At 39.2% G+C, this 118,614-nt stretch overlaps 1 protein-coding gene, 1 long non-coding RNA gene and 1 pseudogene across 9 annotated transcripts; 2 read left to right on the plus strand and 1 right to left on the minus strand.

Moving 5' to 3' along the window:
- Positions 1-12,494: 12,494 nt before the first annotated feature.
- USP28 (ubiquitin specific peptidase 28) lies at positions 12,495-77,993 on the minus strand. Of its 7 annotated transcripts, none has more exons than XM_079103837.1 (26): positions 77,855-77,993; positions 62,629-62,706; positions 60,909-61,041; positions 54,171-54,276; positions 53,115-53,274; positions 46,171-46,257; positions 45,302-45,439; positions 44,252-44,325; positions 43,484-43,560; positions 41,226-41,374; positions 39,216-39,343; positions 35,321-35,416; positions 31,104-31,283; positions 28,941-29,158; positions 27,525-27,595; positions 25,525-25,753; positions 22,420-22,614; positions 21,722-21,861; positions 21,375-21,560; positions 19,939-20,034; positions 19,097-19,275; positions 18,901-18,979; positions 17,787-17,866; positions 17,004-17,127; positions 15,034-15,229; positions 12,495-13,716 (listed from the first exon to the last, which is right to left on the minus strand). In XM_079103837.1, exons 1-26 carry the CDS (start codon positions 77,909-77,911, stop codon positions 13,541-13,543), a joined length of 3,432 nt encoding a protein of 1,143 aa, XP_078959963.1. In that variant the 5' UTR covers positions 77,912-77,993; the 3' UTR covers positions 12,495-13,540. The 7 variants fall into 7 exon arrangements, with proteins under 7 accessions (XP_078959963.1, XP_078959964.1, XP_078959962.1 ...); XM_079103838.1 differs by having other exon boundaries at positions 21,447-21,560; positions 43,484-43,563; XM_079103836.1 differs by having other exon boundaries at positions 43,484-43,563.
- A 222-nt stretch (positions 77,994-78,215) lies between these two features.
- Positions 78,216-96,898, plus strand: LOC306640036. The gene is made up of 3 exons (XR_013757725.1): positions 78,216-78,483; positions 93,735-93,847; positions 96,551-96,898. It is a non-coding gene; the product is annotated as an uncharacterized lncRNA (long non-coding RNA).
- Positions 96,899-104,815: 7,917 nt separating this feature from the next.
- Positions 104,816-108,078, plus strand: LOC306640817 (protein Wiz-like; annotated as a pseudogene). Its single transcript has one exon. The product of its transcript is annotated as a protein Wiz-like (transcript).
- Positions 108,079-118,614: the final 10,536 nt, after the last annotated feature.

A 118,614-nucleotide genomic window follows, 5' to 3' on the forward strand; every position in this document is an offset into this window, starting at 1 on the left:
TTCCTTGCTTGAAGGTAATAATCAGAGTGAGTGATAGGGTGACCAATCCCTTTTGATTTTTACAGGACTTCTTAATTTAACTGCTAAAATTAGAAAAGTCTTGGGTGCATTGGGACCAACTGTTTATCTGAGAGTGACTGTGACCATTACTAATCAATGTGGGTATGCATTATCACATATTTATCAGCTTCTTGAAAATATATTTAATATATGCAAAATCACTTTATAAACCCCTTAAAATTTAAGCTAATGTCAACAGATCTACCCAAGCTGTGTCTGCAAATGAAGTCCCTTTCCTAAAAATAATCCCAGTTCCTTTGCTTTCCCCACCTGCACAGATGGGCTGTATCCTGACTGCCCCACCCTGGAGCCTCTGCAGGTCCTGCAGGAGGAACCTCCTGTTGCTCCTGAACCCGTCTCCTGCAATCATCCTGCATATCCACCCTGCTCCCATTACCCAACTCCCACTCCCATAATCACATGAAGAAGACACCACTGACCCTGCCGACAACTCGCTGAAAGGTGATGGTTCCTAGACTCTCCAAATAGGTCACTTCTCACATTCAGATACATGCTAGATTCCGTAAAGAAGTGTGGAGACTTCCCTTCCCAAGCTGGAGCTGAAGCCTCAAGATGCCTTTTGACTCTCAATAAAATAATCCCAGCATTGCAAGATAGCCACTGCCCAAGAAGGAGTACACACATCAACAAATTTGCCAAAGTAGCCCAGGTCGGTACCCTCCTTTGAAAAGTACCACTTTTTCCCTGAGGAAATGAAGTCTGTATAGGTACAACTTTGTATTCAGCAACTTTTACCTTCCTGCCCACAGCAGGTTTCTCTGGGATTCATATTTTCTTTGGAAAGATTCTTTTCCCTTTAGAATGTTCATTTGTGTACATCCAGTTGACATATACAAATCCAGAGCCAGGCATGGTGGCACACACCAGTAATCCCAGCAGCTCCGGAGGCTAAGGCAGGAGAATCGCAAAGTTCAAAGCCAACCTCAGCAACGTAGTGAGGCACTGAGCAACTTAGCAAGACCCTGTCTCTAAATAAAAAATATAAAGGGCTAAGGATGTGGCTCTGTGGTTAAGTGCCCCTGGGTTCAATCCCTGGTACCATAAATAAATAAATTATTTATTTCTTAAAAATCCAAATATCCCAGGTAAATACACCTCTAAGTACAAAGGTCAGTCTGCATGAAGGCTTGTCAGAAAACTGCTTCCAATGCCTGTTTTTTTCAGCTACTCCTCAATAATGACAAAGCTCTTTGGACTAAGTTTCAGTGAGGAATGTGGTTCAAATATCCTGTTCCTACAGTGTCTGCAAGAAGGAACTATCACTCACCCATCTGATCATTTATTCTCTCATTTAACAAATGTTTATTAAGAATCTACTATATACCAGGCACTGTGTTGGAAACCAAGAATGGTAAATAAGACAAAATGAATCTCTGCTCCTTATCTGGTCAAACAGGGGAGACAGATATTAATGTAAAATCACTCAAATAAGTGTAAATTATAACTGTAACAAATTTCACAAAATTGGAAAGGTACATGGTTATACAAGACCATGCAATAGAAAGAACTTGACCTAGTCAGGGAATCATGAGTGGGGACCCAAAGGAAGTAGTAACTTTTAAAAGGTAAAAGGTAGAAAGCAGTTTCCGATGAAAAGAAGAAAATGTATAAGGTAAGACTAGTGAGGTAGGAGGGAGACAGACCTTGTGGGGCCCTGTAGACCACTGTAAAGAATATGCTTATCTTTATTCTCAGAATCATGGGAAGCCAAGCATGTGGCCTGGGAACAAGAACTGAGCCCCAGTTGACTGCAACAGTAACTTGCTCCCTGTTTTTTTTTTTTTTTGTTTTGTTTTTTTTGTTTTTTTTTCTGGTACAGGGGAATGAACTCAGCAGCACTTCACTGAGCAAAACCCCCAGCCTCTTTTAATATTTTATTTAGAGGCAAGGTCTCATTGAGTTGCTTAGGACCTCAATAAATTGCCGAGGCTGGCTCACGATCCTCCTGCTTCAGCCTCCAGAGCTGCTAAGATTACAGACATGCGCCACCACACCTGGCTGGCTCCCTTGTAAGAGCTCGCCCCTGTGCAACCTAAAACAGACTTAGTTGTGTAGGGGTTCACTTTCATGAATCTTGGTCATCTTATTTAACATATCTTGAAAAGTTTTTCATGCCAAGAGAGCAGATATTACTGCATTTGTTTTACTAATGAGGAAATTGAGATTCAGGATTTAGGCAACATGTTCACGGCAGTAATTAGCTGGGTTAGGACTTGAACCCAAGTTTTGATGCCACAGGAGGCCACCTTTCTTCACCCTCTCCAGTTGCTTTACCGCTTTGCTGGATGGGTTATCTAGAAAATCCACAAGTACAAAGGAAAAACTAACACAGAAGCAGTAGAAAAAAAAAAAAAAAAAAAAAAAAAACCAAAGACCTACAAAGACAAACCTTCTTTGTGCTTATGTTTAGGTTCCATTAGGGTCTTTGTTGCCAGATGGCTCACCTGCTCCTGCTGGTGGTTTACCCTAAACTATATCATCCCATTAATTCTATGTTCACAGGTGCCGAAGACATTTTTTTCATCAGCATCTGATTACAGCTTTCTTTGTAAAGAAATGAACACAAACTAAAGATTTGTTAAGAAAATATTGTTTTCCCAACCCAACTATCCTTCTAAAGGACACAAAAGGTTTTTTTGTTGTTGTTGTTGTTGTTTTGTTTTAATGGACATGTGGCAGGCACTGCTGATTCACAGCATGCCATCCCAGGAGGGGATGTTGTTGGCATTCTGGTGAGAATGCACTTTCAGACAAAAAGTTTGAGGAAGGAGACATTGTTCACCTAAAAAACGCTACTTTCTTTTTTTTTTTTTAATTGGTCCTGGGGATTGAATCCGGGGTGATTAGCCACTAAGTCACATCCCCAGCCCTTTTTATATTTTATTCAGAGACAGGGTCTTGCCGAGTTGCTTAGGGCCTTGCTAAATTGCTGAGACTGGCTTTGAACTCATGATCCTCGGACTGGGATTGCAGGCATGCGCCACTGATCTGCCTTCCCCACCTCCCCACCCCCCATCAAAATGCTACTGTTTTTATTCATCTGCTTTGAAGGGGAAAATAATGAGAAATAAAAATAATTCAATCTTCAGCACAATATTTTCTCATTTAGATCTGTGACAAATTATTCTAAAGTTGAAAATATTTTTTTTATTGTGATTATACATAGAAAGATGTGGAGTAGTGTACTAGAAAAATAAGGGAATGTGAGTCAATCAGCAGGGAATGTGAGTCAATCAGCATTTCAAATCAAAAGCTTTTATTAGGTGCAAAATATTATAAAAAGAAAACACAAACAACTCAGGGACTTATTAAATTTGATACAATTAGAATTTTATGTGATTCACTGCTATCTTCTCCACCAGCCTGTCTTTGGGCCTGAAAATTTCACCGTTGATAGTTAAGGTGTTTCACAAGATCCCTATTAAAATATTCATGTTACCCCTCTGGGCCTGAGACCAGCTCCAGGGAAAGGACCCTAAGAAGGAACCTGATGTGGGTTAGATACATGTAGGATGGGAGGAAGCTTGGAAATGGTTTCATAAGCTTCTGGTTACAAAGTGTGTCATATTAGCCAGGGTTAGCATAATTAGAAACTCAGTTTGGAAATTGATGGTTTGCAGGCACTAGCCTTTAACAGGAAGCTGAAAGAAGCTGGAGTTCATTTTCCATTCTACCAATTGATTGATGGATTTTCCCAAACCAGTCATTTTCCTTACCTCACCTGCATTTACAAGATGTAGAATAGACTTTTCAGTTGCCTAGATTTTGAATGGTCTCAAAGTCATGTGCTGTTGGTGATTTGCATCTCCCTCTCAAGAGGGGCTCAACACATTGCCACTTAGAGGTGTCTAAATGGCCAACCTCAAACCCAATAGCCTATGGAAGAGATGCATCCAGGTTCCATAGAGGAGAATTATAGGAAGGGGATTCATGAGTTGAGAGTCTTGTGATGTTCTCTACCCTTCCCTATGAGGAATGGTGTGGACGTACCTCAAAAGAACCACTTGGATCAGTGTTGTTCCCAGGCGGGAAGCCTGATACCCCATCCCACTGCCACCAAACTGCAGAAACTGTGGGCCCATTCCTACTACCACCAGAATGGAGTCCACCAAAGTTCTTGGGAACATCTAGAAATGGGTGCCTGAGCACCAGTACCACCGCAGGCTGGCTGGGGCACAATAGTGGCAGTGCTTGCACTTCGACCTCTTACTGAGGCATGGTGAGCATTCCTTAGCCCAAGTGGACTTTGAAGAAGGGAGTCCCAGCAACACTGTCCCATAGAACTATGGGAGCAGAGGAAGACTAGAACTAAGAGACCATGTAAGACCAGTCAGAAAACGCCAAAGGTGTCAGGGAATGGAGTGGGGGGGTTTTCTACGGTTCTCTGAAGAGTCCTCAAAACATCCTATACAAAAGCTAATCACTGGATTCCTACCAGAAGACATTGGAACATTGGACCAAGGGTTAATCACATATATATCCTCCCCCAGGTCTAGGGGAGCCAAATTGGGGGTGAGAAGGAATGGAGGAAAGTAGGAGATCCTATGGCTCCTTCCTTACTGCTCTTGTCTCAACTTCACGGTGAGTCCTGGACTAGGGACAGGGGAGAACCTCTGAAACAAACCAGTGAGAGTTAACTTTGGATGTACCTTGGTCTAAACTCTATAATACACAAAAATAATCGGTTTTCATACTCATGCACGAAGACAAAGCTATGAGATTTTCTTGAGACGCTGTCAAAAGACAGAGAAGGGAAATCAAAAAGATCATCTTGAAGGTAGCAGTGATGCATCATATTCTATCAAGTCCATTTATAAAATGATCAAAGAAAAATGTATCTAATGTAGAAAAGGAATCAGATGAGATTCCGTAATTTTTATATCCAGCATGAGCCCTGAATCTTTCAATAACCCTGTCTTCCAGTCAGTTTGATTAATATGAACACATCCATTTACCAGAGACCCATAATCCCCTGGATACCTACATTATGCCCGGATCATTCATGCATAATATCCTATGCAGGCCAGGACAACCCTTAAAATTCTTTCCCCATGACGAACTTCCCTGTGAGAACTGCATCTGGAGCTCTGCTTTATACTGAATCATTCTTATGTCTATTCTTTCCTTTAACCCTTAAAAACAACAACAACAACAACAAAAAACTACATTGTAAGTATTTTACTATTTGATACACCGGGAAGTTTCAGCTGTATAAGGTATCTCAGATTCTAATGTCACTATACCTGCCATGGAACCACATCTTAAAAGAAACATGGATCCAGTAGTGATTTATAAATCAGGATATACAACTGCCTGACTCATGAATCAGCTGTCTGTTCCTTAGGTAGAGTCAAGATGACTTCATAGCTGGGCATGATGGCTCACACCTGTAGTGCCAGCTACTCAGGAGGCTGACACAAGAAAACTTGAAACCAGAAGTTTAGAGCCAGCCTGGACAGCATATGAAGACCCTGTTTCAAAAACAAAACAAAAAAATGACTTCATGAATGACTGTACTACTTTTAGGTCATCACTGGGATTCTCTCTGTAAAAATCGAAATACTAAGCTAGGATTACCTTCAGCAAGCAGTGAAACCTCCAGTCCACCATCAGGACTAGATAGAAAACTGGCCATCCATGAATGCTATTAACACTAGGATCAGCACATTTAATTTTCAAAGCTTACTTCTGGCAGCTTCTGGGTACCACTTGTATCCACTTACCAATTCCAAGTCACTAAAATCTTTAGACTGCTTCTATCTCTTAAGGGTATTCAGAGTTAATATGCCTGTTCATTGTTTATCATCACAATTTCTTGTCCTGCTGGTATATCAGGGACAAACTAGGTTTATTTATTTTATTTTGAATAGGGAAGAGACCAGGTCTTGACATGTGGGACCTGGAGTCCTTGAACAGATTCTGTTGATCTGTTTGTCACAGAGAGAGCTTAAGTGTTGTCATGACCAGTGAACAATCTAATAGGCAATGCAGCAATCAAGTATGCTGGGAAAAAAAAACCTAGAAATGTCCTTAAAATATCTCTTAAGCCAGTTGTACTCTCTTGAAGATCCATGTGTCAGTTTACTGATCAACAATTTCAAAAAGAATGCAGAGGTTGGGGGTGAAGGGGCAGAAGTGGAGAATTTTTTTCCAGGTTCAGGACAAAGTAATATGACTGAATAGACTTTGAAACTGAGAAAACATTAAAGAACTGATACATTTACGGTAATTACAAAGGTTAATTATATAGAAAATTATACATTTTTGTTTCCATCAAAGTTTAACATGAAGAAGGTGCAATAGATAAAATAATTAAATCAAAAACTATAAAACACGACTGTAATTCCAACTACTTTAGAGGTAGAGGCAGGAGGATCAAAAGTTCAAGGCCATTCTCAGCAATTTAGTGAGACTCCGTCACAAAATGAAAATACAAAGGGCTGGGGATATAGGGCCTCTGGGATCAATTCCCAGTACCAAAAAAAAAAAAAAAAAAAAGAAAAGAAAGAAAGAAAGAAATACACACACAAAACCTGAAGGGATTCTACAGACTTTTTTTTTTTTTCCCCTTGTACTGGGGATTGAAACTTGGAGTGCTCTGCCAGTGAGCAACATCCACAGTTCTTTTCACAGGGTCTCTAAGTTGCTGAGGCTGGCCTCAAACTTGGGATTCTCCTGCCTCAGTCTCCCAAGTTTCTAGGATTACAGATATGTGTCACCATAACTGATCTGCAGACCTTTTATAAAACCACAGAATTCAGAGTATGGATGACAACACAAAAGTCACTTTCTTAGTGGCACGAAAGTTCTATGAAGGAGTGGTTCTTGAATGTGATTATCAGCATCACTTGCGGATTTTTTTTTTTTTTTTAACTTAACTGTGTCAAGGGCCCAGTACAAATCCAAGACATATCCAAATCTGTAGAGTTGAGACCTTGGCAGCTGTGTATTTTAAAGTGACACAGCTGATTCTGCCCTGTAGCCAAGATTAAAAACCAGTGCTGAAGAGTTTTGGATTTAAAAAGCAGAATTGTATTCAGGAGAAAAATAAACAAAGAAATCTTTTCTTTGAAAAGATTAATAACCTCCTGAAAATACTAACCAAAAAGAAAAGCAAGAAGATATAAGTCACCCAGTATCAGCAACGAAAGGGAGACATCACTAAAAACCCTAGTCATTAAAACACACACATACACACAAACTCCATGCTATTATAAACTTTGTCAATAAAATTTTAATTTCTGATGAAATGAATTAATTTCTCATTTTCTGAAACATATATAAGAGGTAGTAATTTTAAAAAATCAAAAACCCCAATATATATTATATCAAAGAAACTGAATCAATAATTTTGCATTCCCATAAACCACAATGACAATTATTCTAGGCAGAGATGATTTCAATGATGAATGTTCCCAAACACTGAAGAAATAACCCCTATTTTATCCAAACTCGCCCAACTCAAATAATCTTAATACCAAAACCATGACAAGAACATTATAAGAATAAAATTAAAGGCCACTCTCTCCCAAGAACATATAGAAATCCTAAACAAAATTCTACATACATATAAAAACAATCATGATCAAATCCAGGTTATTTTGACAAGGCATGGTTGGTTTAAAATTTGCAATCAATAAATGTAATTCAAATAGTAATAAAATATTGGAAAACTAATCTTACCTACATTTATATATACATAAAGTATTTGATAAAATTCAAGACTTTTTTTCAACTTTTAAAAAACTCATGATTAAAACTAACACTCTTAGCAAACTAGGAATAGATGGATCTTTCTTTATCTAGTAAGTGGAATTTACAACAATCCTACATCATATTTAATGTTGAAAACTTTCTGTCCCCCTGATACTAGGGGACAAAGATGCTCACATCACCATTTCTATTCAGCATTGTATCAAAGTGCAATCAGGCAAGAAAAATAATAAAAGGTTTAAAGATTCAAGTAAAGAAATAAAAGTCATTATCACAGATAACATAATTTGTGTCTAAAATATTAAAAAGTCTACAGATAAATTATTAGAATAAGTGAATTTAAGTGAATTCTAATAATCATTGGTTAACCAAGATCATTAACCAAGATCATTGGTCGCAGGGCTGATACAATTAACATCAATTTGTTTCTAGATATCAGCAAAAAATAATAAAGAATTCAATTTTTGCCTGTAATCCCAGCTGCTTGCAAGGCTGAGGCAGAATCACAAGTTCAAGGCCAGTCTCAGCAATTCAGTGAGGCCCAAAGCAACTTAGACCCTGTCTCAAAATAAAAAAGGGCTGGGGATGAAGCTCAGTGTAAAAGATCCATGTGTTTGATCCCCTGGACAACAACAACAACAAAAAAAAAAAAAAAAAAAAAAAAAAAAATTGAGGCACTAGACGACTGGGGAAAGTAATTTTTAAAGTGGCATTTACAATAGCTTGAAAACAATCAAAAGTCCAGGAATAAACCTGTTGGAAGATGTGGAAGCCCTTTATGTAGAAATTCAGAAAACCTAGTCAGGTGCAGTGGCACACACCTATAATTCTAGTTACTTGGGAGACTGAGCCAGGAGGATCACAAGTTCAAGGTCAGCCTAGGCAATTTTGTGAACTCAGTGGTAGAGCACACCTGGTTTTAAATCCCCAATCCCTGGGCTGGGGATATAGCTCAGTTGGTAGAGTGCTCGCCTTGCGAGCACAAGGCCCTGGTTCAATCCCCAGCACTGCAAAAAAAACAAAGAACAAACAAAAAACCCCAAACCCCAGTACCACCAAAAAAAAAAAAAAAAAAAAAATCAGCAGACATCAACACTAGAATGTCAGTTCTTCCAAAATCTAGTCACTATAAACCTTGTCAAAATCCCTGGATCTTTGCAAGGATCTACAGCCTTGCAAGCAGTTGTGAAATCAATCCTAAAATTTACATGGAAATGCAAAGGATCAACATTAGTCAAGACAATCTTTAAGTACAAAACTGAAGAATTTATGAGATTGGAAATCAAGACATTGTATTGGAAGACAAATTGGTCAATGGAATAGAGAAAATAACAAAAAAAGAACAGAGACATTAGACTTATGATAAAGGTGGCAGTGCAGAGCACTGGGAAAAGGAAAATGTTTTCATGCTGGGTCAATGAATTAAATATGAAAGGCAAAAAGTAATACTTTAAAAGGATAACCCAGGAGAATATCTTCATGACCTTGGGCAATAATTTCTTCAACATGACAAGCACTAATCATGAAGGAAAAGACTAATAAAGTGGGCTACAATTAACATCAAAACTTTGTTTTTAATCAAGACACCAAGAGTTAAAAGCCACAGAGTGGGAGAAAATATATGCAACATACGTAAAACCAATAAAAGTTCTGTAACCAGTATACAGAATGCATACAAATAAAAAAGTTAACGACAATAAGTTCCACAACAGTAACAAAAAATAGGCAAAAAACTAAGTACTTCACAAGACAATGGACAAAGGACAATAATAAAGAAATGCTCAACATCATTGGTATGCAGAAAAGTGCAAAATAAAGCTATGAGACATTGCTGAACATATATCAGAATTGCTAAAATTAAAAATTCTGACAAAATGTTGACAAGGATATTGAGTAACTGGAACTCAAAAACTGCTGGTGGGAGCTTAATTTGGTATATTCACTTTGGAAAACTGGCAGTACCTAAAAAAGATATCTATATTTGTATCCAGATATTCCTATGACCTAGTTAATTTTATTAACTAATTTCATACGAACAAAAATACATTTTTGTGTGCATCAAAAGATCTACCTGGGGCTGGAGCTGTGGCTAGATAAGCACTCACCTAGCATGTGAGGCACTGGGTTCGTGTCTCAGCATTGCATATAAACAAATAAAGGCCCATCAACAACTAAAAAAAAAAAAAAAAAATATATATATATATATATATATATGAAAGCTTTACATGAATGTTTTTTGGTAGCATTATGCATAATAGCCAAAATTTGGTAATAAGTCAAATGACAATTTGTAGAATTGTGAGATGTACTCATACAATGAAATATAATAAATTGAACAATGAAAATTAGTAAACTATAGCTTCATGAATCCCGGCACAAGTAAGCCCCACTCCTACATCCACAACTCTCCATCCAATTCCAATTTTTTTCTTTTCTTTTTACGGTACTGGGAATTTACTCAGGGTACTCTGCTTCTGAGTTATATCCCCAATTGTTTGTTTGTTTTTTAAATTTTGAGACTGGGTCTAAGTTGTTGAGGTTGGCCTAGAACTTGTGATACTCTTGCCTCATATGACTTGGGAGCCTGAGGCAAGAGGATCACAAGTTCTAGGCCAACCTCAGCACTTATATGCCTGGCTTTCCATCTGATTCTTGCCTCTTGTTCACTTACTAATTTGTTTTGCTGTTTTCGTTGATATGACCAAAGACTTGATGAGAACACAGAAGAAAAGTTTATTTGGCTCCTGGTTTTAGAGGTTCAGTCCATTGTTGGCTAACTCCATAGCTACGGCACTGAGGTGAAACAGAACGTCATGGCAGAAGGGCATGGTGAAGGAAAACAGGATGTGGCAAAAGGGAAGCAGAGGGCTCTGCTTACCAGGGACAAAAGATAAACCCACTGACATGCCCCCAGTGACCTATCTGGTCCAGCCACACCCTACCTGCCTACAGTTTTCACCCAGTTAATCCATATCAGTGGGTTAATACAGAAATTAGGTCACACCTCATAATCAAACCATTTAAAATTCCTGCTTTGTCTTACAAATGATCTTTTGGGGTTACCTCATATCAAGCCCAAAACAACTATTATGTACCTACTACCTGGACTTTTTAAAATGTGTAGGTTAAAAATTAGTTTAAATGCCTCCTATTTCTTGAAGACAGCAAAACCAAACAAGAGGATTGCAATTCCAGTTAACTGGAAAATGCAAATCTAGTCTCAAGGGTATTTACATTGAGGTCAAGTATCTTGCTCAAACTTTTCAATTTTAGGTTAAGGAATTGAAATTGCTTCTTCATCCTCCTCCTGCTTTCCTTCCCCTTTGCATTTTTTCCTTAAATAATGTAAAGGTTGCATGAGGACAGTAAAAAACAGTTTGAGACCTTAATTTGTGGAGCACTGTAGGAAATGATGCTCTACCTAAAGACAGCCAACTATGTGGGAAAAGAAAATAGTTCTCAGCACTCCCTCTAGTGGTCTGAGTGGATCCAAAGGATACAGACATACAGCAACAGAAACTACACTGTCTTCCTTTCTTGGCCAAATGTAGATTTCCAATAGCTGACCAGGAAATAATTAACATACAAAAGGGACAAAACAAAGTATTTTATTATAAGATTGTCGGGCTGGGGAGATAGCTCAGTCGGTAGAGTGTTTGCCTTGCAAGCACAAGGCCCTGGGTTCGATCCCCAGCACCAAAAAAAAAAAAAAAAAAAAAGATTGTCAAGCACAATTAAGTCATTAAAAGCACAGGTGATGAAGACGGACACACCAATGCTTGTATTCTGACCTTGGAAAACCATGGTTCCTATCATCATCCCAGGGTTGTTGTTTTATGTAGGTATTTATATTTATGGTACTGGAGATTGAATCCAGGGGTGCTGCTACTAAGCTACATGCCAAGCCCTTTGTATATTTTATTCTGAGGCTGAGTCTCACTAAAATTGCCAAGGCTAGCATCAAACATGGAATCCTCCTGCCTCAGTCCCTGAATGACTAGGATTACAGATATGCACCACCATGCCTGGCCCAGGGCTATATTATTTTAAGTTAAATAATATAACTGAAGCACTGTGTACAGTACTCAATAATGACAGGGATTAATAAGTGAAAGGCAAATGGTGGTGTATAGAATTTCAAACAGTTAAATGGGTAAAACAACTTCTCTTGAAACAAACCTTTACAAGGAACTTTAAAACACAAAAGCTCTTCTGAATGTCTGTAAAAGATGGGCTACTACTAATTAAAGCAAAATACAAGAAATTCAGTATTTTGTTCTTTTGGAATTGTAGATTGAACCCAGGGGCACTTAACCACAAAGTCACATTCCCAGTCCTTTTTATTTTTTAGTTTGAGACAGGGTCTCACTAAGTTGTTTAGGGCCTTGCTAAGTTGCTGAGGCTGGCTTTGAACTTGGGATGCTCAAACACCACCACACCAGGCACAAGAAATTCAGTTTTAAAGAAAAAAATTGTATTTTCATTCTATAACTTGACAAGTGAATATGCTTACATGTGATGCAAATGGGCAAATGGCATGAGAAAGTGCCGCTCAGGAACTGACTACATTTGCTCTTTCAAATGCTGGCATCTTCTGACCCATCTGCCCTTTTCTTTTAAAGAAAAAAAATTGAAATGCTTACTGAGTTCATCCATTTCTCAAATGGAAAAATGTATTTAAATAAGGGTCATACTGCACATCAAAGGTAAAACAAATACTTTTATTGCACATTTATAAAATCTGCATAGTTGTATTAAGTGTTCTTCCCTCCCATGATTCCTCCCTTAATCTTTAAAATTTGGTTAAAACATAATTACCAATTAGAAGTCCTTTAAAAACAGTTTTCTCTCTACATATACACATACATATATATATAGATAGATATTCTTTTTCTTTTTACAATTCCACATCCCTTGGATTTTAAAAGCAAAAAAAGAGAGGAATCAAAGTGTTCTACTGGGTAAGCAGTAGCCTTAGACAACTCTTCTTGACAATTTTCAGATACTAGAAAACTGTGCCTAAATGGTTAACAACTATTAAAATGCTATCTTCAGTGGAGCTTCACAATGCTATTCTGTCAAAGTCTTCAGGTGCTTTTCTTTCTTTCTCTCAGGACTGAGTATGAGGTTTTCTGGTTTATTTAAAAATATAAGAGAGAGAAGAAAGGAAGGAAAGGCAGTTTTCCTTTGACTTTTTGGCATCTTACTGCCATGTGACCTTATATTCTACCTACATGTAAAACGACAGAGAGGTTCATCAGCACCCATTTTATCATCCCCTGTCAAAAGCCAAGCAACATTACTACTCTCCTGTAATTCTGTAATTTAGCATTTTAAATGTCATCTGGATTTGATAAAATAACTGGTAGCTATTCATTTGGTTCAGGTTCTGATGAATCACTCTTATTTCTGCTGTCAAAAATATTTAGGCCTGCAGGATAAAAAGGCAAGAGGCTTAGAAAAGCCCAAGCATTATGGTTCAAAGGCATTTCAGGTCTTCAGGAATAACTGAATACCTTAATACACTTGTTCCTGTCTTTTCTTAGTGAAATGGCTTTCATGATTCTGTACCTAAAAAGTGCAATTTTATCTTTAATCCTTCTTTAAATGCACAACATGGGTGGGGTGTGAAACCGAATCTTACTTGACCACCTAATCCCTTTCCCCAGGTGAACAGTGTGACAACAGACTGCTGTGCAACAGGTAGACAGCCAGAGACTAAGGTGAGCCTCAAACATACAGGAGATTATTTCACTGTCACAGTTGAAACTCCTTGAATCGATTCCATGACAGCTGCAAATCGGCTACAAAGGTCATAAGGAGAATTGGGTCGAATAGTTGGAGGCTCCTTTAAGACGATGATTTCTGTAGAAGGATCCAGAAGCCTAGGCAGAAACTCCCCCAAGCACAGCTGTAGATTTTCTGGGTAGGGAAAATGGATGGTTACACATAGAGTTAAATACATCTCAAAGTAAAAATTAATAAGCCTACAACTATATGGGAAGGTCTTCAGACAGCTCATTACCCAATCTCAAAGCTCAAAGCATTATGCTGGCAAGCTAACAACAAATGATGATTCCTTTAGGACAATCAGGAACAAGTATCTACCTGCCAAATATACCAAAGCTTTAGGTTACTGCTTGTAAGCTATGTGATACTGCCAGTCATACCACGTGTTCACTTTATTGAGGACATGTCTTCTAATAAAGCATACTTTTAATATTTGAGGAAGAGGATATGATACTCTGTACCATACAGATAATGGTACTATTTCAAATGCTTAAAATACATATACACCATTGTGTATATGTGGCATTAAGTAAAGCTTAAAAATGGTCTAAATAAACTGAAAACATTAAAAGGAAATACATAGTAACAACTTATTACAGAATTCATCAATAAATACTACAAACTTGAATACTTGAACAAGCCACTGAAATATCTTTACATCAGTGAGAAACTAACAAAGATGATTTGTATCAGAATATATACTGACCGGGTGTGTGGGGGGGAAGAATGGAGGAAGGAGGGACTGTATAGAGGAAAGGAGGGGTGGGAGGGGTGGGGGGGAAGGAAAAAATAACAGAATGAATCAAACATCATTACCCTATGTAAATGTATGATTGCACAAATGGTATGCTGTTACTCCATGTACAAACAGAAACAACATGTATCCTATTTGTTTACAATAAAAATAAATTAAAAAAAAAAAAAAAAGAATATATACTGACCTTCCAAGACTACTGAACTCACCTAAAAATAATTAATTAGCTTTGGGCTCTCTCCCCAAGAAGTTCTAGGTAAGCAAGGATGTTCTGTGTACTAACTTATTAATCTTGAATTCATCACAGTTAATGATATTCTAACTTCAAGCCACAGGAAAATTTAGCAAATGCAACATCAAGTAATCACACTCTGCATAAAATTTTAAAATTTAAACCATAAAAAAAAGTTCAGATGTGGGCAGATGACAGAATAATGAAAGTCTGACCAATCCAGAGAGCAGTGATTATAGAGGTGCTTCAGTAGTCACAGAGAAGGTAAGGAGAAGCTAAGATGAGTACAGCCCAGGCTCCCGGACTCTTATTTCCACACAGCAGATTCACTTAACTCACTTACATACTGGTGAGTTCCAATGTCTTAAGAGGTTTTGACAACCAGTGCTAAAACCTGAGACCACTGTAATTTGTAAAATTCCTCAAACCACAGAAATTATTAGAAGTGATAACAACAACATACCTGCAATATCTTGCCCAAGGTAAGAGCACCAATGGTTTCTCATGACCTCAATAGCATCCAAATCATCCTTGGAGATGTCATTATTAATGATAAGATGAATACAGGGAATTATCAATTCATTCATCACATTAATGCCTTCTGTTACAGAGTGGTCATCATTTGTTTCAAAGAGAGAAGCTGCCCTGGCATTCAGCTCCTACAGATAAAATACAGAGTCGGGTGAGATAAAGTCTGAAAAAGATAAATATCTATTTAATAAGAGTTTAAAACGTGGTTCCCACATTTTATTGCACAATGGAAACACCTGGGGATCTTTAAAAAAAGAGACTGATGCCGCCAGGCACAGCGGCAGGTATATGCCTGTAATCCCAGCTACTGGGAAGGCTGAGATGAGGATCGCAAGTTTGAGTGCAACCTGGGCAACTGAGCAAGATCCTGTTTCAAAATAAAATTTAAAAAGGCCGGAGATGTATATCTGTGGCAGAGCACCCCTGGGTTCGATCCCCAGTACTGGGACAAAGGGACCACTGATGCCTAGTTCCCAGGCCAAATATGCTGATTTCATTAGTGTGTGGATGACTGGGGCATTCGAATTTTATAAAAGTTCCCCAAGTGATTCTAATGCAACCTAGTTTGTGACCTGCTACACTAAACTTACACATCAAGGTCATGGTTAACATCTATTTATACGAAAAACCGAATTAATAGTTCTCAATCTCCACTGAGCATCAGAATCATCTGCAGAAGACACACAGATGCCCAGGTCCCCTCCCGAGAATTTTGGTTTAACTGTTTGGGGAGGGGCCTGATATGTAAGGGGTTGAAAGCCAGTGATGAAAAAGACTAAATCCCTGTTACTATGCTACTCTCTAAGCTGCAGAGGATATTCAAGATGTCAATCTGTATTTAGTGATTAATAAAAGCATGGCTCTAAATAAAATTCAGATCTGTCACATCTACAGTGTCCCTTTTTCAAGTTTCAAAGTAGCCCTGCCACACTTATAACCGATACAGAAATCAAAGTATAAATCAGAAAATGAAACTGCTGAGATAAACATGTCATGATTTATCATACTCCACTTGCTATTAACAAGACCAGGCAGTGGTAGGAATGATGGCCTACTCTTCTCAAGGGCAAATCTGCCGGGTATCAGGGAAAATGGACACGAGCACAATTGGAAAGGCAAGACCCTCTATTGTTCTCTGAAGGATAAGCATGGTTTACACTTTTGGGTAGGCAGAGGGATTAGGTCTGCCTTTCTGTGTTGCTGCCAAAGGCAAAACAGGCCAGGGTAGGTTTAGTCTTAACTAGTGTGCGACAACTATGCTAACATGACAGTAGGACCAATTCTTACGGTTCTTACCTTTTTTTTTTTTTTTTAAAGTGGAGTTTCATATAAGTCCCTAAAGCTTTCATCTGTTAGTTTAGCACAGTCCTTCAACACACGTTTACATATGCTCACTATCTGCCAGGCTCCAAGGAAACAGCTCAATAAGAAAAGCCTCTCTGCTCAGTGAACTCACCATGTAGCAGGGAAGTAAGGCCATCAAAACCACAATGCAGGCACACAGGAAGGGCACAGAAAGGAATGGCTGGCTCATCTTAACTTCCCTTAGGGGTTGAAGAATGATATTCACTTAAGGTATTGTAAAAGAACCCATCCCAAAGTAAAACTGCTCACAAGAGTTGCGGGGGGTGGGGGTGGGGGACCAAATCTGCTAGAGATAATTCTAAATCTGCTAGATATAATTCTTTTTGTTGTTGTTGATGGACTTTTATTTATTTATATGTGGTGTTGAGAATTGAACCCAGTACCTCACACATGCTAGGCAAGCACTCTACCATTGAGCTATAACCCCAGTCTAAGATAATTCTTTTGTTTAAGTTATATCTCACCATGATTCCAACAGTACAGATAAACACACATACACACACACATACATCTTAAGGTTTCATAAACAGTACAAACCAGAAGGCATTTTCTTCGGTATAAAGCAATCACTGACTCCTTCACCCCCCTGCGGGGCCCCTTGGTTAGCAGAGCAGCGTTGCTCTGGTAGGCATACACCAGGTAGGACAATGCTTCTTGGTACCTTAGAAAACAGGAGACAAAACCGCAGTTGAGTTTTCCTTCATCAAAACCTAGGGCTTAGACCTAACTGTTCCTTAATATGAGAATCTACTTGGTTGCAATTATGGAAAAATCTTAAAGATGGAGTCAGTTTGGCATACTGGGAAGAGCCTCTGGGCCAAGAACCACAGCCATCTTCAGCTCTTTTTTTAAAAAAATGTGTCAAGAAACTCAAGGTAAATCAGGAAACTTCTTTGGCCTCAGTTTTTCTCTTTCTAAACCAAAGAAGGGAACTAGATGCTCACTGGGGCCCATGACAACTAAAAAAGTTCATTTTCTGAGTACATTTTTATTTGTCACAGAGAAAGTCTGGGGAGGTAGGGATGTGGTTCAATGGTACAGCACTTGCCTAGCATGCAGGAGGCCCTAGGTTCAATCCCCAACACCACCAAAACAGTCTGGCACCATGAATTGCTTTACTAGTAAATTTATGATTACTTGAAGAAGGAAATTAACTGTGACATTCAGAGCAAAACTGAAGTGAAGCACTGGAAAAAGTGTAGCACTGTACTAGTGTGTGACAAGGAAGGTGATGCACGGTTGTGACTCTTAGTATCCTATCCCTAGGTAAGCATCAGTAAGTAACAGTGTCCTGATCAATTTTTTAGGCTAACAACGTACTTTCCTTTTTGATAGAGCTCCAAGCCTGTTAGGAGATACACAGACACCTTTCGAAACAAACTATAATCTTCGTGCCACTTCTGAAAAGGAAGGACAGTCATTTTAATGATTTGATCTCAATACTCTACTACTGCATTTCCCACAACTGAGTTTTAAATTCAGTACAAATATTTACTGAGCACTTATGGCCAGGCCCCAAACAATAAATACAATTTTTAGATAAAATCCTATTCAAGGCTGGGCACAGTGGCACATGCTCAAAATCCCAGCTATTAAGGAGGCTGAGGCAGGAGAATTGCAAGTTTCATGAGAGCCTGGGCAGCTCAGAGACACCCTGTCTCAAAATTTAAAAACTTAAAAAAAGAACTGGGGGTATAGCTGAATGACAGAGCACACCTGGGTTCAATCCCCAGTACTGCAAAATAAATAAATAAACAAATAAAATAATAATAATAATAATAATAATGATAAAGAAAATAGAGAAAACTATTCAACATTGAGAATAAGTCTACCATTGACCTTAGTTTTCAATGTTCTATTTCTTCCCCTGAGGAGTAGAAATATTTCACATGAGCTTTAGAATTTACTCTCTGAATTTTCAACAGTTGTGTCAAAGTCATTCAGCTCTAGCTTACATCAACAACCTAAGTCCTTACAAGACTATCCAGATATAGGGAGGATGGTAGCACAAGGCTGTTATATGCCACACAGAACCACCTCATGCTTAGTGTGGCAAGCATACCTTGGTGGTAGAACACAGTTTTACTTAGAATACAATGGCTTAAAAAAAAATCATAGCTTATGTATTTTAATACATATTAGAAAACACTATCATTTTTTAAAAATCCAAAAGTGTGATTTTAGGAATTTTATTACCTAGGATAAGGCTCACGTAGGTACTTATAGGAAATGAAAATGCATCATTCTAACAGAAGCATGGAAATAAAGAGACCTGTTATTCTGAGGGTAAGTAAAGACCATTTATCCATTCTTTCCTGGGGGCCGGGGGGGTGGGGGGTGGGATGGGACGGGAACAAGTCAGTCTGTGATAACACAAAATTGTTAATTTTGCCTCAGGTACCATTTGCAGAAAAAAAAAAAAAAAAGACTTTACCTTGTACTCATCCATGTTCATGTCATCAGGACCAATTTCCTTCAGTTTAGCCTGAGCCACCTTCATAATGCTGATTGATCTATGTGGGAGAAAGTTAAGAAAGCAATGAAAGGATGCCAGGTCAAATCTCTTCTCAGAGAAATTAGTTCGGCCTGATCTAGATGGAGGCCAAATCACCTGAGTGTATCCTTCTCACCTTTCATCATAACTAAGATTTTTATCTGCAAACTGTTCCAAAAGGGTCCGTTCTACTACTCTTTTGGGTGCTTCATTTTGGAAAAAGTAGACAAGGACATGCTGAAGTCGAGGGTCACTGTGAGAGCGGGGTGTCTCTTTGGAAAGCTGATAGAGCCTGGAGTATTCTTCATGGAATGCCTATTAAAGACAAAATTAATAGTTAGAAAGGGGTACAAAGTGGACTTCTGCACACAAATATTGATGCCCAAGGGCTGGAGGGTCTCATAACTCCATGATAATTCTATGGAATTCTTCTCACTGAGGAACTATGAAAGCAACTAGGGAATCTTTTAAGTTGTCCACATATCATAAGGAATAAAACTCCCTAGCATTCTGGCACCACAAATTGTACTTATAAGAAATTCATTTTTTCCAAGTTCTTAAAAAAAAAAATCAAAAATACTTAGTTGAATTTTTTTTAGAAATCCATGCAAATGTAACTTAATTCAAGAATCTTAAATTTTATTCAAATGCCTTAAAAAGCCATGACATACTGTCTTACAATAAGGTCCCCAAATCACAAAGGCACAGTACCGCCCACACTTTAGTAATAGACATCGCTTAACAAAAGCAATAGCCCCTGTAGGCTAGTGTAACAGAGTGGCACTGCTAACAGGTTGGGTTAGTGCAAAGAGGAGAGGAGCCAACATTATTATGGGACAGCTTGTTCATTAGCTGGACAGCAAAGGAAGCTTGAATGATGTATATTAAAAAAAAAAAAAACACATTTCTCCACACTTATAGAGTTACTGCCCCAATATTATGATAGCTGGTTTAATTAATACAATTTTAAAAAGATACCTTAATAAGCCCTGCTTCAGACCCATCTCGGTCAAAGGTCTGACGGGCTTTAGCTATGGCCAGGATGACCCCTTGCATGGCAGGGCTCAGCATCACCTACCACAAGAGGGCACAAAACAGAGAGAAAAAGGAAAGAAAGGTTCAAAGAAGACTGTATGAAAGCTAGGTGAAGAGAGTGCTGAAGGAAAGTAGAGCAGTGTGCTCCTTGGCCAGCACTGACACAAGTTTCAAACCCTTATTCCTATGTGCATGCACAACCTCTGCCCCTTATAGAACATCAACACCTTGCCCAAGTGAGCTATTCCTCTATTACACATTTCTAATTGAACAAGATGAAGAAAGACATATTGTTCAAAATCATCTCCAACTTGGCACTGCTGAAGAATTGAATTAAACTATAGTTCTTGGGGGGAATTGTCTAGGACCCAAATTGTGATTTAATTCTGTAACTTTGGGTATATAGCTTAAAGACACAAATATTTTAAAGTTTTAGTAGGACAAATGGCATATTAAAACAGTCTGGCAACTAAGAGCTATACAAACATGAGTATTCAATGAAAACCTTCCAATGAGGATTCAGAAAAAAACAAAACAAAAACAAACACCCATAGGGGGAAAAAAATCCCAGAAATCTAAGAGACAGGATTCATGACTGTTTTATGTGTAATTAAAATGAATACCTTGGGATTCTACAGTTGCTTGTTAAAAATTTGCAAACAGCTTTCTTGATAAAAGAATTGAATGCAAAAACAACTTTAATTCAGATTTGTTTTGCTCATTGGACAAATTTCTTTTTTGAGGAAAAACAATGGACTAATATAAACACAAAAATTCCCTAGAAGGCAATTTTTGTTCATAGTACCAAAATAGGAATTAAATTCTACCTTTCTGAGTCATCTGGATTCTGATATGGTTCCCCCAGGTATAATCCTGTATGAATATATATATATATACACACACACACACACACACACACACGTATATATGTACACATAGAGAACCAGCGCACAGTAGAAACAAAACTTTCTTTTAAAAATTAGTAATTAAGGTCAAAACCATATAAGCCTTCTTGTTAATTATTTGATTCAATGAAAAATATTAGCTATATTTCCACTTTTTTTTCTTTTTTCTTTTTGGTACTAGGGATTAAACCCAGGGGTGCTTAACCACTGAGCCACATTCCGTTTTTTTGCTGTTGTTGTTATTGTTGTTGTTTTTTACTTTTTACTATGAGACAGGGTCTTGATAAGGTGCTTAGGGCTTCACTGAGTTGCTGAGGCTAGCCCTGAATCTGTGATACTCCTGCTTCAGCCTCCTGAGCTGCTGGGATTTTAGGTGAGTGCTATCGCGCCTGGCTATCAGACACCTTTTGAGAGTATACGGTCACATAAGAAAGACTGACAACAAACAGCTAATTCCTACACTCATCTCTGTACCTCCTCATCATATCCATCTGCACCAGATCTAACCAGAATCCTTCCCACACTGGGAATTTCGACTTCAGAGACCTCAGAATTAGGCTGGACAGCAGACTTTGCATCATTAGCCTTTGGGGGTTGCTCTGACTGCTCTGCAAGGTTTGTTTCCTGGGGCATGGGCTTCTTGGGTTCAGCTTCCTTAAGCTGTGGCAGCAGAGTGAGAAAAAGAGTAAGAAAAAAACAGAAGAAATAAAGAGGGGTTGGTTAAATGCAGAAGAGATACAGAATAACAGAAATGTGAGAGAGCTGGCAATTACTGTTTAAAGTCAGACCCTCTTAAATCTTGACCTCCTCATCAGTCTCACCTCACTCAGTGCTGCTTCCACACCACTTTTCTCATAGGCATGTGCTGTGTTTGCAATGGCCTGGGCAGTTTGTTCCTTCACAATCACAGCATGCTCAGATGACAAGCAACGAGCCCCATGAGAAGAGGCTGCTGGAGGCTCTGACAAAGAATCACACAAAGACATTAGCTTCCACTGATAAAAAAAATGACTAGGACACTCTGATATCAAGTAAGCAGAATGGATACACAGTTTAATACACAACACCTCTAACACACCTTTTATAAAGAAACTAGTGATTACAAGAAATGGCTATTTCAGCAAGAACCCACTGATGATTCTGTAAAATTTACTGTGCTTCCAACTTTCTCATATTTCTTTATGCCTAGAAGGCTTCCCCCAAAATCCATCTGTTAGGAAGATTTTCTTTGGAGGACAGTTTTCAAGAAGTCTATCTATCAATCTATCACAGTTTCCCTCACAACCTGGGAAATTAGCAAAACTATACGCAAAAAGGATAGCAAGTCTTTCAGATATTATTTCTATTCATCATAAATCACATTCTAAAGTCACAATTTATTCTATCAGGTTATGCAATGCCAACTATAAATGAAACATTGTAAAGACAGAGCTATCACTTGGTCAGATGAGGTATATAGGGCTATCTGGTGTGCAGCTTACATGCTATTAGAACACAGACATAAGACCTTCTCAGATACCTTGTGAGGTAGAGAAATCCTGTGATGTTGAGCTGGTGGAGGATTCCATTTGAGGAATTTTACAAGACTGCTCTTCTTCCCACTCTTCTACTTCCTGCTCAAACCTCCAGTTATCTTCCTGAATGTAATGCTTGAGTTCAACAGACAGTGCTTCCACTTCTTTTAACATCTGATCTGCTTCTTTTGGGGCTGCCTCTGAGAAAAACCAAAGACAGTTAAATGGAATGCCATTCAGAAAACATCCCTAAGAATCAAAAGTTTCTTTCCAGAAGGGAAGAAAGCAGAACATTTCATCTTGTGACTTGCCCCTAAAAACCCACACATATATGTGTAATTAATCAAAAATACTGACAATACATCAAGAATACAAATAATAATAAATGCTGCAGAGGATGTGGAAAAAAAGGAACACCATTAAGCTGTTGGTGGGATTATAAATTAGTACAACCACTATGTAAATCAGGATGGACACTCCTCAAAAAACTAGGTATGGAGCCACCATATGACCCAGCTATACAACTCCTCGGTATTTATCCTAAAGAATTAAAGTCATCTACTACAGTGATACATGTATACCCATGTCTGTAGCAGCACAACTCACAACAGTCAAACTATGGAACCAGTCTAGGTGCCTATCAATGGATGAATGGATAAGGAAAATGTGGTATATATACACAATGGAGTTATGTCACATGCAGGAAAATGAATGGAACTAAACAACATTATGTTAAATGAAAGAAGTCAATCTCAGAAAGACAAGGATTGTTATGTTTTCTCTCATATGCACAAACTATAGAGGAAAAAGGAAAAGAAATGTTGGGGGTGGGGATCTCATGAAAACCAAAGGTTGATCAGTAGAGAAAAGGGGTGAGAGTAGGGGAAGAAGGGGGAAGTGCTGGGGAGTTATACTAGTCAAACTGCATTATTATACTATGTGCTTGTATGCTCATGTAACAACAAATCCCACCATTTATGTACAACTATAATGCACCAACAAAAAAATGTGGGTGGGATAAAAAAAGAAATATTGACAATATAAGGCCAGAAAACACAGCACATCACTAACAGTGCCTGGCATATTAGTAGGTAGGCACTTATTAAACACATGCTAAATGAATGAAGGAATGAATGACACAGTAAGGACTTGGAATCATGATCAATCACTGGGTATAACAAAGGTTTCTTGGAAACTAAAAAAAAAAAAAAAAAAAAAAAAAAAAAAGAAACCAATAGATACAATGGAAACATCAAGCTAAAAAGTTTTATCAGGTGAACCATTCATTGCACTTACTATTGATGAGAACAACCACCTATCTCAAGAGGGTTAAATATGAATTTCAAGGCATTACTATTTCCTCAAGTTTCACACAATCGAACTGCTATTAGAAAGAAATATGCAGCAATGGTTCAGTTGGCCTATAATATTTGGCTCATTAAAAGCTATGATGAGGGGCTGAGGTTGTGGCTCAGTGGTAGAGTGCTTGCCTATTGTGTGTGAAACATTGGGTTCAATCCTCAGCACCACATAAAATAAATAAAATGGGGGTATTGTGTTCATCCAGAACTTAAAAAAAAAAAAAAAAAAAAGCTATCATGAAAAATTGCAAGCTTAACAAGGTCACATTAAATCTCTTTCTAATTCTGTGGCCAAACTGAAACAAAACCTATAGCAGAATAACACATTCCCTTACTGATTGCCATTAACTAGCTTTTTCACTAAGCAAACAACGGTTTCTGCTTGCTTGTTTCTATAATATGAAAAAGAACAATGCAAGGAATTGCAAAGCTCCTACACACAATCAATATCAGCATAGTCATTTGCACAATAACTCCAACAAAAAGCTACTTGTTCCCTTACACTGTAAATATGTGATTCTGAAGACTGGTTATTACTAAATAAACATTCTCTTCATCCCATCTTCCTCCATCATACTAGCATATCAGGCAGATGATGCTGCCTGGACAAAATGCCTTACATGTTTTCTTACTTAGGCAACATAAGAGAGTTTGAGTACTAAAAGAAAGAACTTCTCCCCACACTGCCCAACCCCTTTTATTCTGTGGTGGTTCAGGGACTGAATCCAAGGCCTTGCACATGCTAGGCAAGCACTCTGAGCTACAATCCCCTGCCTTTTTATTTTATTTTGAGACAGGGTTTTATTAAGTTACTCAGGCTGATTTCAAATATGCAATACTTCTGCCTCAGTCTCCCAGAAAAAGCCTTTTATTATATTACACATAAAATGCTGGTCATAAAGGCCACTCACAGAAGATGTGAAAGGAAGAGAGAGCAATATAAATTGAATTGGGAGTCAGAACTGAATTTAAATCTAGGGTCTGACATTTATTTAATGGCTACATGAATCTAAACAATTATAGAACCCCAGAAAGCTTGTCACCCAACTGGAAAATGAGAATCATAAGGATTTCTACTCCGCCTACGTCCCATTTAGAGTTATAAGACATTATAGATATAAATTTGAAAGAATGTATTAAGTGATAATTATTACTGCTCTTGGTATTATGAGAAATGAGACTGTTTAGGAAAATATGCCTTTAAAATTTAGCTCTTCTCCAGGAGGTACAAAAAAGTATGTGTAAGGGTAACACTAAAAAGATGGAGGGAACTAGAGATAATTTAAAAACTCTACCAATGAGAGGGTGATCAAATAAACTGTACTAGATGCAATGGAATTATTATGCAGTTGTTCAAAAGAATGAGGTTCTATTTATTAAACTATAGAGATCACAAAATACTCTATTAATGAAACAGGTGCAGAACTGAACAGAAAAATAACCCATGGCAGGTTCAATGAGGGAAAGAAGATAAACAAAATCTAGCATACACACAGAACATTTCTTAAAGATGACATAGGAAATCTACACTGTATACTTGTTGGGGAGTGGGACCACTGGTCAAGGATGGAAGTAGGAAAGCAGATTTATTTTTCCTTTTTATTTTCTTTTCGGTTTTTATCTTTTGAATGCATTATTACATAATAATAAATTATAGTTTAAATGTCTGCAAAAGAAATATGAGACCATCCCCCTCCCTGGGTGGTACAGATTTTCCCCAATCTTTGGGTTTGTTAAAGATCTTTTTACCTGCATTAAAGTGGGGTAGCTTGTCATTAATATATATCAGACAGTAAGCACTAACATTTCTCAGGCCACCATAGGAATCTCTTTCAAGTTCTTCCCAGGAAGATTCAGTAACAGAGATATCATTGTACTTCAGCCAGATCTGCCGGGGTTGATTATAGATATAGGCCCAGTAGTGCCCAGCATTTGCTTGTCCTTCATGAACCAGAACTGCATGTAAGCGATAAGGCACCTGCAAATCAGAAAGGAAATTTCTCAGTCAGATTAAGCAAAGTAATCTGATAAAGTTTAGATTATTAAAATGCAAAACTGTTTCCAACTATCAGATAAAGGACAAATGACTATGCATGTATTGCTACAGGGGTTCATTTCAAACATCTTGTTAATTCAAGATGAACTAACAAAAATAGTCTTGGAATCTATCAAGTATACCTCAGTTCCAGAATCTTTAAAACCAGACAGTTGAATTAGATGATCTCTCTGAAAGCTCTTTTTTTAAATTTTTAATTTGTTCTAATTAGTTATACATGACAATAGAATGCATTTTGACACACTGTACACAAATGGAACACAACTTCTCCTTCCTCTGGCTGACCATGGTACAGAGTCACATCAGTAGTGCAAACAATCATACATGTACGTAGGGTAATAATGTGTGTCTCATTCCACCATCCTTCCCATCCCCACAACTGCCCTCCCTCTGAAAGTTCTTTTAACTCTAAACTACCATGATCATAGATCTAAAACCAAAGATAACCTAGGTTTAGTTACCCTTCCAATTCAAAAGTTAGTTTATTTAAAGACAGAATAGCCTTAGCTATTCATATTGAGAAAATGTTTATCATATTTGGGACTTAAAAACAAGTCTGGCAGCTATCTCATTCTATTCCTATTTTATTGGTACCAAAATTTAAGTTAGCATATTTCATATAAATTAGTCACATGCTCCTTATATTTCTTCTTATGAATGAATACCACCTAAGCTCACTTGATTGTTTCAACATTTGAAAAGTATGTGTTTATTTTTTTTTTTCAATATGGAAAAAAACAGAGGAATACTTAAAGTCTAAGGAAGTACTGGTGAAAGAAAGAAAAGTCAGTCATAGAATCAAATTAAACTTACACTTAATCAGTACCTTGACATGTTTTCATTGGTGGCGAAGATTTTGGACATAACACAAAAGAGACAACAGGGAAACCCCGAGATTCACATGGTACATTCCTGTTACGCAACAGAACTGGGCTCACTGCCGTTCTAGAAGCAGAGCTCTCCTCCTGCAGCCATTCTGCCCGTGGTCCATTCACACAGATGCCTCTGCAAGGCCATGCCCAGAATGCTATTCTGAACAAAAATTTGTGTGGACAATAAGAATTTCTGTCCTGCCTGGCTCCCATTTGGAGTTTAAGTTATTCAAGATATAAAGCTTGAAGCACACTGCTACAAAAGGTTCTCAAAGGACCATGGCACTCTAAAAAGGATGGATAACTTGTCTCTAAGTCAGTTTTCCCCCACTGAACTCCTTAAATTACAATTTTGTGAGAAATGTTTATTAATTTTTTTTATAGCAAACCTTTCTACTAGATGAAAAAATACCACATGGCAGAATCAAAACAAGGATGTTTTAGGTTCTACTGCAGGTAAAAGATACATTGCTTTCATTGCTTTCTTCAGCCTAATCAAGGGAAATAATATCTATCTTGTTCATTCTTTTTTTGGTGTGTGTGGTGCTGAGGTCTGAACCTAGGGTACTCTATCACTAAGCCACATGCCCCGTTCTTTTTATTTTTAAAAAGCATCTTGCTAAGTTACCCAAGTGGGCCTAGAACTTGCAATCCTCCTGCCTCAGCCTCCTAAGTAGCAGGGATTATAGTTGTGTACCACCACATTGGCTCAAGTTTATTCTTATCTCAGGGAAAATCCCATTTGGTTTCAGAGAGAAATATATTTTCTTGTATCTACCATTAGCACAGCCACGAATCTTTTCCCACCATTTTCATTCTACCTGACGAAGGAGAGGATCACAGTACATCTGCTCAATAGTATGGGTGGCGCTTGCAATACAATTCTTTAAATCTGTTAAAAAGAACACTTTGTTAAAATTACTTCATTCAGCTAAGCAGACAGTATTGCTTATCTATACATACAGTTCTTATGATTTCAATTTCCTGCTGTGAACCCAAAGTAGTATACAGTTTTAAAGTAGCTCATGTTTTCGGTTATGAAGGGTTTTTTAAATTAGTTTTTAAAATTAGCACCAATATTTCTTTTCCTTTGTTTAGTATTGAACCCAGGGGTGTTTAAACACTGAGCCACATTTTTTATTTTGAGACAGGGTCTTGCTAAGTTCCTGAGGACCTCACTAAGTCACTATGATTGGCCTTAAACTTGCATCCTCCTGCCTCAGCCTCCCCAGCACTGGGATTACAGATGTATGCCACTGTAATCCAAGCACTTGGGATTTCAAAGCAAAATTTCTTAAAGAAGAAACTTAATTAGGAAAAGACTTAAGTGGGTCACCTGGGCATAAAATACTGTATGTTTCAGTGACCGAATATAAAATGAAAAGGACAAAAAAAAGGTAGGGCTGTATTTCTCTGAAAGAACTTGGGAGGAATCTCAAGTTTTACTTGTCTATTTGCTCCTTAAATAAAAGGAGAAAGGGAAGAAATAATCTGAGCAATACGGCAACAAGGCCAAAGAAGTTTAAGAACAGAATGATGACCAATTAAGTTTCATGTTGTGTGCAACAACTAGATATTCATTGCCCCATTAAACTTTAATAAAGCATGCTTTACATGGAAAAGACTTAAAAGAAATTCAGAAATTCTAAATTCGGATCAACTGAAGTCAAAGTTCTGAAAAACTACTGCAGGAACAGAAATTAGCAAATACAGAAAAATACGGACTTGGGATCAGGTCAGTGGCAGAGCATATGCTTAGCATGCAGGAAGCCCTGGGTTTGATTCCCAGCACTCAGAGGAAAATGGAGAACATGCACACAAGCAAGCAAGGAAAGAGGGTAAGGGAAGGAAGACAAGGGAAGAAATAAGGGAGGAAGGAAGGATGGAAAGAAGGAAAAAGGAGAAGAGATGGGAGGGAGGAAGGGAAGGAGGAAGGGGGAAGAAAAAGAAGGAAAGAGGGAGAAGACAGATCTCAGTAAAGGTGATCATGAGTGTATAAGTTTCCACAAATTCCCAGAAATTTTGAAGAGGGAATCTTGGAGTCATCTTTCCACAGTTAAATAATGGGGTTGTGCACCAATCCTACAGGGTATTAAGGTGAAAAAGAAGTCACAATTACTGAGTCAAAATTCAACAGCCTATATGGCAATTGCAGGAAGTGTATACAAGGTACCTGGCTTCCAAACATTCAAACAAGAAAAGGCAAAGAGAAGTTGACAAGTTTTAAGAATGCCAACCTTGTATATCTTGTTCAATCTCACTCCTCCACCTCTGAAGACAGGTCTTAACAAAGTTCTTTTCCTCATCTGTGACTGTACGAGGAGCTGGGTGTGCAGGCATTCCCAGGGAAGATCGAGGGGAAGTTAGGGGACTACTTGCTACCTCAGACTTGTGTAGAGAGTCTTCAGAAGAAGAAAAGGTACTTTCAACATCCTGAGAACATTCTGGACTCGTACTAAAGGAAAACAAAAATTATGCTCATATGATAGTTTTCAAAATATACCTTGGCCTAAATTAATGTGCTGTGGAAAACAAGTTAATAAACAAAAAAGTACAGCTACTACTTAGTGAGCATTAACCCTATAAAGATATTAAGCCAAATTTTTTCTTATATGAATAATTTTTTCCCCCATTTTTGGTACCAGAGATTGATCTCAGAGCACTTAACCAGTGAGTCACATTCCCAGCCCTTTTCTATTTTTTTTGAGACAGGGTCTTGCCAAGATGCTTATAGTGGCTTTGAACTCGTGATCTTCTTGCTTCAGCCTCCCAAACTGCTAGGATTACAGGCATGTGCCACTGTGCCCAGTTGAATTATCTCATTTAACACAACTTGGTTATGAAGCAGATACTATCACTTCTATTTTATGAAGCACAAACCTCATGTTTGAAGAAGTTAAGCAACTTACCAATATTCACCCAGTGAGTGGGTGACGGAAAAGGATTTAAGCCCAGTTCTGCCTGAGTTTATGGTTCATGCTCTTTAATCACTAATTACAATGCCTCCTCATGAAGAAAGGACCAGAAGGAAGAAAGAAAGAGAAGGCTGGGACTAGAATGATCAAGGAACCAATGGCAGTTTCCAAGATGTAACTCTGTAAAGTGAAATTACTTGTCCAGGAACAAAATACACAGAAACAAGGAAAACAATGAACACACGTGGCCACTTGGGAGAGCTCAGAGAACAGGGCTTCATGTCAAGAATTCCAGCTCTCCTACTCCTAAGTTAAGTCCAAGGAAAAGGGATCAGTCTCAGATAAAATCTCTCATTTACAAGATGTAACCATTAACTTCTTGAAACTAATGCAGAGTAAAGAATTTTAGGAAGTTTTCATTTACCTGCTAATCAATTACTATCAAAGTAAAATTGCATATACACATACTAGTAAGAAATACAAAGTAAGTTTCTACTATATCTTCCTTTAGCTTTGACTAAAAAGGAAGCCTCTTTCCCCTGAGGATATATATATATATACGTCCCATTTAAGCAAGAGAGCAGATGTCTAAATTAGATTTAAAATCTAACAATATATTATATTAATATTTATTAATATGGGGGTTAGGGAGAATGGTTAGTTTTTTGTTTTTCTAACATTAAAGTCCTTTTTAGAAAAAATAAGTACTAATATCTTTATTAGCCAGGACACGCACATATCAAATGTGATCCAGTTTGACCCTACTGGCTCCTTTAAACTATAAAGACTATAGTACTGTCCTGAGTTAGAATAGAATCAGAAGGTCAGTGTGACACGGCCTCCCTAGTCTGTCCTCTAGTCTGTCCTCTTCAATTTCTTCTTTTCCTTTCTCATCTTTCAGAAGCGATGGGTGAGCTAGGGTAGTAGGCGGGATTGAATCCAGGGGTGCTCTACCACTGAGCTATATCCTCAGCTCTTTTGAGACAGGGTCTTATGGAAACTGACCTCAAACCCGCAATCTTCCTGCCTCGGCCTCCTGAGATGCAGGGATTACAAGCACGTACCACTGCACTCAGCCCTCTTCAATTCCTAACCAATTCTTTCTCATGTTTTAATTCTCTACTCATGAATACATCTCTTTCCTTGATATTTACTTAGTCCTACTAACTTCACAGCAGATGGGAGAATAAGAGGTTTCAGACAAGCAGAGATTAACCTTCCTGAGAAAGGCCTTTAATGGCAGCTAGCTCATAGCAAGATAGTCTTTGAAGAGTATGAAGACTTTCCCAGACAGTAAGAAACCTCTGGAACTACCCCACCCACCCTGGGGGCAAGATAAGTGCACTGTCACTCAAACAACAGTAGAGAAATCTTACCGTTCATGAGCTCTGGTGGACTGAGTGCTTATTAGGGGAAAGCTGGTACACAGTTCAAATTAAACCAGAAAATCAATACATACCATTTTTAAAAATCTGTTTTCATTACCTTTCCTTAGATGTCAGGTCAGAAACCGGGCAGTGCACTGAAGGAAGTGGTAACCTCATACATGGGTCACTTTGTGATGGACAGCTCTCTGAAGCAGGTTTTGTACTGGCAAATTCAATAACGTATTTCAGCATGTCTGGGAGTGGGAACCGAGTGGGGCCCGAGCCATATTTCACATACCTAAGAGGCAAAAACAATGGTACTCTACTGCCCAAGTTTTGTTATTTTTAAGACTTGCTTCTAAAGGTCTATCATGTGAAGAGTCAGTGGAAAGGCTTATTCCTACAGGCATACAATATTTCATAAGTTCCTTGAACAATCTATAGGACAAAAATTCTCAATGAAAGTAAAAATTGCTAACAATCGAATGTTTTCTATCTGGTAGGAGACATTTTACATCAAAACAATCATAATCAAAATAATGCCAGGTATGCCTTTTCTTGCTGTCATTTTGCATTTAAGATCTGGTCACAAAAGTAAATCATTTCTTAAAGAAAAATACATATATTACTAGTACTCAAATCTGGAAAGTAATTCTGGTGGACTATACGCAAGAGTTTTTTTTCTTTGCCTGTGGATCAACTATTTCACAATTAAGAAAAATATAAGAAAGAAGTCTGAAAATTGGAATAAGGTATTGATAAGAACCAGAGTTTAAGAAAACTGGTAAATTGCTCTTTTGAAGCATCTTAAGTACCCTAGTATTCACACATTCATTCAATGGCACAGGCCAGGCTAACTTATTCAAGATTTCTGGGTAAGTAAGAAATTTTCCAAGTATGTGAGCAAAATAAAATATTAATAGTATCTAATATTCTGCCATTATTAGCACATTACTTTAGGTTCATTAAAGAGATGCAGTTCAATGAAATCTAAAATTAATTAAAGTAGATAAGCGTTTAAATGGTATGATAATCAACCTGACTGGTTCCTATGGGTAATCCCATGACTCTGCATTCCCATTTTACAAAAGAATATAGTTGATTCAGTTTTCTTCTCTGAATACAGTGAAGAAAACAACAAATACAAAATAGGTAGAAAATCATCTGTTTCTAAACCAAAATTGGACATTATAAAATGAAAATATTAGTGGAAAATAAAGGACAGTGCAACTCAAAGTCCACCCTATAGTAGAGGACAGACTGCAAAGGCTATCTCAGTAAAGGCAGAAAAAGATCATCTAACTCCTCATCTTCACTAATTTAAAGGGAAATAGAATCTGCCTGTCACAGACACACAGCTTTTATTGAAAAGGATCTCACATATGTAAAGGCAGAAGAACCTTAGAGAACTGCTCCATTCTTAGATATATTTCCTTACCTTCACTTCCGCTATTATCAGATTATCTAAACTCTGCTTACCTTTTGAACTTCATATACAATACAGCATTAATAATCTGTTAAAGGATTATAAGTCATCATTTTACATTTATAACTCTTACTAAATTTGTTGCTTCTTCTCTTCTTTTTGGGTGGTATTGGGCTTTGAACCCAGAGGCGCTCTACCATTAAGTTACAACACCTTCCTTTTTTATTCTTTATTTTGAGACAGGGTCTCGCCAAACTGCTGAGGTAGCCTTAAACTTGAGATCCTCCTGCCTCAGCCTCCTGAATCATTGGGATTACAGGTGTGCAACACCATGCCTAGAGGTTTGTTGCATTTTAATACAATACTTATATAAACCACCTGGAAAAAATTTTCTCTAAGAAATTATCTTCAATTTTATGACACAATTATTTTTATGTTCTACTAATTTCCTTTAGACAACTTTTAGGGACAACTACTTCATATAATGAAGCACCTGTTCTGGTTAGCAGAATCAGAGCAAAAGTGGTTTGAAAAAAGTTAACTAACTACATTGTACACAAGATATCTTATTTTCAATATTATATTGAGGTTATCTTAGAGAAGAAATGGTAAACGTTTTTAAACAGTAAAAGTAATCTATACACCTGGTTAAAAAATGCAAATACAAATAAGTATACAATAGACCATAAGCCATAGACCCCCCCAATACAATTATTACAATATTGATATTATAACAAAATATTGTAATAATAAAATTATCTAGCCAGACACAGTGGTGCATACATGTAAACCCAGAAACTCAGAAAGCTAAGGTAGGAGGATCTCAAATACAAGGCCAGAAACTTGGTAAGACATGGTCTCAAAAAAATAAAAAGGGCTGGGGATATAGTGCAGTGGCAGAGTGCCCCTAGGTTTAATCCCAGTACTGCCAAGGACAAAAACAAAAACAAAAAACAAAACAAAACCTTGACAATTGAAAGTCCATTTTGTTATAAAACAATAGTAGTACTATACTAAGAAAAATGCTGCTGTACTCTGTTATAAAATCTAAATAATTTAGGGAGGGCACCAGTGAGCAATGACTACATCCCAAATTAACAAGTGAATTACAACTATGGATAGGGAACACCTGGAATATATTCTTTGAATCACCTCTTTAAAAACCCTGCCTTCCCTTGGAATGGACCCACCATTTGACCCAGTTATCCCACTCCTCGGTTAATACCCAAAGGACTTAAAATCAGAATACTACAGTGATGCAGCCATATCAATGTTCATAGCAGCTCAATTCACCAATAGCCAGACTGTGGAACCAACCTAGATGCCCTTCAACTGACGAATGGATAAAGAAACTGTGGTATAGATACACAATGGAATATTACTCAGCCATAAAGAATAAAATTATGGCATTTGCTGGTAAATGGATGAAGTTGGAAAATATCATGCTAAGTGAAATAAGCCAAGCCCAAAAAACCAAAGGCCGAATGTTTTCTCTGATAAGTGCGTGACAATATATAATGATGGGGGGTGGCAGGGGGAAAAGAATGAAGGAACTTTGGATGGTGTAGAGGAAAAAGGGGTAGGGGGGTGGGAATGGAAAAACAGTAGAATGAAACAGACAATATTACCCTATATATGTGTATGATTACATGAATGGCGTGAATATACATCGTATACAACCATAGAAATGAAAAGTTGTACCCCATTTGTGTACAATGAATCAAAATATGTCTGTAAAAATAAAAAATATTTTAATAAAAAAATTAAAAAACAGAACAAAACAAAACAAAAACCCTGCCTTCCCCCTAATGAGCAGAATCACAGACTCTGAGACAGAAGTAACCTGTGTTACTCCTCTTCCAACAAAGCAAAAAGACTCCCTTTTCTTTAAAAAAAAAAAAAATCTAAATAAGTCCAATGCCTTATCTGTTCCTGGTTCCTCCTGTATTATAAAATATCAAGTATGTTTTATTCTATAAAAATAATTTTTAAAAACTTCCAGCCTTACAGAGTATCACTAAAAGTTTTAAAACATTATTGCCACACTTCAACTTCCAGAACAGTATCTGAGGATTCAGTTTTCAGTTTAAGTCTCTATTCAGACAAACACATACTGGAAAAGATCTTCCTGGATGAGAGGAAGGTGAGGGGTGGGAACTACAGTGCAGACTCTGCTGTGGGTGAGAGAAAGAAAGTGCTGACCCTCAGGAAAAGGAATGATCAATGTATGAAGTGGACAGAAGTGGGATGGTGGGAGGAGGCAAATGGTTAAATAAATGAAGGGGAGAAAGTCACTGACAGTTTATGAGATTTCCTTTGAAAACAAAAAGACAATGGAATCTACCAGACTAGAAGGAAATTGCATTTATACTCATAAGGAAATCAGGGGTATTCCATGGAAAGTCAGTGCCAAACAAAAAAAGGAAAGATTCCTCCATAAGGGAAGGGATCTTGTATGTATCATAAATATTAGCCCTTTTAATCTGTACCACTCTAGGCAGAACAGCATGATTTTTCTTTTGGACATTTTAGAAACTGCTGACTGCAGTCCCAAGACAAGTGAAATGTAGCACTGTGACAGTTGCTTCTCTGATGTTTGTAAAGAAGCAGGGGGAGTAAAAAAGTGGAAAGCTACATATGCATAAAAATGAGAACATGGGTTGTCCTAAGTATATTGCCAATAAAAAACTGTGACTTTGGGTCATTTAAGTGCCCTGGAATGATCTCTTACTGATGGATATTAGCTGATCCTAAAGGCTACTTCACCCTTAGGGAAAAAAATTCTTAGCTATTTTATGAAACACCCTGGTCATTAAATTCTGAATTAACTTTCAAATATAAACAATTACCCTATCTTCATATCTACTCCTCATTGTTTATATTCCCAAGCACAAAAGTCACAAACTTACCTTTCCAATTTTTGCTGCAGAACTTTTATTTCCTCCTTCAACTTTCGAATATTCTCTCTCTTATTTCGAATAAGCTCCTTGCTCCTATACATGTACCTAAGGAAATGATAACCCCCAAAACACAATTAATGACTCTGCTATGTTAAGAAATGAGAACAAAAATCTACCAAAGTGCTACGCCTATGTATGAATATACCACAATGAATTCCATTTACATATAAAATTATAATGCACTAATTAAAATAATACCAGAAGGGAGATCAGTATATAGAGCAAGTAGATCAGCGGGAGGGTGGAGAATAGGGTGGAGAATAGGGAAAGGTAAGGTACTGGGGATCAAGACTGATCAAATTATGTTATGTGCATGTACAAATATGACATAATGAATCCCACTACTGTGTATAATTATAAACATCAGTAAACAAATAGTCAAGATACAAGGAAACTTCTTCAATCAGATAAAGGGCATCTCTGAAAAATGTACAGCTAGCCAGGCATGGTGGCACACACCTGTCATCCCAGCAGCTCAGGAGGCTGAATCAGAAGGATTGCAAGTTCAAAGCCAGCCTCAGCAACTCAGTGAAACCCTGTCTCAAAATGAAAGATATAAAAGCTAGGGATATGGCTCAGTGGCTAAGCAACCCTGGGTTCAATCCCTGGTACAAAAAAGAAGAGAAAAAGAAAAACGCACAGCTAATATCATGCTTAATAGTGAAAGACAGGCACATCTGCCCTAAGATCAGGCACAAGGCAAGGATGACCATTCTCATCACTTCTATTCAATGTTTTACTGAGGGCACAGCCAGTATAATAAAGTAAGAGAAAGAAATATAAGACATATACATAAACAATAAAGAAAGAAATAAAGCTGCCTTTTAGTTGTAGATGACAACTTTCTATGTAAAATATTTCAAAGAATTTTTAAAAATCAGAAGTGAGTTTAGTAAGGCCAAAAAATACAATGTCAATTTAATTAAAAAATATAAAAACTCAACTGCATTTCTGTATGCTCATGAAGAACAAATGGAAGGCAGACATGGTAGCACATACCTGTAATCTCAGTGACTAAGGAAAAGGAGGACCCCAAGTTAAGGTCAGTCTCAACTTAGCAAGACCCTATCTCAAAAATAAAAAGGATTGGGGAAGCAGCTCAGTAGGAGAGCACCCCTGGGTTCAACCCGCAGCAGGGAGGGGACAAATAAAAGGTGAATTAGAAAAAAAATAAACATTATAAGAACATCAAAAGCATAATTTATTTAGGGGTAAATATAATCAAATCTGTGCAAGACCTATACATCAGGAATTACAAAACACTGTTGAGAGAAATTGATGAAGACAAATAAATGGAGCAAACTAAATATACCATGTTCACGAACTGAAGGACTTATTATTATTGTTATTTCTCCTCAAATATACCCACAGGTGCAAAACAATCCAAATGAAAATCCTAATAATAACATGGTAGAAACTGACAGGTTGATAAAATGTATACAGAAATGCAGAGTCAAAACAGATGAAACTATTTTGATACTACCTGATATTAAGAATTAAAACATAGATCTGGAGACTATAATGCTAAGTGAAATAAGTCAATTCCAAAGAACCAAAGGTTAAATGTTCTCTCTGATATGTGGGTGCTAACACAGAATAAGGTGGTAGGGAGAATAGAAGTTCAATGGATTAGGCAAAGGAGAATGTAGGGAAGGGAGGGGGAAAGGGAACAGGAAAAACAGTAGAACAAATCGGACGTTTACTTTCCTATGTTCATATGTGAATATACCACCAATGAAACTCCACATCATGTACAACCACAGAATAGGATCCTAATTAGAATAAGTTATACTCTATGTATGTATGTCAAAATACACTCTACTGTCATGAATAACTAAAAAGAATAAAAAGGATGAAAGATTTAAAAGAGACACTAGAATAATTTTTTTTTTTTAAATCAGAAAAGCAAAAAGAAAAAAAAACAGCCACTTTAATCAAGACAATGTGGCACTGGCATAAGATTACACCACAGATAAAACAGACTCCAGAAATACTCTAGCCCTTTCCAAAAACCCCTTATCTCATATTACACATAAAAATAAAATCTAAATGAGCCATAGACATAATATGAAAGCTAAAACAACAAAATTCCTAGGAGAAAAAATATTAGAAAATCTTTGTGACCCTGGGTTAGCAAGAGTTTCTTGAACACAAAGAGTACTAACTATAGAAAAAAAAAAAAACTGATACAGTAGACTTCATCAAAATTATAACTTCCACTCTTCAAGATACTGGTAAGAAAGACAGACAAGCCCAGAGAGAAAAAATATTTGGATTTCTAACCAAAAACTATAAAGAACTCTTACAACTCAGTATTAAGACAACCAATCCAATTGAAAAGTGGACAAAAGATGTGAAAAGACATCCATCACCAGGGCTGGGGATATAGCTCAGTTGGCAGAGTGCTTGCCTTGCCTGCACAAGCCTTGAGTTCTAATCTACACACACACACACACACACACACACACACACACACGATATCACCAAAAATATAAATATACAAATGGCCATGAATTAAGCACACAAAAAGACACTCAACAGCATTACTTATCAGGAAAATCTGAATCAAATAAAAAATACAATATTTCTACACATTCACTAGAATAGCTAGAATTAAAAAGACTTAACTCCAAGCATTGGTAAAGATTTGGCAAGTTAGAACTCTCATAGTCTATTGGTGGGAACACAAAATTACATAGTCACTTTAGGAAACAGTACAGTAATTTCTTATAAAGAGAAATTATTATTATTATTTTGTGGTGCTGGGGATTGAACCCAGGGCCTTGTGCTTGCGAGGCAAGTACTCTACCAACTGAGCTATATCCCCAGCCTGAGAAATTATTTTGTATGTACACTATACATACAACTTAGCAACCCCTCATCTAGGTATTTTATTCAAGAGAACTAAAAACTGCACTGAAACTCGTATGTGAATGCTAATGGCAGCTTTATTCATAATAGCCTAGAATTACATACATCTGAAATATTAACCAACATGTAAATGGAAAAAAATTGTGGTACATAAATACAATAGAACATTATTAAACAGGGGTTGAGGGTGTATCTCAGAGGAAAAAGCATGTACTTGGCATGTGCAAGGCCCTGAGTTCAATCCCTAGAACTAAAAATTTAACAAACAGAAAAGTACTGCTCAACAAAAGGAATGAACTACTGATATATGCAACACAGGTGAAATCCCAAAAGCATTATCCTAAGGAAAAGAATATAGCTATAACAGGGTAAATACTAAATGTTAATGTCACTAATACAACATTTCAAGTGGTAAAATTATAGCATCCAGAAAACAAGTGGTTGCCAGAGCCTGGGGGTAGAAGAAAGGGACAAACTACAAAGGGACAAAGGGAATCTTTTAGGTAATGGAAAGGTTCTCTATCAAGACTGTGATGGCGGTTATTTGATTATTTATATTTGTCAAAACATACCGGCAATATATGACTTTTTGCAGATGCAAACTGTACCTCAATAAACCAGAATGTAAAAAGATTAAAACTCTGTAATAAAAGTTTCTCTGGGATTCTCCCCATCACCACCCTAGGAATACAGATAGTATTCAGAAGAGAAAGAACTATACTGTAGCTACTCCATATACTGTTCCTTACCCTCCAAATGGCAGAACTTTCATCTGCAGTCCAGCAACTCAAATCTTGGTCCAGAGAGCAGAAGCATTATTTACATTACCCTGGAAGCTTGTTAGAAATGCAAATGCATGGGCCCCAACCCAGAATCACCAAATTCAAATTTACATTATTATCAAGACCACAAAAGAGTACATGCTCATTTCTACTGTTGCATTACATCAGGAGACAATCAACCAGAAACCTACCTGTCCATATAAATAATCTGAGGAAATTCCAGCTTATTATGAATTTTCTCTGGTTGCCCAAGGGACTGATTGAACTCAAATCTGGAAAGTTCAAAGGTCAACACTGGAGGTAGCTTTGTAAACCAACGCTATGTTCCGGGGTGAAATGCGAGAAAAAGTAACACTAATTTTAGGAAACAGCAATAGGTTTAAAATATCCCTCATCAAACTTTATTCTTGTGATGTAGAATTATTCAAATCAAACTCATACCAAAACATTTTTATCCTCAATACTAAAGGAAATAAACACTCAGAATCATGCTCTCAGAGAATATGAATAAATATTTCTCAGGATTGCAAGTACTAGTCAGTCAACAGCATTTTATTCAACCATCACCCACAAGAAATAACTGCCCTTGAATATGTAAATTGACCAAGCATTTATATAACTCTTTCATTAAATGAGTCAACCAAGTATTCACAAACAAGTTTAAAAAGCTGAAGAAAACAGTCTAATCAAAGAACTGGAAATAATGATCTAAACACCATACAACCAAGGAGATAACTATAGGAATTATCTAAGAAGACTAATACTGTACACATATTACATACTATTTATACTCTATTATCCATAATTTGAATTCCCTTTAGGTCTAAAAAAGGAAACTTGAAATAGCTTCATGACTTTAAGATTCTGAGGAAACCCCCCCCCCCCCCAATCTCTAAATTCTAATGTATAAATGTCCCGTAAGAAAGCAAATGAATGGCTGGGGATGTAACTCAGTGGTAGAGTGCTTGTTTCTAGCATGTTCAAGGCCCTGGGTTCGATTCCTAGTAAAACACACACACACACACCCACACACACACACACACAGCCAATCAAGCTGATCTACAATGGTACCTAGAGTTTCAAGAAAAGAAAACACTGACTTATAGAGTTCAACTGTCACTGATCCTAGGGGGGAAAGGCATTTCTGTTTAATTCACCTATATGGCAAAAGTTCCTATGAACAGCTTCAAAACCTTGCCTTTGCCAAAGGTACAAATAGTGCTCCTTTCAGTTGTTCTGTTGGCACAACAAGGTGCATCCAGAAAGTCTGTGTTAACTCCCCTCACACTTAAATCTAAATAAATAAGTATAATGACTTGATTGTTTTATTTTCAGTTTCCAGCCTTGAATACTGAGGCCTGAGTAGCTAGTGGCCACTCCCTCTTTTGTGTGAGAGAATGCATCAAGTTTACACAGATGCTAGGCCTCCTACTAGGACTTAGTTCTTTCCTTCAAACCTTGGGGAAATAGTGCTTTCTCAGAGTTTCAATGCAGCTAATGAAAGTACATGAAGGCTAGGGATATTTATTTCAAGAAAGCTTTCTTTCTCCTACAGTAATTCCTGAGTTCGACTCTTGTGTAAGCCACAATTTTGCCTCATAATTTTTGGAGGCAAACTATTTTGTATCGACAATCATGCTACAAATGTTAATTTTTACCCCACTGGAATTATAAAATAGTAATTACTCTTGCTCCCTCTTTCTTTCCAACCCACCAAAAACCAAAAAACGAAAACCACACATAAATAAATAAAAATTAAATTTAAAAAATTGTAAACGCAAAGGCAGAATTTACAATTGAGAACAATAAATACCATAATAGGGAAAATATTCTAAATGGCATACCATAGGAGTTAATCACTGTACTTTTACCCTCCGAAAATATGGAGGCAGTGGGTTCTCCCTACTCAGGTACAGGTAGGCTTCAACAGAAAGAGAGAAACTTGATCATACTTAAAACATCAGAAGCAGCATACAACCTTTACATGATTAACTCAAATTCATAGTTTCAGTGAAGAATTTATTTATCAAAGCACTAAGAATCACTGACTCACATTAATGATGACAGACTTAAGACAAATTCAAACTCTGTTCAGTATAAAGTTACTTAATATGTGATGGAAAACTAAAGTTTGCCTAAATGTTCAGTCCTACAATTAACTGGCTTTGTCACCAACACTGTAGTAAAACTATGCACCTTACCTCTTGTCCATACTTCACAGAATGCTCAGAAGGAAGAAGCTCAATGTCACCCTCCACCATGGCCCCTTCCAAACATTCGTGTAAGTTGCGATAACCGTTTACCTGGAGGGGATACTGGCCAAAGGTCTCATTGTTACAAAAGGGCTTTCCTAGGCAAAGAGAGAGACAGATTTTTAAAAGCCATCACTACAACTAGGTAAAGACTACTTTTGGGCTCCAGAAAGAGAGAGTAATTTCTTAAATTCAGCAGCCTTCAAAGTTCTGGTTAGCATAGCACTTCAGCCTGGTCAGCAACCTCTAATGTGCCAGTGGACTCAGATCTGGACTATTAACAATTGCTGCCAAGGCAAAAACAGACAGATGTGCCTATCTATCAAAGACTATCCCATCACTTGTGAATTAAGTCTTGCTAGAAGAATCCTCTCCTGAATGAGGCCAAAGATCTAGAACCAACTATTCATTTACAAGAAGAGTAGAAGATGGCATTAAATGTATCATGGGAACACAAATAGCAAAATTTCAGTCAGGAAAAATCATAAACCAGTAAGTTTCCCCAAAAACTGTATTTCAAGGAAAAAAAGGAGGTAGTCTAGAGATATTGAAAGAAGACTTAAAAGATATGTCAATCAATCATAAATGAATCACATTTGGATTTTTTTTTTTTTTTTGCAGTGCTGGGGATTTGAACCCAGGGCCTTATGCTTGAGAAGCAAGCACTCTACCAACTGAGCTATATCCCCAGCCCCACATTTGGATACTGATTGAAAAAAACTAAAAATTTTCTTAAAAAATTATACAATGAAAGTCAGGTGTGGTTGCTCACACCTGTAATCCCAGTGACTCAGGAGATTTAGGCAGGAGAACCTCAAGCTCAAGGCCAACATGGGCAACTAAGTGAGATCCTGTCTCAAAAAATAAAAAGGGGCTAGGTGCACGCCTGTAGTCCCAGTAGCTTGGGAGGCTGGGGCAGGAGGATCGAGAATTCAAAGTCAGCCTCAGCAAAAGCAAGGCACTAAGCAACTCAGTGAGACCCTGTTTCTAAATAAAAAATAAAATACAAAACAGGGCCGGGGATATGGCTCAGCCCCTGAGTTCATTCCCTGGTAACCCCAATAAAATAAAAAAATAAAAAGGGGTGGGGGAACAGCTCTGTGGTGGAAGGCCTTGGTTTAAGCTCTGGTACCACATCAATCAATAAACAAATGAATTAGGAATTTAAATACTGACTAGATATTTGATATTTAAAAAAATGCTACTTTCTGGAGAAGTAAACAGGTTGTACTTAATTAAAATATTATCAGGGGCTAGGAGGTAGCTCAGTGACTGATCACACGCACAGCAAGCATAAAGTTCTGGGTTCAATCCCCAATAAATAAATAAATAAATTTAAAAATAAAAAGAATATCAGGGTAAGAATAGATTGGAGTTAGATAGGGAATGACTAGCTGTGAGCTGATGCAGCTATTGAATTTGATACTGCTCTATTTGTATACCTTTAAAATTCTCTCTGGTTAAAAGGAAGAATGATATCGCTAATAAGTGGATGATGACACATAATGGGGGGAGGGAAGGGTTAGTGTTAGGGTTAGAGTTAGGGTTAGGGAGGGGGGCAAGTATGGAGGAAGGAAGCACTGTATAGAGGAAAAAGAGGGGTGGGGGGAAGGGAAAAAAATAACAATGAATCAAACAACATTACTCTATGTAAATTTATGATTACACAAATGATATGCCTTTACGCCATGTACAGAGAAACAACATGTATCCCATTTGTTTACAATAAAATAAAAAAAAAAGAAAAAAAGAAAAAAAAGAAAAATTCTCTCTGGTTAAAAAAAAAAAAAAAAAAAGCAGAAGATTATGTGTCCAGCATGCAGCAGGTAAGCCTCCAGAGTTGACAAGTATTGCTGGAAATTTAACTTAATATAACTTTTTGAGATTAGATAGTGTAACAGAAAAAGCAACACAGAGAAAATGGAATTAAAATCACTGTGTATCTGACATTAATGCAAAATTTGGGCTGTGCAAATATTAAACAATTTAATGTAACTACTATAAGATAAGAATTGTGCCCACTTTACAGATGAAGAGGATCCAGTAGCTCAGATAATTTCATAATTACATAAATACTAAGAGGCAAAGCCGATATGCAGACCTGAGTTTCTCTGACTTTCAAGTCTATTACACTACCTCCCCAAAAGGACACAGTAATATGGATATAGTGACAGGTCTAGAATTAACATTCGGGGTAGAGAAATTACCTTCACGAACCCCTTCAGTCAGGAAAGTACCGTAGAATAGCTGCACCATGGGATTTTCAGATTTGTTCCTGGGGTTGCTGCTTTTTAAAAAGGGAGACAATTCTGAATTATTTGGATCAAATCTGTGCTACACATACCCAAGCATCATTCAAAAACAAAATAGTGCATTTTTATCAATCACAAAGAACCAACCCAGGTATATTCTAAAATAAGTAATGGATTAGTTCAGCTGAAACATTTAATGAATAAGTATATGCCTGGCACTGTGCTGAAGACATAAAGACAATAAGGCACTATCCCTGACCATAAGGAGCTTAAAAAAAGGTCTATTAAGGGAGTCACACATGTAGAAATACATGTATTTATAGGAACTATAAATGAGTGTGTGTATGTATGTGTGTGTATATATCTGTATCTATATCCAATGATAGATGTATACAAAGTACAGAAGTAGTAAAGAGTAAGAATGAGCTCTTGTGCAGTATGATTCATCCTTTTTTGAAATAAATTTTACAGGCACAGGTTATAACTTCAATAAAGTAATCATTTAGGGCCCTTTAGTAAAAAAGTTGTAGGTTAATGGCATCGTCTATATCCACAGAGGAGGAAAGCCTAAGCAATAGGAATACATAAGGAAAAGCTTAGTGGTTATCCTGTGAGGCTTGGTAAAAACCAGCAATTTCTACTTGAAAAGAATGATTTTTCCCCATCTCAGAATTCTCAGTGGCCACTGTGAGTTGGAAGGATGTGCAGACCCTCAACACTCACTTAACATTAACAGCCAGCTGGAATGCGTCCTCCAACCAATCCAGGAGCTTGTGTGTGAATTCACTCACATCTTGCTATAAGAGAGGCACAAATTGCATAAGCGTTAGATGCAACACTATACTTAGGGAAATGAAAGTTTGCCCTTAATCCCACCAATGAATTAGAATTCTACTATTATGAAGGCATTTTTTTTTTAGGGCCAAATATCACAGAGATATAGGAACAAGGGAACCCAGCGACCAGAGACAAAACAAAAGGTGCATTAGGCAACCTCTGACTCAATAGTGCCTAGGACACTGGAACTCTACCACTTCCAGCTGCATCTGTTTTTAACAGAAAAAAAAAAAAAAAAAATTTTCTAACTAGGCTTTTTTTAAAGGTCCAAAGGACAGACTGTAGTCCTCCAGAACAATGTGAGATTGGAATGGACAAAGATAACTTTTATAAAATGTCTTGAGAATGCTAAGTAGCTGTAGGACCATTGGACAAATAAGAGAGAAAAAAACTTTTACATGTTTGTGAGGAGGAAGTTGATCTAACAGTGACAGTTTTGCTTTTTATTAGGAGGTAGGGAAAGGAAAGTATTAATATCTAAAAGAAAAGAGTGCTCAGAAAAGCTGCTAACCTCAGGTGTAGATGATTTTTTAAAAATAGGATTTCTATCTGGGCCATCCTAAAATAAAGGTGCAGGGTCACTCTTCCCAGTGACCCTTCACTATGGCTCACTTTTAGGTATTTTTTAACCTCTTTCCTTTTGCTTCAACCTCTGAGTAAGTCTACTTTCTTCTTTCACTTCCTCTTTCCTTCAGAACTGCATGAAACACATTCTCTTCATTTCATTCTCTCTCTCTGTCTCACATGCACAGGTGCATTCTCACTACCTGTTCTGTGAGCAAAACAAAGGGCAAAAACTGGCACCCATAGTCCTGCTAAGTCATGTTCACAACTTGCTACACAGTTGAAATAGGCAATGTCATGGTAACAGTAATAAGGCATGACTTCTAACTGAAGAGCTTGAGAGAAAACAAGAACAAGGTTCCAAGTTAATACCTGTTGTTCCTCTGAGGACCGGAATGCTCCCTTTAGCAGATCCAAGGCAGCAGAAGGGTCTACAAATTTTCGATTTGATCCCATCATCAGAGCAAACAAATACTGAAGCTCTTGCATAAAGACAATATTTCTCTTTTCCTACAAAAAATACAGCCATATGAACTCCTACAACATCTTACTTGGAAAATTAGAAAATACAAAGAAAAGAGTTGTAAATAATCTCTAATTCATATTTACCTAGACCTAGGTCACAGTCAGGCCTCAAACTACTCAGAGAGATTCTGATAAGGACTTGCCTAGGTGTTTACTCGAAACTAAAGAATAATTATGTAGAATCCAAAGAGATAATATTGTTGGAAAGACAGATACATCCGTTTTCTGAAGTTTCTACCTTCCCTCTATTAGAAGAATGGATTGCACTAAGATGAAATCCAGGCAAGGTATAGATGGCTGGAAAGAGCTATGCCCTGTGGCAAGAACAGACTAAAATCTCAATTCTAAGAAGGTTCAGGCCTCTTCACAGGGTTGTCTATTTTGCACTGTTTGGCCTGAGCAGCCAACGGCAGAGGGGAAGACACCACACACGGAACAGGTGTTCTGAGTGTTCCCATCCCAGGGAAGCACTGCTGAGGCTGGCAGGTGACTCATCACACTTTCTGGAAAGTGTTTCTAATTCACTCCTACTTATTTTGGTATTTTTGCAAATCCTTATTTTTTTATTACAAATAAGGGAAAGGAGCCACTTAGAAATGAAAACAAATATTAACAAGAGCCAAAGAGAATTATGGTCATCACCTTTAGTCAAAAATGTAAAAGGATTTGGGATAAAAGGAGCTAAATGAGAATGAAGAAACTCAGCAACAGCTTACTGTGTGGCTTCGGCATTTTTCAAGAACATTTTGTGGCAGATTATAGCTGAGAACAAGTCTTCGAAATTCAGGCAACTGAAAGAGAGACTAAAAGAAGAAAATGAATCCATAGCCTTTCGTTCAAAATAACTGCGCAAAAATAAAATAAATACATAATAAAATATATCTATTTCTTTCATTTAAAATATTTTCTTTCACATGTAAGTATCAACCTAGCAAATCTTCTTGTTATTTCAAGAAAACAATAGGGTACACACAAAAATTAACAAGAATGTTAACACTTAAAGGCTAAAAAAATATAGAAACAACCTAAGGCCTACAAGGCGGAATAGATTAAATAAATTATACTACTTTCATACAACAAATGATTTAAATACTCATTAAAAATACTGTAGAAGTGCTGGGCACAGTGGTGCACGCCTGTAATTCCAGTGGCTCAGGAGGCTGAGGCAGGAGGATTGAGAGTTCAAAGACAACCTAAGCAACTTAGTGAGGCCTGAGGTTTCTCAGCGAGACCCTGTCTCTAGATAAAATATAAAAAAGGGCTGGGGATGTGGCTCAGTGGTTAAGCACCCCTGGGTTCAATCCTCAGTACCACAAAGAAAAAAAGAAAAAAAAAAAAAAAACCCTGTAGAAGCTGGGTATAGTGGTATATATCTGTTAATCCCAGCGACCCAGGAGGCTGAAGTAGGAGGACTGCAAGTTTGAGACCAGCCTCTGCAAGTTAGTGAGACCCTTAGTGACTTAGTGAGACCCTGTCTCAGAATAAAAAATTTAAAAGAAAAAAGGGACTGGGGATGTAGCTTATTGGCAAGGGCCCCTAGGTTCAACCCCGAGCACCAAAAGAAATAAATGAACACTTTAGAAAAATGTTTTCATAAAACGGATTACACAGCAGTAAAACTAATGAACAAGAACTATGTATATCAACATGGATAAATCTCAGAAATGTATTTTGTGTGAAAGAGTAATAGAAAACCAGTATAATACTGCTTATGTGAAGTTTAATAAAACAAAACATACTAAACATGTGCACGTACTGTGGCTATATACATGCATGGTATGTCTGTCGGGGAGGGAGGTGGTGACACGTAGGACTCAGTAACAGGGATCTGTAACATCTCTACGGCGGAGTGTTAGAGTACAGCAGAATTTGCTACTTTCTGGTTTGTCATAAATATTACATTTTTTAAAATTTAACATGAGGTATCCCTGGATGACAGGCCTAAGGAAAAGGATTCTTTTATTATTTGTAAATTACACATTCTTCTATTTTTTTAAAGTTAATTTTTAAAAAAATTCCCTTGTATGAATGTAACTTCTAACTCCAGCATACTCTTCAAATGAAAACCCCTCCAGCCTGCACACTGAAATTCTTGATGCAGCATCCTGGCAGGTAACAGGAAAATTCCTGAATCAGAACTAAGTAAAATACTTTCTCAGAATGCCAAAATGTCAGATGTGCTCCCTAACATCAGATAAAGAATCAAAGCTGTACAGCTAATTAGAGCACACCAGCTAGTTCTTTGTCTACCCTCACCCTCTTTACCAGTCCTCATGGGTGGCAGTCAAAATAATGTAGGCACATTTGAGTCCCTGATGCTCCACCACAGTTCCACATGGGGCCAGGCCAGCTGCATGGTTCTAGCTAGTCTCGGCCAGTGTTTCTCTCCTCTTTCCACCTCATCCTCCACATGCACGTCTCCATCCCTACTGGGCCAGCAAGCCCACCACACTCACCAGAGTTTCTGTTCCATGCAAAAGGGTTTTACAGTCTCAGTTACCTCACTCTTCCTCATCATCATCACCAAAATCTAACTTTCCCCAAAGATACTATCATTATTCCCCACACCACCCCCTTTTATTCAGTACCAGGGACAAAACTCAGGGGCACTTTACCAAGGAGTGGTAATCCCCAGTCCTTTGTTTAAAAAATTTTATTTTGATACAGAGTGTCATTAAGTTGCCCAGGTTGGCCTGAAACTTGAGATTCTCCTGCCTCAGTCTCCCAAGTCACTGAGATTACAGGCATGTACCACCGTGCCCAGCTAAATGACTACTCCAAACTTTAGAGAAAGAATTACATCATACAAAAATAAGCCTGCTCCAGGGGACTGGGGTTGTAGCTCAGTGGTACATACTTGCCTAGCACATGTGAGGTACTGTGCTCAATCCTCAGCACCACATAATAAAAAATAATAAATAAAATAAAGGTATTGTGCCCATATACAACTAAAAAAAATTTTTTTAAATAAATAAAATAAACCTGCTCCAAACAACTACTAAGAAATTTGAACCATCAATTTTCTGATCTGAAATCTGATGCCTTACTCCATAGGCCACACAGTTCCATCTTCATTAGTCTTAAACCCACAAAACTGTAAGCAAATATTACCCATTAGCAATATGGGTCTCTCTCCAACATTGGTTTATTCTGGTTTTTTTTTTTTTTTTTTTTGGCATCATTTACATTCTTCTCCTTCTCCAGTCTTTGATTGTCTCTTATTTTTCTTTTTATTTTTAAATGTTTTTATTAGTTGTTGATGGACTTTTATTTTATTTCTTTATTTATATGCAGTGCTGAGAATCGATCTCAGTGCCTCACACATGCTAGGCAAGCGCTCTACCACTGAGCCACAACCCCAGCCCTCTTTGTCTTTTCTTAAGCGTTCACAGCCAATAAGTCCCAAGGTCTCTGGACTCCATCTTGGGACACTATTTATAACCCCCTCTAATTAAATTCCATCACTGCTCACTAGGATCACTTTATGTGGTCTTTCTGCCTCTAAAATTTCCCTTCCACCAATTCACTTAGATTCCTCTGATTATGTCTAATATGACCAAAATTAAGTTGATTCACTGAAGACTGTCATCTGGTAACAGTTTTCCTTGTTCCTCCAAGTCCTGCATCTTCCTAGGCAACTTCAGTCAATATCCAATCTATGGGGACATCTGAAGCCCTGCCTTCAGATGATATGCCAAGAATCCAAGCCCTTTTCTACTTCCATGGCTACTAGAGTGGTCCAAGCTATCATCACCTCTCAATGGACCAATGCAATAGATCTTTGTCCTAGCATCTTTGCCTGACTTCACCCTGCTCTCATTATAGTAGCGAGACTGAGTCTTTTAATGCTTGGGTCAGATTCAACACTCTTCTATCCAGGACCTTCCTATCTCACCAGGAACCTCATCTGCAGTGACTCTCCCCTTTGTTTTTAGCACCCAATAACTTGGGATTCTTGGATGGTCCATGAACACACCAAGCCCACTTCCACTTTAAGGCTATTGCTCTATGGATTCCCTTACCTGGAATGCTTTTCTCCTGATTCTGTCCCAAATGACTTTTTCCCTCACCTCCTATGTATCTAGCATTGGCTCTAGTCTCATTCCCTCAGTGAGACCTACCTAAAAAGTTAGAAATTTTTCTTCCTCTTCTGCAACAATTCCAATCTCCTTTATCCTACTCTTCTTCTACTGTACCAGCCACAATCTAACATATTATATGCATTTTTTTTTTTTTTTTTTTTTTTTTTGCGGTACTGGGGATCGAACTCAGGGCCTTGTGCTTGCCTTGCAAGTGAGTTGCCTACCAACTGAGCTATCTCCCCAGCCCTATTATATGCATTTATTTAACTAGTTGATCTTTCATCTACTTTTTAGTTTGTTCATCTCACTTCATGAGAATTGAAATTCCTTAAGGGCACCAACTATTTTGTTTTATTTATTCCTATATCTCAAGAGCCTAGAACAGTGGTAGGCATAAAGTACGGTGTTTTAGGATTTGTGAAGGGAACTCATGTACATTCATCCAGCCCAGAGATCTCTAGGTTTCACGAGAATCTTATCTCTAGTGACATATTCCTCCACTCTAGTTCTACTTCCACATTCAAGGCCACACACCAAGAATATCTCAACACCTGAAAAAGTGCAATTCTCAGATCACACATTCAGAAAATCCCACTCTTGGTCCACAACACATCTTCTGACTCATTTGTTTAATTACCCACAGGACAACTGTTCCTTGATTTTAGTAGGTACCCATGAAACTGACCTTGTCCTTGCTTCTTAACCATTAGTTCTTTATTTAGTGTCTTCATTAACCATTAGTGTCTTTACTTCTCCCTCAATCTGGCTTTGATCCCATGCTCTGTCATACTCTCATTAAATTCTTGAGACTGGCCCACCATTGTCCTTTGATCACGTACTCAGTAAATCCTCCAACCTAAATGAATTGAATTTTCCACTTAAAAGCTTCAGTGTTGTTAAGGTACAATCCTGATAAAAATAGGATATAGTGATATCACTGTACATTTAAAGTCAACAAGCAGACTCAAATTTCTTAAAATCATACTGCAGGTTGAATATCACTTATGCTTAGGACCAGAAGTGTTCCAGACTTTTGAGTTTTCTGAATACTTTTGAGTTTTAGAATATTTGTAGGCTGAAGGATCCATAATCCAAAAATCTCCAATCTAAAATGTGCTGAAATGCTCAAAAAGTTATGAATTCTTGATTTTGAATTTTTTGATTAGGGATACTCAATCTGTATTGTACTCCAGTGCCAACTGGTTTTCACATCATCACCAACAACTATTTCAAACTTTCACTTCTTTCAAAATCTGACCATAAGAGGACACAGTGGAGCATGCCTGCAACCCCAACTGTTTGGGAGGCTAAGGCAGGAGGACTGCAAGTTCGAGGTCAGCCTCAGCAACTTAGAGAGACCCTATGTTAAAATAAAAAATAAAAAAGGCAGGGTCTATTACTTAGTAGTGAAGCATTCCTGTATTCACTTGCTAGCACCCCTGCACAACCACCAACCTCACCAACCCCACCACCCACAAGCCATTTCATACATGAATAAATCAGAAACTATTTTAGTTCAATTTAATTTGCAGACATCTTCCTTCCTTCCCCTATTACTCCCTTGACCTTATTCATTAAGAACAATCTCTCCCTGTCTACTCCCTATCCTGTTCTCTCATGCTTTCTTAGACCCCTTACTGTGTTATCCTGTGTCTACTTGCTTTTTTTAACATCTCTCACAGGAGTGAAGGTTGAGGGAGATGCGAAACCAAGGAGTGTTCTTGTTAGTTGGCTCCCTTCTTTATCTCTCGCCCTCCCTCCCCACCACACATGCATGGCGCGCGCGTGAACACACACACACACACACACACACACACACACACACAAGAACTCATTGATGATCCTAATTTCACATTACCTTCTGGCAATCTATTCTCAACACAGATGCCCAAATCCTTTTAAAGCAGAAATAGGTTTGTATCAGTTCTCTGCTCCAACCTTCCAACACTTTCCCGTATCAAATACAATTCCTAAGTCCTCATCATGACACCAAGCTCCTGATAGCTCCCAACTCCTGACCTCATCACGTTCCACTACTACCAGTCCCAGCTGTTTCTCATGCTTGTTAAACAAACCCCCAAAACTGTGCTGTTTTACTTGCTGTCCCCTCCATGTGAAATGTTCTTTGGGTAGCCCATTCCCCTACCACTTTCAGACTACTACTCAAATGCTCACCTAAACAGAAAAGTCAGCCTTAACTACTCCACTTAAATAGTACCCCTTCCCTGGTATCTGAACGATCTCTTAAACCTTCACCTCACCTTGTGTCTTTATGGCACTTAAAACCATTTGATATATGCTTTATTTACTGTCTGTCTCACTTTTTTTTTGTTTTTGTTTTTTGTTTCTGTAGTACTGGGGATTGAACCCATGGTTTGGTGCATGCTAGGCAAGCTCTCTGCACCTGAGGTGCATCCCCACACCCTTGCTTCTTAAATTTTTATTTATTTTGTAGTACTGGGGATTGAACCCAGGGGTACTCTACCACTGAGCTACATCATCAGTCCTTTTATTTTTTGAGATGCCTCACTAAACTGTTGAGGCTGTTTCAAAACCACGATTCTCCTGCCTAAATTGCTAAGATTACAGGCATGTGCCAGCACACCCAGCTGTCCCACTCTTTTTTTTTTTTGTCCCACTCTTTTTAAAGAAAACTCCATGAGAGCAGGACTGCTGTTTTATTCAATGCTATTTACTCAGTGCCTAAAATAGGGCCAGGTATACTGTAAGCTGAAAGTACAAAGTAGTGGCTTGAGCAGTTGGGTAGCTGCCATGTACCACGATGGAGACAACTGTAGGCAGGTATCAGGAGTAGCTATGGTAAGTTTAAGATGCCCAGGAGACACTTCAAAAGAGCTTCTACACTCTAGGTGCATGCATGCACTCTCTGGTTTTACTACCATTTGATTCCTAAAACTGTATCAGCAACCCACATCTTTTTTCTCAACTGAAGTTCATAGTTCAAGGATATTTTTACTTCGCTTGTCCCATAATTTTTGCCAGTTCCCTACTCTAAGATGCCTTCATCTCCTCCCTGGTTTCCCACGAGACTCTCAATAACTTATTTCTCCTTGTTTACACTCACTCTGCTACAATACAGTAGCCACTTACTACTGACCCAAAACGCTTATTCAACACACATACAACCACAGAGTTGTTTTTCTTTCTTGTTTTATTTTTGCAATGCTGGAACTGAACCCACTTCACCACTGACCTACAGCCACACACCACCCCCACTTTTTATTATGTTTTTTAAAAATTTTGAGACAGTCTCAATAAGTTGCCCAGGCTGGCCTCAAACCTGTGATCCTCCTGCCTCAGACTTCCCAGTTGCTGGGATTTTAGGTGTGTATCACCGTGCCTGGCTACGTCTCCCTTTTAGTATTGCCCAGTTTAGACTCAGATCATCTAAATTCAAAACACAAGAAAGCAACCAAAACACAATAATAATACAGGAAAAACTACCTAGTTTTATATATCTGCTTTAATTTTTTTCAAGTTAATGCAGCTCACATTTCAGTTTAATAAATCACAAAAGTATTTCCAGAAGACACAGCTGTCTTCTAAAAATATCATACCTGAATGACAGCACTGAACCAGCATGTATTGCCAACATTTTTCAGCCCAACTGGCCAACCATCAGCTCTCCTCCAGTCACTGGGATTGGGGTTTTCTCCCCAGACTTCACAGCGCTTTCTCTTTGAGCGTTTAGTTTCTGCAGAGGTTGCCTCATGCATCCTGTATTGTGCCAACATACCACACATCAAAGAAGAAGATACTTAAAGACCAATACACCATTGGAAGGATGCTGGTGACCTTTCACAAGCAATTCAAAATGCCCAAAAAAATACTTACTGGGTAATTATTAGCTATGTAGTACCTATAGAACTATAATGTAAGTGAAAAGCCAGATTTAAATAGAAACGTTAATCCTTCCATAACAGGAACTATTACTAATAAGATCCATATGGCTACTATATTAAAAGTTTTCCGTTTTAATCACAGCACCCTAAGTGCTTGCCATTGAAAGAGAAAAAGAGAACTGTGCTACAGCTAAGAGTTGCCAAACTGCCCAGCACACAACACCCTGCTATATGTTTCCCTGAAAGAAACAACTCAGCAGTGTAAGGAAATAAGCATGTTTAAAAACTGACAGTCCATCACTGGAAATGGATGTCTGTGAACAGCACCAGGCAATCAACAAATGAATACCAATTCAAACAATATATACCCCAGTCACCTCTGAAGCAGGATGGTTGAGTAATAAGTTTCATTTATTTATTTTCTTTTCTTTTTTTTTTTTGAGACAGGGTCTTGCTAAACTACTGAGATTGCCTGGAACTTGTGATCCTTTTGCCTCAATTCTCCCAAGCAACTAGGATTACAGGTGTGCACCATGGCATCTGGATGATAACTTTCAACTGGAGCAATGGGACCCTCCTCATATTTGGCTTTTCCAAACATAAACCAAACAGTAAAGCATGCTAAAGTTCACTGCTTCTCCTAAAAGCAATTCAATTTAAGTGTCATTAAAGGAATTCAGTGGAATTATTCCTGAGTGGCATTCATGGAGCTATTTGCCTTTGACCTACACATACATATGGGGATCACAGAATATAAATTAAAGCAATAACCTGTTAAGCTCTCTTCCATCAGCTTGAATTTTTGGGGACTCCAGCAGACTCAAAGCAATAGCAGCCTGAAGATCATCTTTGTTATCATGAGTAAGGTCTATCACTTCTGTAAAATAAATAGAAATTTAATTAGCCTATAAGCAAGAAACTGCCCTTCTGTCTGCTGTATTAAAAAAAAAAAAAAAAAGTGAAAACATTCCTCAAACAGATATACTCTTTAGCTGTCCCGACAATGGCTCATCAGTGTAAGAACCATTTTATTACTTTGTCCAGAATCAAATGAATAACTTAAATGCTACACTGTAACCTTATACTAGCCAACAATACAGAAATAAGCTATTAAAATATAGGAATCAAATATCTTCCTCTATAGTCTCTTTCTACCAAGTGAAAAATAAATTCCACACCTGTAAGCTAAATATATCATCATAAAAAATTTATCATAATAAAGCATTTACTAAACATATTCAAGGATCAGATTTTCTTTTTGGGGGATGGGACAGGTACTGAGAATTGAACCCAGTGGCACTCAACCACTGAGTCACATCCCTAACACTATTCTGTATTTTATTTACATACAGGGTCTTACTGAGTTGCCTAGAGCCTCACTAAGTTGCTGAGGCTGGCTTTGAACTCCAGATACTCCTGCCTCAGCCTCCTGAGCCACTAGGATTATAGGTGTGCACCACTGCGCTCAGTTACAACAAACTGATTTTCAGTGTCACATTAACTGTTTTAGAGAATGAAGAACATATTCAACTCATTTTAGGAAGTTATCATAACAATACACACATAAAAATCAGTCAACAGTATGAAATAGAAAAAATTACAAACTCATACATGATCACAAAGAAACATAAAATATTAGAAACGGAATTCAATAATTCTATTAGCACTCTTTTGTCTTGGTACTAGGGATTGAATCCAGGGGTATTTTACCAGCTACATCCCCAGCCCTGTTTATTTTTTAATTTGATTTTTTAATTTGAGATAGGGTCTTAGTAAGTTGCTTAGGGTCTCTATGTTTCTGAGGTTAGCATTGAACTTATAATACTACTGTCTCACTCTTCTGAGTTGCTGGAATTACAGGGGTATACCCATGGCATGTCCATCTATTATCACTCTTTTTATCATGGCTTTAGAAGTTCTAGCTAGTACAAAGGGAATTTAAAGACTGAGCCAAGCGCAGTGGTGCACACCTGTAATTCCAGCTATTTAGGAGTCTGAGATGGGACTGTTTTGACATACGGAATTTAAGATCAGTCTGGACAACAGGGTGAGACATCTTAACTAACTGAATGAATGAATGAATAAATAAATACTATAAAATAAGCAAAGCCATCACCATTCACAGATGATAATAACCTACAAGGGCAACCCAAAATTATCTATAAAAAATAGTTATAATTAGTAAGTGACTAAATTAAATTAAAAAAATCAATGTAGAATTGGAGATGTAGCTCAGTGGTGGAGTGCTTACCTGGCATGAACAATGCCCTGGGTTTAATCCCCAGCACCACAAAAAACAAATAAATAACAGACCAATGTACAAAAGGTTAAATTAATTTCTATACACAAGCAATGAAGAACAACATTTAATCTAAAATGAAAAATATCACACACAAATACACAAAACTGCAGTAATCAAAACTGTGCCAGGCACAGTAGCGCACACCTGTAATCCCAGCTTTTCAAGAGGCTAAAGCAGAAAGATCACAAGTTCAAGGCCAGCCTGGACAACTTAGTGAGGCCCTGTCTCACAACAAAAAAGGGCTAGGGATACAGCTCAGTGGTAGAGCAAGCACCCCGGGTTCAATTCCTAGTACCGCACATACACAAAAAAAATCATGCTACTTGGCATACAATAAACATACAGATCGTCAGTAAAGGAGAGGAAGAATGGGGGAAGAAAAAGGGAAAGGAAAGTTGGGGACACTGAGAACTAAAATGGAGTAAATCAAATTCCATGAATGTATAATTTTGTCAAAATGAACCTATTATGTGTAATACAGTGCTTTAATTAAAAAAAAAAAAAAAAAAAATGTCAGAAGTGGTGCCTGTTGGGACAGTGCTTGCCTAGCATGCCCAACGTCTTGGGTTCAAACCTCAGCACCCAATACATACATACATACATACATAAATAAAAAACTTTTGGGGGCAGGGAATGTGGCTCAGTGGTGGAGTGCCTGCCAAGCATGTTTAAAGCCTTGGGTTCAATCCCTGGCAATGCAAAAAATAAATTTAAAACTAAAAAATAAGGGCTGGGGAGATAGCTCAGTCGGTAGAGTGCTTCCCTTGCAAGCACAAGGCCCTGGGTTCGATCCCCAGCACCACAAAAAAAACAAATAAATAAATAAAATAAAATAAAATCTTTGGGCTCCAAAGGACACCATTAAGAAAGTGAAAAGTCAACCCATGGGAGAAAATTTTGGCAGGACATGTCCCTGATAAGGCATATATGCACATTCGAGGCCAGCAACCAGCAACTCAGTGAGACCCTGTCTCAAAATAAAAAATAAAGAGAGCTGGGATGTGGCTTAGTGGGTAAACACCCCTGGGTTCAATACCTAGGACCTTAAAAAAAAAAAAAAGAACAGGGCTGGGGATATAGCTCAGTTGGTAGAGTGTTTGCCTCGTAAGCACAAGGCCCTGGGTTCAATCCCCAGTACCAAAAAAAAACCAAAAAAAAAAAAAAAAAAAAAAAAAAAAAAAAAAACCCAAACAAACAAACAAAAAAAAACAAAGCACAAAGAAAATGAAAGAATGGGGTTTTCAGAGACTAGGAGGAGGAAGGAAAGGGGTTGTTTAATTGGCATGGAGTTTCACATTTTTAAGATGATAAAAGTTCTGAAGATCTGTTTTACAACAATGTTAACACATTTAACGCTAATGATCTCTATACTTGTAAGTGAATAAAACATTAAAAAACCTCACCTATAAAATATACCTTTTTTGTTTTTTACCTACCACAATAAAAAGAATTCCAATAAACTGCCCAATTATTATAATTATTCCAATTATCATCAGAGTTATGAGACAGAATATTACCACTTTGAAATCTCCAGTGAAATAAAGAATTTAGGCAATGATCATAAAGAACTGCTGAAAACACTAGGTGGAAAATTTCGCGACTGAATAATGAAGTTGACAATACCTATATTCAAAAAATAGCAATTTTAACAACATAAAAAGAGGATAAGGAGACATTATTTGCTGCTTTTTTTGTTTTTTGGTACTGGGGATTTACCCCTGAGAGTGCCTTAAAACTGAACTACTCCCCAAGCCCTTCTTAATTTTTATTTTTAGATAGGGTCTCACTAAGTTGCTGAAGCTAGCTTTGAACTTGTGATCCTCTTCTCTCAGCTTCCTGAGGTGCTGGGATTACAGGCATGCACCACCATGCCCAGCTTATCTGCTTTTTGATATGACAAAACAGAAGATATAAAAACAACACTCCTTATGACACATTCATGCCCAACATCATCTAAATTTATAGGAAAGATAGGACAGAAAAATCCAACTTAGCCAGGGGTATTGGCGCATAACTGTAATCCCTACTTGAGAGGCTGAGGCAGGAGAACCACAAGTTTAAGGCCTATCTGACCAACACAGTGGGACCCTGCCTCAAAATAAAATTTAAGAAGAACCAGGAGTATAGTTCTGTGGTAAAGTGCTTGTCTAGCATGTATGAGGCTCTGGGTTCGATCCCCAGCACAGCCAGAAAGGGAAGGAAGGAAGCAAAGAGAGAAGGAGGGAGGAAGGGAATGAGAGCAGAATGATATCAGTAAATTCCAGAATGTATAAAATCTGATAGGACACTTAAAAGTACTTTGAATACATTGAATGTTTTAATTTATTTGGATCATTATTCTTACAAACCAACTGTAAACATTGTTAGTAAGACAGGGAAATCTCTACACTGGGCATTTGTTGAGGTTAAGAAATTACTGTTAATTTTTAAATGTAATAATGTTGCTGCAGTTGTGAAAAATAAGGGTCCTTTCTTAGAAATACTACCAAAAAAGTTAAAGAATTATTATAACCAGGGATAGTGGTGCATACCTGTAAACTAGCTACTAGGAAAGCTGAGGAAGAAGGATCACAAGTTCCAGGTTAGCCTGGGTAACTTAGTGAGACCCAGTCTCAAAATAAAGAATAAAAAGGTCTGGTGATATAGCTCAGTGGTAGAGCACTTGCTCAGCACACATGAAGAAAAAAAAAAAGGGGGGGAGTAATTATTTAGCTCTCTAATTTAGCACTATAACGTAAAACACAAGACACCAACAGGAAGAGGCATCTGAAATATACAAGTCTAGAAAAGAGAACTTACATCAAGAATAAATAAGATGGGGGCTGAGGTTGTGGCTCAGTGGTAGAGTGCTTGCCTCGCAAGTGTGAGGCACTGGGTTTGATTCTCAGCACTACATATAAATAAATGAATAAAATAAAGGTCCATCAACAACTAAAAAATATTCTTAAAAAAAAGTTTAAAAAAATTATTAAAAATATAAGATCAATATCAATAAGAAATATTTCAAGAGTATTATAAAAGTATGGTCAATATTAATAAAATAATATCAAGAATTAATAAGAAGCTAGGCACAGTAGTGCACATCTGTAATCCCATCAGCTCAGGAGGCTGGGGCAGAAGGATAGCAAGTTCAAAGACAGTCTCAGCAAATTAGCAAGATACTAAGCAACTCGTGAGACTCAGTCTCTAAATAAAATACAAAAAAGGGCTGGGGATATGGCTCAGTTAAGTGCCCCTGAGTTCTTTCCCCAGTACCAAAAAATAAATAAAGAAAGAAAGAAAGAAAGAGGCAGATAATGAAACAGAAAAGTCAGCAGAAGACATGGAAAAAATCATACTGGGAAATACTGCCATTACCTATAAAGTTTAAGAAGAGCATATCTTAATACCTACCAACTACATCAATAGGTGTATATACCAAAGAAACTCTTGCATACATGCACCAAAAACATGAACCCAAAATAACACACATCAGCCTTGCTTATAATACTGAAAAATTTCAAAACAACCCCTAAATCAATCAATATATACATTGTGTATTATCAGACTATGGAATACTACACACCAGTAAAAATGAATGAGTTACAGCTATTATCTCCAACACAAATAAAGATAAACATTTTTCAAAAAGAAAAATGTGAACTAAAATAAGTCACAAGGTACATTAAGACACACATAAGAATATTTATAAGCAGGGCACCATAACGCATGCCTGTAATCTCAGCTATTCACAGGCTAAGGCCAAGAGGATCACAAGTTTGAGGTTAGCCTGGATGACTTAGAGAGACCCTGTCTCAAAATAAAAAAGAAAAGAATTAAGAAGTAGCTTAGTGGCAAATTACCCCGGGTTTAATGCCCAGTACTATTAAAAAAAAAAAAAAAAAATGCACGTCATTCATTCATACACACACAGCAGAATTATTCAGAATAGCTCAAAATTTCAAATAGGCTAAATGTTCATTTAACACTATCTGGCCCAACTGAAAGCCTCCTTGGCTTTCAGAATACCACCCTCCTGGTTACCTCCAACACTCATCACCTCCCCAGACTGGGAACATTCAGCTACTCAACCTTTTACCTTTTCTATACCCATTTCTTTGGAGAGCTAGTCTCACACCTTTCCATGTTTACCTAACTCTAGTCAGGATCTCTCCCCTGAACTACGCAACTAGGTCTCCTCACCTTTTAGACATCTCCACCTAAATATTAGGTATTGCATACTTAGTGTTACCAAAACTGATCCCTTCATCTTCCATCCTAAACGTGCTTCACCAGTGGTTATCCCTCTCAGGTAAGTGCAGCTCTATCCTTTCAGGGATGCGTAGGAAAAAAAAACAAAAAACAAAAACCACCTTGGAGTAACCTTTAACTCCTCCCTTTCTCTCACAGTCCTATGTCTTCTGTAAGCAAATTCTACTGTCTTTATTTAAAAAGCACTATATAGTCACCAGCTGCTAGAGTGCAAGCATTTCTCAGCCCTCCACAACTGCCTGCTGACCCAAGCCTCCACCACCTGCAACAGCCTCCTGATTGATCCTGGGCTCTCTGCCTGACTCATGCTCCTAGCTACCCTTTCCTCCATATTCTATTCTTAACACTGCAGTCAGAATGGTCTCTAGAAAATGGAAACCAGGTTACCTCACTCCTTTCTTCTAAACTCTCAAGGGCTCCCCACTTAACTGGGAGTATAAGTCAGCACTTACAAAGGATGCACGACTCACCTCCAGATCCTCCACTGTTCTTTTTATAGTGGGGATTGAACCCAGGGGTGCTTTACCACCAACCTACATCCCTAACCCGTTTTATTTTGAGAGAGTCTCGTTAAGTTGCATAGGGCCTAGCTAAATTGCTAAGGCTAGGCTCAAACAAGGGATCCTCCTGCCTCAGCCTCCTGAGTTGCTGGGATTACAGGTGTGCACTACCATATCCAGCTCCTCCACAATTGTGAGTGCCCTCCCAGCTCACTCAGCTTCAGCTGTGGCCTTCTTGTGTGTTCAATCCCCAGGACCACCAAAGAGTATCTGGCACATAGTTGGTGCTCACTGAATAAGTACTAAATAATGAATGAAAAAAACATTTAAGAGCTTGGAATTGTGCCTGGCACATAGCAATGACTCAAGAGTTAGCTATTCAAAGGGTGATGTGCTTAGTAGAGAACTCACACACACACACTGATTTTGTGCTAGTTCAAAGAAAGAGAGACCTACTTGCTAACACTTCTTTGTTGGCAGCACTCCCCTCTACTTCAGATGGTTCTGTAGCAACAGTGTCTTGACTGGGCTCCTTAACTCTCTCATCAGTAAGAAGGCTGACAGCTTGAGTGATGTCACCATTACTGGCCTAAGGCAAGAAAAACAACGAACATTTCAAAGGCAAATAATCAGAATATAAGGTAAATAGCAAGTTAGTTTGGGGGTTATACCTCCCTACTACCCTGGTGACAATGAGTAAGTCTAGGTATAATGCTAGATATAAGGTAGAAAAAGCAAGGTTGAGCCAGGCATGGTGGTGCAAACCTGTAAGAGGTGGAGGCAGGAGGATCACAAGTTCAAGACCACCCAGGGCAATTTAGTGAGATCTGTCTCAAAATAAAAAGGATGGGGAATGTAGCTAAGTAGTAAAGTGTTTGCCTAGCATGTGCGATGCTCTGGGCTAAATTCCCAGTAACACCAAAAAAAAAAAAAAAAGAAAGAAAGAAAGAAAAGTATGGAGTACAATAAGTTTAATCTGCCTGAAGGTATAATAAACACCCAGTTACAGGAGGTAAGTTGCTATGCTCTGATTCCCACAACATGCAAACGAAAACAAAATCTTGCTGGATATTTGTCATTGCTTCAAGTCCTATTATTTCTGATTTCACAAAATAGTTCAAGTACAATGTGTCAAACAAAGAGCTGACAAATAACACAGAGACTCTAAAGAATCAGTCTCTAAAATAATAAGCAGTTACCATACTTTGTAATAGTGATAGTATTGGTTTGTGAGACAGAAGTATCCTAAGTTTGAGGTCAGCCTCAGCAACTTAGTGAGGCCCTAAGCAACTCAGTAAGATCTTGTCTCAAAATAAAAAGGGCTGGGGATGTGGCCCAGTGGCAATCTCTAGTACCCCTCCCAAATATATAATATATATATGTATATTATTTACACGCACACATTTATTTGTACAGGTTTTTAATTTTGTTAGAAAAATTTCTAAAACTTACAACAGTAGAGTGAAAACCAAAACCTCATGTACCCATCACTTGGCTTCAACAATTACCAAGTCATAGTCAATCTTGTTTTATCTATACTGCCTACACACTCCTGAGCATTTTGAAGCAAAGTAAAAGCGTTTTATCATTTTACTGGTCAACATTTCAGATTGTATCTTTTTAAAAATATAACCCACAAAGTTTAAGAGTAACAATACTGATGGGTACTTTGGTGCAGGCCTATAATCAGCCTGGAATCCCAGCAACTCCAGAGGCCGAGGCAGAGGGATTGCAAGTCCAAAACCAGCCTTGGCAAATCAGCAACGCCCTAAGCAACTTAGTGAAACCTTGTCTCAAAATAAAAAATAAAAAGGGCAAGGGATGTTGCTCAGTGGTTAGGTACCTCTGGGCTCAATCCCCAGTACCAGAAGGTTGGGGGAAAATTCTTCACCTCAAATATTGTTTGGTTTGCTGGTTTCAATCAGGACCTATATAAGGTTTGAACAATGTAATTGGTTGATATGACTCTTAAATCTCCTTGACTTTGTAGGGTTTCACCACAAGTGTCCCCCATCCCTTTACAATTAACATATTGAAGAAACTGGGCCATTTGACCTGTTCAGTTTTTGTCACTACATGTATTTTCATTTTGGTATAAAGATAGCTTGAACTGACACAACTATTATACCGATAACTATTTTAAAGGCTGTTGGCTAAATGGGGTCTAAAAACCAACCTTCAGAGCTTCATGAAGAAAGGAAGGATCCTGAATGCCTGTGATTTCTCTCAGTTGATTTAACAGCATTTGGCAGCTCTATATTTGAGAGGAGGAAAAAAAAAAAAAAGACAGGTCAGTCAGAAAATAAAACTGGGCACATCTTAGATAAACCTGAGACATGCACTTTTTACTCTAAAGAACTGACAAGCTGCATCTAACAAGGTACTGACTGCCAAATGTATTCTGAAATGCCAAATCTATTAATCTTTTAAAAATCTAATCATGGAAAATGCCTTGGGCACTTACAAAATAAATATGAAAAAAAAAAAAAAAAAAAAAAACACAATAAGACTACCAATAGATAAAACATTTAAAAATGTAATAGTTTAGCTTGAATGGATGCTTGGGTTTTGCTTTCTGTAAGTGTGCATAAATAGGTCATATAAGGAGTCCAGGGAATTTGCATGGATGTGAGGAGCAGCTATTTTAAGCCTGACTGCACATGCCACTTGTGTGTGTCATTTCCACTGACAATGCTTCCAATCATATAACTTACAAATGACTGGTACCACCAACATGTTTAAAACTTCAGATCTGATTAAACAGAAGCATAGCTAAAGCTAGAGTTTTCTAAAAGATTAAATAAAATGTATAATTCCAAAAGAATGAACTATGGTTAAGCTCAACTGCTTTTCTTCAAAAGAAGAAAAGGGAAAAAGAAAGAAGAAAGAAAAAAAGAAAAAAAAAATGAACTATGGAATGAATGTGTTCTCTTAATTGCTCCACATCATGGAAAAATCTAACTGGTTAACTTTTAGCTATATAAGATCAGTTTTTTAACTCCTTTTTAGCCTTAAAGTCCTCTGAACTATTTTATACTGTTCACACAGTCAAATGTTAACCCGAAATACTTATTTACAAGTACAGCTCAATTTAAATAACTTAAGACATAATGATCTTTTAGGTGAATATTGAAAACAAGTTCAAAATTAATTCAGTGAGAAGAAATCTAATTTATATCATTACTAAGGTAACACCAGAATAAAGTTCTGACTCAAAACTTGATGCTTCACCATTAACTTCAATTAGTAATATGTCTCAAAGAGATTCTACATTTACTGTCAGCTGTAAAAGAAACAGTATCCTGCGTTCTTCAACAGCTGAGGGCACAACAGTGCAACACTTAAGTATCACACAACTAGAAATAACTTACTGAAACATCCCTCTGCAGTCCTTGAAAAAGCATCAACCGCCTTTCTGGCCTTTCTGTTCTCTTCATAGGCCATAGTCAGAGGCTAGAAATGGAACCCTACCCTGCTATGGTCAGCAGTCTTTGAGGCTATGGGTCTTGTTAAAGCCAGTCATTGTACACAAGCGAGGGTGATTATCAGACTAAAAGGTATTGAGATTTAGCCCTGGCAAAAGTTGAAAACCACTATGTGATTTTCACAACAATAAGGTATTAAAACTTTTTTCCAAACTAATTCTAATTCCATTTGATTTTACTGTGTAAAAGTATGTGAAAGTATATATCCCAATCAAATACAATTTTATAAAAGACTAAAATCAACATACACCCAAAAGGAGGAATTTTGGGCTTGAGTACCATATTAATGCCAAATTGACTAAGAAGGTAACAATGGAATAGATAATCACATTTTCATATGGAATTACTTTGAATGCCAATCAATTCTTGATTTACAGAAAATAATCCCAGTAACAACTAAGATATAAATTGGGCATGTGCCTGTAATCCTAGCCACTTGGGAGGCTGAGGCAGAAGGATCACAATTTAGAGGCCAGTCTCAGCAACTTAGCAAGACCCTATCTCAAAATAAAAAATAAAAAAGGCTGGGGATGTAGATCAGTGATAAAGTACCCCTGGGTTCAATCCTCAGTATCAAAAAAAAAAAAAAAGATATACACTGCTTACTTCTACACAGGTGCCATTCTAAACACTTTACATGTATTAACTTTTTTTTAAAAATACCTTTATTTTATTAATTTACTTTTATGTGGTGCTAAGGATGGAACCCAGTGCCTCACACATGCAAGGCAAGCGCTCTACTACTGAGTTACAACCACAGCCCTGTATTAACTCATTTAACCATTTAACTCTTAAAACAAACCTGTGAGATGGGAATTATGTCCATTTGACAGACAACTGAGGCACACAGAGGAGGTCAAATAACTTACACAAGGTTACTGCTAGCTAGGGATCCGGCTGGGATTTGAAACCAGGCTGTCTGACTCCACAGCCTACACACCACCATGCCATGCTGCGTTTCCAATAGCACCACTAGCTAGGAACCAATCCTTCAACAAGGGCCTTGGATGGCATTCAAGATCCAAATTGTAGCCTGTCTTATAGTGTTGCTCCTATTATCTCTAGTAACACTCTTCCATTGATAAACTACAGAAGCCAACCTACAGTCAAGGGTTTAATTCATCTTTCTTCCTTCATACACTCCTTTCTGGCCCTCACTATTCTCTCCCTTTTCTAACCCTTCATATTGAGGAAACAATGAACCTGTGAATGAATGGGGCTTTTAGTTCTTCAATTGTTTTACATATGAAAATGAAAATAAACACCTATCTCTCACCCTGTACATATGAAGTTCTTTTCTCTAATAAAGCAATAATCATACAACATAAGTGCCCAATTTTAATTTATCCATAAGATAGTGCTGATAATGCCTGCAACTGATATTTACTGAAACTCAGGTACCTTATATAATGTACAATCCTTGTGACAATCCTAAAAGGCAGACAGTGTGCAAATTGAGATTTATAAAACCTATTTATCAGCTGGGCAACAGTAGTGCACGGCTATAATCCCAGCAACTGGAGAGACTGAGACAGGAGGGCAGAAAATGAGGCCAATCTTGAGAATTTAGTGAGAGCCTGTCTCAAGGAAAAAAAAAAAAGAAAGAAAGAAAGGGCTGGGGTGGGGGGTAGCTCAGTGGGAAGAGCATTCCTGGGTTCCATCTCCAGTATAGGGAAAACAAAAACAAACTATCATCAGATATTTTGAGTTAAAATATAAATCAAAGATGGCTATTAAGAGTGTGAATCAAAAACAAAAGATGTAAAGCATAGATTTCACAAGGCTCACTCTATGCTATTGATACACACACCTAACTGCTATGACATGATTCCATCCTGTAAATATTTAGCTAAGCTTAAGTTCTCAGAAATTATCTACCCCCCATCCTAATAAGTACTATATATTAAATGCTGACTTTATGGTAACAAACTAAACTTATCAGGATTCTACTGAACTAAAAGTTCTATTTTTCTAGATCTTTAAAGAAAGCAGATTTAAATGTTACCTTCTCTCTAACTACACTGCTATATATAAAGTACACACCCAAGGAGACAAGACAAAGCCTGTGCTCCAGTCACAATGAAGCCAAAAGTTGGCAAGAACCAACAGGTTTGCATTTCCTTGCCTAAGTTCACACTTTTCACAAATAAGTACTCTTTTTTCCTGCCCAGAGGCACAAAAAATAGGGGAGTACACACACACACACACACCCTTCTCAATCTTCAGACCTCAGCTACTCAGCGGCTCTAGGGCCATCCAGTCCACTCATCACAATGGAGATTTTCTTAAAGGCAATAACTCACTTCACAATAAGCAACAAACAGGATTATTAACATAACAGAAAAAAATTAAGCTATTGAGGTCCTGCCACAAACAATTGGTCTAGTCCTACTGCAACTAAGTTAAAACTCTTCTGACCAAATAAGGGAACACTACTAATTACTAATCTTTAAAAGACCTGATTTAGCATTGTGATGAGGCACTTTCTAGTTTATTTCATTCCTTCAAACAGGGATGCTACTTCATCATTCTGACACACACATTTTCTGATCTTAATTGTGTAGTCTTACAAAGACTTCTAAATTTGACATATTATACAAAACACCTATGAAAGTGCCCCTAATAAAATTCCCTCCAAAGTTAAATACCTGGTTTTCCAATTTTAAAATAAAATTTCAGTATCTAAGGAAAGAAAACAAAACAAAAAAAAAAACAACAACATAAAAACCCTTAAGTGGGAGTCAGTCAAAGAAAAAAAAAATACACCAACAGCCCCAGAAACTATCTTAACTACAGTTTTTTAACACACTCTGAGAATGCTATTAACCTTTCCGACTTTCACAAAACAAGGAATAGGCCACAAAGCCCTGGCATTTTTTCAGTTTTTCTCCAAGCAACAACCCCCATGTTGGTGCAATTTATTCACCAGGAAGAACCTAATGTAGTCATAACAACATGACTTGCTAAAAATGACAAATAGCAGCTATTGTGGATACAATAAAATTCCCTGACCTGGACTACTTAATAATTTATGTGAATGATACAAAAGTCAGTACATAGTGAAATATGCCTGTTTCAGTACACCAACTGGCTTAAAAATGTCAAAAGGCATTTAAATGCTTTTAGCATTTAGTTGCTTTTATATGGTATAGGCTGGTTTAAATTGGAACTTTAAAAAATGAGAATAAATCATTGTTTATTTAATATTTTTTTTAAATTTTTACCTTTTTTCACACCCACTGAGTAAGAAATTCCTGAAGTACAAAAGGATATAAAATGAAAAGGAAAGCATCTTCTCCCTTGAGTTCCATCCCAAAGGGTTAACCACTACTCATGGTTTCTATCTCTCCAGAAATTGTCTATACCCATGAGTGTATTTTTTCATACTATATATAATGCTCTATACTCCTTCTTTCTTGCTTTAGAATACATTAAGAGAATATTTTCTCATTTCCTTGAATACATGTCCCAACCAACCATAGAAAATGAGGCTGGGAAGCCACTACAGTGGATGAGATCTCCAAAAATTAAGGAAAATAAATTATAACAACATTTTGCTAGAGATGAAAGTAGGAAAATATCAGAGAAAGGTTAAGAAATCAAAATTTCATGCTTATAGTTTTAGAAATCTAACAATTAAATTTTAAGTTACTATTAGATGGGTCTCTGGAATTTGTTTTTGATAAACAGAGATCAGGGAGGTGTTGTGACACTGGATTATGAAAGGTCCTAAATGTCAGGATGAGTTTAGACAATGTGATGAACAATGGATAATCATGACAGGTTCCTCAGCAGGGAAGAGATAAGGCAGGGAAGGGGAGAGTTTAAGCAGATTAAACTAGCACTTGTGAACAACTAGTTCAAAGTAGGGATGAGATTAGAGAAAGAAAGCTTAACTACCCTAAATCACAGGGATAATAAGCAAATAATTTGTGATGAGAGGCAGGATACTAATAGGGAAAACAGAAAGGCAGAATCCACTTTGAATAACTCAAAGAATGAAGAGATAAAGCTTAGTCAAATATTTGTAAATGGATGCCTATGAGAATACTATTGCCAATAACCTAAAAGGAAACCAACAGGGGAAAAACAGCAAGATCATTCTGATGGCTGGAGAAAAGCACCCAGAGCATCCAACACCATTCATGACAAAAGATCCAAAAACTAGGGATTGAAGGGAATTTCCTAACACAATAAGGGGCCTTAAACAAATAAATGGTGTGGGGGGGAGCATACAGGTACTGAGGGCAGTTGACATACACCTGAAATCCCAGTAATTCAGGAGGTTGAGGAGGAGGATTTCCAACTTTGAGGTCAGCCTTAGCAACTTAGAAAGGCCCTAAGTAATTTAGTGAGACCCTATTTCAAAATAAAGGGCTGGGGATGTAGCTCAGTGGTAAAAAAAATCCCTAGGTTCAAGTCTCAGTATCAAAACAAACAACAAAAACCCACAGGTAACATCATATTCAATAGTAAAAGACTGAAAGTTTTACTCTTGAAATCAGGAACCAGACAGGGATGCCCACTTTTACCACAACTATACCACGTTTTACCGAAAGTTCTAGCCAGAGCAATAAGGCAAGAAAAAAACCCAAGGTTACCAGAACTAAGAATTAATAAATTAAGCAAAATTGCAGGATATAAAACAACGTGCAAAAATCAAATGTACTTCCTCTATACAGCAGCAATGAACAATCCAAAAGGAAATTAAGAAAAAAATTTCATTTGCAATAGAAACCAAAAGAATAAAATACCTAGGAATAAATTTAACCAGAGGTGAAAGGCCTGTACACTAAAAACAACAAAACATTGCTCAAAGAAGTTATGTAAGACCTAAATAATTAAAAAGGATACCTATCTTTATGGATTGGAAGACTGTGTTCTCCAAAGAAACAACCAATAGGAGATATGAGTGTATATACAGAGAGAGATTTATTATAAGGGATTGGTTCATATGACTATTCAGGCTGAAAAGTTTTAAGACACGCAGTTAGCAAGCTGGAGACTTTAGAGACCAGTGGTGTAGTTCCAGCCCAAGTCTGAGGCCTGAGAAACAGGAAAGCTAGAAGATGTAAGGTCTAGGCTGAGTGTGAAGCTCAGATAACAAAGAGAACTGATGGTAGAAGTTGAAGTACAAGGTCAAAAGACCAAAGTCGCTGCTCCAATAGTCAGGCAGGCAAAGTGTTGTTGTTGTTGTTATTATTATTATTTTTGTACCAGGGATTTAAATCAGGGGTGTTAAACTACTGAGCCAAATCCTTAGCCTCTTTTATTTATTTAGCTTAGGGCCTTGCTGAGGTTAAATTGCTGAGGCTGGCTTTGAATTTGCAACCCTCCTGCCTCAACCTCCCTCAACCTCCCAAGTCACTGGAATTACAGGTGTGCGCCACCATGCCTGGCCTCAAAATTTTCTCTTAATCAGAATTTCTGTTCTATTTAGGTCTTCAATCAATCAGATAAGGACCACACATTAGGGAAAGCAATCTGCTTTTTTATCCAGTCTACTGATTGAATATTATTCAAAAATACCCTCACAGACAGACATACCTAAAATAATACCTGGCCAAATGTTTGGGCACCTTATGGCCCAATCAACACACAATATTAACAATCAGAACAACTTACTAAGATAGCAATGCCACAAAATGATCAATAAATTCAATGTAATTCTATCAAAATTCCAATGGTCTCTTGGAGAAATGGAAAAGGTGATCCTCAAATTCACACAGAATTCCAACAGACCCTGAAGAGCCAATAAAATATTAAAAAAAAAAAAAAAAAAACCCAGAGGACTCACACTTTCCAGTTTTGAAATTTAATAAAATGCTACAATGATCATAATACTGTAGAGTGGCATAAGAATGGACACACAGAACAATGAAATGAAAGTTGGAGTCCAGAACGTTCACTCATCTATCAGTTGATTTTCAACAAGGGTACCAGTATCATTTAATGGGGAAAAATAGTCTCATCAGCAAATGGTTCTGGGCAACTGAATATCTACAAGCAAAAGAATGACACTGAACCCCTATCACATATAATAAACAGAAATTAACTCAAAATGGATCAAGGACCTAAACCTAAGAGTTAAAACTATAAAACTCTTGAAAGGAAACAAGAGACAAATCTTCAAGACCTTGGATTTGATAACTGAGTCTTAAGATGATACCAAAAGCATGAGCAACAAAAGGAAAAAAAAATACTGAATCTGGGTACGGGGTTGTACCTCAGCAGGAGAGCACTTGCCCGGCATGTATGAAGCCCTGGGTCCAATCCCACGTACCATACATACACAAAAAATATCAAACTGGACTTCAAAATTAAACACTTTTGTGCATTAGAGAACATTATTAAGAAAGTGAAATGAGCCAGGCTCAGTAGCACATGCCTGTAATTCCAGAGGATCAGGAGATTGAGGCAGGAGGATCATAAGTTCAAAGCCAGCCTCAGCAATTTGGTAAGCCCTAATCAAGTTGGTGAGATCCTGTCTCAAAATAAAAAATAAAAAGGGCTTGGGAAGTGATTCAGTGATTTAGCACCCCCGGGTTCAATCCCTTGTACCAAGAAAAAAAAAAAAAAAAGAAGAAAGAAAGAAAGAAGGAGAGAGAGAGAGAGAGAGAGAGAGAAAGGAAAGAAAGAAAGAAAGAAAGAAAGAAAGAAAGAAAGAAAGAAAGAAAGAAAGAAAGAAAGAAAGAAAGAAAGAAAGAAAGAAAGAAAAAATAGGGCTGGTGGTAGAGTACCAACTAGGTTCAAGGCCAAGTGTGTGGGAGAGGTGGGGGGGAGGGGCATAAGCAAAGAATTTCAACAGACATTTTTCCAAAGAAGATAAACAGATGGCCAATAAATTTGTGAAAAGATGTTTAACGATATTAGCCATGAGGGAAATACAAACCCAAACCACAATGATTTACCATTTCACACTTATATGGATAGCTATTATCAAACAAAACAGAACAAAAACAGAAAACAGCAAAGTGTTTTGGGTTTTTGTTTGTTTTTGGTACTGGGGATTGGAATTCAGGGGTGCTTCACCTCTGAGCTACATCTCCAGTCCACTTTTATTTTTTTTATTTTGACACAGGGTCTCACTAAATTGCTTAGGGTCTTCCTAAATGAGTGAGTCTGACCTTAAACTTGCAATCCTCCAGCCTCAGCCTCTGGAGTGACTGGGATTACAGGTGTGCAACACCATGCTCAGCTAGTGAAGTTTGGTAAAGATATAGAGAAACTACAGTCCTTGTACATTACTGGTGGGAATGTAAAATGGAGCAGCTGCTGTGGAAAACAGTTTGGCAATTCCTCAAAAAGTTAAACATAGAATGAGCATATGTCCCAGGAATTCCACTTCTAGGTATACATCCAAAAGACTGAAAAAAGGTATTTAAATACTGTATACAAATATTCAGAGTACTCACTGGGTGTAGTGGCATACACCTGTAATCCCAACCACTTGGGAAACTGAGGCAGGAGGATTACAAGTTCAAAGCCAGCCTCAAAAACTTAGGGAGGCCATGACTTAGTGAGACCTGCAATCTACATGTTTGGGTATATATATACATACATACACACATGTGCGCATGTATGCATGCATGTGCATGAACCCAAGGCACTTTACCCACTGTGCTACATCCCCAGGTCACAAGTTTGAGGTCAGCTTCAGCAACTTAGCAAGACCCTGTCTAAAAATAATTTTTTAAAAGGGCTTGGGGATGTAGCTCAGTGGTAAAACATCCATGGTTCAATCCACAGGATTGGGGATTTGTAAAAAAAAATTTGTAAAACACACACACACACACACACACACACACACACATACACACACAGATACACACAGGAAGTTTTAGGAGAAAGAAAATAACAGATGAGAACAATAAAACCAAGTTCCAAAATACATACCAATTAAAAAAACCATAATAAGGGATCATAAAAACAAAACAATAATTAAAACAACACCACATACATAAATAATAAAAGCATGGGAATGAGACTTTGATTATTCAACCAAGGAAGAACGGTCAAACTAATTACTACTGCTACTGAAAGGCCACTGATTGACTGATTTGACCAGAAGGTGGTCAATCACTGGTTACTTTACTGTTTATTTTTTGGTACTGGGGATTGAACTCTGGGGTGCCCTACCACTGAGCTATACTCCCAGCCCTTTATTATTATTATTATTATTATTATTATTATTATTATTTTAAATTTTGAGACAGTCTTCCTAAGTTGCCCAGGTTGGCTCTGAACTTGTAATCCTCCTGCCTCAAACTCCCAAGTAGTAGCTGGTTTACAGGCCTGCACCTGGACACCAGTTTAATGACTGCTTACTTCTGAGAGATCTGTTTCATTCGATAATAACAAATTCTTAATAAAAGCCTACTTTAGCAAACCTCACCATTAGCCTAGGTAGATGCTAACTATGTAAAACCACTCACTGCCCTACAACTGAATCTTATACTGCCTGGTCAACCAGCTCTCTCCTTGAACTGGACTGGTCCCCAAAGCGACCTCACAACTGGGCTTTTGTAAGTGTTGCCACCTCAATCTCTGTTCTGTACTATAGAAGCTAACCTGGCTTTGTCTCCTATCAGTTAAAAGTTAATCCTGCTCACGTATATGTCTGTCGGTCTGTCTCTCTTTTTGGCAATACTGGAGATTAACCCCCCCCCCCCCCCAAACACATTCTCTCCCTCTTTTTGGGCAATACTGGAAAGTGAACCCAGGGCACAGGCATTCTAGTATTGAGCTATGACCCTGATCTTCAGGTTTCCATTTTCCAAGTTTTCTACATAAAGTCTGAATTATATTGTCACTGTAAGAAAATATATATATATTTTAGTTGTAGGTGGACACAATACCTTTATTTTATTTTTGTGTGGTGCTGAGAATCGAACCCAGAGCCCCACATGCACTAGGTGAGCACGCTACCACTGAGTCACAACACCAGCCCATGGAAAAATGTTTTAAAAATGAAACAGGTAAATTTTTCTTTTTCTGTGTTTTTTAGAATAGAGTGATCATATTCACTGTCATCCTTTCAAGTTATCAAGAATAATGCATTTTATGTCTTTGTGAACTGAGATATCAGTGTATTGAAACAAATATTACAAATGCATCAATTATCCTCCTCTATTGCCGTGTAAACTTTTATCAAAAAAAAAAAAAAAAAAAGGAAAAAAGAAAAAGAAAAGAAGGAGGTGAATTTGGAAACTGTTTCAAAGGTAAACCAAAGGAAAGAAGTGAACAAAACAACAGCTGGAGAGGGCAACAGAGAACATTGTTATTTCAGGACTTAGGGCATATGGACACAACAAAATGGGAATTCCATCCATATCCTTCTCAAAATTTAATGTGCAAATGAATGACACAGGAATCTTGTCAAAAGGCAGAATCTTATTCAGTAGATCTAAGGTGAAGTTCCAAGTAGTGATGTGCCAATTTCAGTGTGTGCTTGTTTCTCTGGCATTAATATTCTCACCCTGGTGGTCTCAACCTATCAACATGAGGTCACTGAACGCAGAACTGGGAAGAGACAGACACAATTGGCTGGAAAAGCCATACAATCGAGCTCTAGCATATCCAACATCCTGCATTTCTGTCCTAAGTAATGCAGATGCCTCTGGTCCATTTAAGTAGCAAAAGGTACACAGTGAAGTTTTTGGTGGCTAGACTGAGATAAAGGAGAATAAAGAATAAATTACATGAGAGAACAAACAGAGACATTTAGATATGGGTTTCTCAAGTTCCACACAATTTACATTTTGGGCTACATAACTCACTGTTGTGGAGGCTATCCTGTACATTCTAGGATGCTTAGCAGCATTTCTGACTTTTACACAATAGATGCCAGCATCCTCTTCCCACAGCAATAACAATCAAAAACATCTCTAGACTACCAAATATCTCCTAGAGTGCAAAATCTCACCCTAGTAAGCACCACTAATCTAGGTTTATCTCTAAGAAATGATGGAATAAGAAAGGAAGTATAATTCTTCCAAACTAAAATGAGAGAAAAGCAATGAGATAATGGGGGCAAGGTGTTTGGACAAAACATGAAACACAGAGTTCTATGTAGACATCAGGGAGCTCAGTCAAATAGGAAAGAAGATTATTTGTTCAGAAAGAGTGCAAGGGAAAAGGCAGGCATGGTGGTGTATGCCTGTAATACCAGCCACTCAGGAGGCTGAGGCAGGAGGATCACAGGTTCAAGGCCAACCAAGCAACTTAGCAAGGACCTCAGCAACTTAGGGAAACCCTGTCTCACAATAAAAAACAAAAAGGGCTAGGGATGTAGCTCAGTTGTTGAGCATCCCTGGGTTCAATCCCCAGTGCCAAAAAAAAAAAAAAGAAAGAAAAATGCAAGGGAAAGGGCTGGGGCTACAGCTCAGTGGTAGAGCGCTTGCTTAGCACATGTGAGGCACTGGGTTCCATCCTCAGCCACCCCATAAAAATCAATAAAATAAAGGCATTCTGTCCATCTACAACTACCAAAACAAAATTTAAAAGAAAATATTACAAGAGAGAAATTAGAAGTTTAAAACATTAGGAGATTCACAGAGAAGACATTAGGAGATTAGTGGGATGGCTCTGGCCTAGGACAATGAGTCCATCAACTAAGAGACAGAACCAGGGATATCTTGGGCTCTTGGACTTACTGCCTGGGTTCAATCTGGTTGCACCATTTCCGAGCTGGGTGACCTTGGATTATTTAAAAAGTATAAGTCTTCTCATAGAATTTCCATAGTATTGTGACAAAAATTTATTAAGTTCTAAACACAGGGTCTAACACAATAAATGTGCAATTATTGGTACTAGCTATTACAGGTATCAGCATCATTATTTTCCTTGGAAAGCACTTGCTTCCACTTTGCTATTGGTTTAAATTTCTTTAATGAAACAAAAGACATAGAAAGAGCTTGCCTGGTAACAGCCTATCTGTGATATGTCTTATAAATACTGTTGTTAGTGAGTGAACAGTAACTGTAGCTGAGTATGAGAGTTGTGAAGCCAACCAATCACTGACCTGCTGATGTTCCAAAAGTCACAATCAATGAGACAATGTAAAAGGAAATTAAAACTTCCTGTATAATTAATTAGAACAAATAAAAAAAAAAATAGGACTAGGGTAGTGGCTCAGTGGTAGAGCACTCGCCTGCCATGTGTGAGGCATTGAGTTCAATTCTCAGCATTACATATAAATAAATAAAAATAAAGGTCCATCAACAACTAAAAAAATTAAAAAAGAAATTAAAAATAAATAAAAAGGAAACAAAAACTTGGTAAATGAAGAGAAAACAAAAAAGGGCATTACATTTTCACTAAAATTAGCACATTTTAAAAGGGTTTCAGCTATCCTAAAGAATGTGTAATGTCAGCCTGCTGGACATCCTGCATCTCAAAAGGCTGAGGCAGGAAGATTCAAGTTCAAGGCCAACCCTGGCAACTTAGCAAGACCCTATCTCAAAATGAAAAATTAAAAAGGCTGAGGATGTAGCCCAGTAGTGGAGTCCCTCTGGGTTCAATCCTCAGTACCATCCCTGCCCCTCAAAAAAGTGTGATGTCAACCCTCAGTACTGCTGCCAAGGATGACAGGTTTATTAAGAATCAAACTGGAGGTAGGAGTGTATGTAGCTCAGAGGTAGAGCGTTTGCGTAGCATGTGTGAGGCATTGGGTTGAATCCTCAGGACTAAAATAAGTAAGATAAAGATATTATGTCCATCTACAACAACAATAACAAAAATTTTTTAAAAAAAGAATTAAACTGATTTCAAGTTGTTTATCCTACAATAACAAGTAAACTTTCCTGCTGTTTTTTTACCTGCATCAACAATTGATTAACATATAGGAACCTGTCAATAAGTAACTATTTAAAACAGTCTATAATCTGGGGATTTAGTAATATCACAACGTGGCCACCCTGAAATTTCAGTACACGCTGAGAATATCAAGAGTAGTACATTTTTTTCTCACTAAAATTCTTGGGAGTCTACAAAGGGTTTTGTCTTGCATACAACTGACCAATAAGGGAAGGGAAGCACTGTAGGTTGTAAATAGCTTCTGAGTATCAGAGGAGGATAGCTCTTCTCAACTATAACAAATAAAAACCTTTTAACAGAAAGGTAGAATGCCTCAGAATTAAAAAATAAAAGAATCTATTCTAGGGAAGAAATTATTAAAATCTTCCAGGGTGTAAAAAAGCACTCTACCCATAAAAGTTCCTTCAACCTAAACTGCTAACTTCAAGCATTTTACATTAGTTTAAAAAAAAAAGGGGGGGGGGGGGGGGTGGCAAACATTATCAAGCATTCCAAGCTTATCATCTGTCAGTATGGGGCAAATCACTGGGAAGAACAGTAAATGTCATCACTCTGCAGGCCGCCAAAGATCAGGGTACTGCAGCCAGCAAACACCAGAATGCCAAGCCTTCCCAAAATAGCTATGACTTATATACAAATGCTCATCAAACACCCCACATACAAACTCTCAAATGGTGAGTGCTGAAATAGGGGTCACTTCTCAAACTGTGGCAAAGATAAATGAAGATGCCACTGATTAACAGGCACATGACATGGTCTTACATTACAGAGCCTCAACAAATTTAAATATGACTTGCTCTCCCTTAAAATAGTCTCTTCTCTAAATCAATATGACTGTCTCAAAACCAACATTTTCCCACCTGTTTTTAAGTCACCGTCCTAAAAAACAAATAGAACTGATCTCTGAAACCAAACAAGAGAAAAATCCTAGTTGAAATTCCAAAGGCAATGATGAACATCTACAATATTTCCATTAGAAATCAGCACATAAAACACCATCCACAAACTTTCACTTTGGAGTCAAGGACCTGGAGATATCTTTTTCTACATGAGTTTTAAAAAGTGTGTGCATGTTATTTATTCCTGGTTTTCTGAGTGCATCCAAAGAATAAAAAGGCACAAAAGGTTTCTCCCTCGGCGAGATCTGACAACTCTGTATTATAAATATTTTACAAAACTTCTCCAAACTTGTATTTGAGTATTTGGCACAGATTTCCCATTCTGTCTTGAAAAAAGTGTGGTACGTGAGGAGGTGGTGTTGTTATAACATTCCAAAGTAACATTAGAAGATACTCTCAAATTCCCCACCTCCCAAGTTTCTTCACAGACATTAGATTTTGATTTTTCTCTCAAACCACTGTTCTTTTACTCTTACCATCTTATCCCTGAAATCCTTGTATTGATTTCAATCTAAGATATGAGGTACATGGAGCAAAATCAGTATACCTTTTATTCATCACCCTATTCCTCCGCCCTCCTTCAAAAATCTAGAATAGAATGCAATAATTGGGGAGGCTGCTCTGTTTAAAAAAAAAAGAAAAGGGGAGGAAATTAAGAAAAGCGGACCGGAAAGGACAGAGGTAGTGTGGTAGGACCCCTGGTTTTCTACACTTTGTTGATGAAACCTCGGCTTTAAGTGAGAAAACTTCAGTCTTCTTTACACTATTTAAAACAACACTGCCATAAGTGACTTGAGTAGAAACAAAAACAACCAACGCTGCCCCTTTCAGAAGTTTCTCACTCCTGGTCGGGGCCCAGGAGCGCTCTCCTTAGTGACCCTGATGCACACAACCCCACGTGCAGCCCTTTATAATTGGGTTTCCAAAATAACTTAATGCCCTTCCAACATCAGCTCGCTCACAGTACGAAAATGAAGTCCTCAACCCGAGTCTCGCAAGGACCGCAATCTTGCCGGAGCGCCGGTCCGGACACCGCCTGCGGACCCCTGTCTGCCCGTCCGGCTCGTCCCACAGCCCCCGGCCCAGCACCCCGCAGGCCCCGCCTGTCCCGCCGGGCCTCCTGCCCGCCCGCGCCCCGTCCTACGCTCCCTTCTCGGGCCCCGGGGCGGCCCCCAGGCTCCCGCTCGCGTTGCTGGCCCACCGAGCCGTGGCCGTCCGCCACTCCGGCCGTATCGTCCTGGTGCAGCTCCGCAGTCATGGTGGAGGCACCCCTCCGCGGGTCACCGGGATCCCGCCGCCGTCGCTGCCTCCAGTCCAAGAGCGCAGAAGGCCCCGCCCCCGCGCCCAGCGCCCCCCAGTCCCGCGGAGTCCAGGTCCCGCCCCCGCCCGCAGCCCGCGCCCCCGCCCGCAGCCCGCGCCCGAGGCCCAGCCCACACGCCCCGCCCCCAGCCTGCGCGCGCACCCAATGCGCGCGGCCGAATCTGGAGCCTCTCTGCGAGCTCCCGCGCACGCTGAGTTCTGACCCGGCGCAGGCCACGTGATCCCGTCCCCGCCCCCTGCTAACGGTCGGCTGAGGCCTCGGGGGCTTGGGGTCTGCGGGAGAAGTGGTTCGGGGTTTCTAGGACTCTGCGTTTTCAAGTCGCGTTCTCTGCGAGGAGAACCTACTCTTTTCTAAGACTGACCTTCGGCTCCAGCCTTCCCTCAGACGAGTTACTGTGGGCAGCTGCCCAGGAACCCATTATAGAGGTTCTCCCACACGGCCCTGTAGCCATTTGCCTGTCCACCGACACAAAAAAATTGTTCACCGACTCTAAGAGAAAGAGATGGAGGGTGAGTGCAGTGCTTTGTCTAATGCTAACCAAACAGACCCAGCAGACCACCCAGCATGGTTTCCTTAACCCTGACCTGACCATGGTGAGTGAGCAAGAATTGTCGTGTCCCATTTCACATTTTCAGGCATTCAAACTGAAATTTTCTATTTTGTTAAGTTTGAGCCAGATGTCAATCATGTTGGTTTAAAAGCTCAGGTGCCTCAGTGAATTGTAGATTCAACAACTTGGGGGAAATGGCAACTATTAAACCATATTCCACACTTTCAGATACAAATGTATCATAACGACAGTCTGATAGTTGACACACGTATTGGCTGTCTCCACATCTGTGTGGAAGCTATGTGTGAAAGGGCTGCCGTTAAGGGTACTGCTTATACCATTGCTCCAGGCTGGTCCCAAAGTGTCTCTTTCAGTGCAAATTGTATTTGAATAGTAGCCTGTCCTGTGCTTCTGGCATTGTTATCCCTGTGATTATGATGTTTTACCTGTAAGTCTACAGTCTGCATAAAAGCACAGTTTGTGGCATAAGGAAACAGGTAACAAGTCAGCTACAGTCCCCATGGGAGGCCTGATTACTCTTAGGACTGGGACTGCTGGCTACACCCATCACTAGGAGATATATGGATCACCTCCGTGACAAGTAAAAAGCTAGTTAGCATTTACTGCGGTGATACTACTACCTTAGAATCTTCCCTGATTGACAGACATACTATGGTTGCCTAATGGTGGTAGGACTTTTCATGCATGGATTAAAAAAAAAAGACTGGGGATGTAGCTCAGTGGTAAAGTGCCCTTGAGCTCAATCACCAGTACCAAAAAAGAAAAATATTACACACACACACATACACACACACATATATATATATATAAATACTTGTCCTTGAAAATCTAAAAGACCACCAGAGATGACTCATACTCATATCCCTGAAAGTGGAACGTGTAGGCTGTTTGGTAAATACAGACTCTGAGTTTTTATTAAGCCTCTTTCTACTTTATAGTTTTGTGGTGGGGGCACGGTTTCATGGAAATTCAGCACAGGGGTACTTTTCCAGGGAGTTACATCCCCCATTCTTTTTTATTTTTTTATTTTGAGAAGGGTCTCCCTAGGTTGCCAAGGCTGAAATTTTGTAATTCTCCTGCCTCAGCCTCCAGAGTGACTGGGATTACAGGCGAGAGCCACCACGCTCAGCACTTACTTTTTGGTTCTAAACTGAACTCCCAGAGCTTTTGCTTTTATTTTTTTTCCCCCCAGCAGCAGTGGAGATTGAGCTCAGTGTTGGTCTACAACTGTGCCATCTTCCAGTCCTTTTCATTCTATTTTGAGACAGGGTGTCACTGAATTGCTGAGACTGACCTCAAACTTGCAGTCCTCCTGCCTCAGCCTCCCAAATTGCTAGGATTACAGGCATGTGCCACCATGCCTGACCCAGAGCTAAGAAATTTAATCAAACCAACCTGAGGGTTTTGGGTCTAGTAAGTGTTATCCTCCTCTTATTTCCACATGGTGCCAGACATGTTAATCAGCTAGTAAGCTTATTCAGCCATACTATTTAATGAACAGGTCTTCATACTTAGCCTTCAGTTGGCAAATCTCATGGTGATCAAATATCAAAAGAGGATATAAAATATATGTTGTTACTACAGAAAATCCTTCTCATTCTTCTTAGGGGAAAGCTCCAGGACAATTACTTTATTAGTCAATAATTATTTCAAGAATATTGAAGGAAAACATGAAATAACATTAATAAGGGGCTATAGCAAATAATTGACTTTTTTTTTTTAAGGGATTCATTTGAAACAGTCTTTACTCAGAGAAGAAGTGAATTTTTTTTTTTTCCTTTCCTGGAAAATTTTTCCAGGAAAAATTCTAAGTCAATTCTAAGTTGTTTTCTGAGTCAATGAATTTATCATTCTCCTAGATATTTAAAATATAGCAATGTAAAATGCTATTTAAGGGGCTGGGGGATAGCTCAGTTGTTAGAGTGCTTGCCTTGCAAGCACAAGGCCCTGGGTTCAATCCCCAGCACCACAAAAAAAAAAAAAAAAAAAAAATGCAATCCAGGTGACTTGGGAGGCTGAAGCCGAAGGATCACAAATTTGAGACCAGTCTCAGCAACTTAGCAATGTCCCAACAACTTAGCAAGAACTTGTTTCAAAATAAAAAGGGCTGCAGCTGTGGCTCAGTGGTTAAGCACCCCAGGTTCAATCCCTGATTATTAAAAAAAAATCCTACTTAAATGACTTGTATTGAGAGAGGGAGTGAAAATGAAAGGCAAGTGTTAGGAAAAGAATGGAGCAAATAAAAAATAGTATCTACTCTTATTTCTTGTCTGCTTCTCTCTGTATAAAGTTTGCCTCTGGCTTCTGAGTAACTGATTTGAAAACTGATGATTGACAGGTGACACTGATCTTTGAGCTATGGATTCTGTTCCAGGAATGACCTAGTCAAATGTTCCTAAGTGCCATGTCCTCAGGAGCTAAGAAGATGACCTTCATTACTATGGAGGAAAGAATATGGATATTTCTCCTATAATCCCTAGATTAGAGAATTAGTTTGTGTATAAGGTCAACTCACAGGAGATAAGATGTTTCAGAAAAGTCTTTTTTTGCCTTACTGAAATATGTACTATAGTTAATGGACTTGCTGTAGAATTGAAACAACTTTCAGTAAAGTTAATGAGTTCATTTTAGAAGTATTTGATTTGGTAATCAAAATAGTCTCTTGTTTCTCTAAAACATGTAGAGAAAAAATAAAAGCTCTTACATCATGAATTATGATTCATGAAAGCCTTTAGTTTTGGTGATCTGATTTTCCTTCTATAAGACTGCAAAAATGATGCTGGGCGTGGTAGCACAAACTTGTAAAGCCAGAAAGAGACTCAGGAGGCTAACGCAAGAGGATTGCAAGTTCAAAACCAGTTCAAAATTCAGCAACTTGGTGAGACCTGTCCCAAAAAAGTTAATTAATTGATTAATTAATTTTAAAAAATTTAAAAAGAAAGGGCTGGAGATATAGCTCAGTGGTAAAGTGACCCTGGGTTTAATCTTCATATATATATGGAAACAATAACTAAAGACTCCAGATAAAGAAGTAATACTAAAATAGAATCAGAAATAAGCCCATTAACCAAGCTTGATGGCACACAAGTTCAAATCCAGCTACTGATACCCTCTCAAAATTTTTTTAAAAAGTTGCAGCAGTGCCAGGTGGGGTGACGCATGCCTGTAATTCCAATGGCTCAGGAGGCTGAGGCAGGAGGATTAGGAGTTCAAAGCCAGCCTCAGCAATTCAGGCAATTCAAGCAACACAGCAAGTCCCTGTCTCTAAATAAAATATAAAAACTGCCTGGTGATGTGGCTCAGTAGTTAAGCACCTTTGGGTTCAATCCCCAGCACTGAAAACCAAAAAACAGAAAAAGTTGCAGGGTTTGGGGGTATAGGGATGTAGCTCAATGATGAAGTGACCCTGGGTCCATCCTTAGTAATGTTACAGGAGTCTCAGACCAGAGGCCTGATTCTGGTGCTCCAATAAATCAGGTCCAGCCACTTACCACACAAACCTAGTAGAAAGGATAATGATGAAAATTATAAAAGGAACTTCAATCAGTGTGGAAACACCAGGAAAACAAGGGAACCCACATTCTTATCCCTGTCTTCAAGGGGCTGACAATGACTTTGAAGTTGTTGTTACTGGAATCCAAGGTGACTCAGAGCAACAGAGAAGATGTAAAATGGAGACAGAGATACCAAGTCTTTACACCTGCATGTAGCCAGCCATCCACATTTAAAGACAAAACCAAAATCTAAGTCATTGTCAGTATTGCAAACAAACAAACACACCATAAATGTCTGCATACTTGGGTTTCTGCAAATGGCCCAGAATTAAAGACCAGTGGGAATGAGATGGACTTTTAAGAAATAATGTTCACACAGTTGTTCATATATTTTTTTATTTGTTCTATTTAGTTATACGTGACAGCAGAATGCATTTCAATTCATTGTACACAACTTCTCATTTCTCAGGTTGTACACTATTTATAGAGTCACACCATTTGTGCAATCATACATGTATATAGGGTAATGATGTCTGTCTCATTCCACCATCTTTCCCATCCCCTGCCCCCTTGCCTTCCCTCATTGCCCTCTGCACAATCCAAAGTTCCTCCCTTCTTCCCTTACCCTCCACCCCCCATTATGTATCAGCAAAATATTTGGCCTTTGGTTTTGGTGATTGGCTTATCTCAGCATGATATTCTCCAACTCCATCCATTTTCCTGCAAATGCCATAATTTCATTCTTCTTTAAGGTTGAGTAATATTCCACTGTGTATATATACCAGTTTCTTTATCCACTCATCTATTATAGGGCATCTAGATTGGTTCCACAACTAAGCTATTGTGAATTGAGCGGCTAAAAACATTGTGTCACTGTAGTATGCTGATTTTAAGTCCTTTGGGTATAGGTCAAGGAGTGTGATAGCTGGGTCAAATGGTGGTTCCATTCCAAGTTTTCTAAGGACTCTCCATACTGCTTTCTAGAATGGTTGCACCAATTTGCAATCCCACCAGTAATATGTGAGTGTACCTTTTCCCCACATCCTTGCCAACATTTATTGTTGCTTTTATTTATTTATTTATTTATTTATTTTTGGCACTGGGGATTGAACTCAGGGGTACTTAACCACTGAGCCACTTCCCCAGCCCTATTTTGTATTTTATTTAGAGAAAGGGTCTCACTGAGTTGCTTAGCACCTCACCATTGCTGAGGCTAGCTTTGAACTCTCGATTCTCCTGTCTCAGCCTCCTGAGCCCCTGGGATTACAGGCATGCACCACTGCGCCGGGCTTGCTTGTATTTTTGATGATTGCCATTCTAATTAGAGTGAGATGAAATCTTAGAGTAGTTTTGATTTGCTGTTCTCTAATTACTAGAGATGTTGAACATTTTTTCATTTATTTGTTAATCAATTGTATATCTTCTGTGAAGTGTCTGCTCAGTTTCCTAGGCCATTTATTGATTGGGTTATTTATATTTTTGGTGTTAAGTTTTTTGAGTTCTTTATAAATTCTGGAGATTAATGCTCTATCTGAAGTGCATGTGGTAAAGATTTTCTCCCACTCTGTGGGCTCTCTCTTCATGTTATTGTTTCCTTTGCTGAGAAAAGGCTTTTTAGTTTGAATTCATCCTGTTTATTGATTCTTGATTTTATTTCTTGTGCTTTGGGAGTCTTGTTAAGGAAGTCTGGTCCTTAGCTGACATGATGAAGATTTTGGCCTACTTCTTTGGTGCAGGATCTCTGGTCTAATTTCTCAGTCCTTGATCCATTTTGAGTTGAGTGTTGTACAGGGTGAGAGATAGAGGTTTAATTTAATTTTGTTACATATGGAATTCCAGTTTTCCTAGCACCATTTATTAAAGAGACTATCTTTCTCCAATGTATGTTTTTGTAGCCTTTGTCTAGTATGATATAACTGTATTTATGTGGGTTTGTCTCTTGTGTCTTTTATTCTGTATCATTGGTCAACGTGTCTGTGTTGGTGCCATTACCATGCCATTTTTTGTTACTATTGCTCTGTAGTATAGTTCAAGGCTTGGTATTGTGATGCCTCCTGCTTCACTATTCCTGCTAAGGGTTCATTTAGCTATTCTGGGTCTCTTATTCTTCCCAATGAATTTCATGATTGCTTTCTCTATTTCAATGAGGAACGTCAATGGGATTTTAATTTTTTAATTTTTGCTGCAGTATGGGGATGGAACCCAGGGCCTTGCACATACTAGGCAAGTGCTCTACCACTGAGTTATACCCCCAACCCTGATTATTCTCAATCTAAGAATTTCTCAGCTGGGTGCAATGCACTTTATACCTGTAATCCCAGCAACTCAAGAGGCTAAAGCAGGTGGATCAGAAGTTGAAGTAAGCCTCAGCAACTTAGACCCTGTCTCAATAAATAAATAAATAAATAAGGGAAAAGGATTTGGGATATAGCTCAGTGGATATAGCCCCTGGGTTCAATCTCCAGTACAAAAAGAAAAAAGATCTAAGTATTTCTCTTAATCAGAAGGTACCCTGAAGAAAGCTAAACCATTCACAAACTGGGAGAAAATATAATACAAAAACTGTTAAAAATATTACTTTCTAGAACAAAGTTGCTCAACCTTGGTACTGAAAACATATGGGACCAACTATGTCTTTGTTATGTGGCGTTTTCCTGTGCCTTGTAGGCTTCCTGGCCTCTACTTACTAAATGCCAGTTATGGCTATCAAAAAACATCTCAAGACTGCCAAATGTATTTTGAATTGGGAACTCTCCTTCAGTTGAGAACTACTGATCTAAAATAGGTGGAAAACTATTGCAGTTTAAGTGATAATGGAATAGAAAAAAGGGCTTAATAGAATAGGAAACCAAATCATGTGAAGATGCTGAACTTGTTGGTAAATCATGGATTAAAACACAAAGATACCATTTTATGTTTACAATTGGCAAAAATTTAAAAATGCCACAATAACAAGTGTTGTTGAACACTCATACAATGGTAGAATGCATACGGAACATGCATGAGGCCCTGTGTTCAATCCCCAGTCACAAACACATCCACAGAAATTATGTATGCCTCATAGCCACCAAATTCTCTTAAACCTTGCACATTTGTACCAGGATATATGTGCAAAACCTGATTCAGAGCACTTTTAAAACAAAACAGGAAACCAATGTATATGAACCGTGAAATTGATGAATTGTAGTTTTTGGATAGAACATTACACTGCAGTAAGAGTGAACAGTATACAACTATGTAACATCTTAGAGGAATCTCAGGAACACAGTGTTGTGGGGCAAAAGCAACTTGCAGAAGATGACATATATGATTCCATTTACACAAATCACGAAATATGTTGTCTAGGGAGATAAACATATAAGTGAACTACAAATAAGAGAAAGAACATTATAAACACAAAATTCAGAATAGTAGCCAGGCACAGTGTCCCCCACCTGGAATCCCAGTGACTTAGGAGGCTGAGGTAGAAGGATCACAAGTTTGAGGCCAGACTTGGCAACTTAGTGAAACCCTAAGCAACTTAGGGAGACCCTTTATGCCAGTTATGAGAATCAGTCAGGGCCGAGTTCCTTTTCCCCAGATATGAAGATTGAACACCCATGGAATGCCAAGGCAAGTGTAGAAAGCAAGTTTTATTTAAAGAATAGAACAGAGGTAGACTTCTCCTGAGAGGAAGAAGGGGATACAGAGCTGGTATCGAAAGACATGGGGGTGTCCTATACTTTTTGGATTTCCTTTGTTCTTAAGGCCTCTCCTCCACACCCCATTCTGCCTATGGGACCAAAAAGTGGGCCAAAGGTGGAATGATCATGGGCAGGAAGGGAGCAGCCAAGAGGCATTAATTGACACCTCCTACAATTCCCTGCAGGGAGGAACAATCCCCTGGAGACAGGTCACCTTGGCAACAGGTACAGGAGGAGGTAGAAGGACTTTGGAGTTATTAGCATTTGATTTCCTTTCCTGAATCAGCCCCCATCTTTCTGATCGAACCCAGTCATTTATTACCTACTTTGACTTGTCTTTTTGTCCCTCAGACTCACTAACCCTGGGTTCAATCCACAGTACCAAAAAAAAAAAAAAAAAAAAAAAAAAAAAAAGGAGAAGAAGAAAGGAAAAAAAAATTGATTCAGAATAGTAGCTTCAAGGAAAGGGAAGGAATAGAATGGGAAAGGACATAAACAGAACTTCACAGATTAATGGTTATGTTCTATTTTCATAATCAGGTGGTAGATTTGTGGGTGTTCATTGTATCATTTTATGTACATTTAATAACTACTTTAAAATAATAAAAACAGGCTTGGCGGCATACAACTGTAATCCCAGTGGCTCACAAGGCTGAGACCAGGGTATCACATGTTTGAGGCTAATCTCAGCAATTAAGCAAGATTCTCAGCAATTTAGTGAGACCCTGTCTCAAAATGAAAATTAAAAAAGGACCTAGCTGAAGATGTACCTCAGTTTGTAGAGTGCTTGCCTGTCAAGCACAAGGTCCTGGGTTCAATTCCCCCACCGCAAAAAAAAAAAAAAAAACCAAAAAACTGAGGGATTTGACTCAGTCACCCTTGGGTACAACTCCCAGCACAAAACAAGGGCTGGGGTTCAGTAGAGAAGTGCCCCTGGGTCCAATTCTCAGTCAAAAAATAATAATAATGGGCTGGGATATAGCTCAGTTGGTATAAGCACTAAGCCCTGGGTTCAATCCCCAGCACCACAATAAATAAATAAATAAATAAAATAATACTAATTTATCTTTAGAAATACCATTGCTTTTATTGGCTCTGAAAGGAAAAATATCATTTTTAGAGAAAGTAATTTCTAATGTTACTGAGTTTATACACCAGTATTCTGAGAGTTTTACATATATGAACTCATTTTATCCACAGAATATCCTATGAAGTAAGTGCTACTATTGTTAGCACAAATGACAAAGGCAGGAGTCAGGAAGCAAACCTCAGGCCACCAATTCTTTTTTATTCGGTATTCAGCGGTGGAGTCAATGGTGGAGGTGTAGTCAGTGGTGGAGGTGGAGTCAATTGGTGGAACCCTGGCGTGGCTCATTTTCGGGGCAGAAAATGGCAGTGGGCTGAAGCAAGAGTTTGGGTTATATAGGCTTCCTTTAGTGTGGGACAGGAGGTCCTGGGGTTCATTGTATTGGGATCCACTGATCCACTCCTTTAGAGTGGGACAGGAATGTGAATAGGGAATTTCTTGGGGCTTATTGTATTGGGGTCTGCTGACCCATTGGAGGTGGGTCAGGTGTGAATTCTTTTGTATTCCTTTACTCTGGCTGAGGCCTGGGATTTTAAATGACAAAAGCTTCAATTTTATCCCAACAAGGTGGATGGGGGAAGAGCTGCAGATAGGGGAAATGTTCTTGTACTTATTCTCCATATCCTTCAATTACTATTTTTGGTTTACAAATGAAGAAACCACCACATAAATTAACCTAAATTTTTGTTACAGAAAGCTCAGTCCTTGTCCCTGATGCCAATCCAATAACAAGCATATAGTTTTGAGAAAAAGGAAAAAGAAAGTTTTATTGTTTTGCTAGTAAAGGTGTACTGGGGAGTCATGTCCCAGAGGCTGTGATTCTGCCCATCAGGAGAAACTGAGAGCCTTTTTTTTTTTTTTTTTTTTTTTGTACCAGGGATTGAACCCAGAGGCACGATAACCACCAATCTACATCCTCAGCCCTTTTTGAAAAAATATTTTGTTAGAGACAGGGTCTGGCTGAGTTGTTTAGGGCCTTGCTAAATTGCTAAAGCTGGCTTTGAACTGGAGATCCTCCCGGCTCAGCCTCCCCAGTTGGTGAGATTACAGGTATGTGCCACCATGCCCAGCCCAGGGGCTTTAAAAGAGGTGATTCAAAGGCTGCATTCCGTGCACGTTCTGTCAGAGTTGTAATTCACTTGTTAATTTGGGAAGTAGTCTTTTCCGAGATCCTCTAGTGCATCTACAAAGTCTGACTTACTTCATTCCTGTGGTGGGTGTGTGCTCAGGGACAGATAACTCTGCATAGGATGGGGAAGAAAGGTAATCCTGATTCCCCTGAGATTAGGGATGGGGAGAGATTAGAGAGGAGGAGGAAGAGAGGAAGAGGAAGAAAAGAAACATCTCCCTTTTAAAAATAAATTGCACCCGGCACTGTGGTGCAGCCCTGTAATCCCAGCAGTTTAGGAGGCTAAGGCAGGAGGATCAAGAGTTCTTGTCCAGCCTCAGCAATGGCAAGGCACTAAGCAACTCAGATCCTGTCTTTTTGTGTTTTTTTTTTTTTTTTCTCTTCTCATTTGAGCGGCCAGGGATTCGAACCGCGGTCCTCGCGCATGCTAGGGGACCGCTCTCCAAAAGGAGCTATTTCTTCAGCTCCTAGATCCTGTCTTTAAGTAAAATACAAAATAGAACTGGGGATGTGGCTCAGTGATTGAGTGCCCTTGAGTTCAATCCCTTGTACCCCCCCCATAAAGAGAAAAAATAATAATAAATTGCACTGAGTTGTAGTTCAGTGGTAGAGAGCTTGCCTAGCACATGTAAGTACCACATACAAATAAAGGTATTGTGTCCATCTACAACTAAAAAAAAAGAAGTTGCAGTGACAGAGCAGCAAGGGCTATATTCAAAGCATTTAGTGGACCACTGTTACACGCTTATCAATAACACCTCCTTTCTCAGATTTCAGGTTTGGATGGTACCTGAAGGCCAATCCTGAAGAAGTAGAGACCATGAATTGTTGAAAGGAAGGAAAAGCATTTGATGGTCCCTGCAAAGGAGTAAAGGCCAAGGGCCAAACTGGCCATTTCTGTTCCCATTTAAGAGTTTAGAATTTCAGAGCAGGGCACAATGATGCTGGTCTGTAATCCCAGGGATTTGGGAAGCTGAGGTGGGAGGATCACAAGTTCAAGACCAACCTGGACGATTTAGCAAAATAAAAAGACCTATCTCAAAATTAAAAGGGCTGGGCATGTAGCTTAATTGTTAAGCACCCCTAGAACCAATCCCCAGTATGGCAAAAACAAACAAAAACTTCTGAAGTTCTGGAGTCATTGTTTTTCAGTTTGCTTGTTTTTTTTTTGTAGTGTTTGTTGTCTTCTAAATTTCTCCAGTGATTCATAGCAAGAAATTTAAAACTACTGACTACAGTGTCAAGTACCTGTAATCCTAGCTTCTCTGGAGGCTGAGGAAGGAGGATCACAAGTTGGAGGCCATCATGGGCAATTCATCAAGACCCTATTTCAGAATTTAAAAAATAAATAAAAAGGACTGGGGAATGTAGTTTAGCAATTGAGTACCCTAGATTCAATCTCCAGTATCTCACACACACACACACACACACACACACACACACACACACACACAAGACAACCAAAGGAAAGGAAAAGGGTGCTAAACTGGCTATCTGAACACTTCAGCCACTTTTGTGAGGAATTGCAAACCTGTAGAGTATCAGTTACCTTAAGGTGTACAAGCAATTATTGGGTCCTGGAGCTAGCCAATCAGAACTGGTCTGTGCAAATGAAAGAGCTCTGGCACCAAGAAATAGGAAGCTTTAGGAAAGCTTTCAGCTCAAAATTGTTAGTCATGTTACTTGAAGTGGAGGTTTCTCAACTTTTGTTCCATTGTCTGTGAAAAGATGAGCAGTGGGCTAGGGTTGTGGCTCAGTGGTAGAGCACTCGCCTGCCATGTGTGAGGCACTGGGTTCCATTCTCAGCACCACATGTAAATAAATTAAATAAAGGTATTGTGTCCATCTACAACTAAAAATATATTTTCTAAAAAAATATGAGCAGTGATCCAACAATTAATGTATTATGCTGTATCTTATTATTACATTTTCAAGACAAAGAATGGGATGATGGCAAAGGCAAGCTATCTGACTTGATAGAGTGGGTCCTTTGGGTTATGAATGATCTGGCTACAAACTTATCTGAAAAACATGATAAAAATATTTCGAACATTATAAATTGACAGTGGAATAAATTTTCATTTTTACAAAAACTATGCATTGCTGAAACTGGAGATGGTAGTTAAAATGCCCTCTTTCTTTCACTCTGTGGACACATTCACAGCAGATTCTATAAATTGCTAGTAAAATGTTTCCTGAAACAGAAGTTTGTTTAACAAGGGTGATTTTTTGTTGTTGTTGTTGTTTTTGAGGGCCTTGCACATTTTAGGTAAGTGCTATACCACCGAGCTTCATCCCCAACCTTCAAAGGTGATATTTTTGTTTCATATAAGGAAAGCTATGATATAGATTTTGTTTTTTATACCCATGTACATGATGGTTGGGAATCTAGGTTGGTTATTCAAGGGTTATGGAAAATAATATTCCTGTAAGATAGACCCCTCCAAAAAATGGAGAGAAGTGCAGCTAGGGAGGAGGGAGGGGAAAGTAGCCAAGGATTAGCCTCCCAGCAGGTCTTTTTCTGATAACAATGGGCCCTGGGGGAAAGGGGTGGATACTGAATATGGGCTGTAAACTTTGACTTTCCCCCATGGCAAATTAGTCCTAAATGGAGGCATAGCAAGTACCAATGGGCAAGATTTGAGTATTCATCCCTCAGGGTCTGGACTCTTATCTCCCCAGACAACAATGAGTTTGTCTTTTTACAACTACCCTCCTAAATTTAAGTTTTAACCTATACAACTAGCCCCTGAGGTCAAAACTGCACGTGCACATCTTCCAGTGATTACATTACCCTCATTGAACCCTATAAAACCAAAATCCCCCCTGTAACTGATGGTCATTTTCCCATTCGGAAAGTGGGCCCCAACGGCATGAATAAAGGCTGAATCCATTGGTCTGCATCCCATCCTTTGGTGCTTATAGTTTATTATAAAAACTCAAAGTCTGAACCACTTAATTAATGTACACTGCATCTTCATTTTAAACTAAGCTACTTAGAGTTAACTTTCCTTTTCACAAATGACAGACAAAATGGTTTTCTTCTCACAAAAGAACTTAAATTTTATAAATGTATTTATTATCATAGTTCATAATTTTTTACTTTAATTTTAGAAAAAAATGCTATTTTATGACGATGTTTTTAGTCCATAAAAAGTGATATTTATTGTTCTTTTATGTCACTGAAGTTGTATTGCCTTTTAAAATAAACTTTTTTTTGGGGGGGGGGGGTGCTGGGGATTGAACCCAGGGCATTGCTGCTTGCAAGGCAAGGAGTCTACCAACTGAGCTATATCCCCAGCCCTAAAATAAATGTTTTTAAATAACATTTAAGCCAGGTGTTATGGTGCCCACCTCTAATACCAGCAACTTAGGAGGCTGAGACAGGGCAATTGGAAGTTGGAGACCATCCTGAGCAATTTAGTGAGATCCTGTGTCAAATAAAAAATAAAAAAGACTTGGGGTTTGGCCTGCTTAAAAAGTAAATGAACAAATATAATAGTGGTCCACTTTATGCTTTGAATATAACCCTTGCTGCTCTGTCACTGCAACTTATTTTTAAAATGGACATGATTCTTTCTCTTCCTCTCTCCCTGCTTCTCCCTAATCTCTTCTCCATAATCTCAGGTGAAACAGAGTTACCTTTCTTCCCCATTCTAGTGAAAGTTATCTGTCCCTGAGTACACACCCACCATAGGAACAAAGTAATCCAGACTTGGGAAATGGTACCAGAAGATCTCAGAAATGACTTTCTCCCAAGTTAACAAGTGAATTACAACTGCAACAGAGAACACATGGAATGTAGCCTTTGAATCACCTTTTTAAAAGCCGCCTGCTCTTGCTAATAGGCAGAATCACAGCCTTTGGGACAGGAGTCCCCTGTGTTTCTCCTTTGCTCACAAAGTAATAAACCTTCTTTTACCTTTTTCTCAAAACTTTATCCTCCTTATTGGATTGGCACTGGGGACAAGGACCCAGATTTTGGCAACACTAATAGTACCGCTTTTGTTATACAGGAGCAAGATCCTAATGAACTGTTCTCCAATAGATAACAATCATAAACTCTGAACACACACAAAAAAATACAACTACCTGGAGTCTGGAGATTGAGCAGAAATTAAAAGAATGAAAATATGGACCAAAGTAATGGCAAAAGGGTGTATTGGCATCAGCTGCCACCAGTATTCTGTCCCCCACCACACCATTTTATAACCCAGATCATCAGTTTGTGAATATTCTAGCCGGCCATTGGTCTGCTCATCAGCCTGCAAACATTGTTGGTAGTCATTGGCCCAGATTTTTAGCCCACTAACTCCCTAATTGTTATTAGCCTGTGAAATTCCACTACTTACTATAAGCTGGGGGTGGGGGGGTGGGGGAGGGGGTGGAGGAACAGTTAGCAGCCAAATAAAATCAGACAGAAAGCGGCCAAAGCAAGCTTTATTGGAATTTGGCTCTTGGGTGAAATTCCCAGACCCCCTGGGGTACACTCAGGTTAAGGACCTGGAGAAAATTGCACTTGGCCCAGGCTGCCCAGGGTCTTTGTGGGCCATAATGGGCGGGGGTCCTGCTGAGTGACAGTTGGACGTAAGGGTCAGTGGAGTTTTCCTTCCGGTTTGATTGGTCACCATGTGGTGCGCTGCCCTTTGCCTCAGTTGCTCTGCTCTCTGACCAAATTCCGATTTAGTAAAATAAATTAGTAATTTAGTAAAATTATGGCGGAGACAGCCCAAAGGAGTTTTGGGGTCCAATGAGCTCCCGGTATTTCCCATTAGCCGTCCAACTTTACCCAGATAGTAAAGTTTCTTTTTATGCAGAAGCAAAAAAAGGCATCCCAATTTCAGCTCGTGCACACTGGAAAAATGGCGGATGGAAACGTTTTCGACTTTTGGTGGTCCGGAATGGAATAAACAGAGGGGGTGCAGCTAACTGGAGGCCGGGATGTCTCCACTGGCGACCAGAGCCTAAATGGAATGGGTGGTGTGGTCTGTGTGTGTGCGAATGGACAGACCCCTTGTGGAATGGAGGGTAAAGATTGGAACGGCAAATGGAAAAACCCTAGGGAACTTACCCATCTGATGCTGGATAAAGAGAAACGGAATGGAGCAGAATGGAGCAGAACGGAATGGAATCTCCTGGTTTTTCTGAGGGAGGGGGTGGGCCTCAACCCAGATGGGGGAAGCCCGAAAACCCTCCCAGGTTTTGGCACCAAATGTAAGCTCAGGGGCATGGTCAGCGGCCAAATAAGATCGGACAGAAAGCAGCCGAGGCAAGCTTTATTGGAATTTGGCTCTTGGGTGAAATTCCCAGGCCCCTGGGGCACACTCAGGTTAAGGACCCGGAGAAAATCGCACATGGCCCCGGCTGCCCAGAGTCTTAATAGGCCAGAATGGGCGGGGGTCCTGCTGAGTGACAGTTGGACGTAAGGGTCAGTGGAGTTTTCCTTCCGGTGTGATTGGTCACCATGTGGTGCGCTGCCCTTTGCCTCAGTTGCTCTGCTCTCTGACCAATTTCCGACCTAACACTTTCGAAGAGCTCTACCACCATTCTCTCTCTCTCTTCCCCTTGCTCTCACACATGCTCTCTCGCTCTCTCTCTCACAATCTCTCCTTTTTGCTCTCACTCGCTTTATCTCTCTCTCTCCTCCTCACTCACTTGCTTTTTCGCTCGCTCTTTCTCACCCTGCAGGCAGAGTTTGCTTAATAAAATCTCTTGTGTGAGTTCTTGTGTCTGGAGTTGTTTCTGGGTGCTTTCATTGGTGCCATGACTCCGATGGGCTCTTCTACCACCACTTAGGTGAGTGGAGTCCCATCTGCTACCCCAGAGCCACCACAGAGCCCCCCAGACACTGGGCTCACCTTCCATTCATCTGGATGCTCAGTTCCACATCCACCACTGGCTTCAAATTGGTGAGTTTCCCCCTAGGTCAACTTAAACACTCCTCTGCTGACCTGAGACACAACCATTGATCATCCAGTGCCCTTGAGGTAGTTGAGGAGTGGGGGGTTCCCTCAGTCATGAGTTTTACATTTATGGCTGGCCCCCTCAGTTGACCTTATCTGAGGAGTGGGTCCCCGATCTTTATGGTGGAGATTCTCTCTCAGGGTTGAGGCTCCTCTTCACTCTCTCTCTCTCAAAAATCCTGACTCACTGTGCTGCCTTCTTGTCTCCAGCCAAGTAGTCTGTGACATTGGGACACCTTGGACACTGACTCAGCTGTATCAATCTCCACCATGGGACCTAGGTCTTCCATTCTGGCAGATTCACCCCTCTGGTGTCTACTAGACAATCTTATACTCCTTTACCTGACCCCTGGCTTAAAACCACCAAAACTTATCCTTTAGATAATCAATCCAAAATGGCCACGTAATGGCATACAACTTCTGTGAGTGAACAGGCAGATGGAAAGGGATTCCTTATCTTCAAGCTTTCTCTTTCTTGTACACTAAACCTGATTTTTGCTCTTCTTGCAAACCCGAACAGTCCTTCCTCCACGTCTGCCGGTTCCTGCTCCTCCATCTCCTTTGCCCTGTTCTGTTTCTGCTTCCATTCCCCTGCCAAACACACCCAGTTCTCCTGCCACAAGGTCCCATGCACATATTCTAGCCCCCCCCATGGGAGGTGGCTGGTGTGGAAGGAGTAACCCTAACCAGCCCAACAGTCAGTGACATGTCATAGTAAGGATTCTCTGCATCCAAATCTGACCTGATTACCAACCAGGAAAAAGGGTTAAAGAGCCCTGGGTAATTTCCCCTGCATAGCCTTGCTGAAGCCTACATTGGAATGTAGACTGCAGCAGGCTGGTCAAGGGATCAACCTGAGACTGAAGAAAAAAAAAAAGTGTCCATTTTAAACTTTTCCTGGGATGCAACACAGAACTAACTCTCTCTCTCTCACCCCCTTTATCTGCCTTTCTCTTTCTCATTCTCTCATTTTACTAAAATAATGGCCATTATCATTTTTTCTTCTAGGACTCTTGTTTTATCTTAAATGCTTTATTTTTTGAGCTCACAATTTTGAAAGAGATTTACATCATTTAATGTTCTGTAACTGGATCTGAACCTTATGTTAAAAAATATAAATGTATTTCTAAAAGATCATGAGAACCCAATCTGTTTAAAGGTTTATGTCATGAAACAGGAAAGCATTGCCACTTTGCCACATAGAAGGAAAGTTAAAAGTTCTCTCAGCCTGTCTTTGATTCATGTTTTATATATAATGTCATATTGTGTTGGTTAACATTCATATAGACTCAGGAAACAATATATGTAAACTTTGTAAAATGATATATATAGAGAGGAGGCAAAGATCAGTTTCAGAACTAGGACACTTTGCCTAAGATTTGTAAAGAGCTCTGCCTCACCTGAGATAAGGCTCTGCCTCCCACCCTGCTGCATGTCAGAATGGCTCCAAAATAAGCTAGACTTCAGCTTATTTAAAGTTATATTCAAAAGATTATTTTTTTGTTGTAAAATTACTGTGATCTCAAACAGAGGATATAATGTATAGCAATAGCTATTACATAAACTAAATGTTTTACTGTTGTTAATTCCACTTTGTATTTTCCTTGTAAACTCTATAACTGTTGCCTGATTAATGTTTTGCAGAAGTACTGCTTCAAGGACAAACAACCTAAATCAATTTGAGATAATAAGCCATCACCTATAGGACAGATAATATAGACCCCAATTAAATAAAAGGGGGTAAACGACTGTAAAGTTATAAACATTAGAGTTAAAGACCAGTATTCTTACTTTATGACTGGTGAGACTGGCTTGCTGAATGTTTAAGAGCAAGTTTAAGATAAAGATTAATACAGGGGCCAAGAAAACCAATATTTGGATCTTGCCCTCTGAATCGGCCTGAACCTGGGGAATGGGACGACTTCTCTAAGGAGCTTTGCAACTCTGGGTCACATGACCTCCTGATCAGGGAGATTGATGAGACCACTAGAGGATGAAAAGTCAATCAGTGCACCTGCTGCAAAGAGGAGGGTCATTGAAAAAGGGAGACATCCCTGCTGCTTCCAAAGGAAGCCACCTCATCAAGGAAACCCTACCTAGTGAATGGCATTAAAGGAGCTAAGAAACTGCTCTCAAGTTCTCCACAAGTAACCCCTGTGGGAACTCAGCTGACCCTTAACAGCAGATAGGAACAAGGTCAATTTGACCAGCTTGGTCTTGAACGCCTAGCAAAAATAATTCTAACCAAAACACAGTCATAACTTGGTTTAAAAGGAAAGACAATAGTTCCTTTATTGAAACTTAAGACCTACATTTGTGTTAGCCCCAAGAATAAGTAAGATTGGAGGCTAAAAAGGAGATTCTTAGGCAGGAATGCTTGATAACTTCAAGAGAAACTGCCAGAGTCAGAAATTTTTGGTCATTTTAAGGTCTACAGATCTTCCTAAACAGGACCATGCCTTCTAAATTGCCTACAGAAGTTCCTAAAAGATCAAATATACAAGTTCACCAATTGGTCAATCAACCACTTCTCCTTCAAGACTACCACCCCTGACACCCAAAGCTGAGACTTAGGATTCACTATTGACACCTCTGGTTCCAAAAACTCTGCTCCCACCTAAAGCCCTCCCTAATCCTCTTTTTTGACAGGAATGAGACTCTTCGCCCCTAACCTGCTGGAGGAAGTTGCAGAAGAAAGACCATCATCCCGCCCCTGGTATTTATAAAAAACAAAAAGGGAGGAATATTGGCATCAGCTGCTGCCAGTATTCTGCTCCCCCCTCACCACACACACCATTTTACAACCCAGATCATCAGTCTGCGAACATCCTAGCCAGCCATTGGTCTGCTTGTCAGCCTGCGAACATTCTCGGCAGTCATTGGTCCAGATTGTTAGCCCAAGAACTCCCTTGTCAGTCATTGGTCTGTTATTAGCCCACAAAATTCCACTAAAGAATAGCTCCACCGCCATTGTCTTGCTCTCTTTCTCACTCTCTCTCTCTCTCCTCAGTCTTACTTGCTTTCTCTCTCTCTCTCTCCCCTGCAGGCATACACTCTGCCTGTCTGCCGAATAAAATCTCTTGCATGAGTTTCTGCATCTGGAGTGGTTTTTTTGGGTGCTTTCAGGGTGTGTGTTCATTTTTGCAACTTTACTCAGACAAGAGGCACAGTCACAGCATGACACAGTGGTTGAAGGTCTAACAGAAAACCAACCAGGCTTCTGGCCTTGGGAACCAAACTAAACCAGAACTGGGAATAGAGACAGACACTGAAAATTGAGGAAGAGAATTGGCTTAATAGAAGGCTGCATATTTCTACATAAAGAATTATTTATAATATCACTTCATAGCTAAGTGGTAGATAGCTTGCCTAGCATGTACCAAGTCCTGGGTTCAATCCCCAGCAATGGAAAACAAACAGGTGACTTAAAATAGAAGTTTTTTTTTTTTTTTTTAAACAGGTGACTTAAAATAGAAGTTTTTTTTTTTTTTTTTAAACAGGTGACTTAAAATAGAAGTTTTTTTTTTTTTGTTTTTTTTTTTTTTAAATCTTTAAAAGGTAGAAAAGAAGGAGCAGAAAAACAAAATCAATAAGATAACAAATAAGCTATCCCACTCCTTGGCCTATACTCAAAGGACTTAAAATCAGCATACTACAGAGACGCAGCCACAACAATGTCCATAGCTGCTCAATTCACAATAGCCAGATTGTGGAACCAACCTAGATGTCCTTCAATTGATGAATGGATAAAGAAACTGTGGTATATATATACAATGGAATATTACTCAGCCATAAAGAATGATAAAATTATGACATTTGCAGACAAATGGATGAAATTGGAGAATATCATGCTAAGTGAGATAAGCCAATCTCAAAAAACCAAAGGACGAATGATATCACTAATAAGTGGATGATGACACATAATGGGGGGTGGGAGGGGTTAGTGTTAGGGTTAGAGTTAGGGTTAGGGAAGGGGGCAAGGATGGAGGAAGGAAGGACTGTATAGAGAGAAAAGAGGGGTGGGAGGGGTGAGGGGAAGGGAAAAACTAACAGAATGAATCAAACAACATTGCCCTATATAAGTTTATGATTACACAAATGGTATGCCTTTACGCCATGTACAAACAGAGAAACAACATGTATCCCATTTGTTTACAATAAAAAAAAGATAACAAATAATAAAATGGGACAACTAAATCCAACCATATCAATAATTACATTAATTTTATTTATTATTGTACTTCCAACATCTTGATCTTGAACTTCCAGTCAACAGAACTGTGAGAAAATAGATTTTTGTTGTTCAAGCTCCCCATCAGTGGTATTTTGTTATGGTGAAACTAGCTAATTAATATGTATATATTCAATTCAATAAGCCTAATAGTTGAACTCAACAACTCTTTATTGAACATTCCCTATAGCACTCAATTGTGTCCAATGCTGGCAGACCAATCAAGGCATAATCTCTTGTCCTTCAATGGCCTCTATGTTAGTAAGCCCCACACATTGTGGTAAGGAGTGGTTATGCAGAAACTCAGCAATCTGTATGAGTCACTGAGATACATTTCTCTCCATACTTTACTCTGCAGAGGATTGGCAATGTGTATACACTATTAGGGCACACTTTTCTCCATAATTTACCTAACAGGAAGATATGTTTGACACAATTTTTGCACCTGACTGAATGACCATTATTTTAACAAAGACTTTTTAGTTGCAAGTAACAGAAACTAACACAAAATTTGAAGACAAGGAAGTTTTTTTTGTTTTGTTTTGTTTGTTTGTACCTTTTGGGACTACAGCTGGACCACAGAAACACTGAAACCAGTTCCTGGAGAGTCATCAGGAATCAAAACCACTCCTCTCTTTGACTGGGGTCCCTCACCCTTGATCTACCTACAGGCCTGTTTTCTTCTCATTTTCTGTAGCCCACATTCTTTGTTTCTCTGTGGAAATGTTGAAAATTGGTATCACCCCAGTCCTATTCTTCAATACTTCATATTTCCCAGACACAGAAGCACTAGCCAACTGGCTAGTGACATTGTCCTGGCTCCAGTTTGAGAGAGTCTAGTTGTCCACTTAGACCAGATGTCCACTGTTTGTTTCATTGACTTTGGTTTAGAGAGGTAGGATAATAGTCATACAGGTCCACTGGAGCTGCAAATAAAAGGAAAAAAAATCTCCCAGAAGGGCAGTGTAGGTAAAACCTATATCCCAAAAAGTTCCTTTCATATTAGTGTTGCTGAAAGTTGGGTCGTTGTCTCCAATGCAAATTCAATAAGGAGGACATGGTTTTAAGAAAAAGGAAAAAGGCTTATTGCTTTGCTAGTAAAGGAGAAACACAGGGGACTCCTGTCCCAAAGGCTGTGATTCTGCTTGTCAGCAGGAAGATTATATATATATATATATAATTTCTAAAAATTTGTTCTAATTAGTTATACATGATAGTAGAATGCATTTTGATGCATCATACATAAATAGAGTACAACTTCTCATTCATCTGATTGTACGTGATGTAGAGTTACACAGGTCATGTAATCAGATATGCACATAGGGTAATAATGTCCAATTCATCCTACTATCATTCCTACCCTAAGGCCCCTCCCCTCCAAATTACCTCTAGTCTCATCCAAATTACCTCTATTCTCCCTCCCACCTTATTGTGAATTAGCATCCACATTCCAGAGAAAACATTTGGCCTCTGGTTCTTTGTGATTGTCTTATTTCACTTAACAAGGTATTCTCCAGTTCCATCCATTTATCCACAATACCATAATTTCATTCTTCTTTAAGACTGAATAATATTCCATTGTGTATATGTACTACATTTTCTTTATGAATTCATCTGTCGAAGGGCACCTAGGTTGGTTCCATAGTTTAGCTATTGTGGGTTTTTTTTTTTGAGTGCTGGGAATTAAACCCCGGGGCCTTATGCTTGCAAGTCAAGCGCTCTACCAACTGAGCTATCTCCCCAGCCCCTAGTTTAGCTATTGTGAATTGAATTGCTATAAACAGTGATGTGGGAGATCCAAGATGGCTGATTAGAGGGAGACTGCATTTTTTGTCACTCTGTAACTTGGGATTCAAGCAGAGGAAATACTATTTCTCTGTGAGGTAGTCGTCCCTGCCCACTGATCCTCTGCTGTTTACCCCCCGTTTATCCACTGTGATCCCCCACACTGTGCCAGGAAAAGGTCTGCCTTTTGAGTGCAAATTGCTCACTGACCACTGCCTATCACCCACCATCTGCCTGTTTGCCTTCTTCTTGCCTGCCCATTGCCTGTCTTTTACCTACCCACCACTCACTGCTTGAAGTGATCATCCTCTGTTAGCCTGAAGATCACCTGCACATTGGCAGTGGATCACTTGCTGCCCATTGTTGCCTGGAAGTCTATTGTCACAGTACATGCAGGTTTGGTTATACCTTGGTCTGGGGACAGGCTAGGGCCTGGATATATATTGGGGTGCCTGCAAGTCTGGTTGCACCTAAGGTCTTTCTGCTTGGTGTGGTAGTGGCTACCATCTGGCTACCTCATTGCAAGGTTGCTCCTTTGTGTGAGCACATCCCTAGTGGTCTCTCTGCAAGTTGGAAGGGCATTGAGATCTTGGGACTACAACAAGACATAGGCCTGGGGAAGCTGAAGCCCAAGTCCATCAGATTGCAGCTGGGTTTGTGTGGGCCAGTCTGGGTCTAGAAAGCCTGTGGAAATCTGGAGCCTAGGGGCAGTTCCCCACGGGGAGCACAGTTTGAAGAAACTGGAAATAACTAAGCTCTCTCCAGCTCAGTAAGTCCTGAAGTGTGCAGGGATGGAAGGGGCTGGCTACTATAGGTGGAAAAACTGGAAGAGGGTGTGAGGGCATCTTGCTATTAGCTCACTCACCCAACTGGCCTGGCACCCACAGGACTGGAGCTAACATCAAACTTCAGACATTCCCACCAATCGGCAGAGAAGGGAAGCTGAGAAAATTTTTGAAAGCCAATGGAAGCAACCATTCAATTTTCCATTCAGACTTTCCTTCTTTTTTCTTTTTTCACCCTCTCTCTCTCTCACCTTTACCATCTTTGAATCCAAATATTTTTCATGCATCAATTTATTTATTTATTTATTTATTTTTTTTTTTGTGGTGCTGGGGATCGAACCCAGGGCCTTGTGCTTGCAAGGCAAGCACTCTACCAACTGACCAACTGAGCTATCTCCCCAGCCCCCCTCAATTTATTGAAGAATGAAATGTCTCAATAGTTTTGTTGTTGTGCATTCTTATATTTTTATTTTTTAAAAAATTTGTGTATATTTTTTTGCTCACCTGTCTCCCTGGACTCTCTTTCTCACTTCTCTCATACTAACAACCAATCTCTATTAATTCCTCCCTCACTCTTACTATAAATTTTTACCTGTATCTTCTCGACCTCTCCCTCATAAACATGACATCTTACACTACTTCTGTTCTCTCATTGTTTATCATTTGAAATGGTAAGCCCTTTTAGCAAACTTACTGTCTATATTGTAGACAATCATTGAACACTTCGTTTCTGCTTAACGCTACAAAACTGTAAATTCCTTAATAGGAGCCATTTGGTTTAAGGTGGTATATCTTTTGCATTGGGGGCTGTTAATATTGGTCTCCCCTCACCTTAAAGGTGAGATATTGGAAGGCTTCAGGGACACTATGAGACTACAGGGTAGAATCTGTACTACCTCAGCTCCATATCTCTAGATGAGAAGACACACAAACATGAAAAAACAAGGGAACAAAATGCCTCAAACAAACCAAGATGTTCCAACAATAGAATCAATCCACAGACAACATGGTAGAAGAAATGTCAGAGAAGGAATTTAGAAAATATTTTAGAAAAAGTATTTAGAAAGTATTTAGAAAAAAGGAATTTACAAAATATTTTAGAAAAATAAAATAGATTGCTCTTCAAAATAAAGGATGGTATTGGAGAGAAAATGTAGGAAATGGAAGATCACTTCAATAAAGAGACAGAGATTATAAAAAGGAATCAAGCAAAAATCCTCAAAATGAAGGAAACAATAAACCAAATTAAAAATTCAATGGAAAGTATCACCAACAGATTGGACCACTTGGAAGACAGAACCTCAAACAATGAAGACAAAATATATACTCTTGAAAATAAAGTCAACCACACAGAGAGGATAGTAAGAAACCATGCACAGAACGTCCAAGAAATATGGGATAACATGAAAAGACCAAATTTAAGATTTACTGGAATAGACAAAGGCCTAGAGATACAAACCAAAGGAATGCACAATCTTTTCAAAGACATGATGTCAGAAAAGTTCCCAAATCTAAAAAAGTGAAATGGAGAATCAACTACAAGAGGCTTACAGGACCCCAAATGTACAAAATTACAGCAGACCCACACCAAGTCACATTATAATGAGAATGACTAACACACAGAATAAAGATAGCATTTTAAAGATTGCAAGAGGAAAAAATAATCAAATTACATATAGGGGAAAACCAATTTGGATCTCACCTGATTTCTCAACCCAGACCCTCAATGCCAGGAGGTCCTGGAATCACATATATCAAGGTCTGAAAGAAAATGGATGTCAACTCAGAAGTTTATATCCAGCAAAATTAAACTTCAGGTTTGAAGATGAAACAAAAACTTTCCATGATAAACAAAAGTTAAAAGAATTCTCAGCTAGAAAGCCTGTGCTATAGAACATTCTCAGTAAAATAATCCATGAGGAGGAAATTAAAAAAAAAAAAAAAAAGAAAACCAGCAAAGGGAGAAACTACACTAAAGGAAAGGTCAATCAAAGGAGAAACTTAGTCAAGTTAAAAAACAAAAATAAACCAAAATGATGGGGAATACAAATCATATATCTATAATAACCATGAATGTTAATGGCCTAAACTCATCAATCAAAAGACATAGACTGGCAGATTGGATTTTTAAAAAAGACCAACAATATGCTGTCTTCACTCTTGAAGTTCTAGGAAAAGACATCCACAAGTGAATGGTTGTGAAAAAACTTATCACTCATATGAACTGTGTAAACAAGCAGGGGTTTCCATCCTCATATCAGACAAAGTGGACTTTAAACCAAGGTTAGTCAGAGGGATAAAGAAGGACATTTCATATTGCTTAAAGGAATCATATACTATCAAGACATAATAATGGTCAATATATATGCCCCAAACAATGGAGTATCTACATATATCAAACAAACCCTTCTCAATCAAGAATCAAAGGGACCGCAACACAATAATACTGGGTGATTTCAACACACCTCTTTCACCACAGATAGACCTTCTAAACAAAAACTGAACAAAGAAACTATAGATTTAAATGATACAACCAATGATTTAGACTTAATGGACATATGTAGAGTATTTCATCCATCATCGAGGGAATACACTTTCTTCTCAGCAGCACATGGATCCTTCTCTAAAATAGACCATATGTTATGCCACAAAGCAACTCTCAGCAAATACAAAAAAATAGAAATAGCACCTTGCATTCTATCAGATCATAATGGAATGAAACTAGAAATCAATGATAAAATAAAAAAATAGAGGGGCCACTTCAGGACCCTGGCTCACTGGTGCCCCATGTGGACTCAGTGCCCACACTGCCAGTGCAGCCATCTCTGATTATCACTGAAGCAGAAGCTATCATCCGTAGGTGGGGCAAACTCCCATCCTGAGACTCCTGCTGGAGACTGGAAGCTCATTGTCAGGTACCTCTCATGCATCAAGCTACTGAAGACTGGGGGGTTTGAATAGTATATGACTGTTATATTGTAGATTTTTTTCCTTTCTAAATTTTTAATTTTTTATGTTTCTCACTCTATTTTCCTTTTGTTTACCTGTTTCCTCAGAGTCTCTTTCTCCCTCTAAAAACCAACTTCTTTTGACTCCACTTTCACTCTTCCTATGATCTAATACCTCTATATACTTTCTTCTTATCCCATTAACAGTTACATCCTACATCCCTCCCCATCCTCTTTGTCCACCATTAGAAATTATAGACATCATTGCTAACCTATTGGTTATAGTGTAGATAATAATCAAACTCATCCTATTTATTATGACAATACTGTTAATGTCTTCAAAGGGACTATTTGGTTTAGAGCTAAATATTATTTGTACTGGGTACTGCTAATATTGATCTCCCCATTAAAGGAGAGGTATTGGAAATCAGCAGGGTTGCTATAAGCCTATAGGGGGGAAATTGCAATACCTCAGATCCACATTGCTAAAGGGGAAGTTACAAAAACAACATGAAAAAACAAGGGAAGAAAGTGTTCCAAACGAACCAAGATTCTATATTAATAGAATCCAATGACAGCATGGTAGCAGACATGTCAGAAAAGGAGTTCAGAATGAACATAATTAAAATGATCTGTGAAGCAAAGGATGAGATAAGAGAGCAAATACAGGCAAATGAATGATCACTACCATGAACAGTTAAAAGTGCAAATGCAAGAAGCAGAAGATCATTTCAATAAAGAAATAGAGATTCTGAAAAAGAAAAAACCGAAACCAAACAGAAATCCTTGAAATGAAGGAAACAAACAAAATTAAAAACTCAATAGAAAGCATCACCAACAGACTAGATTACTTGGAAGACAGAACCTCAGGGAATGAAGACAAAATATTTAATCTTGAAAATAAAGTTGACCAAACAGACAAGATGCTAAGAAATTATGAATGGAACCTCTAAGAACAATGGTATGTCATGAAAAGACTAAACTTAAGAATTATTGGGAGTGCCGAGTGACAAAAGCGGAGAGCAAAGCGGCGGCGGGGCCGCGCGCGGGGGGCGCCCGGGAGCGCGCGCCCACGGGGGCGCCCCCGCCCTGCCCCCCGAGCCCGGTGACCCTGCCGGCGCGGCCACCGCTGGACGGGCCCAAGGCCGAGCGCGAGCCAGGGCCGGGCCCGCGCCCCCGCCGGGCCTGGGTTCTGAGGAAAACACAATGGTGACCATGGACTTGGGGTACCCCCTGCTTCCTAAGAAGAGCCTGCCTGTCCCTGGGGCCTTGGAGCAGGTGGCTAGTCGACGGAGCAGCAAAGTGGCCTCCGAGGTTCCTCATGGCAGCAAACAGGAGCTGCCGGACCTCAAGGCCCAGAGCCTGACCACCTGTGAGGTCTGCGGCGCCTGCTTTGAGACCCGTAAAGGCCTGTCCAGCCACGCACGTTCCCACCTTCGGCAGCTGCGGGTAGCAGAATCAGAGAGCAGTGGTGCCCCCATCGACCTCCTCTACGAGCTGGTGAAGCAGAAGGGCCTGCCTGATGCTCCCCTCGGGCTGCCCCCAGGCCTAACTAAGAAGTCCAACTCGCCGAAAGAATTGGTCTCTGGGGCTACCCGGCCAGGTCTGCTTACCTTGGCCAAGCCCCTGGACACCCCTGCTGTCAACAAAGCCATCAAGTCTCCTCCTGGCTTCTCAACCAAGGGCCTGGCCCACCCACCCAGCTCTCCGCTCCTCAAGAAGGCACCGCTGGCCCTGACTGGCTCCCCTACCCGCAAGAATCCTGAGGACAAGAGCCCCCAGCTGACTCTGAGCCCCCGGCCAGCCTCCCCAAAGGCACAGTGGCCCCAGTCTGAGGACGAGGGGCCCCTGAATCTCACCTCCGGCCCAGAGCCAGCTCGAGACATCCGCTGTGAGTTCTGTGGTGAGTTCTTCGAGAATCGCAAGGGCCTGTCGAGCCACGCACGTTCCCACCTGCGGCAGATGGGTGTGACTGAGTGGTACGTCAATGGCTCGCCCATCGACACCCTGAGGGAGATCCTGAAGAGACGGACCCAGTCTTGGCCAGGTGGACCCCCCCACCCTCCAGGGCCCAGCCCAAAAGCCCTGGCAAAGGTGGTGGGCACTGGAGGCCCTGGCAGCTCACTAGAAGCCCGCAACCCCTCAGACCTTCACATCTCACCTCTGGCTAAGAAGTTGCCACCGCCACCAGGCAGCCCCCTGGGCCACTCACCAACTGCCTCTCCTCCTCCCACGGCCTAGAAGATGTTCCCAGGCCTGACTGCAACCTCCCTGACTAAGAAGCTGAAGCCTGAACAAATGCGGGTGGAGATCAAGCGTGAGATGCTGCCAGGGTCCCTTCATGGGGAATCACACCCATCTGAGGGTCCCTGGGGGGGCGCCGCGGGAAGACATGACACCCTTGAACCTGTCGTCCGGGGCAGAGCCGGTGCGCGACATCCGCTGTGAGTTCTGCGGTAAGTTCTTCGAGAACCGCAAGGGCCTGTGGAGCCATGCACGCTCCCATCTGCGGCAGATGGGCGTGACTGAGTGGTCTGTCAACGGCTCGCCCATCGACACGCTGCGGGAGATCCTGAAGAAGTCCAAGCCGTGCCTCATCAAGAAGGAGCCGCCAGCCGGAGACCTGGCTCCTGCCTTGGCTGAGGATGGGTCCCCCACAGTGGCCCCTGGGCCTGTGCAGTCCCCACTTCCACTGTCGCCCCTGGCTGGCCGGCCAGGCAAACCAGGAGCTGGGCCAACCCAGGTTCTCCGGGAGCTCAGCCTGACACCTATCACTGGGGCCAAACCCTCAGCCACCGGCTACCTGGGCTCAGTGGCAGCCAAGCGGCCCCTGCAGGAGGACCGCCTCCTCCCCGCAGAGGTCAAGGCCAAGACCTACATCCAGACTGAACTGCCCTTCAAGGCAAAGACCCTCCATGAGAAGACCTCCCACTCCTCCACCGAGGCCTGCTGCGAGCTCTGTGGCCTTTACTTTGAAAATCGCAAAGCCCTGGCCAGCCATGCGCGGGCACACCTGCGGCAGTTTGGTGTGACAGAGTGGTGTGTCAACGGCTCGCCCATCGAGACACTGAGCGAGTGGATCAAGCATCGGCCCCAGAAGAATTTGAGCGCCGGCAAGCCCGCCCCCCAGATTCCTCTGGGGTCCGGGGGAGCGAGGAGGCCAATGACTTGCATCAGAAGCTGGAAGAGGTAGGGCATCCTCCACCCCGGGTGCCGCCAGTCCCCTCCTTGGTGCCCCGACCTCCTCAAACGTCACTCGTCAAGTTTGTCGGCAACATCTACACCCTCAAGTGCAGGTTCTGTGAAGTGGAATTCCAGGGCCCCCTCACCATCGAGGAAGAGTGGGTACGACACTTACAGTGGCACATCCTGGAGATGAATTTCTCCAAGGCAGACCCCACACCTGAGGAACCCCGAGCCCGCAGGCACAGACAGCAGCGGCAGAGGCACCCTAACACAAAAGCATTCCAGATTTCCTCTTGTGCCACCTCTGTCTCCTGTTTCTCCTCTATGCCCTCCTCCCTCTCTTCCTTTCTTTTCCGTTTCCAAAGGAGCAAGCCAAAACCTCAAACCGGTGCCCCTCGGGGGCCCGGGCACACTACAGATGGGCACCGGGAGCCAGCTAGCCACCCTTCTCCCAGCCTGAAGACTCTGGGGCCACAAGGGTGTCTTCCTCCAGTCCACACCCACCTGGTCCAGCCAGGGTAGCAGCCAGTCCCTGGTGGCAGCTGATCTGGTCACAGGGGAGGACAGCATTACCCCGTGTCTAGCAGCCGACAGGGCTATGTCTGCCATCCATGGCCATTTGCAGAGACCCCAAAGACTCCCGTTCTGGTCCCCTTTTGTCCCCATGAATATCCTCTCACACACGCACATGCAAACATATACGCACACACGCACCTCGTGAGACCCGGGATCTGCCCTAGCCCCCCAGTTCCCGAGTTAAATGATCACATCATGCCACGGTGCTTGCTCAGGGGAAGCCACGCTCCCTCTGTGGGCCCACTTGGGCCTGGGAGCTCCCATTGAGCCCACAATGCCACGGAAATCCTTGTTGGCTGCCCCCAGAGGGGCCTTCCTAGCTGGAGAAGAGCTCAGAGCTGACAGTTGCCTCCTGCCATGTCAAGGCCCCCAGAGCCTCAGGGGCTCCAGGGCTGGAGGGTAGAGGGGGATGGGACTCTCCTCCCCCATCCCTACCTCCCTCCCCCTTTTCACTGTTGCTTTTTATGTATAGCTCCCTAGATCTTTCCCTTTTTTAAAAACGCGTTTTGTGTAGAGAATAAGGAACGTGGATCTTTTTATTTTGCAATCCTGGGCCAGCTAGATACCGGGAGCAGATTGACCTTTTAACTTTTTTCAGTGGCCACCTTTTGGTTATTGATGTACCTAGAAGTATGTAAATTAGATTAAATTTCTCTTCTGGAAACAAACAAACAAAAAAAAAAGAATTATTGGGATTGAGGAAGGCACAGAGATACGAACCAAAGGGATGAACAATCTGTTCAATGAAATGTATCAGAAAATTTCCCAAACCTGAAGAATGAAATGAAAAATCAAATACAAGAGGTTTACAGAACACCAAATGCACAAAATTACAACGGATCCAACACAAAGGCACATTATGATGAAAATGCCTAACATACAAAATAAAGATAGAATTTTAATGACTGTGAGAGAAAAGCATCAGATTACATATAGGGGGAAACCAATATGGATGTCAATATATTTCTCAGTCCAGACCCTAAAAGCTAGCCTGGAACAACTTATTTCAAGTTTTGAAAGAACATGGTTGCCAACCAAGAATCTTACTCAGCAAAACTAACCTTCAGATTTGATGACAAAATAAAATCCTTCCATGATAAACAAAAGTTAAAAGAATTTACAAATAGAAAGCCTGCACTACAGAACATTCTCATCAAAATATTCCATGAGGAGGAAATGAAAAGCAACATCATAATCAGTAAAGGGAGGAACTACCCTAAAGGAAAAACCAATCAAAGGAGAAACAAAGACAAATTAAAAATAAACCAAAATGATCAGGAATACAAATCATATCTCAATAATAACCCTGAATGTCAATGGCCTAAACTTATTAATCAAAAGACACAGACTGGCAGATAGAATTTAAAAAAAGACCCCAAAATATGCTGCCTTCAAGCGACTCATAAAAAAAGACATCCACAGATAAAAGTGAAAGGATGAGAAAAAATATACCACACACATGGACTCAGTAAAAAAAAGCAGGGGTTTCTATCCTCATATCAGATAAAGTGGGCTTCAAGCCAAAGTTAGAAAAGATAAAGAAGGACATTTCATACTGCTTAACAGAACCGTAAATCAGCAAGATATAACAATTATATATATTTATGCTCCAAACAATGGTGAATCCATGTATGTCAATCAAATCCTTCTCAATTCCAGGAACCAAATAGACAACACAATAACACTTTAACATACTTCTCTCACCACTGGATAGATCTTCTAAACAAAAACTGAGCAAAGAAAACCATAGAACTCAATAACACAATCAATAACTTAGACTTACGAGAAATATGTAGAATATTCCATCCATCAAAAAGTGAATCCACTTTCTTCTCAGCAGCACATGGATCCTTCTCTAAAATACACCATATGTTATGCCACAAAGCTACTCTTAGCAAATACAAAAAGATAGAGATACTATCTTGTATTCTATCCGATCATGATGGAATGAAATTAGAAATCAATGATAAAATAAAAAACAAACTACTCCAACTCCTGGAGACTAAATAATACACTATTGAATGATGCATGAATAACAGAAGACTTCAGGGAGGAGATAAAAAATATTCTTAGAGGTAAACGAAAATGACAGTACAACATATCAAAATCTCTGGGACACTATGAAAGCAGTACTAAGAGGAAAATTCATTGCATGGAGTGCATTCAATAAAAGAATAAAAAGTCAACAACTAGATGACCTAACATTATATCTCGAAGCCTTAGAAAAAGAACAGAACACCAAAAGTAGTAGAAGAGAGGAAATAATTAAAATCAGAGCTGAAATAAATGAAATTGAAATGAAAAACAATTAAAAAAATTGACAAAACAAAAAGTTGGTTTTTGAGAAAGTAAACAAAATAAATAAACCCTTAGCTACACTAACGAAGAGAAGGAGAGAGAAAATTCAAATTACTGGAATTTGTGATGAAAATGGAAATATCACAACAGACACCATTGGAATACAAAATATAATTAAAAGTTATTTTGAAAATCTATACTTCCAACAAAATAGAAAATCTCGAAGACATCAACAAATTTTTAGAGACATTTGATCCTCCCAAACTGAATCAGGAGGACATACACAATTTAAACAGATCAATTTCAAGCAATGAAAAAGAAGAAACCATCAAAAGCCTACCAACCAGGAAAAGCCTGGGACCAGATGAATTCTCAGCCGAGTTCTACAATACCTTAAAAAACGAACTAATTTCAATAATCCTCAAAGTATTTCATGAAATAGAGAAGGAGGGAACCCTTCAAAACTCATTCTATGAAGCTAGTATCACTCTGATACCAAAACAAGACAATGACTGATCAAGGAAAGAAAACTTTAGACCACTACCCCTGATGAACACAGACGCAAAAATCCTTAATAAAATTCTGGCAAATCACATACAAAAACATACTAAATAGGTAGTGCACCATGATCAAATGAGGTTCATCCCAGGGATGCAAGGTCAGTTCAACATCTGGAAATCAATAAATGTAATTCATCACATCAATAGACTTAAGATTAAGAATCATGATTATTTCAATAGATGCAGAAAGTGTTTGATAAAGTACAGCATCCCTTCATGCTCAAAACACTAGAAAAAATAGGGATAGTAGAAACATACCTCAACATTGAAAAGGCTATCTATGCTAAGCCCACCACCAACATCATTCTAAATGGAGAAAAACTGAAAGTATTCCCTTTAAAAACTGGAACAAGACAGGATACCCTCTTTCACCACTTCTATTCAACATTGTCCTTGAAACACTAGCCACAGCAAAGAAATTAAAGGGATATGAATAGGAGAAGAACTCAAGCTATCACTATTTGTTGATGACATGATTCTATATTTAGCAGATCCAAAAAACTCCACCAGAAAACTTCTAGAACTAATAAATGAATTCAGCAAAGTAGCAGGATATAAAATCAATGCCCATAAATCAAATGCATTTCTATTCATCAGTGATGAATCCTCTGAAGGAGAAATTAGGGAAACTACTCCATTCACAGTAGACACACACACACACACTAAAAAAATACTTGGGAATCAATCTAACAAACTGTGTTTTTTAATTTATTTTTTCAGTACTAGAGATTGAACCAGGGTGCTCTATCATTGAGCTACATCCTCAACACTTTTATTTTGTATTTGGAGACAGGGTCTTGCTAAGTTGCTGAGGTTGGCCTTGAACTTGCAATGCTTCTGCCTCAGCCTCTGGAGTCACTGGGATTATAGGTGTGTGCCATTCTGCCTGGCCAAAATTACTTGTTCATATGTCATAGTAGTATAACTTAAACTTCAGACTTTATGATTTCATATTTTGTTCTTTTTAAGTTTTTTTTTTTTTTCTTGTTTCTTTGACGTTTCTTACAAACCCTTTTGTCGAGGGCTGATTTTCGATAGATCACACAAGGGAGCTGCTGTGCTATATAGGAAATCCTGACCCAGAAGCAGGTCCTCTACGAATGGCTTAGCACCAGGTCTCCACAAATGTGCGTTGTGTGTCCTATTTTATTCTTTGAGAATGTGTTTCAGCTAAAACTTATGGCAAAATTATTATCAAGTATTTTGGGGAGAGAAGAGCTTCCTCTAGGGGGATTGTATTAATTTGAAAATAGCTAATAATGTTTCTGTGTGATTGGGCTGTGAACAAGTATATCATCAGATTGCTTGGAACTTAACTGTCTTCTGGAATAAGAAACTTAGTGCCAAAGGAAAAAAAAAGAATTTAAAAAGGAAAGAAACTTAGTGTTTCCCAAACATCCATGGGGTCTCTGCAATGGAAACCAATGATGGTCTCCTCTATCTTTTCAGCTTCCTAGTACTGTTTCTGTGCTTTCCTCTGGGTTTCCATGTGCTGTTGCTTCAAAGGTCCACATCTGGGACTTTTGCTGGAGACTTTCTTTGAGCTACTAAACCTTTGTTTGCCCAAGAAAAGAAGCAGGAAATACATGAGAGTCCACTCCCTTAGACCAGCAGGAGAGTGCACCCCACCCCTTAGACTAGCAGGAGAGTACGGGAGCCAGGCTCCCTAAGCGGCCCTCACTGTTAGGTTTCCCTGCAGTTTCAGGGTGAAACCACCCTTTGTCCTTCAGGGTTTCTGTCCTACTTGTAAAATAAATCACTTAAATGTATGTGCAAATATATCACAATGAATCCAAGTATTATGTATAATTAAAATGCATCAATAAAAATCAGAAAGAAAGGAAGGAAGAACTTCTATATAAATTCTGGTCACAAGTATGCTTCAGGGAATCTCAGTCTAAGACGGTCATCTTTATACAATTTTATTCCTCTGTCTATATTAAAATTCAACACACACCGGTTGTCCAAGCTGCTTGGGAGGCTGAAGCAGGAAGATCGCCAACCAGGGCAAAGAAGCCAGATCCTGTTTCAAAATAAAGTAAAACAAAAAATGGCTGGGGATGAAGCTCAGTGGTAGAGCACTTGCTTAGCATGCTCAAGACCCTGGTTCAATTCTCAATACTGTAAACAAAATTAAAATAAAACTCAGTATGGGGCTGGGGTTGTGGCTCAGTGGTAGAGCACTTGCCTAGCATGTGTGAAGCACTGGGTTCGATTCTCAGCGCTACATATAAATGAATAAAATAAAAGTCCATTGACAACTAAAAAATATTTAAAACACCTCAATATGACTTTTAGTAATACTATTTTATAATGTTTGGGGAGTGGTAAACCAAGACTTCGTATAATGCCACTCTTAGAGAATAGGGAAGTACCTCTTACTAAATCACTGAGTCTGTTTCTCAGGAAACTTGGGAGTCCCTAGGGAGCAAGAGTTTGGTGGAGTAAGTGTGAAGAGGTAAGTGGGGATGTAGCTCGGTGGTAGAGCCTGCCTGGGTTCAATTCCCAGTACCCCCACCCAGCCACACACACAAAAGTGCACTATATAATAAAATTTGAGACAGGCTATATGTAGTTTTCTGGCTGCACAGAATTCGTGAAGGTAGGCGTGATGGCGCCACAAGGTGGTGCTCTGACTACATTCACAGCCACAGACTGACTTTCTGTGCGCTTTGCACTTCCCCACTCAGGCACTCAGTCTTTAAAGGGCTCTAACTAGAGGTCTGTCACACTCCAGCCACAGTCAGCCAGCCTATCATTAGTGCCAAGTCTTCCTCCTGGAGCAATGACAGTGTAAATTTCGGCAATGGCAGAAAGGGGACAAATACAGCTGTTGTGCATTTTAGAATAATTGCCACAGACCATTTGGAGACAGTGTTATAATCACAGCCCTTATACAGACTTATACAATATTTCACTTTCCTATTTTAGACCCCCTGAAAATTCTGTATCATTAATTTGTGAATCTATTCAACACACAGGAGTCAGGAATTATCTGCCCCCAGTTTTACAAAGTGAGGCTTGTACTCCCCTGGAAGTCACCATGCTCTTTCACCTCACTATCCTGCCATTACTTCAGTTGGCAACTCTTCTCACCCCACTGAGCTCAGCACAAATGCCATTTGTGAAAAGACTCTTCCTACTCCTACCCCAAGTCTGGGCTCCTTTATTCACCTTGATCTTCTCCAGTTCATCCATGTGTTGGCATTTCTCCCGTGTATTCTAAGTGTTTCTTATCTTTCTCTTCTACACCAAGTCCCTTGAACTTTCTTTTTATTTTTTGGGTACCAGGGATTGAATTCAGGGGTACTTGATCACTGAGTCACATCCCTAACCCTTTTTTGTATTTTATTTAGAGACAGGGCCTCACTGAGTTGCTCTGCACCTAGCTTTTGCTGAGGCTGGCTTTAAACTCTCGATCCTCTTGCCTCAGCCTCCTGAACGGCTGGGATTACAGGTGCACCACCATGCCAGGCCCTTGAACTTTCTTATCTTTATATCTTCAGTGTCTATCACAATCCTCCATATTGTGATGGGTGGATGAATGAATAAATGAATTCTAAAAGATCAAAGACCTTGATCTTGAACCCAAAGCAGAGATGGAAACATCCAGACACTGAGACGGCAAACCAGAATGTCTTACTAGCTATTGTGATTGACTATATCTAGCTCTGTATTTAGAAAACTCTTAAATGGCCCTAAATGGAAAAGTCCAGTTTTACAGTGAGCCACAGATCAGGAGAGATTTCCCATTAAGACTCCATAGTCCCCAATCTGCATGTAAGGTCTGAACAACACAGCTTATGAAGTGAGACTATCTGCCATATACTGTAGTCAAATAGTTTCTTAGAATGGATATAATTGGAAATATAATAAATAGAAAGACAAACTTGTGTTCCTCCTAATTTCTTGTATATTCTGTCTTTTTCTGGTTTTGTGGGGGACATCTTTTTCTTTTCTATATAGTAATGTGGTTTTTGTTTCGTTTTTGCGTTACTGGGGATTGAATCTAAGGCCACTGAGCTATATCCCCAGCCCTTTGTTTTTTTTATTTTGAGACAGGATCTCACTAAATTGCCAAGGCTGACCTTGAACTTGCAATCTTCCTGCCTCACCCTCCTGAGTAACTAGGATTTCAGGAATGCACCATTGTTCTTTTTTTTTTTTGGGGGGGGTGCTGGGGATTGAACCCAGGGCCTTGTGCTTACAAGACAAGCACTCTACTGACTGAGCTATCTCCCCAGCCCCTGCACCACTGTTCTTGGTAGTGATGTGTTTATTTTTAATTTACTTTAATTGAAAAAATAAAATTGTATATTTTTGGTGTGCAACATAATGTTTGAAGTATGTAACATTGTGGAATGACTAAATCAAGCTAATTAACATGTGCATTACTTCATGTAATTTTTTTGTGTGTGGTAAAAACAATTAAGATCTATTCTCTTGGCAGTTTGCAAGAATATAATACACTGTTATTAACTATATTTATACAATAGACCTCTTGAATAAATCCTAAGTAAAATATATACTAAGTAAAATAAATCCTAAGTAAAATACATACTTTTTGACCAATATCTCCCCAACTGCCCCTGCAGCCCCTCAGCCCCTGGTAATCACTATTCCACTCTTCAGCTTCCGTGAGTCTACCTTTTTTAAACTTCCCATATGAGTGAGACCATACTGTATTTGTCTGTCTGTGCCTGTTTTATTTCACTTAACATAATGGGAGGCATCTTATTCCCAGGGACTGCAAGACCCCTGAACTTAGAGCAGCCTCTGAGAAAATCAATGGGAGGCAGGACCCACCTGTCCCTGTATCTTGAGCTTGTCCTTTCCAATGCTTGCTCAGTGGTCCTGGAGTCTATCAAGCAGAAGTTATCCTACTCTGAGCCCAGGCTGTCGTTCCCACCCATCCTTGGTGAGGCAGGTGGTGAAAGGATGGCATCTGAGATGTGGTTGTGAGAAAGTTGGGCCCCCTTTGGTGTCCTCTTTCTTGTATAAGCCAAAATTATTTTCTGTTTATTTGTTAACTCTGCTTTCCATCCTTCTGAAATGTTTACTAACATTCAATAGGTGCCAAGCTCTGTGCCAGAGATAAAAAGACAAACATGACAACAGCGTTCTACCTTCATGGTACTCGCAGAATTCTAGAGGAGACAGAAAAGTGAACAAATGCCCACAATACCCTTGAGTACGAGTGGTAATGGAGGCGTAGATCAGCCTTGTAAAATCAAGGGAGTGGCTGTGGTATATTAGTAGATATTTAGTAACCAGCTAGTGGGAATCACCCTGATTTATAGTGTCCGCTGATTTCCATGTGGCAAATTCTTCCATCATGGCCAATTTTAACCCATAGGGTTGGGAAGAGATGTACACAGTTTGCTCTTTTGATGCCATCCAAGAGCTGGCTCTAGCACATCCCCAAGATATTGGTCTTGTGTGTCCCTGAGTAGAGAATCCACCTAAGTTGTGCCTGGACTTCTCACCTATAGAACTGTGAGCTAAGAAGTAGATTCTGTTTTAAGTCACTTAAGTTTGTCATAATTTGCCACACAGTCATAGAAAACGAACTCAGTGCTGATTAAACTCCTTTTACAGATGTGAACACTGAGGCTTAGAGACAGTAAGGAATTTGGTCAAGGTCATGAACATATAGCAAGTAAGGGAGCTGAGAGACAAAACGAGGTGTGTCTGAATCCAAGGCCTGGGACTAAGCTCCTTTGGTCAATGACTTCCCACAGAAAGCCATGAAGAGTCAGAACCATGGGAAACTCTTCATTCATTCATTCATTCATGCATTTATTATTTATTTAGAACCAGAAAATAATGAACATTATTATTAAACATGAAATTCTGATCTAGGAAAAAATCATATGTTGAGTGTGGATTTGAACTTTGAAGTGCCACCTCTATGGTTAGCTTGATATTTATTTCAGAGAACAACGCTACAGAGTAACAGAAATTACATATGGGACTCTACTCATTAAATGTTAGAGTTTGGCTAGAGTGTCCATTTCTGCTTTTCTCCTCCAGCCTGACCAGATGTGCTCAGAAAATTCGGTTCTTCCTGAATATGTACATCTGTCAAAACTCCTGTCAATTTTAGCACGAGTGCCAAGGGAGTGAACAAAGAGAGTTAGCGATTAACTTCAAAGAACTTTGTTGGAGAGGAATAAAGATATTTAAGGCCTATTTTGTGAACTAATTGCATTTGCATATTTATGGGATTTACTGATATAGCAGTAATTAAAAACTATTTAGTAGTCTTAAAGGACACATAACTCAGTTGCTGTTTGCATAATAAACACTTCCTTATTATGTTTGCATAATAAACCCTCTCCCCCTGCTTCTTCCAAAAGACATTGGTGCATCTAAGAGATGCCATATCTCACTTGAAAATAATGAAGAAATATAGTGCAGTGCACAAGCTTACAGAGCTGTGGAGAGGAGCTACTGAGATAACTATACTTCTAGGTATGCTTAGCCATAGGCCTGGCCTGGGCTGCTATTAGAGAATGCAGATTCAGACCTCAGATGAAGTCTCTTTTTATTTTGCCCAAGTGATATTCCTTAAAAGGCCTGAAAGCATAGTCCCTCATGACTCCAAGTTTTTGTCTTAGATATACTAATCTGCTTGAAAGGCCTGAATGAGATTCACTCCAATACTCATCCTTCCTAAAAAGATGTGCAAGGGAATGAGCAGACACAATGTGAATAAAAGAACTTTCTCTGGATGAGAAATGCTGCATTTAAGGAGAGTGAAAAAGGCAGATTTCATGAAAAATTAAAGGTTGCAGTGAGGGAAGATACCTAATCAAAAAGTACTGAATAAACAAACTAAACCCAGGCAGGACAATAAGATTAGGAAAAGAGAGCTGAGCCAGCGGATGGTACAGAGCAGGGCCATTAAGAAAGGACCAGGAAACATCCGAAGACAAGTCACACAAAACCTTTCCCATTCGGGCAGGATTAATCAGCCATGAGCTGTAATGGGCAGGATCACCAGACTGTTGTTAAATTAGCTAATGAAGGTCGTAATGTACCTGTATTACACATCATTAGCAATGGCCTTCCAGTAGCAGATGGGCATATGAGAAAGTGCAAAGAAAAGGGAGGGGAAGCATGTCCCGGAAGGTTTGACTTAGAGTCATAGCTTACAAAAATGCGTGGCAAGAATACCTTGTCGATCATCGGCTCAAACTTTTGCATAAAGAGAAGCTTCTGCATTCTTTTCCCATAAAAGCGCTACCTACATAGCTTTGCTGCCTGGAATTTGCCTTTATCTTGTCTTGATTCATCTCATAGGTAGATGCTGACAATTTGGAGAACTGATACTAGTGCTGGGACTTCGGGGACCAGATCAATCCTTTGTGAGCTTATCTCTCGATGAAGTCCCATTTATCTGCCCACTATCTCTAAAGGGAATTTCTCAAATAAATTTCCCATAACTTTGTATCAAAGTTCCTCTACCAGGTTACATTTAAATTTCTTTTTCACCTGAAATATTTTCAAATGTACAGCAAAATGAAAAGAACAGTAGAAAGAACTCCTGCTTCCCATTCCTCCCTGTACAACCATTTGAGAGTATGTTCCAAATAAGGACATTCTTTCACATAATCTCAATACAATCAAAATCAGGAAACCAACATTGTCACATTATATTATCTAATTCACATGCCCCATTCAAGCTTCGTCAATTCCTTCCATAGTGTTCGCTGTAACAAAAAGATCCAATCCAGAGTCACATGTTACCCTCAGTTGTTTTTCAGTCAGTGACTAAAGGACTCAACTCAACTGTAAAGGAGTAAAAGTTTATTTGGGGACTTGCCGTTTCAGAGGCTCCATTCCTCAAGTCTCGAGGTGAAAGAGTGTGGCAAAGGGAAGCAGCTTACATGGTGATCAAGAAACGGAGCGAGAGAGAGCCTCCACTCTCCAGATACAAAATATATACCCCATAGTCAAGCCCCCAATGAGCCACTTCCTCCAGCCACACCCACCTGCCTCCAGTTACCACTCAGTTAATCCTATCAGGGATTAATTCACTAATTAGGTTAAGGCTATAACCCAGTCATTTCTCCTCCAAACCTTGCATTGTCTCACAGGTGAGCTTTTGGGGGACAGCTCACATCCAAATCATAACAGCTGCCATGTATTTTTGGTCTCCTTTTGTTTGATAAAATTCCTCAGTCTTAAATTTCACAACCTTAATTTTTAAAATATTTCATGCCTGTTTTTTTTTTTCCGTAGAATGCTCCACAGTATGGGGTTGGTTTGTGTTTCCTGCCAAGTAGATTCAAGTTAAGAATTTTGGGCAGGCCTGCAACAGAAGAGCTCCTGTGTCGAC

The sequence above is a fragment of the Sciurus vulgaris genome (genome assembly GCF_902686455.1).
Source record: "Sciurus vulgaris genome assembly, chromosome: 11".
NCBI classification, from domain to species: Eukaryota; Metazoa; Chordata; class Mammalia; order Rodentia; family Sciuridae; genus Sciurus; species Sciurus vulgaris.

What these genes read in the sequence shown, in the direction of transcription:
- USP28 (XM_079103836.1), bottom strand. Translation starts at nt 77,911, where the DNA reads ATGACTGCGGAGCTGCACCAGGACGATACGGCCGGAGTGGCGGACGGC. An exon ending in AAAAATGCCGAAGCCACACA is followed by an intron (nt 45,440 to 46,170) that starts GTAAGCTGTTGC and finishes TATTTTTTGTAG; the next exon opens with GAAAAGAGAAATATTGTCTT. An exon ending in CAGATGGATATGATGAGGAG is followed by an intron (nt 20,035 to 21,374) that starts GTACAGAGATGA and finishes CTCTTGTGGTAG; the next exon opens with GTGATGCTGAGCCCTGCCAT.